Raw genomic sequence first — 144,179 nt, forward strand, 5'->3', positions numbered from 1 at the left:
GTTCATGCATCCCCCCTGCGCCCGTTCATGCGTCCATCCATGCATCTGTCTGTGTGTCCGTTCGTCCCTCTGGTCAACACTCCAAGTCCCACCATCTAGCATCTTTTTATCATATATTCCCCATATAAAAGCACCGCCATTCAGTGGACATTTCAAGGACTAAACGAGAGGTGGCACACGCACACTTTCTTACGGCTTGCGCTTCGGGTCTACTTCCCACCTTCAACCACCTTAAGTTCATGGTATATACTAGTGCACTGTAATTATGGCACTGCGGCCCAATGCTCGCTAAACCTTTCTAAAACCAAGGAGGTTACTCCCAGCGAATATAACGTAGCAATCTTTTCCTATCAGATAGGACTCAATGTACATGCCAGTGGCTGCTACTGTGAAATGAGAGGCAGGAGGATTCAGCTTTTAATGTCTTACGGCTTGCGCTTCGTATCTGCTTCCCCCCTTTAACCACCTCGAATTAATTCATGGTATATACTAGTTCATTGTATTCATGGCCCTGCGGCTCAACGCTCGCTAAACCTTTCTAAAACTAAGGAGGTTACACCCAGCGAGTATAATGTAGCTACCCTTTCTTGTTCGATAGTGCTCAATGTACATGTCAATGGCTACTAATGGGGATCGCAGCATGCGCGTTGACTAAAAGCCGAATGCTCCTGTCTCTCATTCCCCATTAGCAGCCATTGGCATGTACATTGAGCACTGTTTTTTATTGTTAAACAACGCACAAAAGAAACCACTCACCGGCACCACCTTGGAGGTGAAATGTTATACTTATTTCGGGTATGTGCCACTGGTGGTTACGTACTACAAGAGACGCACAAGCCACGCCATAAGGAGCTTCACCCCTAAAATGCACTAAATTAGGCTCAGTGGTGCTGAGCAAATGCGATCACTAACCGCCGTATTAAGAAGCGTTGCTTGACTTGAACTTGACTTGCCACTGACTTCAATGCAGCACAAATGCGTTACGAACGCGTTGTTTTTAGGCAGTGCAAGGCAGCACAAAAAACACAGATGCGTTTCAAAAGCGCTGCATTGAAGGCGGTTGCAAGTCAAGTGAAGAAGCGTTTATGAATACGGGGCTGAAGCCTCATATTCATAACTTGACTTGAACTTCACTTGCCACCGACTTCAATGCAGCACAAACACGTTTTTGTACGTGCTGCCTTTATGCGGTGCCAAGGCAGCACAAATGGACAGACGTGTTTCAAAAGTGCTGCATTGAAGGCGGTTTCAAGTTCAATTGAATGAGAATTTATGAAGACGGGCTTAAGACACATTTCTTCACTCATGGGCACACTCACGTAACCTTGCTTACCCCGTGAGTAACCATGCACTGACGCGCTGAAATTGATTGTCAATCGATGGATGTTCATAAACGAGTGTTTGTCCTATAGGCCCACTCGATTAGCTCTGCAGCACACTGTTGCGCTTAATGGGGCACGTTTCCCACTGAAGTGCAACATTGTCAATGCCTTAACACGCAGCGAGCTGGCGTTCTGAGCCCAAGGCTCACTACAGAAGCTAACCGCGGATGTTACGATTCGTATATGTGACCAAACGTACAATAATTTTGCTTGAAACTCTTTTTGAATGTACTAAGCTTCCTATAGGCGTAAAAGCTGTAGATGAATCGTGCAGTGTCTTGAAGTTCAAAATTGAAAACGGGGCATCGTTATTTGATCGCATGTTAAACATTTCTGTCTAACAGCTATTTCTGTGGAGGGAAGTGCTGCGGAAGATACAGAAAGATTTTTGCTACAGTAACCACTGTTGCCCTCTGTGTCAGAATGATTGCTTGTGAACAGTATGCGATTCATAATTTTTGACAGTACTTCGCTGATGACCGGCTACATAAACATGACTCACGCAGAAAATATGTCTCTGCGGATGGCTCACTTGTATCGACTCATGCTAACGTCAGTCGGTTTTACTTAGGATAAAACTAACGAGAAGCACAACTGACTACACAAACAAACTAAGCTACCTCACCCGGGCTTCATCAGTCTAAGACTCGCCAGTTATACTTTCACAGAACTCATTAGGTGGAAGTTGGAATGAGTCTCAGCTAGTTAGCTCACGATGTTTGTGACATGTAATGAGGACGGAGAGCTGAAATCGAGAAGACGGGTTGCACAAGAGAAGCGTTACTTCTGCGATTCGTAACGCGAAAGTGTACTGGTTTCAAAGATCTTGCTAATCAATAGCAACATTCACATCCTGAAATGACTGGCCGTCAGAATATGAGCACCATATCAGAAAACGCTCCTTTTTCGACAGCCAGCGACAAGTGTTTTGTAATGTAAGAAAGATATTGTACAGAGCTGTTGTCTCCAGCACCTGTTACTAAAAGCGCAACCCATTCAAGAACACGGTAGCAAGTGGTCGCCCGCACAAGTCGGTGGTTGCATGGGACTATATGCAAGATATACGGCTACAGTCCATGGGGATAGTATATGTGCACCGCACAGCGCGTGGGTATAATACGTTCGTTTTACTGGCTGAGAAAGAGTTCCATAGCCATGACACAAAGCACAGGCGGCCATCTCAATACATTGTGATCTAAACAGTTCCTTACTTGAATGCATATTTGTGGTTTACGGACACAGAAGGTATTTTTTAAGGGTGGAACATATCGCATGAGAATATCTGTTAATACTCAGTTTTCCCAACAAATAAAGGAAGAAATTTAGCTACTTGAAAAAAGTGCAAATGGAAACATACAACTCACATAAGGGATCTACAGACTATAAGTACATCAACAGTGTTTATCCGGGGGATGATAAAAACAAGCCATGTATGAAAATAAGAGATATAGTATTCTGCACCTTTTTTTGCTATAAAACACGAATCTGTTTATGCTAATCGTCACCTGTCAGACCCTACCTCGAAAACCCTTGATGCACCATTGCCTACCAATAACTCGCCTAGCATGGGTAGAGCGACGTCATCTAAAGCCGCGTGTGCGACAGAGTAGCAGCTGCACGCCGACTGCACCGAAGCACTCAAGCGAACACAATACATCTCTACACTTCAATCAGAGTGACGTTCTGTCGACCCGCTTACGTGCCGAGAAATAACTGGACAGCCACCGCGCTGAAACACGGCATGGTCGATCCCTCCGTCATAGGAATCGGTAAAACGCGAAAGTAAAACATGCCCTTACCGAACTTGTTTATTGTTGACTTTACATTGATGTTAGTAATTGCGCAATGTCTTATGTTGTTTGACACCTATACCACGTCTTAACTTGAACGCATTCACGTTGACGCTGATTCTTGCGTATCTATCCCGATGACTGACGTCCATCCTTAACGATTAACAAGCCCATCTAGTTTCTTAAAATTATCTAGAGGAGATTCTGGCGCTGCGATCATTCAGCTACCATAGGAATGATGGGTAGTACATGAATTTGCTTTGTCTTCGTACTTGCGGGCGGCAAATCACACTTGTGGCTTCGTTCATAGCTGTCTTTCGGTTTTGTTTCGAAGAAAAGAACGAACCCTTTTGAACTTCGTGACTTGATTTGAAATAGTAAGCTGAAAATAATGAAGTGGTGAAGTGCAACCGTTGAACATTTGCTGATTTTCGTTTTGGATAAAAATAGCTTCAAGCCACACGAACGTACACGGAGCCAGAAGTACGAAGATTAGACAAATACGTGTACTATCGTTCATTTCTTTGCACGCATAAAAGCCGTGCTTTGCAGCTTCCATAGATACTAGCACCAGAGTTCCCTCTAGTGCATATTTAGGAGACTGTATGAACAGAGACTTGTGGTCAAGATGCCTGCGAAAGCTGCAATAGGTAACTGTGAGAGCGGAACCAGAAAAAGCGATGCGACGGCCAGAGAGCGTGACTTACTTGACGCCGAACTTGGGCTAAGGTCCACTACTCACGGGATGTTCGAGTTTGTGAAAGCCACTGCACGACTAGATGGGAACGCAGCGTGCGTCGGGTCTTCCCTTTGGCTGGTGGCGATTATTCGCGGGGTGAGCGTGAGTAGAAAACGCGATAAACCAGCAGGCGTCGCAGATTCAGTACTGATGAATGCTATCTGCGAACGCGATGCTTGGGGCAAGGTGGCCACCGGGGTTGTGTCAAGGCGTTGACAAAATTGCACCTCTCTTACTAAAAACGCACCGAACGGGACGGACGCTTAGAAATGAAGCGTCGAAGGAACTGGTCGCGGATGCCACGGTTGCGCTGCATCACTACAATTTATCAAGAATGCTGCGAGAGGATATGGGTAGATATAAAAGTCGTATTTTTAAGGTGTAGGAAGCTTGTGTCTGTGGCGCAGTGGATACATGCATGCCCGGCGTGAGCCGTGACCGACAGCGTCTCCGGAATTTCCGCGAAACGCACTCTTTAACGCTATCACACTCTTTAACGCACTCTTTAACGCTAAATGATGAAATCAACCTGCTCCGATGTTCATCAGCGCTTAGCGACCTAGGAGAAGCTGTGCACCATTTATGAATATTTTTCAGGATGACAACAATAACTCCCCACTGGCCCAACAATCAGCATTTCTGAATAATAACAGTGTTTCGGTATTGCACGCTTTATTGCACACCGTAACTATACATGGCATTCCTCGGACTAAGTTACCGCGTTGAAATCGATACCGCATTCAAAGAAACCTTCAAAAGCAGCCGTAAGGAGAAGATGCCGCCCTCTAGGGATGCAACGTCTCCACTGCAGGTCCGCCGTCCGATGCAGAGAGTTGGTGCAGCTCCATCAGGGATGACGGCACCAGGCAGCGACTCGTCATGCTCTGCGGTAAAAAAGTTGCGACAGTTGTCTAATTCAGAAGTAATATCAATAATATATTTGGGGTTTTACGTATGTCTTAAAACGATGATATGATTGGCAGAGACGCTGTAGGGAAGGGCTCTGGAAATTTAGATATCTCGAGTTCTTTAACGTGCACTGACATTGCACAGTACATAAGGTTCTACCACTTCGCCTCTATCAAAATGCGGCAGCATCCGGTCAGCCGCCGACTGCCGTGACCGCTAAACCACCGCGGCACGCAGAACTACGAGTGTAGAAAAAAAAAGACAAACGTGGTGACATCCGACGCTTTCATGTGCAGCGCAAGCAACGCATACAAATGATAGGAGAGTATTTGCAATATCTGGAGTTTTACAAGTCATAGATTTCATACGTTTAGGATGACTGCCAGTTGGGCATGTTGGTATAATATAGTGAATATGAAGCAAGCTCCAATAGGCACGCTCGTTCGAAAGGACACAGGACGAGCACTTACTAGCAACTGAAAAATTCTGTTTCGAAAGGAACACATATAATACGCAAGTACGTCTCCACAAAGCCTCGCATTAGGAATAACAACGTGAAGCAACAAAAAATCACGCCCATAACTGTTTCTATACAACCGATAATGTACATAGTTAGCACCGAAGCAAAAGCAAGGAAAGAGATGCACTGAGTCATGCGAAATCAGAAAAAACGAACACAAATTTAGATTCTGTTAACAAAACAGACGCTTGGCTGACGCACTTGTCACCTCCTTTTTTAATTCGATACGCTTCCGATAACTCTCTGGTCGTCTGATTCTTGTGCCTAGCAATTATTTGTCTGTCGGAAAGCTTCGGGTGGCAAGTACACTCCTTGCAGTGTTTCGCTACGTGCGAGTACGAGTTCCCCTTTTAGTGAACTCTCAGGTTCACGAAGGCGCACATTCAAACAACGACCTGATTGTCCGGCGTATTCTTCTCCACATGTGTAGGAAGTCCATACACGACATTTATTTTCCATTTAACATACTATAGTAAGCGCTCTTCCTGTGTCCTTTCTGAGTGCTTGTACTTATTTGCGCTTGTTTCATCATGAAGATTCATGTGTTTACGAGGCGTGGCGCTATGGAAGGCCCAATAAATAAGGACCATGTATGTGGTGTTCGTTAAAGGCGCTCCGCAACGCTTTTTCAGTGCGGGCAGAAAATCTTGCCGGTCGGAAGTCAAGGCTGCTGAGAACATGCGAGACAAAGATTATAGCGCAATAGAAGTCCTGTAATCTGTTTTTATTCGGTAAACTAAGCTAAAAATTGCTCGCCTTTCTGTCAACAAATGATTCCGATCACACAACTGAGCACGCCATGCACCCATTGTTGACGGTCGATGACTGATTAGAACATCATGAGTGGCATAATTGTGGTGGTGGCCGCGCGATGCCGCCCCACACTGGCGCACGTTAGGGTGCCTTGATGCGTGCGCCTCCATTCAGGGTGCTGTCACCTTTTGAACGGCTCCCTTCGTTATTGTCGTGCCTGGAGCGTCTTCGCCAAGCTAGGATAGATTTCGCAAGCTACGGACTGCCAGTCGAGAAGTGGATGGCTACGGCGACTGGTTCGCAGCCCTTACGGCTGACCTCGATGCCACCAGGCAGTCGATCACCACTACGCCCATCAATCCCAACGCCGACCCGCACCTGCTCCACCTGTGGGACGCTAGAAGGGAACTAACAAAGCGTTGGAAGCGTAATCCTAGGCTTGGCGGGCGTATTGAGCGCCAAGCGTAGGATTACGCCCAGACCCTGATGAGAAACAACTGGAGGGAATTTTGTAATTGTCTTGCCGGCACCCTGAGTACTGCTAACACATGTAATATTCTCCGAGCACTTATAGAGCCATCGGGCACGGAGACGCAAACCCCAAAAAAACGATTGCATGTCCTCACTCATTCGTTTAGAGACTCTCCTGACCATCTGCTGCATGAGTTAAAAGCACGTTGTATTCCTTCTGGAACGAGTCTCCAGTATCACTCATACCCATACGACACAGATTCACACAGTGCCCTAGATGCCGAAATCATAATTCAAGAAGTCCGCTCCCTAGTAGAAGATATCCGAAAAAATTCAGCACCGGGTACTGACCACATCCGGTACACGACCTTTCGAAATCTCAACGACGCAGATCTTACGCACCTGGTAGACACGTTTAACGAGCATTGGCGGAACGGCGCGCTACCCCAAGCTTGGTGACATGCAGGAATTTCCCTCATCTCAAAACAGGGCAAACCCATCTCTGTCGAAAATTTACGAACGATTTCACTTACGTCATGTGTAGGCAAGCTAATAGAACATGTTTTCCTGGGGCAATTGCAGCCATTGCTCGAGAGCCAGTGTTTCTTCTCGCATACGCTGCTCAGCTTTTGCTCGCACTTATCCACGCAAGATGTGTTGCTTCAGTTGAAAAAGCAGGTCTGGGGACCATCGCGGGGTGTGCAAACCAGAGCTTTGCTTGCGCTGGACCTTAAGGCAACCTTTGACCATGTGTAGCACGACGAGCTCATTCTGAGCAACCTTGCCGAATAACGCTGCGGCGTTTGCGTTTATAACTATGTCAGAGCCTTTCTTCGTGATCGTACTTCAACAATTGGAATAGGCCCCCGTCGATCGAGCATCATCCACCTCCCCGGCAGAGGCCCTCCTCAGAACCTGTGATTTCACTAGCATTATTTAATATCGCCAAGTCAGGTCTCCATAAATAACTTGACCAAGTATAGGACCTTCACCATGCTATCTATGTCGATGTGATGAGTGAAGAAAACGATGACAACGACGGAAGTGCGGGGCAAGGCACGTGAGATTTTGAGCCAACTGTGCGCGTGAAGTCAGAAAATCAGCTGATGACCTGTGATGGCCCATAGAGGTGCATACCACGATTGGGCCACGTGTGACCATTACGTGGCGGTAAGCTTTGTGGCTAGGGATGAGCCGAAGCACCGGGAGACGGAAGACAGCGGGCCGAAGTGTCGGACGCAAGCGATCCAGGTTCCGACCAGGGAACGCGGCCGTCCACGCTGCTGCCGTCCAACCACCAGCTGGGGTGGCATTGCCGGCACGAGTACTGCATCTCGGGGCGCGGCCTGGCCTGCTGTTCTCTTCCTTGACGAGGGCATCGCGGATCTCGGCGAGGCGTCTCCGTAGTCAGACGTTCGGCACAGCGACGTACGTGGCCTGGCTAATGGTCACCGTTGCGCCGAGCATCGCGTTTCGACGCAAGCTGTTCGCTGGACGGGCTGGCCATTGCACGCATGGAGCATAGCGTCTCCGATGCGGGTTGACTGCTCCGTAGTCGCACCCATGCCATCAAGCGCCGGCGTCACCAGGGCGTCGCACATTGACAACCTCTGTGAAGACTGAATGAAGGCAGCGTTCCTGAGCCGGACGTGGGACCCGTACGTGTTGGCCAGGTCGAGCTCCGGTGTGTCTGTTCGAGGTCGAGTCCGTCGGCCTGTACAAGGCACAAGGATGGGGCCTGCTGAACGGCTCCTGCCTGGGTGCAGTGGCCGGGAGCAGGTTCGTGGGCTAGGCCTACCGGGTGTGGTCCTCGTGAGCCGTGGCCTGATCCTGGACCTCAGGAGTTGCGACCCTGACTGCTGGGTTAGCCGCGACGTCCGACTCAACGGCGCTGCACACGGTAGCGCATCCGTGTGCCATCAGCCGTTCCAGCCGTGCCACCTTTGCCCTCGCGCATGTCGACGACCGCATCATGTCGGGAAGACGGGGACCCAAACTGTGAGACAGCGGTTTCTTCTTACGAACCGAGAACTATACGCGCTGGACACTGAGTTAGCGTAGCCGCAAACTCTGCGCAGATTAATGGCGGTCTGACTCTCGTGCGTGTTGCGTGATGCTTGGCGTATAGGGTTGGATATATATAGTTTTATTTTCTCCTGCCACTTCCTTCTCTAGTGTACAATATAAAGCTTCTTTTGTTCGCTTAAATTGCTCATGTTAATCCTTTCTCGTCCGCTATGAACCAACATAGTGACGAACGTCCTTAACCATCACAGCCGACGATATCACGTTGTGGACGTTTCAGGGTTCCGACGGCGAAATTCAAAACCGGCTTCAACAAGCGGTAGAGGTCGTGTCAAACTACGCTCGAAAGGGTGGCCTCACTTGTGCTCCAAACAAGTCTGAGCTTCTTGTCTTTCGCGGCCGCCGTAAAAAATGCCCAACCCCACATCAATGTAGTCATCGAAGGAACACCTATGCCACAGGTAGAGCGAGCACGCATCCTTGGATTTTGCGTTGAAGCAGATGGCAGGCAATGACGCACCATCTCCCTACTGTTCCGCAAGACGGAGCAGATCATCGCCATGTTTCGACGCGTAAGTAATAGACGCTAGGGACTTGGGGAGTGGGACATGCGTCGACTTGTGGATGCGTGCCTTATAAGCCGTTTCAATTATCACCATTTATTTCACCAGCTGATGCAGGGACAACATGAACGGGTGGACACACTAATCTGTTAGGCCATCAAGATCGCTTTGGGCGTTCCACCCTATATTTATACGCAGCGCTCTTTGTCCCTAGGAGTGCACAATACCAATGAAGTACTCGAGGCCCAGTGGATCAGTCAGTGCCAACACTTTCTTCTCACACACACGGGTGGACACGTACACCACCACCTGGGTCAGCCAGTCCCCCTGAACCTACAGAAACCTAGGGTACTTCCGTGCCACTCGAAATAGCTCAAGAGCTTCGCGTACATTCTCTGTACCACGCTACATTCACCCTGAGCATAACATCGGTCATCGGCGGGCACGGGTAAGTGTGACGTAGTGTCAGGTTTTGGGCCCAGGAGTGCTAGCCAAGAGCCAATCGAGCCACGAGTGCACACACACACACACACGCAAAATATATTTACACGGGAAAAGCAACTATTAATGGAGCATTTCTACGCGTAGTCTGTCACATGCAGTTCTATGGGAAATGTCTCACTAATTAAACGTATCTCGCCGTTTTATGCTAGGGCTTGGACGCTGATCGCTCGGGGTGATGTGCTGTCTGTCTCATTGGCGTCTTCAACGTGAGTTGGCCCACGCCACCTCACGGCCCTGTGCCGCAATAGCAGCAGGAGGGTAGCGGTCGCTCGGAAGCTCCGCCCTGGAGCAACAGCTCTCAGCTGCCGCGTTCGTCCCAGTAGCACACCTTGGTCGTGCCAGCCACCCGGAACGGCAGCAGGACGAGCGGCCCACAGCAAACTGGAACTCGTAACAAATCGGGACGGCAGCCGGAACAGCGGAACCTCGCCTGGTCCCTGGGCCAGTCACCCAGCCAGAGTCGAGGCCTCGTTCACCGGTTGTCCAGCTGTCAGGAACGGCAGCCGGAACAGCAGCGGATCACCTGGTCTCTGGGCCAGTCACCCAGCTGGAGTCCAGAACAATACAGCGCCTAGAGGACGTCTCCTAGTTCTCCGGACCAGTCGTCCATCCAGGAACCATCTGTCCTTGCCCGTTTCGCTGCTTGAACGTTGCCACGCGCTTCCCAATCCCGTGCGCTCTTCTTTGTCATCTTCACTTTTCTGCCCATATTATCACAATACCCCGGGTTTTAAGAGAGTTGTTTACAACTTTTATGAAGGGCAGAAGGGAAGAGCAAATGTCACAGGGGTGTGGTATGAAAGTCAGTGGACCTGAAAAGTTCACGAAAGGAAAATGTCCTGTTAGATGTGCACACAATGTCGCGTCACAACACGGCACGTAGAAAACGTCTATGTACTACACAACACGATGTCCAGCACCCTTATACAAAGCTTAAATAATCGGCACCAACGTTATCACAGCTCTTGAGGTAGTCAACGGTAAAAGTGTACTCTTGTCGCTGGACGAAGTGACACATTGTCGCCGGACGACTCCTCCTCTAGATTCGAAGAATCTTGATTAATCTCAGTGACCACTGAGACCAGCTGCCGGGGAGTCGGCTCGCGTTCCTCATATTTCTTCAGCATGTTTATGTGGAATATCTTCCTCTTCCCGCTTAAGTTCATTACATAGCCGACGTCATTTTTTCGCTCAATGATTTCGAATGGGCCTTTCCATTGCATTAACAATTTGTTTGTGTCAGTAGGCAGCAGTAGGACTTTATCACCGACATTTGACTCGCGCAGACGGCTCTTTTGGTCGTAGTAAAATTTCTGTTTTGCTCGCGCCTTGTCCAGTTCCTCATGGGCAATCTTGCACGCATCTTCAAGACGATTCCTCAGGTCGACGAGGTACGTATACGTGGTGCGAATTTCGTCATCGATGTTTTCATTGGTCCATAGTTCCTTTAGGATGGTCAGTGGACCTCGGACGTGCCGACCATAAATCAACTGGAAAGTTGAGATGCCCAGACTCGCTTGCGGTACCTCTCAGTAGGCGAAGAGTAGGGGTTCAAGGTATCTGTCCCAGGAACGAGGTTTCTCCAGGCACACCCTTTTTAACAGTGTCTTCAAGGTTCCGTTGAACTTTTCAACTAGTCCATTCGCCATTGCACGGTATGGTGTCGTCCGCAGAAACTTGATAGCGAATAGGCGACCAACCTCTTTCATCAGCTCTGATGTAAAGCTTGTCCCTTGGTCAGTGACAATCTCTTTCGGTAGACCTACACGAGAAAAAATCTCGATTAGTGCTTCTGCCACGTGCACTGCATCGATTTCAGAGAGTGGTATTGCATCTGCATATCGAGTGGCAAAGTCTATGAGCGTGAGTACATATCGGTTTCCCCGTTCCGATTTCGGCGATAACGGACCAATGAGATCGACTGCCACACGCTGAAAAGGCGTACGTATTAGAGGCATATGGCCCAATGGCGCAACACCAACTTTCCCTGTTGATGTTGTCTTCTGGCACAGATCGCAGGATTTCACAAATATTTTGACATCCTCATGCAGATCTGGCCAATAAAAATCTGGCAATATACGATCTGTTGTTCGCCGTATGCCTTGATGTGCAGGCATAAGACCTTCATGCGCAACTTCCAGTATTGATCTTCTGAAAAACTTTGGCACAATGACCTGGTTGAATGTCCTTCCTGTAGCAAGTTCATACTTGCGGTACAAAAGTCCACCTTTTTCAAAAAACGAATAAGAGTGTCCTTTTGCGACTTGAAGTTTCTGCCCACTTTAGCAAACAGTGACTTCAGCGTCTTGTCGTTCTGCTGTTGTTCGGTGAGCGTCTCTTTACTTACATCCCCAATCTCTATTACTGGTACACATAATGGAGTTATCTTGCCTTCTTGCGGCTTGATGGTGGTGGAAACGTTGTGCGGCATCTCTTCTACACGGAAGTTTGCCGATGTGTCGTCGCTTCCGTCGACCACAGTGCGTCTCCAATTGGGATCTGGCTCGAGCGGTTCTCTGACGCCAGAAAAGTTGGCTAAAATAACATCAAAGAGAGGATTATCCATACATAATGTTTTGATTTCTTCACCAGAATATGGTGTATGAATATTTATTCTCGCCTCCGGAACCTCTTTACCGGATACATTTGTTAACACCACTTGGCTTAGTGTTCCAGTCAAGCAATAGTCTGGAACTAAGTCTCTTTGTATAATTGCTGTATTGCTGCCTGAATCTCTGAGAACTCTTACTCTTCGCCCCAAGACTTGTCCTTCGACCACTGGCATTCCCTCTAACAGGAAAACAGGTTTCCGTAACTTCACGTCACGTCTACTTTATTGGCGTCGGACAACTTTGTCACGTGGAGGATGACTATGCTGGTTGGCTGTGGCCTCATGAACGCATGCAGAACTCTGCCCCTTCTGTGCCTTCGCGTGCCAACAGTTCACGCTCCTATGACTACTTTGCCCGCATATGTTGCACTTCGTCCCTTTTTTTGCTGGGCGGCGACATTCATGAGCTTGATGGCCGATACGGTCGCACAACATGCACCTCAGGGTTTATCTTTTTTGTGCATCTGAAGTAGTCTTGTTGTACTCCTTCATGTCATCCGGCACTCTTCCCAGATTGGAGAGGTTCTGCGCTTCAAGATAGTGGTCAGTAGCGTCAGCGAGCTCCTGAAGGGACTTGCATTCGCGTTCCTTAAGGAATACGGTCAGCTTCGGATGGCAACACTGAAGAAACTGTTCAGCGATCATGTGGTCTCGGAGGTTACCGAACGTTCTGTGTACATCGGCCGTATCAATCCAGGGATCAAATTACCCTGAAAGTCTTGCAGCTAGCTGTCTTCCAGTTTCTCCATCCTCCGGTCGAGCCTTTCGGAATTTCTCACGATAGCCTTGCGCGGTAAACCGGAATCTTTGCAGCAATGCCTTTTTAACTTTTTCATAATCCAGAGAATCAGCTGCAGTCATGCGACCAATTGCTGTTAGTGCTTCGCCAGTTAAGAACATGCTCACTGTGAGGGACCATTTATGTTGTGGCCATTCCTGCCCAGTTGCCACGCGCTCGAACCTTTGCAAGTATGCATGCAGGTCATCGCGTCACTCGTCAAACAATGGCAGTAATTTTTGTGGGTTGAGAACGGAAGAGGCACGATTCTGCAGAGGCATAGGCTCAGAGTTAGGTGCTGGAGCTCCACTAGCTCCTTCTTGAAGCTTCAGCTTCTCAAGAGTTTGTCGAGCTCTTTCATCCGCTTCTTTGCTCGCTTCTCTTTCGGCAGCACGTTCATCCCTTTGTTTTGCCTGTTCAATCTCAATCCACTTACGCAATTCTGCGCCGGACAAGCCTATCTAGACCCTACCGCGGCTAATTTCTCAGTATTCATGTCCGAGTGAATCCCTGTGAGGGTGCACTCGAGGGACGATATTTTCCTTCGATGCTTTTAACAGCGGGGTCCTGGCAGGCTCGCAAGATTGTTACGTAGTGTCAGGTCCTGGACCCAAAACCCGACACTACGTCACAGTGAGATACCTGAATCGCCCTCTCAGTAATGTTGAGGAGAATAGGGTCTACTACACGGACTCAGCTCACACGACAAACGGACACGCAGCGGTGGCTGTTAGCGGAACTCTCGAGATCCTAAGTTCGGCCTTTTTTATTTTCCCCATATTCACCCAAAGATTCGGGCGAGATCCTGGCAGTTACCTTGGCGATACAACACACCTTGTGCCTCCATGCGGAAAAGTACTGCGTACTAACCAATTCGCAAGCGGCATGTTGGGCTTTTCTAACAGGTCGCGGCATTACCAAAAGCTCCCACTCTATTCTTCGCGACGGTGCCCCCGACATCTGCCGGGCCCTTAAACTCAGGACGTCGGCTTTCGCAGAGGTTACCATAGAAGTCCTGGAGTAAGGGCCCTTCCCGTTTTCCTTGAATTTTCACATTAAAATCTTTTCATCATCAATTTGCACGTTTTTGATTCTCCACCCTCCGCAAACTCCCCCTCCGCTTGCTTGTAACGACAAAAAAAATTCCCACCTATCCACGAAGTGAATGATGATGAAGGGGCTTGCTCCAGAGGTTAAATCCAGTAAACCGTGAATCCTCTGTACATATGCTCAATCATCATCAAAGACGTGACACGAGAGTTGTGGTGTGATTGTATATACACGTTATATGCACATTGTTTATTATTTACATATCAATGTAATATATACAGATATCTACAAGCTGATGCAGCTTATACATTTCCTTCCAGATTTTTGTTTACGGATCACATAAGCTCAGAAGAACGTTCTACATTCGGTATAATCACTTTGTGGTCTAAAATGACTTTGCGAACTTTGGCTTCTGCTGTGTTCATAGCGAGCAGCGGTATCGACGCGCACTGAGCAATATACGCTGAAAGAGAAAGGAAGCGCGCTGAGAGCGAGCGCTATATATAGGCACGGCCACCTAGCAGTCTCCTACCAAACTAGAGTGCGCAGCGAGAGTTGAGCGAGCGTAGTCTGAGTGGCGGCGTGCCATCTAGTGAGCGCTCCTGAACCAAAGAGCGCAGCAATGCCTCTTGAGCGAGCAATGCACACTAGCGTACAAACCAACGCAACGAACGAGAAACAGCCTCCCCCCTCCCCCAAAGCAAAAGGACAAAGCTCTTAGAAGAAGAAAAAAGAGACCTGAAGGAGTGCGAAAAGTTCCTGTAACTTCATTCGTAGACAACGGATTCTAAAACCTATTGAAGGGCCATATGCTCCTTCAATGCAGTAATTGTTTGAGGGACTCTTTCCAAGCATTATAATGTACCCGAGGCTTTACAGTTTCGTCCTAAAAGCAACCGCCGCGTCCGCTATCGGTCGTGTGACCTTCGTTCGGAAACAGAACGAACACTCAGTGATAGTGAGGGCCATACTGTGCTTTATATGGTTGCAGCTGTTTGATGTCGTTGCAGATTTTGGGTGTTGCAGCTTTTTGTCTGTGTGTCAATCCAGCTCAAGATCTGGTAATCATGATCATTAGCCATCTATTCTGCTTTGGGCACTTCTGACACACTGCGCCAGCAGCAACCACATACGCTTTTCTTTAAGCGTTTTTGTGCTAGTGCTGCCACCCTTATCAACATGCAACTTAACCAACAAGCCCAAATAATGTTCTTTTGCAACGCTTGCGCTTCAAGTGTAGATTGCATTAGCGTCATCAGGCCTCGTGCGCATCGGCTTCTGAACTGCTAGCCTGTTTAGGTTCTCGATGCATGCCTCAACCTTACAGTATACAAGGACACGTACGAGAGTGAGCGTAACGCCGTTTTAATGTATCATTGCCTATTGTAAGCAAAGTTGTTAAGCCCACAATACGCGATATAACTATTCCTTTAGAAAATGAGCGAAGGGCCCACTATGAGTCCGTGGGGCCAAACACACACCAACCTATACGATGGTTCACTGTGTTGATGGTTTTGCTGCTGATAGTTATTGAATATGTCCGAGGGCGTTGTAATGGTTGGCCCTCTAAAAAAAGAGACAGCTTTGCCGGAAAGGCGAAGCAATAAACGCGATAGCAACAAATTGAAAAGTCACGCGCAAAACAGCAAGCAGATCGAAATGTGCCCCGTGCTTTTTACGCACAAATGACGCCCGAAACATACTCACAGGTATACAGATTAAGGCGAATAAGCGTCTCAGCTGTTACTTCGTTGTCTCTGAAAAGCACGCCCTTTTCGCAAACAGAGATTGTGCAACGATTGCATTGACCTTTGTGCACCCGGTAACTGCAACAGTTTTGTTTCAATGCAAGCCCAAGGTGTACGATTGTCTTCACCACAAAATAAGCAAGTGCACGTGTGAGCATCCACCCAGCCCTCTGTCCGTTGGGCAAAGTACGCGTGGGAGATGAGAGCGTGCGCCGCCACGTCTCGACGGTGTCGCGACGCGCGCTCATTGCGCCATCTGCCTGGAGATGCTGAAAACACAATAGTTCTCCCCGAGATGCCCATCACCACCGGTAAGTGGTAGATATGAATAGCTTCCCGTTCGAAGCTCAAGGAGGCGCTCCTTCGTGGCTCAGTGATTAACGACTCACCCACACAATGCAAAGCTTCGACGTACGATTCCACGCACCACAGTCTTTCTTTGCATTATGTATCTTTCTTGAGTTTTCATATATGTATGGATACGTATACATATACGTTAATGACGCCGACGCCGGTGGTAAACTCCACCTGAGAGTGTTTATATATTGTCACGTCGCTCCAGGGGGTGTCGACAAGGTTTATTGACGTCTGAGCAACAGGGCTCTAACCAAGTGCGTCGGTTGGGCTTGTTTTCCAAAGCAGGGGGGGGGGGGGGCACGCGCACTTCTTTCTTCTCTGAGGTGTGAGCCTTCACCTTGGCATACGACCCACTACTAGAAGTAGGTGGCAATATTCTTCCTCAACAAAAAAGAAAGAGCATCGTCCATATGCTGTAAAGTTATTGAAAAAAAACAAAACAAGGTAGCTTAAACAATGAAAAAGGGCACCAATAATCAAATGTTAGACGCGATAAGTTCACCAATGATGAGGCAATTGTCCAAGCACAAATAAAAAAAACACAGGAAAAGTGGTCTTTTAGGAACGCACAGAATAAGGCTTCATGCGCACCACGTGAACTATGTCAGAGGTCGGTTGTTTTCGTTGTACCCATCGTGACGACGTAGCGTCCGGAACCACTTCGTAGTTTACGTCGCTCACGCGGCGTAATACTTTATACGGACCGAAGTATCTGCTCAGCAACTTTTCGGAGAGGCCACGGCGTCGAACAGGGGTCCAAACCCAAACTTGGTCTCCCCGGACTGTAAGATACGTCATTTGACGCATATTGTAACGTCGTGCATCGACCTGTTGCTGCTGACTAATGTGTAGCCGGGCGAGCTGGCGAGTTTCCTCGGCACGCTCTGCAAATTCTTTTGCGTCAGTTGTTAATTGATCCGCGCCGCCACAAGGAAGCATCGCATCCAGCATCGTCTGAACTTCGCGGCCATAGCGAAGGCGAAACGGTGTAAATCGGGTTGTTTCTGGAACGGCGGTGTTATAAGCAAACGTCACATAAGGCAAAATGCGATCCCATGTTTTGTGTTGGACGTCGATGTACATGGAGATCATGTTTGTGACTGTCCTATTTAGTCGCTTGGTTTAGCCGTTGCTCTGCGGATGGTAAGCAGTCGTCGTTCGATGCCTAGTGTTACTCAGTCGAAAAACACCATCAATAAGCTGTGCAGTGAACGCTGTTCCTCTGTCGGTTATCACTGCAGAAGGTGCAGCACCATGGCGCAGAACAATGTGGCACATGAAGAACTGTGCTACCTCAGAAGCCGTGGCTCGTGGTATCGCCTGTGTCTCAGCATAGCGGGTCAAATAGTCAGTTGCAACAATGACCCATTTGTTGCCGTCGGACGATAAAGGAAATGGGCCGAGAATGTCCATGCCGAGTTGGTCAAATGGCTTGTAGGGTTGATCAATTGGCTGAAGTAATCCAGCCGGCTTGCTTGGTGGCGACTTTCGACGCTGGCATTCACGACAGCTTTTGACGTACTGCTTCACGCTTGCCGAAAGTCCGGGCCAGTAGTACGCTTCACTTACTCTGGCGAGCGTTCGCGAGTAACCTAGATGACCAGATGTGGGCTCGTCATGACACGCGGAGAGGACTTCGTCCCGCATGTCCTTCGGAACGACGAGGAGGTAGGCGCGGCTCGTAGAACGGGCGTTTTTTTGTACAGGACATTATCTCGGAGGCAGAAAAACGTCACGACGCGAGATAGATGACGAGGTATAACGGCGCTATGACCCTGCAGATAGTCGATGAGTGGTCGAATCTCTTCATCTTCTCGCTGGCGTCTGCTCAAGTCAGATGAGCTAAGGGCGCCCAGGAAACCGTCATCGTCCTCTTCGTCGTGATTGACTAAAGGTATGGGTGCACGCGATAGCGTATCAGCGTCTTCATGCTTCCGTCCAGACTTATATACGATGGTAACATCAAATTCCTGTAGACCCAAGCTCCATCGGGCCAGTCGTCCAGAGGGATCACGGATGTTCACCAACCAGCACAGGGCATGGTGGTCCGTCACCACTTTAAATGGACGACCATAGAGGTACAGGCGAAACTTGGTGATCGCCCACACTACTGCGAGACACTCGTTCTCTGTGGTCGTGTAATTCACCTCGGTACGGGACAGTGAGCGGCTGGCGTAGGCTATGACTCGTTCTTTGCCGTGTTGATGCTGGACGAGCACTGCGCCGAGGCCGATGTTACTGGCGTCAGTGTGCACCTCTGTGTCAGCATCATCGTCAAAATGCGCAAGAACAGGGGCTGACTGCATCCGCTGTCGTAGCTCGGCAAAAGCAGCCTGTTGTTCGGTAGCCCATATAAACGATGTGTCGTCGCGTGTAAGGCGACTCAAGGGTTCCGCTATCCTCGAAAACCCTCTAATAAATCGTCGATAGTAGGCGCACAAGCCCAGAAAGCACCGAACAGTCTTTTTGTCTGTAGGATGCGGAAACGCGGCTACAGCGGCAAGTTTGTCGGGGTCGGGTCGGACTTCTTTCGCATTGACTACATGGCCAGGGAATTTGAGCTCTTCATAACCAAAGTGACACTTCTGCGGTTTGAGTGTAAGATCTGCTGATCGAATAGCCTGTAGCACACTCCAGAGGCGGTCAAGATGTTGCTGGAAGGTTTCAGAAAAAACGACAACATCATCAAGGTATACGAGACAAGTTTGCCACTTCAGACCAGTAAGCACAGTGTCCTTCACTCGCTGGAATGTTGCGGGCGCTGAGCACAAACCAAAAGGAAGGACTCGAAATTCATACAGGCCATCAGGGGTAACAAAGGCCGTTTTCTCGCGGTCTCGCTCGTCAACCTCAATCTGCCAGTACCCGCTTTTTAAATCCAAAGAGGAAAAATAGTGGGCACGGCGTAATCTGTCTAACGAGTCGTCGATGCGTGGCAGCGGGTACACGTCCTTTTTAGTCACGCTGTTCAGCTTCCGGTAATCGACGCAAAAAGGTAGCGTTCCGTCTTTCTTCTTGACTAGGACGACCGGAGAAGACCACGCACTGTTGGAAGGCTCGATGATGCCGTCGTCAAGCATTTCTCGAACTTGCGTACGAATGGCTTCTCGTTACTTCGCTGACACACGGTAAGGCTGTTGGTGTACTGGGCGGGCGTCGTCGTAAGTGACGATTCTGTGCCTAGTGATTGAAGTCTGGCACACCTTAGAGGAAGCAGCGAAGCATGACTTGAATTCAAGCAACAGATTTTGCAAGGCTGTCTGGTTTTCTGATGTGAGGTTAGAAATAATATCGATATTGTTTAGAGTCGTATCGGCGGCCTACACTGCGTCCGACGAGAAGCAGATGGGAGCGATTCCTAATTCATCTGCAAACGCTAACGAAGTGCCACGGAAAAGGTGTCGGTGTTCGTTGCTGAAATTTGTAACGAGCAGTTGAGATCGGCCATCACGTAGCTGTATGATACTCCTAGCCACAAAAACACCTTGAGTCAGCAGGTGTTCAAAATTACTTTCTGCAATCGCTTCGCCATTTCGCAATCCACAGCATGTGACGTCGACAATAACACTGGCTCTTGGAGGAAGCGTTATACTTTCAGCAGAAACACGAAGAACGTCGGCACGTTGTTGGTCGTCCTGCTTGTCGATTGCTCGGTCGGTTGAGAAGGTGATGCGATTCTCTTGAAGATCAATGATAGCTCCATACTCCTGCAGGAAGTCAACACTAAGAATAACGTCGCGTGAACATTCACGGAGCACAAGGAAACTTCCTACAAAAGTATAACCACAGAACCGAACTCTACTCGTGCTGGTTCCAAGCGGAGAGACGGTGGAGCCACCAGCCATTCGAATCACGGAGCCAGGGCGTGATTACCTTCTTTAGTAGTCTGGTCGTTTTCCCGCTTAGTATCGAATAGTCAGCCCCGGTATCAACTAAAGCACCTACTGCATAGCCGTCTATCAGCACCGGTATATCCAAAGAAAGCCGCACATATCGCTCAGTCGAATCTACACCCTTTACTGTTAGCGTCGATTGGAGGTCTTCACCACGTCGACTGCCAGCAACCTCGCCTCCAAGGGTCGCTTGCGTTAGTTTTCCCGGCGGGGACTGGGGGACCGTGCGCCAGCATGGCGCTGTGGCGAAGATGAAAAGCGCCTCGGCGACGGTGAGCGCGGCTGCCGTCCAGATGGCGGTGGCATGCGCTGTTGAGCCAGGTAGTTCTCGATGTCCCGTGGTCGCTGGCCATACTGAAGAGGCGCTGAATATACTGAAAAGCCGCGCAGCCCGAGGCGGCGGTATGGACAGTGGCGGTACAAATGGCCCGCTTCACCGCAGTGGAAGCACAAAGGTCGGCGATCAGGAGTGCGCCAAACATCAGATTTCCGAGGCGAAGCACGTCTGTCGTCAACGTAGTGTGCTGGTTGTTCCACAAGATGCACAGGGCTGGCGTAAACGAGGGGTGGGGGTATGCGTGTGTTCTCGTAGTACCGTAGAGGCTGCGCCGACTGAAGTGAAACCGTAGGCGGTGCTTGAACAAAGGGAAGAGGAAGCTGGGCACTTCAAGGCTTCTGCATAGGTCGCACGGTGGTAGTCAGCCGGGGCGGGTGTGGCGTTATCCAGACTCACAGGGTCACGAAAAACATGATGCAGCTTGTCCTTGACGATGCTTGCAATAGAACTCACCGTAGGTAGTGGTGGTGTGGCAGCCTTTTCAGCTCCTCGCGTACTATAGAGCGGATAAGGTCGCGCAGACACTCGGTGTAGCTACCAAAAGTCGTGAGAACTTGAGCAGTAGACCTGTTCACTTGCTGCTCATACAGGGTGGATCGATGCTGAAGCATCTTTTCCATTGTGACGGCTTCGGACAAAAACTCGGTGACTCACCTTGGCATACGACCCACTACTAGAAGTAGGTGGCAATATTTGCTATTGCAATAAAAGCTAACTCACTGCTTAGTTCACAATTTTTGACGCCTCGCGCAATTGTACGCTTCTGCAATGCTATATACGATGCGTTTAGGAGACTTCTACTACACGGCAGTCATATTCGCGACTCCAGCAATTCATGCGGCACCTAGCGGCAATATAGGGAACCTGCGTACTGAGGTCAACAGTTGAAGTGCCAGTCGTACACGGTAGGGGCATGGTAGGATGGTGCCACGCGTGAAGAAAAGACGAACGGCCAAGCAGAATTCTTCCTTCCAGGTGAGGCACCCGTGTTAACTTCACTGTATCCTAATAAATGACCATTGTATCCAGTGACTACATGTCGCTGCGGCGCCCGAAGTATATCTGTCAGCCGACTTGTCTGCCACCTGCATTGCCTAAAGTTCAAGCATTTCCTGAACGTACACCGATCATCATCTGCTTTCTGCGTTCATACTTGTACTACTGTTGATTAAAAAGCAAGTTTTGCGAGTATATGAGGTAAAACATAAGCACATCATTATTTTTGTGTGTTTCTTAATACTCGACGAGGCATACATTGCGCTTATTACTGTAGACCGTGGCGTTGACTACACTGCGTTGACAATGTGACGCTGTGCACGGAAAAGCGGGTGTTTCTTAAGCTGCGTTAAGACAATTTGGTGCATCTACCTACCTTGAATTATACGAATTATGACCTCTGAGATAGCGAGCCGCGCGCTAGCTAATTTAATGGCCATGTTTTTGTTTTCTAAAATTGCTGCCAGATGGCGCTTTAGTCTCACGCGGTGCCTCCATTATCTTATGCATCAATTTTCTAGCGCAAAACATCCAATAAACGTTTTATCGACTTTTTACAGATGGACGAATGTCGTCTTTCGGCTTTCGAGGACATTTGCAGTCAAACATGCATATACGGGGCCAGTTTTTATCCCACGCAGTTCGAACAAATATTGTGGCTCTGTACAAAAGAGAACAGAGCAACAGTATTTGTTGTAACTGGTTTTACCTTGGCAGTTTATATTAGGTCACTATATACTCTACTACAACATTCGTGGGTATAGGTTACTGAAAGCGGAGGGAAAGATTTCGGCACGCCCTGCTAACTTGTCAGTATTGTGTACACAGAAAGAAAGTGTACGGGAGAAACAATTGACGGTCTCAAAAAATTCAGACCTAGCAGGTTTTCAGCTGATACTAAGAAGTTGTGCCAGCGAACTCTCGGTTCTTGACAGTGGCAGCGTATGTTATCGTCCACTTTATTTCTTTATATTTACAGTTCAATAAGTTCTAATAACATCTCCTATATTTTCTTGGGGCTTATTGTCTCTTTGGTCTCCTTATTTCTGACAGTTGTTAGTTTGTGCTCGTCCTGTATATACTTTTGTCTATGTTGCGTGCGCACTTCCTTGTTTTCAGGCAGAGTGTTGTAATTGTCCAGCTGTGATAGTTCCCACTCGTCTTGTGTGTGTGCTTTTCGTGCGTCCGTTCTGCTCGAGGAACGCGTTTCAAGTTTCGGGCTTCTTGTCGTTTTTTGCGTAATATGAAAGTTTGCTCCGATAGCATTCATTCTTTCGGCCTTGTGCTGAAATAATGCACAATAGAGGCTCGCCTACCTCCGTGAAAACACGTTTCCATTTCGTGTAATGCCGATTCCTATGACAGAATCAGTCACGTTTTTTTTCATGAAAGGGACACGCGAGCCCATGGCAAAATAGCCTCGTACCCCCAACGTGGGGCTGAGCAGTCGCGAAATATGAGAATAAAAGAAGCGGTATGTGCCTCTACCTTTATTACATTGCTTGCACCCTTTTTTAAGAGTTTTCGATCATTCTTTATGACTTGAGCATTGGCTTGCAACTGAGAGGGCACTCATGCCATCGCACATTCTGGAATGACCGAGGAAAACGTTTTCAATCAGTGAACTTGCGTTTATATGGCATACCGGTATCTGTGGTTTCATTCTGCTGTGAAACATGAAAGGAGCGACAGAGAAGTGACGGGTGTGTAGGCAATTTAGATACCACCACTCTCTCTTGTTATTTTCAGTTTCCGTCTCTGCGCCGCGCCACAAGTGTGGCATGATGTATTCCGCCATGGACTAGCGAATTATTATTCATAAAAGTTGTAGCTGTATATGCTGCATGATTATTTTGTCTCACGTTTGCAGATCACCTGCGAAATATGAAATAATGACGTGATTGCACGCAGAGGGCCCCATTTTCTTGGAGTAAGGCTGGCACTACTTGGCGTACTTTTTGCACAATGAACAAAATAGAATTCCGGGGGGGAGTATCGATACTCACTCGATTAAGAGACGCGGCTGCTTTGGCGGCCCACAGGGGCACTTGCGCAACACCAACTGCTATAAGCACCCAGGCTGCGATGCAGGCTCCTGGAAGACCAGGCGAAAGTTCCACGCCGCTGCACGCACCACTCGCTAAGCTGCCGATGAATGCGCACGAAAGGAGAGGCGGCAGGACCCAGGTCCACAGCGCCTCAAGAGTCGAATTCCATGGCTCGCCGTACATAAGTAGCACGTCGAGGCGAAAATGCTCAAAGCCTGCATGGACGAAATGACACGTGATGTGCACACATCTTAGGAGTTCACCCCTCGATTTCGCGAAGAAATGCATATAGAGGAATATACTATATTATAGTGGAACGTGAATCACTTCAGTAAAATCGTATCTTTCTATAGATAGAGCTTTTCTATGTTTATTATTTTTGTGAATGTGTGTGGTGAACAGTATTAAAAGAGAGCAAGAGTGCTATTATTGCGCTCGTTCAAACAACACGAGAGAAAGACCGAACGGCGAGAACAAAACATGACAAGCAGTGCGCTGAAACCTCGTCCTTCTAATACAGTTGACCCTTTAATGCCTTATAAACGTGACCTGTATGTGTAGATTTGGCACGAGCTATTTCCATTTGCTAAAACTGCATACATATTATGATGATATGAGCAGTTGGATAAGCTGTGCCATAAACCGAAGTGACATTCATTTTGTTTGTTGTTTGATCGTCTGCCGGCCAATAAAAACGAATAACTTTCAATCAGTGTAAGTTAAGGGGGCTTGCAAAATACCAAAATGGTGTCAGGGAGGCGACGAGTAATTCTCATAAGATAGCTACTTTCGCAATTTTTAGGCATATAGCGATCCTTCAAAGAATATGACAGAGGAGAGGCGAGTAGATAGTCGCATCGCTTTCGGGTTGCTTTTTGCTCGTTGACTGACAAATGTGGGGCAGGGTGTCTGCGTATTCAATTCAATAATGTCCAAATGCCAAAAAAAAAAAACAAGCAGCCATGATACTTGGCATTGTCGAAGGGAGCGCAGTACCTTTCTATAGAGAAATAAGGCAGGTAAGAAAGGCAGGACGGTTAACTAAACTACGTCCAGTTTGCTACCCCACGCATCCAGAGTAGCATAAGGAGGTAACAAGAGTGAGAGAAAGAGAGGATCATCTCTGCACACAATTCGGCACACATACACACGGTGCAGTGTGTATGTGCAAAGTATCCAGAGATGAAACCATCAGTACACAAATTGCAGAACACACATACACATGTCAGCGAAGTATACAGGCTGTTGCTCTACAGGTGGTTGCCTAATTACGTTCCCCGAAAGCCTTAAGATACATTTCTAACGTATTACAGCAGACCTGTTAGACTATTCGGTATGCCATATGGTGTGACCTAATTGTGGTGTTCATGAACCGGAATGCGCTGTCTTCGTCCTCTTGTTCACTCCTGCTACACTTCAAAACAAGTTCGGCGCTTTCTGCTGTGCGCGATACAATAACTGTGATGCGTGAGAGAACGAGTGGACAAAAAGAGAAAAATAGACAGGCAGGAAGACAAACAATAGAAAGAAAGGTGTAAAGAGAAAAAAGAGATGTACAAGGTAAAAGAACGAGTAAAGAAAGAAAGAAAAAAAGAAAAATGAAAAAAAATTTGGGAGGAAGAGAATAAAGAAAGAAAGAGCTACAGTCGAATGCTATAGCGATATTTTGTTCCTGATGAGTATACTTCAGACAATTGGAGTATGAAATCTTTTCGAACTTGATATCTATTCACTACATAACATCAAGTGTGCAGTAACGTGCGCTCTTCTTGTAGAGGAGGCCTGCCTTTAAACTATCAAGTCACCATGATAATCTCATGTTATGACGCTCGATGGCAATGTACGCTTGTACCGCGCATTATGACGGCAATGTTGTTGTATCGTGTAGAATGTATGCAGGACGTGTGTATTTGTAAAGTAATAAAGCTACTTTCACTGCATTTCCACGCAAAGGAATCTATTTGCAATGTATACAGCATTCACAAGCAAAACACATGATTTCCACGCAAACGGCCCGGGGTTAGATTCCCACTCAAACAGAAGTTTTATGATTTATTTGAATTATATCTTTGTAAACTTTTCGGTTACAAAAAGATGGTTTTTCGCTAGCAACCAACGACCCTGACGCCACCTCTGAAAAACTGCGAAACGAGCTCTTTAACGCTTTCACGTTAATAGAAAAAAACCATACAAGGTGACATAACGAATCAGAGAGAGAAGTAAATAATAAAATGACAGGAAAAAGATGGGCATACAGAACCAGGACTGCAAGAAAGAAAGGAAAAAAATAGACAGACAGAAACTGAAAATAGGTAGAGAATAAAATGTGAAGAAGAGAGAGAAAGCATAGCAACGTGAAGTGTACTAGGGAGAGGAGTGGAAACAGGTAGCGATAATCACTGGGTAGCTGCCCCCATTTTTGTGTTGATGTGTGCATTACCCAAGGCATGCAATAGCTCTAGTGTTACATTTTGAAAATGACATTTGTTAATGGCAGCCACAGCGTCACGCTTATAACAGTATAACGCAATGCCAGTTAGACATCGCGTAGCGTGCATAGCGAAAGCGACCGTGCATCACTCTACGCATAATGCCTTCCTAAGACCGTAATGGTTGAGAGATTTCAAAGTATATGAACTGCATATTCAGACAACTGCATATTTGTATACAGAACACTTCACTTGCATTACTGCGCGTCTCGAATTTGTAGGGAGTACGCGATAAGTAGGCACATTTGCTGTCTTGTTTTTTTTTTTAGTCTGGAGTTAATCTAATCTAATTTTTGAGTTTGTTAAATCAGGGTGATCAGTATTACACATCGGTTCATAGTAAAAAGTTAACCAAGTAGAGGAAACGCCCGAAGGCCCGAGCGTACCATAGAACCAGGCAACAGCAGCCACCCCGCAAAATGCAGTGTATGTCAGTAAGGGCCCGAGCACTTGAGCGTTGACCAGATGCAGCAGCTGTAGTCCCGCTTGACGCGACACCAGCGGCAGGCCAGCCATGAATCCTACTGCACAATGGGCCATGGCTAGAGCTGGCTTCTGGGGTACCATATTCGGGAATGTGTCCACCCAGTGCGTCAGCGCAGACTCTAACAGGGTGGCCTGTAAGCGTGCAGCATATAGGCACAAGACCTTGCTTTTGACCGTGAAAGAAGGTAACTGCCGGAATTCATTTTATGATTAAAAAATTCGTTATTATACAGAATAAAACACGTGGGATTAGTACCACGATTCTTTATAAAATGTAGTTTTATAAGACGTAGTAGCTATTATGTTCGAAGACTAAAACAGTTGAAATGTTCAGTCATCTACAGGGCAGTGATAAGGAAGGGGCATCGCACCTCTTGCTGTGGGGTAAAACTGACGAAAAAAATAAGAGAAAAGCGTGTCGATGAAATGATAACGCAAATTGTTGTCTTGCACATGAAAAGTGCTTTTTTCCAGTGAGAGATACCGGGGTAAACGAAGTGCATTATAAGGACCCTTCATGACTTTTAAGGGTTTATTGAAATTCAAGAATAAGAATGAGGAAAATAGAAATGAACACGGCTGAGGATTCAAAAACTTCAGTCAAAGTAATGAAAGCAAAGGCCTAGGCTTTATTTGCGATAACAAATAAAATTTTGTTGAACTCTCGACAGTGCGTTATAACGCACGCGTTGCTTAGGAATGAAATAGCTTTTCTCTTAACACTGATTATTTATTGCATTTGTTTTTTGATAATATCTTTTCCTTTCTAGTAGGTCTGGGATGAAAAGTGTAACTGCTGTTACTACGAGTGCTTAAAACCCGGTGAACAGCAACTAGCGTAGCGAGGAGGTAAGCTTCACCTGGGACTGTGCACCCAAGACGAGAACGAGGAAAAAGAAGAGGCCCGAATAGGCCCAGTGCACCGAGTAGCTGTTGAGGGCAACAAACATGGCGCCTTGACCTGCGTATTTGAAGTCACCGTCCGATGGAAGGAAAAATGAGTTCCTGCTGGGCTTATAAACTTAAGGACTTCACGTCTTTACGGAACACGCAAAACCGCCACAGTATAAGCAGGAGGAGTGGGCTTTTTAGAGGTCGTTGTAATCTCTCTTAGGGCGAATACTGCAAGTACAGTCGTCATCTCTTGAAAAAGTAGAGTATACCCTATACGTTACAAGTAATCATGTCAGAAAGACGCGAAGTAACCAATACGCTTCCATAAGGCGATATGCCCACTTGTGTAGCAGCCAACTATGTTGATGCTGTGGCTGATGATGATGAGAAGTTATGGTTGAGCCCTTTGTAGTAGATGGTAAGCTTTAAAACCAGCAGATTGTTATGCTTTTCACATCGTGTGACGCCTAAGACTACTTCGTTCTTCTTCCATACATTATACATGTGTTATCGAGATTCCCCGCCCGACTTGGCACCTGTATAGGGTCCTTTGGCGAAGCATACACAGTGGGCATCTGTGGTAGAATACTCGGCTGCCATGCAATGTTCCTGTTTTTGAATTTCGCATGAAGCATTTTTCATTTTTCTTTTTTTGTTGTTGCTACAGACACCACGGGCGTCGGATAACCGTGGCACCGAAATCGGCGTTTGTAAACACACACAAGCTGATGGTAAATTGTGACGCTTTGCTGCAATTTTCTGGCGAAGCTTTCTTTGGAAGGTAGCGCACTATTGGTTAAACAGCCGGAATTAAAATGATGCTTTAGGTTTATTCGGCTCAATGACCACTTTAGTATTCCTGAAGTGAAAGAGATGATTGGTCAAAATAAGGTACAATAGTAAGTTTGTTCACGAGGCGACTACTCGCAACCTAACATCACATTACGTAACAAAAGTTTTATTATCAGATAATTTATTGTATCAGAGAGTGGGCAAACTATTTGAGAAACTCATCAAGAGAGCATTTTGTGTTTGATTGACACATTGTTTGTATACAGGGTGCTCCACATTACTTGAGCCAAGAATTTTAAAGTGAAAGGCACTTAGGAGGTGAATCGAACCAATTGCACACTACTCACAATAGCCTGTAGGTACTCAGGCTGTTTTTTATTTCGCCTCGTACTAATGAAGTAATTCTTAAATTAATTTATTATTTCGAATATTAGGCTGGAAATTCAAAATATGAGCACAGAGGTGTAGAGCACTGTCTGAAACCACTGATTAAATTGTTTCCTGTACGATACGTCTAGCGCGGTTATTTTTTCCACGTTGTAAAGAAAGCCCGTGAAATGTGAAAAGGAGTCGTGTGACGGACCACGAGTGCACTGCTATAGTCCTGCTATAGGCTTTCTTTACAACGCGAAAAAAAGGACAGCGCTAGACGTATCGTACAGGAAACACTTTAGTCGGTGGTTTCTGAAAGTGATCTACGTCTCAGTGTTCGTATTTTGCGCTTCCAGCCCATAATTAAATATGGGTAGTTAAGATTAATAAATAATTAGTATGGAGAGAATTAAAAAAATAGCCTAAGTACTTACAAACTAGTGCATGTAGTACGCGTTTGGTTCAATTCGCCACTGAAGTGTCTTTCATTTTCAAACTCTTCGCTTAAGTTATGGGAGAGACCTTGTATAATCATCGGATTCGGTTTGAGTTTTTATTGTCCGGAAGTGTTTCTTTGCTATGTAGAATATGTGCATACGTGCTTATTTTTTACATATCTTCATGTATGTTGTTGCTCGACCAAATCTTAATCCATTCTATCTGAACAAAAGGGCTATAGACCTATGGAATCTTCAATGGGCGCTCCTCTGATTTACTTAAACTTAGCGACGGTGACGGTGGTGCATCGCATTTTGAAATATTTTGTGACAGTTGTAAAATAAATGTTCACCTAATTCATGAAAAATGCCCTTTCGACATTACCACTTTTACCTATCCGCTGTTCAACTGCCCGATCATAACCTAGCCTCAAGATGAGAGCTCCGTGAACGCTTGCGTGTGAGAATGTGTGCCATTGCTCGAGTCCGGAGAAACAATTTTATTTGTCCTTAAATAGCACATTTCTTCACCACAACTTTAGTGCACTCTCTTCGTACCTGAATGCAGAGCACGTTCTACAGGTGTGTCGATCTCCCAGGCGAGAGAACCAAGGGATGAGAAGACGATGATCGAGTAGAGAAAGCTGGAGCCTATCGTGAGCGCCAGAATGATCGTCACCGTCCTGCGTTGAGTACATGCGGCACAAGAGTGAGCAGGTGCCAGGCAATAGTCGGTAAGGAGAGTAAAAACTTTTATAGATATTCGCTGCGTGTGCCTTATTTACAAGATTCAGCAGGAACACAGTGAACCACGCATGTTAATTGATTGGGCTGTGTGTTTACTTTCCATGTTTCGCGTTGTGGTGAGTGTGACTTCGGTAAATGTTTCGAAGCCTGCGAATCTTTACAAAGAAATGTTCAACGTCGCACGCAACTAGAATAGGTGCTTATTTTGGGAAGATCATAAGCTGTGTTGGAGTCAGTATTTTGTCTATAACTGAAGCTCTTAAGACTCGCTTCAGTATACACTGTCTTTTCGAAACCCTTTTGCTCAGCTCTCTTCAAAACGACCAGACTTAGTATTGTGGTCTGGTTGTCGTTCTATTTGATGCTACAATTCTAGAGCTCTAGACAATGGCTAACACCCACAACGTTAGCTGGGAAACTGTTTTGAAGCTTGCGTCAATAAGCTTTGAACCACGAGGAGCACTCCTGCACTTATTGCATGTAGAAACGTACAGGTGGGACTGCATCTTATGCTTGGTGGACATGTCCAGTGACCTGTAGTACATGTGGCTGAGGTGTAGAAAGAGCACGAACGTATCTTCGTCATCACTAGCATGGGCCGATAACGAGGAGAAAGGAACACTATAGGAGAAAAATGAACATATTAGTAGGAAGCTGTCACAGGTCCCGTTAATTGGGGAGGCGATCACCGGACTAATTTCAAGAGCCGAAGTATCGACCCCCCGAACTGCACCACGAAAGCGAGAACAATTTAGAAGTGGTCCTTTTTGGCACGCCAGCGGACGCTGGCTGGGGCCCAAAGAACAAGTCAGAGCCGAGAGTTGATAAACAATACAAAATTTTATTCTCAACATTGGCAGATCAAAAACATTACACAAGTATGCACACTCCACAATAGTTGAATACAATATGTCACCAATCAAACAACGTACTACACAGTACAATCAGCCACACTCGAAACAACGGACACAGACAACAATACGCACTACAATGCAGTCGCATGCATTGAACAACCAAGACACCTAAAGACTAAAGAGATAGAAAATCTATTCAGTCCAAAGTTCTTGGAACAAATGTCTGGATGATACTCTTCCGAGAATCACTCACTCAAAGTCCAGCGTTGTTGTCATTCCGCTGCCCCCGAAGTTTCTCTTCCAGGAAACCTCGCGTCTTCAATTGGCCGCTCTCTAAGCTTCAAACTTCTTCGCTGGAAAAACGTCGGCTTCACACACGCAGCTGTTGCCACGCGTCTTCGCTCGCTAGCGGTAGACACACACTCTTGCCTGTAGCTCGAGTCTTCATCCCTCAGATGGAAAGCCTCTTCTTCTCCTCCTTTGTCACGGAAGACAAAAGGCTTCGCCCACAAGGCGGAACACCCTACGCACTCTGGCGCATACTTTCTTCTTCTCCTGCCTTGTCACTAAGGACAAAACCTTCACCGACAGACGCGGCGGGATACCCTACGCACTCTAGCGCTGACTTCCTTGACTTCCTTCTTCTCCTGATCTCCCATCTCTGCTGCTCGATTAAATACCTTCCGCGCGAGATTCCAGAAAGTTCTCATCATTTCGTTTCTCATCATTTCCAGAAAGTTCTCATCATTCCAGAAGGCTGGGGAAAGGGCGAGGCGGTACGAGGGCCGTCCGCGACGGATGACGCAACCTTGCATCACCACGCCCCTTTCCATCTAGAACGTTCCAGGGCTTTCTCGGGTGCCGATGAGAGGAGGTTCGTCGGCGAACCCACGCTTCCGGGAGGAGAGGGACGCGCGCCCGTGGAGTTTTTGGATGCTTGTTTTCTTTTTTTATCGTTGACTTCTCGGCGCTTCGTCGCGAGAATTTGGCGGCGCGCCCGTTTTTGAGCACTCGTTTTGTGACAGAAGCTATGTTGCTTACGCAAACCAGCGAACGCTTCACCAACAGCTAACGAATGGGGGCAGCCAGCTTTGGCTACCTGATCAGAGGGGGCCACTCGCTTTTGGGCTCAGGTCGAAGACGCGTGGCTGAACAGCCAATACATTTTTAGATTCGAAGCAGTTCTTTCATTGGCCTGTGCAACGCTGTCTCTAGCTGTCTCTACGTCCGCACCATGCTCCCTGGCCCCCGGCCACAGGTGTTGGGGCGGTGCCAAGTAGGTCACGCCTAACCACGCAGTCCGTTCGCGTTGACGTCACTCTCTCTCCTTCTCTCACCACACAAGGCGATCTGCTAGAGAAAACCCGACTGCTCACTCAGCACAACCGTTCACTGGTCCCCTTGTATACTCAGGCACTGGATCGCACGTTCGAAATTCAGTCAAGGGCGTCTTCAGTTAGCTTTCACTTGATGAGGACCTGAGTCAACGTTTCCGCGAGTGTGAGCGTTAGCGTCCGCTGCTTCACATCTACACATGGTTCCCTTCAGAAAGAGATGGTCCTTTTTATCTGTTGTGTCTATAGGCACTTGCGACATGAACCATTAGTGATTGCTCTACTGAAGGACGTAGAGCTTCATTCTTCAATTTCCAGTACGATTATGCATTAAGGTGATGTGCATTTTGTTAATTGTCTTAGATTACGTCATCCAAGAACCATTTGGAGAGTAACACCTCATGATGTAAAAGGTGGCGAACGCATTCTTTTTGATGAAATTCGTTAGTTGCTAATGTTCGCTGGCATCAGTGTTATAGGAGGGCAAAATGGAAGCATCTGGTGCATAAAAACATTCTTTCATCGTAGTTTTTGAATATGGCTATTTGGAAATTGAATTTTTCAGAACAAACTTCTGTATCAGCTGCCATGCATCGCGCCTTTTGAATGGTTCCTTCCACAGCCTTTCACTTCAATGAAAGAGTGGATACCTTAGTTAATTGTTTAACTTCTGGCAATAAAACCCCTATGCCCCATCATTCGACTTCTAGAGGTGGCTCTTTGTGAAGGGCTCCAGACAATGTTGCTCAGAGCGTCTTCTGGCGGCGCATTGGCACCGTATACCAGTGTTTTTTCCTGGTGCTGTCTTCTAGTAGATGGTTCTCCAAGTGTGCTCTCATTCGCTTTGAGCAATATATTGAAGAAGAAATGCTGAACCCGTCTTATAAGCTATGAGGTACCCTGTTTCAAGACTAAATTATTGTTAATAAACAAAGCGACTAGTCGAGTGCATCGCGCGCGTTAAGCAAGTGCCCGAGAACACACAGAACAAACAACTTGCCTATTCACGTCGCGCATTTCACAGCAGTAGCTTCCGCTGACCAGCGCTGGCCCATGTGCCAGACCCAGCGCAAGCAGCACCTGCTCCGCGGCGCGAGACCATAGCACCGGCTTGACGATGTCGGTGAGGCGCGGCAAGAACAGGTATCGTAGATCACGGCCGGCCCCCACCAGCCACGCGGTGCCGAGCGTCAACAACGCTATCATAGCTATGGGCAGTACCTGCGCAGATGGCGGCGAACGGCGGCGCAATTCGGCCCACACAATAATCCAGGCAGCTGCCAGACAACCAAGGAGTTCGGGACGGACGCCCGCTTCATCGTTGCCACTCGCCATGACAAGCGATGTGTGGCTGCGTCATGAGCATAGACGAATCAGTTAGCCCATATAATATATACAGTAGGACAATACTCGACTATGCCTGGTCTCTGACTCGGGTGAGTTACGTACTATCGTTACGGCATTGGAGCGACTTAAATAGAGGCTATCAAGTCATCTTTTTTGGCGGTACAGCTCGTATGACAGCGTAATAAATATGGAGAGTCAGTTATGCTGGACTACTTTTTATAGACATCGCAGACGTGCTCAATTGATGATATCGTATAGGATTATCCCAAAGAAACCTAACGTTGGTCCCTTAGAACCTGAAACCGTCTTCACTCAAGCCCACCCAAAAGGACCAAGCTTTCAATCTTAAAGTGCACATGCCGAAGACAGATCAACTTGCTTTCTTCTGTATTTTGTTTAAGAATTGAAATTACTACCGACTTGAGTTGCGAGTGACTATAATGTTGATATGCGTCACCGTAAAGTAGATCTCAATCCCACCTTGCTGCAAGATTACTAATTGGGTCTGCAGGTATGCACTACGTTTGCAGGTATGCACTACGTATGCACTACGTAACACGCGGATAAGCCGAAAACAGCATCACCTTTCAGTTAGTTTTCTTCGAGTCTGAATTCGGCAGCTAATCGCTCAACCAGCAGCTCGACTGGAGTGCCTTGGATGCGCATATCGACATTCATTGTCACCGGGTAGGGAGCAAGGATGATTTAAAAAGGCTAAAAAAGAAGCTACCGCAATGCCTCACTAGCTACGCTGAAGCAATCACTTGCCTACACTTTATCACAGAAACATAATATAGGTGGTTAGTTCCCGTTTAAAGATAAAGCGGGTCCACTCTGCTAATGCAAACACTAGCTTCTTTACAAAAAATATTTCTGATGGAAGTAACAGGTCTAAATAAGTATCGGTCCCAAGACATGGTACATATTGGGTCAGAGTTTTTATAAGGGTGGCCGGATACTGTAAGTGCCGAGAGGACTGGCTACCTCATTCATCCTGGGGGAGTGGATTCGTCAAGACAGTTTCAACGTGCCTGCTCCTCACCAAGCAGTGCCGCTCAAGTTACCGACTCAGCCTCTGCCTGCGTACATATGCGTTTTGTACGTTGTGTTATTTCGAAATCCAGCCGCATAGCTGGAAGACAGGGTTGAAATGTTATGGTGTGCAGCACTACGCAATAGCCGATAGGCCACCATAGGGGCATGCACGAAAAGTTGCAAGTAAAGTGTTGAAGAGTTATGAAGGTATCAAAGAATGTAGTCGTCAGTAGGTTTGCAAAGTCACCTTACGGTTTTCACCTGTTATATCATCATAGTTATGCATGATCGTGTTTCAAAGGTCAGCGCTGTAGCATTACTCTAAGTTGTAACAGTTTGTAAGATTGGAAGGAACATAATGATGCTTGAAGCATTGTTTTTCTTAAAATAAAAGCAATAAACAGGTATTTTGCTAATGAAAAATTTGGACAATGGCTAGATTTATGCGGTTGGCATGGCAATGAAACTCTTATTACAGCATCATGCCAAACAGCCTAAAACATAACGTCTACATGTGGCCTTTGGATGCCAATGCTTTAGTACTCACAAGAAGTGCTCGTTGACGCTTTCGGTGACGTTGACGCAGTCTTTTGCAACTTCTCCCTCGGTGCACAACCTCTGCATTGTAACAAGGCAAACTTCCTAGATTCACAATAATATTTGAACATAACTTTAAACTTCTTTTCTATTTTTCTTTTCAGAAATTCCTCTATTTCTAAGGAATGTATATTATTGAAATTATCGCAAGAGGTTCTTTAAGTGGAATTCAGGCTATGCAATTTTTTCAATATTTTCACACTATGTTTACTTTCACTGACGCCACAATTTCTACGCTGAACTAGGTAGGTACTCAAAAACTATTTGTGATGAAACGTGATGCCACGGAATGTTAACATGAGAATAGGTGACGTCCTCTAAAGCAACAAGCAGTCTTTTTAGGCGTTTGAATGCTCTTTTAATGGTTCCTACACCAGGTGAACAGACACCATAATGGTGCAGCGACGCACCCAGAAAAATTATAATGCAAGGATATCCTCTAGCGTTATAACAAGCGCTGCACCAGGAGACGCCTTCAGCGCAATTCTAAAGCTTCAATGCCTTGACGCCAAACACAGGCGATGTAAAACTGCCGAAAGCGGTATTTCGAGTTCATGTACCGGACGCCCCCGTCAAGCCGTGTACCCAGCACCTCCACCAGATGTCACGGGTTCGTGACGTGGCCGAAGACAGGAGACTTCGTGTTGGGATTTAACTGTTTATTTGGGCGAACCTGTGCCCGGGAAACGGAAAGTCCAATTACAGCAGTAGTCTTGCACAGATAGCAGTCTCGGACTGATAGCGGCGAACGGAGCGTCGGCCTTCGATCAACAACTGACAAGCGGCGAAGCGCGTCGGCATTTATACTTTTGCTGTCGAATGTTCTAGCGTTATCGCTGGCGGTGGCGTAGGTTCCAGAACAATCTGTACCGTTCGCAGAGTGGGCGTGATCTTATCGAAATGATCTACTACAGTCCGGAACCTTCTCGAAAACTGCCGGCGCGGTTTGCACAGAGAATCATGTGGTGTTTTGGGACGATAACAAAAACTTGGGAAATGGAACGTGGCAATACATCGTTTAGGAGCGCTAAACAATGGGATAAGATAATCATAATATTAATCAGCACAAACATTAGACGTAAAACAACCGAAAGGACAAAGACTACGAGCGGTACTTTCGTCTTCTCGCTTGTCATTTGTCTAGTGGTTGCAACATTTGGTTGAGTCGAAACATTATCATCTGTTTCAACTCACCCAATTAGCAATATTCTTGGATGGGAGAGAATCAACACACTGCACCAGTGTATTTCCTCTTTTTCCGCAATTTAAAACTGCTCCTCATGAGCTTCAAAGTGTCCCAATCAGCCCAACATTCAGTTTATCTGCATGGTTCTTATCGTATGGGTAATGGACATTCACAATCAAGCCAATGCAGTTTCATAACGAGAAATGAATATGAGCTTTGTAACTTCCTGCAGAGACACGTGCAAACTCTATTAAACTGTCGAAGATTGACTCATCAGAACCATGCGAAACCTGTAGCACACAGCTTTGTTCACACCGGTTGTCCCAAGCCCGGCGATGACAGGGCCCCCATAGCGTACCTGTTTGAAGAATGCGCTCTCTTCCTTTTTTTTTGTTTTCAGTGGTGCGGAAGTCAACAAGCAAGTGACCATTCTAACTAGCAAAACAAGAACTTCACCAATCATTCATACGTCACTTAGGCTTAAATTCCATTACTTTAGGCCCAAATATAGCTACCCATCACACATCCGCTTCCATTCTAGACTGCACAGAGCAATACTTTACTAGCATGTATACAACGATGTGTTTCAGTTTTTTTTTGTATGCTATCTGTGTGTAGCCACACGTGGGCATATATGCGTTCTGCACATCTGCCTAAAACATCAGTTTGAGAGTTCAGCGCTTGTATTTTGTGTGTGCCTCCGTGACCTTGCCGTACTTTGTTGCGCCGTTTCGTGATTATAAATGCTTACCCTGGAACCAGGGCGAAAGCAGGTCTCTAGGGGCCTATTCTCCCAGAAGCCTTGGCAGCCGGCCCAGCGAGGAGGCAGCTCGGAGAGGGCGAGCAGTAGGTGCAGCACAACCTCCGCCATCACCGCGCCCATGGAGGCCGCAGCGCACGCGCACACCAGAGCTATGCTCACTTCGACACCTGCAATACCGCAGGAAATTGGACGGAGAAAACGAACAACTCGCCGCTTACGATGTTAAAGTGAAAAGTAGCGCGCACGCGAACGCGAAACTAAGATCCCCATTTTCTTGAAGGGCATGCATGGTTTGTTCATGAGCCGGGCTTGTTTTAAATTCACATTCGAAGAACTAATGCGTTAATTACCCCAAAGGTGACAATATGATTGGAAAGCTCTATCGATTGAAACGCAAGCATTACTTGAAAAAATATCAGAGTGGGTGCCATGTTGCTCCCATCCTCTGTAATATTGTTTACTTCTCACATGTTAATCGAATTTTTAATGTCTAATCTTGAGGATTTAATAGAAGTTAAACTTTTTCCGGTACTCTGATGAATTTGCGACCACGCACACGGGATGTTGTTTCTATATGTAACCTAGGCAGTTGGACATGGTGATAAACTTTTTTAAATACCATTGCAGTGGATTACGCTTTTCTTTTGAGCAACCAAAATCAGCATCCGTTACCTCTTAGGTATGACAATAATGTGAAGAGGTTTATTAACAGTGCAAGAATGATACGCTTATCAGCAGTGATTGTAGCGTGAGGCACAGTCGAGCAAGGCAGCAGTGATCCGAAGCACATGACGAGTGAGTCGGGCGTTGACGTCATTCCTGAATGAAAGCGCGCCTTTTTTTAACGCGATAGCTTCAAAGAGCTCGTGTCGCAGAAAACCCGCTGCTGGTGTCGGCCGCGTTGGTTTTAGCGAAAAATCGTCTGTGCATCTGTGACCGAAAAATCTAGTTAGCGAGATAGCCACGGCTGGCCACTACTTGTCCGCGCGTGCGCACGCGATTACGCTCAAAAAGCCACGCATTCGAAGAAAAAAAAAGTCCTCAAGGTCACGAGGCACGGTAGTTCCTATGCCCTGCCATCCCTCTCTGCTTAGCTTCTAGCGCTTTCGTCGGGACGTGAAAAGAGATAATTGCAGCATGCGACAAATCTTTGTAACTTCACTAGCGCTGGACGGATTCTTAAATTTTTTTGCGGCGTTGAATTTGTGAGAAAATAAGCTTTTCTGGTGAAATAATGCCATAGTTACTTGAAAACGTGTTTCAGGGCCCCTTCAACGCATTTTGTTCGACATGTGTCAAGACAAAAACGAGCCCATTCGGCGATAATAGCACGCGCTGGTCCTATCTACTGCGTGCTTGTTTGTGTGCGTGCGCGTGTATGCAACAAGATATACGAACTAGTATGCACTTAGTGGTTGAAGGGTGCACTAAGGGCCAGATTACGCAATTGCGTCGAACTCTTAAAGGTGAAGCTTAAGGGTCCCCCCATTTTTTTTTGCAACAAGAAAAATAATGTATAGGCTTTCAGGTACCATAACTACCGTATGATTATGAGGCTCGCTATAGGAAGGGCTCTGCGGATTTCGGCAATCTGTTGTTTTTTAGCGTGCTCCGACTGACTTAAGAGTGGTAAACAGTTACTCTTTCAGAAGTCTTTTTATTGAACAATATTCGTTTGGTGGTTGTCCCATGTGGTAATGTTTGCTCGTATCTTCAAATTTCATGAAGACATTTTCGGCAAGTTTCACATTGCCGAAATAATGCACGTGAGCTATTGTTTTCCTTGAATAATACTCACTGAAGGGAAAATCCAAAGAAGCATAATCATCATCATGAACTTGTGGACAAATACGTTGCTACCAATGTGATTGCTGGCATGATAACACTCACCTATAATATATGTAACTAGCGCAATTACGCACCCTGGCATGACTTAGTGGTTGAGCTGTAGAGTCCCGACGAAAACTAGCCACTAGGTCTATCTATTCCTTGAGGAACTACATATTTCCCATAATGTGTCCGACAGCAGCAGTCAAGACTGGAGCCGTTTGACGATGCCGATGCTGACTATGGAAATGAGCCAATGGCAGCTTACGCTATGAATATTGGCTAGAAGAGTTTGTTGCAGTTTTCTTTCCACACCCTGCAAGTATAAAGCTGTTTGCGATTGTAGGGCAAGCGATGATAGTTATGGCGCGAGAACAAAACGATGACACAGGTGTCATTCGTGTCCTTCTTGTGTCTGTGTCGTTGTTTTGTTCTCACGCTATTGCTATCGTCATGCCATACCAACCAGCCGAAGCTGCCACATTTCTAAGTAGGGCAAACGTTGCAATTGTAGATGACCGTCCAGATGAGTTTAAGGATAGTTCAAACGAGTTGTTTTTGAGGAAGTCAAAACATATTTGGGTAGTACTGTAGCAGCCAACTGCAGCAAAACGACAAAAAGTTGTTCCAGTTGGTAGATATTGTCTGTAAAATAAATTTATTATTTTAAATGTGTTTGTACGCCATGCGTTCATCAGCCTAAACTACTCACCATGTTATTGTAATATAGTGCTTAAGCATGCAGAATTACGAGTGTATGAAGAATGTAGTGAATGCTTGAATTCCACACCGACTATAAGGGTGCCGTTTGTTGTTGCGTGAACAGTATTGCCTTGCGTTTTACAGCGAAAGCTGTTATGAGATCACAACTCCGGTTACGCGCAGTTCTCTGCCACCGCCGCCGTCGCCTCCACCGCCGGTATCCGTAACCACATCGCACGAAATTTGAAAAAAAAAAAACCCAAGTGCCTGTGACTCAGTGCGGTTCGAACCCGGGTCCCCTATATGCCAGCGCAGTATTCTACAACTAAGCCGCGCCGGTTTTTTTATTTTTGGTTAAACTTTACAAATGGGTTGCTAAGATAAATATTTTACAATACGCAACGAACAATGCAAAACATTTAAAAATAATTAGGGCCGTCAAGCATTAGTATAACACGTCACGTCCTAGAATTCCTTCATGGTAAGTAGAGCTTTTACTCTTTCTACTCATAAACGTACACATTCGTCTGTTCTTACTACCTGTAGAAATCTTGAGATACTTTCTTTAAAATACTCACTTGCTGGTCTCATGTCAGGGTCACAGTGAAATCCAGCCATTCTAGAGTGCCATATACTGTGCAAAGCAGTCATCATGATAAAATTGAAGGGTAATCCATCCTCACTCTCTATTGCCCAATACCTGATCCCATGAGGGTCTAACGGGAGCTCTTTTTTAATTGTCCTTTGTAATACGTCTCAAAAGCAAATTTCTTCCCAACATTGCAGGAAAACATGGTCAATAGTTTCCGGTTTCTTACAGGTTAGACAGTGAGATCCCTAAAGCATATAAAACCCACGCTCCTCTAGGAAAATTCTTACAGGAAGTGTTCCGCTTTGTAATTTAAAAAAGAATGTTTTCGCACTTGGAGCTGCTGGCATTTTTTAACTCGTTTAGGTGCATTCTGACTCTTGCGTGCTGTATATAGTGCTCTGTACAGTGAGACTGGGAGCATAGTGCCACATAAATCTTTGTACAGCTTTTTCTTTCCAGCAGACTCCAGGTAGTCAGTTGAAAAGCGAACACACAAAAACCGCACGCTGGTCCCAACTGCCTTCATGTATCCTAGCACAGCCCCTGTGGTAATATGAGTGCTCAAAACAAGCTCAGGCAACAGTCTACTTAGTCTTGTTTGGCATACTCTTAGTAGGAAAGGATTTTTTTGTCTTGAGAAAAAAGAAAAACCTGTTTACTAACTGCTTGATAAACAGATGTCCTAGCCCAATGCCTCCACACTTCACCCGTCTAAACAAATTCGTGTGACGGCACCTTTCCCTGTTAGATCCCCACACAATGCAAACACCCGATGTACCTTTTGCATATTGACCCGGGAACAGTACAGCATTTGCAACACATACCATAGCTTAGGCAAAAAAAAAAAACAGTTGCATGCAGTAGCCCTAGCAAACATGGGCAGATAAGTTGCATTCCACCTATTCGCTTTCTCTTTAATTTCTTTCATTTGCTGCGTCCAGTATTCAACACTACTTTTGTATGACTCGAGTGGTACTCCGAGATATTTAACTGGCATTCTTGTCCATTCAATGGCTGCGGAAAATTCTAGGGTTCAAGGCCAATATCCATGCCAAAAGCCGATGCATTTACCCCAGTAGATGTAGCTTCCTGTAACTTCGGCGAAAGATTTATAAACCCTGATTGATTCTTCAATACCTTCACAGGAAGTGCTACAAATCGCAACATCATCAGCGTGTGCGAGTAGTTTGACCTATGAGGATTGTACTGTAAACCCATTAATGATGTCATTCTGCAATATCGACCGACAATATGTTTCAATATAGATGCAAAATAACAGTGAACTAACAGGGCAACCTTGACGCACTGAGCGCTCAACCCTAATGGGGGGGGGGGGGCAATGTCTTGTTGATAATTAGTCTCGTACTACCATTTCGATATAACATGGCTACAGCATCAATGATTATCTTACCAACATTAATGTGCTCTAATACTGCAAACAAAAGAGCGTGGGCAACGCAATCAAACGCTTTCTACAGATCCAGCTGAAGTATTGCCAAACGAGCTTGACTGATGTCCACACATTCGAGCACGGACCGCACTTTATGAACATTTGTTACTATGAACCGACGTTTGATTCCACACGTTTGGTGTACACCGACGATATGTTTTATTACTGACTGAAGTCTAGCCGCCAAAATTTTCATTAATATTTAATATTCTACGTTTGTTAGTACGATTGTCCTGTACGCTGTGACGTGCCTCAGCTTTTAAACTTCGTCTGTCATCGGAATCAGAACAGTACGTGATTCACCAAAGGACGGTGGTATTTTCTTTTCCTCGCTTTCCTCGTTAAAAACGCCTGCAAGTATAGGAGACGATTCACTTTTAAAGCATTTGTACCACTTGGCACAAAGACAATCTAGTCCTGGATATTTCCCGGGATTTAACTTATCAATCATTCGTTCAACTTCAGATGCAGGTATAGATCATTCCAAAGCACTTTTCACTTCCTCACTGACTTGTGGCATGTGTCATAAATATTCTTCTTTAAATCTTTCTAGGTTTACATGTCTACACGTAAAAGGTTTTCAAAATGACTTGAAAACACGGATAAAATGCTGTCAGTATCGCTTACTTCGTGACCATTCTTCTCTATTTTTTCGATATGATTCCTTCGAGCGTTCATTTTTTCCACCCCTAATGCTCTTTTGGTTGGCGCCTCTCCAGCAGCTAAAGCCTCAGCCCTAGCACGGACGAATGCCCCGCGGTAGCATTATTCGTCATACAGGGCAAGGTTCTGATTTATATTGCGAATGTCAGTTTTATACTCTCCCGATTGTTTGCACTTTAGGTCAATTAGTCTTTCGAAGGTCATTCAGAGTTTTTTTCGTTCTTTTTCTTTTCATAACTCAAGGCGCAAGAACGATCAATAGCTTATATTTTTATTCGCTGCTTGAACTCTTCCCATCGTTCTGCAAGTTTAGCTTCTTCATCCATATTTATTTTATTGATGCAGTGCAGTACGTGATATAAGAAATATTCGTCAGTGATCAAAGTGGAATACATCTTCAACTACTCACATGAAAAAGTTCCACCTTTAGTTTTCTCTCCTATATCACATTTTACTACACATTGATCACTGAAATGTATTGGGAAGACATCATGTATTTTGCAGTGGGCAATTAATTCAAGTGTCACGTAAATGCAATCAAGACGTGCATGGCTATTCTCTTGAAAATGTGTCCCCTCCATACAGCGGCCCACGTCTTCTAACTATGTCCGCTTGCGTCCTACTACTTCTATCGTAAATGGCGCGTCCGTTTAATCGATCTCGCGCGTTGAGGACGCACTTAAAATCTCGAAGTAATACAGATTTACTTTCCAAAGTGAAGTATCTACTTCCAAAGCAACTATTTCAGCTGAAGTTGTCTATTCTTTTTCCTTCAACGAGCGTGTGATAGCTATAGTCGCGACGACAACTGCATGTTTTGATTTCTTTGCAATTCCATGATAATTGCTTGCTTTGGAAACACTTGCAGCCTAGTCCTCTTCGGCACTGGTAGAACAAGTTGTCACAAATGACTTCGCTGTTTGTATATTGCGCTGCCTGTTGCAGTACGTACAAGTGCTGTATATGCTTTGATAAGTAGGCAAAGTTAATTTGTCATTCACACCTCTCTTGACGACTTGTATTTTTTTCTTGCTGTGCCGCCGTTACATAGGAACAAACGAGACGAGTACACTTGCTCTTTTACACTTATAATAACAGCAGTTATCTCTGTTGCGGATTGGACTTACTTTTTTTATAACAATTGGAAATATGTGTAAACACTCTCGATGTGGTTTTGCCGTTGGCGTCGCCGTCGTGTCTTATATTAGTCATTATCACTAATAATCCCCATTTTATTGCATGCTCTACCCCTAGGTAAAATTGCGTGAACGGGGTCGCCAAACACTGCTGCAGCAGAGATCAAGTGAGCCAGCTCATCTCCGCTACTTGGAGCCTGGAGGGCACATGCGATACCTTAACCCAATGAGTGAAACACGCCTGCGGATGGTGGTCAAGCAGAAAAGAAATGATCCAGACATTCTGAAGGAGCATAGAATACACGAAGAGGGGAGAAGGTAAATAAAGGAGTGACCTTTAATTTTTGCTATAATAGCGTGGTCATGTTTGCTGGAGCGTGTTATAGACATCTCAGCAGACATCATAGGGTGGCTTGCATAACCTTCTGTGTGCTGTGCTCTCAGCATGACGGCACCGCGCGAAGATAGTTTCTGTCCTTGAGCGGTCCTGTCTTCTTACACGAGTGTTTCGTAGGTTTACGCGTGACTGGGTCCAAAGGAGTTTTCTGCTAGCCTTTCTCCTCAAAACATTGGAGTTTGTTTCTCTCTCATTAATTCATTCAAAAGTGCGGTGGAAATGCGATTTATTGTCCATATACTTAGCGGAAGAACAACCATTCCATGAAAGCGTCACGCCGTTCCACAATGATCATTACTACATAGAGATTCTTACCCTTGGCGATGGGCAAGCAGCGCGTGAGTGCGCCCGGACCGAGGCGGGCGTAGTGTCCCATCACCAACTCCAGGTAGAGTAGTGGGTAGCCCAGCACCGGCAGGAGTACAGAGTATGCCAGCAGGAACGATCCTGAACACAGAACAGCTGCGATCATCATTATTATCATCATCACCATCATCATTACCATCATTATCATTATCAGCCTGACTACGTTCACTGCAGGACAAAGACCTTTCCCATGTTCCCCCAGTCAACTCGGTCGCTGCGATGATATAACCGTTTTATACATGCCATGAACTGTGCGCCTTGTCAAGTGAGAAATTATCTACAGTCCATTACAAAGGCGTCCACTGTGACCTGTGCAGTAGCTGCTAGGACGCTAATGAGGCACTAGGAAATGCGAGATACGTGCCTCCACCGTTCTCGTAGAGCAGCGTTGGCAGACGCCAGGCGCTGACGAGGCCGAAGGCGATGCTGGCGCATGAGAGCGTCACGTGGAGTTCCGAGGCCCACTGCCGGTGCTCCGTTGGCGCCGGGGTCGCCAAAGGAACGTCTCTGCCGTAGGGAATGTCACCGGACATGTCTCGCTGGAGGCCTGGTTCTTCTATTCTTGTCAGCTCAGTGAGTGATGATGATCAGGTTGACGACGATGACGTTGGTTAGGATGAAACAATTGAGCATTATTTTGTATTGTGTAGCCGCTTCAGTTTGCTGTTGTAAAACATTCTTGAAGCGGCTTTTATTCAAATTACCTGGATATCTTTATTTCAAATATTCTCTCCTTGGCAGCCCGCTCATAGGTCGTCGTTATCGGGATACGTGTTCTTCTGTAAAAATATTCTTGACCGAGTCAGGGCAGTCTTGGCCGCAGATGACTAAATTATTGAAATTTTTTAACCATTTATAATTCCTTCAATATAGGAATATTATTTTATTCCTTCTATTTAAATATTACTTTTTTGCTAATTCCCCAAAATGTATGTGAGCCATACATATACGCCGCCATTACATTCACCATCATCATTGCATTTCGAACACTCTGGACGGCGATAACGACCGTGCTTGAAAAACATATCAGAAGGTGGAATTTTTTCGAGGGATGCATTTTCTTTGTGAGACACCACCAACTGAATCCAAGGGGAAGTTAGGAGAGACGAATTATGCCTGTTGAACCTCTAAAAATGAAAGCTGTTGAACCCCATAAGTATTGGACCATGAGTAAATATTCGAAGGTTCTAGATGCGTATTGTACCCACTGCAAAAAGTTATTTTCGTGCCATTAAAATAATTTATATTAAGATTGGAGCTGTTTAGGCCTTACACTTAGCGGTATAGAGCCAACAAAAATTATCATCATCATGAACGGGTACACGTTCGCCTCGTCCTCTACATTTTCTGCTTCGCGTCCACAACACGTAAACTGGTATGTGCCGCGTGGAATAGCAACAAGAATTAGGACTATAAATTGCGTTTCACCGTTCATTCACAGGAGTACCTTTTACGCGACTAAAAATCACAGAATTACGTAACAACTAGCCACGAGCGCATTATGAGCGTTGCGTGTCGTCGTGACTTACATAACATGCATGTCATGATTTCCACATTAGAGTCAGTCACTTATGTTCGCCATGCAGTTATGTCGTACCATGCTAGTATTGTAATATATCATGTGAACGAAACCACCACGAGAGCATCAAGACCATGAAGTGTAAATCATTTCATTCATGATATACATATCATTGATTGATATGTTGGATTTAACGTCCCAAAACTACCATATGATTACGAGAGACGCCGTAGTGGAGGGCTCCGGAAATTTCGACCACCTGGGGTTCTTTAATGTGCACCCAAATCTGAGCACACGGGCCTACCACATTTCCACCTCCATTGGAAATGCAGCCGCCACAGCCGGCATTCAATCCCGCGACCTGCGGGTCAGCAGCCGAGTACCTTAGCCACTAGACCATCACGGCGGGGCATGACATACATATCTTGAGTTTCATGTTATAATTTGTTATTTTTGTTCACCATACAGTCATGTTACTCCATACCAATTTTGGTACCGAGACAGACAGACAGACAGACAGACAGACAGACAGACAGACAGACAGATATAAAGATAGATAGATAGATAGATAAATAGATAGATAAATAGACAGACAGACAGATAGATAGATAGATAGATAGATAGATAGTTAGATAGATAGATAGATCGATGGATAGATAGATAGATAGATAGATAGATAGATAGATAGATAGATAGATAGATAGACACGCTCAAAGTCGCCGAAGTTCGCAAAAATGGTTCACATTTAAAATTAGAGCATCTCCAAATAATGATGAGTGGGGCGAAGCTTTGGAGGGTTTTATCGAGAAGACATGAATCGTCCGTCCGTTCATTCGCCCGTTCGTCTGACTGCATGTCTCTGTCTGTCTGTCTGTCTGTCTGTCTGTCTGTCTGTCTGTCTGTCTGTCTGTCTGTCTGTCTGTCTGTCTGTCTGTCGGTCCGTCCCTCTGTCCGTCGTTTGTCTGCCTGTCTGTCTGTTCGTCCGTGCATCTAGTGGATGTTTTAGGTAGTGCCATCTCGCACCTTTCATCATAGATTGTATATATATAAGTACCGCCATGCAGTGGGCATTCCGAGGACTAAACGAGAGGTGGCTACCGACTACTATTACATACATCGAGGACACACGACCCATGGCTTAAGGAGCTTTGCCGCGAAAAAAAGGAAGGCAGTATCTCTCGAACAGTACAGTAGACAGCGCTGTCTCATAGAAGAACATGAAAATTGCAGTTGAGTAAGGCTAATCTAGATGGCGCTGTACCGCTACTTTCTAAGTGGTTGCTGCGCGGGCTGTGCCTGAGTACGCCGAGAACAAATGCCTCTCTCAGACTCCTGGACCGTCGCCTTACGTGGCGGATCGTTTTTAGGTTGTTGATGAAGCAGAACGGCGGGCGTAGAGCACCATGGCGGCTTGTGCTCGTCGCTTTGTTGGTAGGGCATGGACGAAGCGGAGCGGAGGGCCGAGGTGGTTCGTGGTCATTGCCAGACAGATGAAAATACACACAGAGACATACAGACGGACGGATGGACACATGGACGTGCGCATGGACAGATGGATGGACGCACGCACCGACTGGCGAAGGTATGAATGGACGAACGTACGGACAGACGGATGTACGCGCGGACGGACAGACGCATGCATGGACGCGTGGACGCCTACAAGGAAGACGAACGCACGCACGGACGAACGGGTGAACGGTTCGCACAACTAATCATCATTTAATCCGCCGATATGCTGTCATTTTTTGCATAGACAGAATATTCACATCACGGGCATCCATGTATATTGGGGCACCTGCAGGCTCTTATCGAAAAGTGACTGAAGTTTACTGAAAAAAGTGTATGAGTTCACTTGAATCTCATGAAAACTTAAGGAAAGGTTCACCGCATAGAATGAGCAATGAAGCAGCCCCTAGGTACTGATTTTCTTTGCGTATGTGAATACAAAGATTTTGCGCAATATATTCCGTTATTATATTGTCGCTGGGCCATTTATCTTTACTATGAATGTATTGTGTTTCCCTTATTTTTAATATTATTTGTAATGTAGTGTTTTTTTGTACTGTTTCCCAGCTGGCCACCAAAAAAATACGCACGTACGTATCATACTTTTTTGTTTAAAATACTTCTGTTGTGTTAATACATATTTTTTTGAAAGAGCATTTCATTGTGCACAAATTTAGTATACTGCAAGCGTGCTCGAGTACTTTTCAAACTGCCAGAAAAATTTCGCTGAGAAACACCAAAATAACAATTTTCGCGTGGTAACGAAAGAGTAAACCCGTGAGTTTTCTTCAGTGTCCAAAATCTGGGGTGTGATGGGGAAAGCTCGAGCTTCTCGGGAACAATTGTTTGTGCCGAGCGTGTACTATGGTAGTCGTGACAGGAAAATACAGAGCGAACCACGTGAAAGCAGCTTTTAGAAAAACAGCGCAAGGACGCTCAGGGCGTCAAAAATGCATGGGGGGCATTTTAACCAATTTTCAAAGGAAATCTGGGGGCCAACGGCTCAAAACCGCCATTCAGTTGTTAAGAGCTTGCTCGTTAGGCTCCTTATGTTCGCGCCTTGTTCGTTGTTGGCGGCGTGTACACCAGTTCTCACTGCGGCCGCTAGAGGCACTGCTGTGCTTTCTCACCGCTGAGCTCTCTTCGGTAAGTCACGCAAATGGCGCACCACCGCTCCAGAGGTGCCGCGTGCTCTAGTTGCTGACCGCAAGTGGACGTGCCAGAGCATGTGATATGTGATCTTAACCCCAATGAGCACTCTTGTTTCGCCCTTCTTTTCTTTTCATTGGCTGCTCTTTGAGTGAACACTCTTCATCACCGCTCCACAGCATGAACACCCCTGAAGACAAGACAGCAGTGAGGCGGGTTCACCGTCAAGACCTTCTGGTGAGAACCTGGGAGACTAAAGCGAAGATGGCTTGCCGTCAAGCAAACCCCCAGAGCCAGCGAAGCAGAAGCAGCATGGAAATGGCGGCAAGAGAACATCGAAGTGGCACGGTGCGAGACACAGCGGCCAAGCACCTAAAGTGCTTGCTACCTGAGGTTGGCGGCACCAATGCGAGGTTCAAGCATGACTTTCTCGTCCACACGCTCAGCCACAGCTGCAAGGTATGCGGCTGCTTGGTTACCCAACAGCCTGGCCATAATCATAAACATCTGGAACAAGCCGTCCCGCGACAACGTCGTCAAAATCCTTCAAGGAGAGATGCCTGTCGCTGCTACTTCACCAGCCCCGCCACCAGGCTAAAGTGAGTATATTCGCAACTTTCACAGATGGTGGCGTCGCCGGGCGGCATCTGTCGTAACTGCCGTTTGGGGGATGCCCACGCAGCCAGCCCATGACATCGTTCAGTCGCCTTCACTTTGGCGGTTCACTGGTGCTTTATATTTTGTCGTTAGAAATTTCTACTACGGTTATTCTAAAGTCGGACAGGTACTGTGAGTCGTAGTGTCAACGGTTTACTCTTTATTGTTTGCTTGCTGAGCTAGAAGAATTATGAAATATGTTCGATGACGCTGTGCAGACGATGTTCAGCCAACGGCGAGGTTTCCTGCTTTGCACGAGCATGGTCGCTTGATCTTCCCCGGCCGTGGCACAAGCAGCGTTCACAAAGCTGCATGTGCATTCCTTCACACCGCAGTAGACGATGTGCCCAGCGTTCAAAACTTCTTTTCCTTCAATATACGCCGCACACGCGTTTCTTTACACGCAGTGTGGGATATAATACATGCTAAAGTCAATGATCTTCTCAGCAAAGCCTTTACAACACGGGGGCTGCAGCCGAAATACTACGCAATTTGAATTGACGGGCACACCAGCGGCGGCTGCCGGCGCGCCGGCTCCACGATCCCCCAAACGACAGCCATGTTGGGCTTGCAATAGCGCCCTCTCTAGGCGTGAAAGCTGCGAATAGCTTGCTCGGGAAAAGTTTGTACAATGGCGGGAAAAGTTTGTACAATGAGTGTTACGTTCGCGTAGTGATATCCGCCCAACCCCCCTAACCTGCCTGCTCTCACCCCGTCAAAGAACGCCCGATAGCTGTACGCCCACCACAAATGAGCGTCACGCGTTTCACTCACATCAGTGGCCATTACAGCATAAAGGGGCAGGTGGGTAACGTATCGATTGAGGTAGCCGAGACTGTGCAGTGCCAGCCGCAGACTGTGCTCGACGACACTGCTTTCTTGTGCTTTCTAAGAGAACATTTCTGGTGCATATAAAATGTGTATAATTCAACCGTATGTTTATAATGTATCCAAACGTAAAAAAATAAACACTGTGTATCATAACAACGTTGTCACGTGTTTATATGATGGTAGAGGAATGTGTGTGGATGATTCGCGGGTTAACCGATCATCTACAAGCAAGCTCCCCTAACATTACACGCTTGTGGTAATGGGGGGGGATATTTAGGGGCGAAGCTCCTTAAAGTGGCACCCGTTCGTCTCTCGTCGTAGTACGTCACAGGTTTTACGCTTTGACCTGGAAGGTGGTGCCAGTAGGAGATTTCTCCTGTGCGTTGTTGAACAATAAAGAATTCGCAGCGTGCACGCTAACTAAAAGCCAAATTCTCCTGTCTCTCATTCCCCATTAGCAGCTATTGGTATGTACGTTGAGCGCTGTCTGATAAGAAAGGGTTGCTACGTTATCCTCGCTGGGCGTAACCTCCTTGGTTATAGGAAGGTTTAGCGAGCGTTGTGCCGTGAATACAGTGAAGTAGTATATACCATTAACTCGAGGTGGTTAAATGTGGGATGTAGACACGAGACGCAAGCCGTAAGAAAGTGTGCATGTGCCACCTCTCGTTTAGTCCTTGGAATGTCCGCTGGATGGCGGTGCTTCTTTACGCGGACTACATGATGAAAAGATGCGAGATGGTGGTACTTGGAGTGTTGACTAGATGGACGAACGGACACACAGACAGATGCATGGACGAACGGACGAATGGCTGCACGGATGGATGGACGCATGAACGAACGCAGGGATGAACGCACGGATGGACGTGTGGACGCACGAACAGACGCATGCACGGACGGGCGGATCGACGCACGGACGGTCACCAAGACGGACGATTTGACGGACGGAAGCGAGAACGAATGGACGGACTGATGTTTCGCCCCACTCTCCATCATGCACCCCATGGATGTGCTGCGACTTTTTTTTCGTTTGCAAAGAACTGCCAATGCGGGGCTCAAGCAGCCCCGCTGGTAAGAGGCATTGGGAATGTAATCTTTAAAGCTATTTCTAACACTGTATCTTCTCGCCACGTGCACGAGCAGCCACGTCATTATCACTGCCACTCCACTCCGTGGCTTCATTGGGAAAGCAAAAGCGATCGTTCTGTGTGTTTGTGTACCTCACATTATTACAGCAGACGCATAAAGGCACTGCAACACATACTGCGTTTAGACATCATGCCAGTGTTGTTGGCAGTAGGCGGGCATGCCAAACATTTCATGATTGTCACATGAAATATCACATGAGGATAGTAGTGTGGCACACTTGACGCGATACGTGTCTGTAAGATGGATCGTTATCATGAAGGTAAAATGATCTTCGAAAATCAGTGTCAGTACACCGTAAATACAACGCTATCAAGGATATACCCCAAACAAAATGTTGTCAAAACATTTGTACTCAAGCCAAACGTAGTCGGCATCAAGTCACCTTTAATACCAGTAAACTATCACCCTCCACAAAATGAAAATGTTGCTCTTATAAATAGGACTGACGGCGGCGAAAAATGATACGGATGCATTGTTAAAAGAAATGGTGCCACAGAGAAGTCGAAAATAATGTTATTATTCGAGAACACAAGTGTCTGATGAATAGGAACAACTACGACAAGCACCGTTTTCATCTTCTATGTTCCATCGTTTTCATAAGAAAGAGGCCACTCTGCTATTTCAAAATGCTACGAGTAAACTTGTCGATGGTTTGCCACTGGCTCACCAAACAAAGATAGCGCTAGGTGCAAAAAGCGCTATAGGTTGTGACACGCCCAGTCAAGCTCCAGGGTGGGTGCCTTAAAGGCCAACTCCGGCGATTTTTCGAGGTCAATGAATCTCAATGAAATTCGCTGGGTATGTTCCTTTGCACATTTTCGCGCTTTATGCCAAAGCACATGTTTGAGTGATGCACTGATTGTTTGCAAATGAATTTTAATTCCGATGGACGTTGAAATATTGTAGGCCCGTGTGCTCAGATTTGGGTGCATGTTAAGGAACCCCAGGTGGTCGAAATTTCCGGAGCCCTCCACTACAGCGTCTCTTATAATCATATGGTGGTTTTAGGACGTTAAACCTCACAAAGCAATCAAACGAATGAATTTTGAAGATTACCTCAAAAGCTCACCTCCCTTGCCAAAATTACTGGCAACACTGTCTGAGTGACGTCATGTTTGGCATGTCAAAGGAAGTGACGCCGCTTATGTCATCGCTACTTTGGCTGCTACAGCGTTTAATGTGCTTTCCACAAGGCGATGGCGGCGGTGTTTGGCACGGGTATTGCACGGAAATATTTTGTTGCTTCCTCTGTGGTGTTTGACCTGTGCTTTGCTGGACTGGCTTTCACAGTTTTTATACTCCGCACTGGCGGAACTAGAACGTGGCCTCCGGCTCTACGAAATTTTACTTCATACACGGACAGGGCGCTTGGTTGGGTTTCGGTTTTGGTATTGCACATTTTCGCTTATTAAAAATTATTTTCAAATTTTTGGGCATTTCACCATTGGGCTCGCCACAAGAATGTCTCAGGAACATAGAAACACCATAACCTTGACGTGGTCCAAAAATCGCCGGAGCTGGCCTTAAAGTCAAGAGAAAGCACTCCCATAGGCCCCTTCGGCTTATTGGCGTTCGCAGCGCTCCTCACGGTCGTCGGAAACCTTCGCGGGCTCAGAGATTGGAAACCGCAATAAAGAATGTTTCGAAGGCTATTTTTTTAGCAATTAGGAATATTAGAATTGCCTCCGAGATCACTATGTACGTGCTCATTTCTGAGGTCATACTTTATTTTCTTTAACGCGTTGTTTGCATGCGTAGATTACCTTCGTGTAAGTTTCAGTGCCAGAGCGGCAAGCACACGATGTCTCTGTGTATCTATAGCTTTGCACACATTTTAAATACAACAGGATAATCGTTTGAGTAGCGATAACTTTTATTTTCAAGTTTGTAAATGTTTGATGAACCCGAGCACGAAACGATAAGTTCGTTGCACTGCAAGACGCGCAAATACAGCTGCCATATCTTCAGTTTGAATAACACACAATAAATAAACTTATAGGCAACACTAAAAAAGGACACACAGAACAGTAAAACCAAAATAAATGTTCACAACTACACACACTGTGGACAACGCAACATGGCAGTCGTTGCCGCAGCACTAGACCACGGCATGAACCGAACAAAGAAAAGAAAAATGTTAGCTACGTTTTCTTTCTCGCCTTCGTACAAATTTTCTCCTACGTATATTTCCCATCGATTTTTCGCAAAAAACAGTCGCAAGCAGTTGCAGCAAAATGAAAAACAGTCGCAGCGAAAACAAATCAATTTTAGATGTCATGCAAGCTGTTAACGAGGCAGAAGTGTTCCCTAAAAATACGCCCTATCCTTAGCTACGAAAGACGAACATATTTTAGATTAACCACTTCTCTTTCATTGTTCTCATTAGAGCTTTAAGAAATTGGCGAAAACCACAGGTAACACTACTGAGCATAACTGCAGTTTTCGCAAGTATGTCACTGATGCAGTGAATTCGAATACATGTACCGGCCTCCCCAAAAGAAACGTAACAACGCGAGCACTGACTGATTTTCATGAGCGAAAAAATAATTTTCTCTCAAAAGCGCTGCGCGGCACACCAAACAGATTTTTTTTTCGCGAGAATGATACGCGAAGTGAACAGCGCAAAAAAAATATTTCTTCGCCGAACAGCTCAATGCGAGAAGTGCTGGTTTAAGGCTTTATTGACGAATACAATACGCATTTCACACAATACTGATAGCGTTCGTACCTAGCCGACAAGCTGAGAGGCACATGAAACAAGCAAAGGCAACGACGCACGCCAGGTACATCATCGCACATCTTTCTCGTGCCTCCCGGCTGCTGACCGTACGTGTTCATTCCATGAAATCTTTCTGGACACAAAGGGGGGCAATGTTTACGTCACGTCGACACCATGTGCACTTCTCTCGCAACCAATTCATGCCACCTCCGGCCCGACACTGCATGCGAGGCGAAAAAGATCACAGCATATCCACCAAGTGCATGATAATGGTAGAGCGAAGCGTCCGTCCATCTGTTCGTTCTTGCTTCCGTCCGTCCGTGCGTCTATCTGTGCGACCTTCCGTGCATCTATCCGTGGGCCCGTTAGTGCATCCGTCTGTCTGTGCCACCATCCATGCATCCGTCTCTGCGTTTGACCATACGTCCATCTATGCGTCAATCCGTCCATCCACGCATCCCAGCGTCCGTCCATCTATCCATGCGTCCGTCCGTGCATATGTGTGTCTCTTCGTCCGTCCATACGTCCGTCCATCAAGTGAACACTCTAAATACCGCCATCTGGCATCTTTTCATCATATATTCAGCATATCACCATCCAGCGGAAATTCCAAGGACTAAACGAGAGGTGGCACTCGCGCACTTTCTCACGGCCTCCACTTCGTGTGTAATTCCCACCTTTCGCCACCTGTAATTCATGGCTATATACTAAATCACTATATTCATGGCACTGCGGCCCAACCTTCGCTAAACCTTGCTAAAACCAAGGAGTTTACGCACAGGAAGTATAACGTCCTTCTGATGCTCGTTTTTTAGTAAGCATCAAATTCAAGGCAAAATTTATTGGATAAAAAGTCACCAATACTCGTCTCTGTAAGTTATTCCAACAGAAACAACTATCTTTACGTATGAATAACGTGCGTGGGTTTACTCCTCCATTGAAACAGGTGCACGTGCCGCTTCTCTATAGTCCGGCCGTGCAGGTGGCTACCTGCTACTACTACTACTACTACTACTACTACTACTACTACTACTACTATTACTACCAGCACTACTAGTACTACTACTACTACTACTACATACATCATGGACGCACGCCCAACGGCATAGAGAACCTCACCCCCAAAAGACGGATAAGAAATCCACAATTGAGTGACTTAGCCGCAATCGCAGTCGCCAGGACACGTAGACGTATCATGCACGAGTAAAGGAACTGTTGCAGATAACTAATACGCGCGTTTCCTTGGAAGCAGTGAGTGATGTGTTGCCATCTTACGGCGGGCGTGAAGCTGCGTAGCGCTGCCGCTTTCGGCCATAGTGACCATTCGTAATTTTTGTGGTACCCTACGGGTACCTCATAACATGTCTCTAAGGTCATTCATATTAACCGCGAAGCTAAAAGAAAGAATGTAGTTGAAAGTTTATTGCAACAAACACCAATCTGGTAGTTACGATGGAAGCCCGACTGTGCAGTGAAAACAAGTAAGAAATGAAAATTGGCAGATCCCACATACCTTGAGAATCGACGTTATGCGAAACATGCGGAGGGAAGGTGACCGTGCTCGAATGTGTTTACGTAGTGACACGTAATGAAATAACGTTAAATATATTTACAACCGTTGTATGCACAGACATATGTAGAGCACTTGCAGACGTAGATATAACTTGTTCTTAGTACTTGCGGAACGAGGCCAGTGGAAACATGAATATCAGCAACACCAGATTGATAAGCTCATATGAAGCGCTTGTGGTCACGAGAATGCTAGCCCTGGGCACTGCTACATAAGTAAACTTCAGCGCATGACACCCAGCAAGAATAGACCCTTTAGAAAATTCAGTATGGCAACATGGTTCTTCCGCCAAATTTTGTTAACTCGTGTGAGCTGGCAGGCTGTGTGTACCAGTGACGCCGATGAGCGTTTCCTGCAGCGCACACAACCACTACTTGCGTTCATGCAGGATGTGTACCGCACTTGGACTGTACGCCAATGGCCTTCCTTTTGGTGAAAAAGACATGGCCAAAAAATGTGTTTTCGACTTCGTTGGGTAGGTCACGTAGAATTTTGGAAAGGGTCAATTGACGTTAACGAGACCTGAAGGCTGTATCATATTAGAACATATGCAATGTTAATGAAAATGCTTTATCGAGTGCTGCAACCAGAATGAACGTTTCGGGAAACGTCTACTTCAAAAGCTACTTGAAGTCTACTTGAAGTCTACTTGAAAAGCAGTACTAGACCTGACGTGGCTCTGTGGCATAATGCTTGATTGCCTCGCAGAATGCTGGCGTTTGATTCCTGCTGTGACCCTGGCATTGGTTCGTTGCATTCGTCTGGTCAACGCGGCCAATGTTAGGTTTTTCTTAACGCTCATACAATAAAATTCCGCATGTGTGCTCTCGTCGTTGGCGAGTAGATACTGTCAATAAATTGTGGCGCATAGTCGCATACCTGTGGCACATACGTTTCCGCCCACGGGTATGTGCCACTTTTTTTGTGGGAAGTGTTTGATGACGTACGCCACAGAATTGTGACATTATTGATATTCTGACCAGCGTGTCCTCTTCGTCAAACTATCTTACGCTCTCGTACTAATTTTAGTTGATCCCAAGTTTAGGGGGTGATCTGGTGAGCACCCAGATTTAAGCGGTTAGATAGATAGATAGATAGATAGATAGATAGATAGATAGATAGATAGATAGATAGATAGATAGATAGATAGATAGATAGATAGATAGGTGTCAAAAGTGCTTGCAGTACCCAAACAAATGCTTCGCGTTTAAGACCCAATTGAATAAAACTTCTGACTTGATTTAGTATAGACAAGCCTAGGTAACCATTTTACCTAATGGAATATCAGGCAGTTCACTAACTAGCAAATGGCCTAATTTATGTCGTCGAGCAGCAGAAATGGAGGGCGTATGTAGGCACAGTGCTAAGATAACAGTGTGTTTATTGTCACATTGCCAGCGCAATGAGGCATACCTCACCTTTCTGAAGTGCTTTGGCGCAAATATTGTGTAGCCCCACCGCGGTGGTCTAGTGGCTAAGGTACTCGGCTGCTGACCCACAGGTCGCGGGTTCAAATCCCGGCTGCGGCGGCTGCATTTTCGATGGAGGCGGAAATGTTGTAGGCCCGTGTGCTCAGATTTGGGCGCACGTTAAAGAACCCCAGGTGGTCTAAATTTCCGGAGCCCTCCACTATGGCGTCTCTCATAATCATATGGTGGTTTTGGGACGTTAAACCCTATACATCAATCATCAATCATCAATCATCATCAAATATTGCGTAGGTTACATCATTTCTAACGTGTTGTTTACTCAATCGATTCTTCAAAAAAAAAAAGAAACCTAGCTGCCCCACAGAATCCATAAATAACGCTCCTGTGGCTGCAAAACTATTTCCATGGCACGCGGCTGGCATGCCCTTGCCTTTAATAACAGTAAATGCTGAATTCTAACTGAAGAAACGTGCGCTGTTTAAGGCTGCGAAAGGGGCACCTCACGCATGCTATCTGGTTACTTTGGCTTTCTTATACTGTGCAACGCGAGCTTTTGAACTATTGAGATGTGCTCGTGAGCTCCTGTGTTCTATATACTTTACGTGCAAATTATTTTAGTGTGTATTGTAATTACACTGTGAGAAATTATCCTAAAACAAGCTTGTTTCCTAAATCTTTCCTTTACGTCTCAACTTTTCATGCCACGAGCATTTAGTTTTCTTCTCAGTTTTCAGAATATTTAGAAGTCTTCTTCCGCAATCGTGTTAAAGGACAGTGTTACAGTGACAATCATTTAATATTTTCATACAATGGTCAACACAAAGTATAATGCAATTAGAGTTCAACTAAAAGAAATGCAAGGACAGGAATTACATTTTGCTGAAGAACAGCTTGACGCAAAGTGAGCAATGAATACGTAATAGGAGTGCATTGTTAGTAAAAGCGTGTAACAGAGCAGCAACAGAAAAATGACACTTTTGTGCCATGCTGCGAATGTGCGAGGTTGCTACTACTTTTGGTTATATACCCACGATACAATGATGGCGACGGTGTAAAAGAGTAGCCAACTGCATGACACATGAACTTCTCGGGAAGTTTTGATGCCCTTATGCAAACACCTTTCTTCTTCTCGGAATATCAAGTGATTAGACCAAAAAAAAAAGGCAGATCCCGCGTACATAGGGAATTGATGATATGTGAAGCGCGAATGAGGAAGGGTGATATGTCAGTTTAAAATCAGCACAAGGTTGCGAGGCGGAAGTAATTTATGGCATAAATGACTTCCATGTAATGATTATCATGTTTGAACGCATCATTTACCTTCGTGGTGCATTCACGTCACGTAACAACAAATTTGGTAAATGTGAAGCTAGCGAAGCGGCCGTAAGTGCACTAGAGCATAGCATGTAGTTAAGTTTTACATGACACGCATGCCAGTATTATCCTGTTTGGACGAGTTCTTTACCTTCGTCGTCCTGTCATGTGATACCATATTTGATTTGGTACATGTGGAGCTAGCGAAATGGGCGTGAGCGCATCATGGGCGTATATTGTCTAGTTCTTACATGACACGCGTGTCATGTTTATTGTTTCCACCTTCGTCATTCCTTCGTCATTCATTGACATCACGTAACTCCAAATTTGGTATACGTAGAGCTAGCGAAACAGCCGCGGGCGCATCATGAGTGATGTATACAGTTATGTTGTCACATGACACTCATTTTATGGTTATTATGTTTGCACCAGCCACATACCTTCGTCGTCCATTCACGTCCAGCAATACCAAATTTGGTAAAAGTGAAGCAAGCGAAACGGCAACGAGCGCATCATGAATGGCCCAATAAACTCCAACGTAACGGGGACGTGTGCGCACGCTGGGCGCAGCGACTCTACACTAGCAAAACGCGAGAATTTTATAGTGTGACACCAGTCACGATTGGCGTGACCAGCGTCCGTCGGCACGGCCAGACGGCAACCAGCGCGACATGTGACATGATGGAATTCGTGCCGATGACGTTACCCAGACAACACTGCGTCTAGCTGGCTGACTGACTGCATAACTTTATTTGGTCCTGAACAACCGATGGCCTCTTAAAGGGCCCCGTCTGTGGGCCATGCCCATAACGGGACAGGGAGGTTAAACTCTACGGCCATGCCATGGGCCCTCTGGACGGCCCGAAGTTGGTCGTCTTCATGGGGACTTATGAGCAGAGCATCCCAGTTCTTTTATGTGATTGGATACCCGTCGTCCACGTGCAACTCGGTGCATTGCTGCCTCTCTCCGTGACGGAAGGACACAGGACGTGCCCAAACGCCTGACGCGACAAAACTAACGCCGGCGCGCACACGTGTCGGGTCACTTTGGAATGTATTGCTCCCTTGGAAGTGGCTTGTAGTGAAGTTTTTACATGACACGATTTTCATTATTATTATGCTGCACCAGTCACATGCTTTCGTCATTCATTCACGTGATGTAATACCACATTTGGTATACGTGACGCTAGCGAAACGGCGGCGAGCGCACATGAGTGTGGCCTGTAGTCATGTTGTTACATGACACGCCTATCATGATTTCATGTTTGGACGTGTCATTTACCTTTGTCATCCCGTCACGTGATACCAAAATTGATGTATATGGAGCTAGCGAAACTGCCGAGATTGATCATGAGCGTGGTATGTTGTCATGATCTTAAATGACATGCGTGTGATGATTATTGTTTACATCAGTCACATACCTTCGTTGTCCATTCCTGTGCTGTAATATCGAATTTGGTAAATGCAAAGATTGTGAAACGATCACGAGCGCATCATGAGCATAGAATGTAGTCGTGTTGTTACATGACACGCATGTCATAAGTTTCATGTTAGGGTCTGTATCTTGTGTTCGCCATGCAGTCATTTCATATCATACCAGTTTTGCAACATGTCGTTCGAACGACACCACCACAAAAGCAGGGAGACCATGAAATGTAAATCATGACATTCATCACAAACATGCCATTATTTTAATGTCATGACTATGTTCCTAAAACAGTCATGTTATGCCATACCAATTTTGGTATTAATACCATTATCAAAACGACCAGGAGAGCTAAATGTCATAGGTTGCTAGATAGATTGATAGATACACTCAAAGTCGCTGAAGTTCGCTAAGAATTGCTTCCCACTTCACAATGCAGCAGATAAGCAGTACGCGCATGTACTGCACGTGTTCTCCACACGCCACGCACGTAGTGGCAGCACACTTCCGAATGCCATGGCAATCTGCGCATTGCAATGCCACGACGTCCACTTTTTCCGCGGTGGAGCGCGCCCCGGAAGACGCCATTTCTAATATTCTGGTATTTATAACGCTAAAGCAAGCAGTTTTAATGTGGTGTGGAAGCTCACTGGATATCATCTAGAATTTTTTTATCATCCTCGCCGAGCGGAAAGTCTCGCCTTTGCCCCAAACATCAGGTAAAGAGGTTACTGTTGACTGTGTACATGAGTCAGGCACCTTGAAATTTACGTTGTGACGTCTTTCCTCGAGCAAGTAAACGTTAATGCACAGAAAGATACCGAGCAGAAAAACGACGAGTGGTATAGCCTCAAAAGAAAAGGTTAATTTTTGATAAAAATATTCGGTAAGGTTCAGTGGTTAAGAGTTAGTGCACAAGTTGTGTTTTTAAATAAAATCAAAAGCCTTGTTAAAAATTGTGTGTGTTGGCATTTTGCAAACAGACCACGAACGCTAAGTATCACATTCCTGAAAAAATGTTATAGAAACTGCCCTGATGATTTCATTCATCTCATGTGCCTAGAAAGAGCACGCCGAGCAGGAAAATGACATCGTGTACAAAGTAGAAAACAAAAGAAAAGACGCTGTCCCACACACACACACACACACACACAGAAAAATTGGCAGATCCCACGTACAGTGGGAATCGATTATATGCGAAGCACAAATTAAAAATGTTGATATGTTACTTTAAAATCAGCATAACGTTACGAGGTAGAGGTAAAAGATGCTGTACGTGACTTCCGTGTCATAATTATCATGTTGGGATGTGTCGTTTACCTTCGTCATGTATTCACGTCACGTGATACCAAATTAAGTATATGTGGAGCTAGCAAAACGGCCGCGAGCACACTATGAGCGTGGCAAGTTGTCATATTATTACATGACACGCTGTCAGGATTATCATGTTTGCACCATTCATATGTTTGGTCATCCATTGACGTCACGTAACACCGAATGTCGTATATGTGGAGCTAGCAAAACGGCCGCAAGCGCATCATGAAGGAGCCAATAAAATGTAATGTAGCGTTGATGCACGTGCACGCTGGGCGCAGTGACGCTACGTTAGCAAAACGCGAAGACTTCATAGTCTGTCGCCAGGCGCGACCAGTGTCCGTTGGCGCGGTGTTACAACTGGGGGTCGCAGGCACCGGATGTCCGGGATGAATTTGTCGAGGCAGGAGGAAGAGAGACTTGAAGAGGGTTTATTTACATTATATACAAGGTGAGCTCTCGCACATGATGATCTCTTTCTTTCTTCGAGGCACTCTTTCGAATCTGGCGTTTTTCTATATGGCGCTCCTTTATATGAGCCGAGTGGGTCATTATAAAGGGTATGGACCCCCCGATTGATAGACCAGGGAACACGTTCAGATGGTACTGTCCAATCACAGATCACACACAACTGGCGAGGGGGACGAGCATGCACGGCCTACGTGAACGTTCAATATTGAGCCGTGATCACTGCAATCCAAGGTTGCGCCAGCGGGGCTCTTCCTCTTCGTGTGTGTGCCGCTGGTCGAGGGGTCCCAAGCTCATGGCAGCATACATCAAAGTGTCCGAAACTGCTCGCCTAATTAGCGGGACGATTTGCGGTGGCCGCCGCGGTCTCTTCCAAGGAAGATGCTGTATTTGTTGTCCTCTCTCGAACGGCTTAGGGCATCGTGGTGACACGACGCCTTACCCTCCGGCTAGGAGAGACAATGCCTGGTGGTCATAAGCAGCCGACCGTTCGTCTACTTGTTTGAGGATCTAAAGAGTGCCGCTCCCTCGTCAGCTCTGGCGCCAGTCACAACAGCGGCCTGACGGCAACCAGCGTGAAATCCGACATGCTGCATTTTTGCGCCGATGCGTTTCCCAGACTACACTGCGTCTCCCTCTTTTCGTGACGGAGGGATGCCGGACGCACTGAAACGCGCATGTGTGAAAGCAGCTCAGCGTGGCGCGCGCCTGTGAGTATATGGCAGGACCGGTGCCTGGCGTGGCAACGCCGGCTTGACGCAACGAAATGAACGCCGGTGAGCACGTGAACCACGTCACGTAGAAATGTACTGGCGCCTTGACTGTGGCATGTAGTCATGTTCTCACATGACACGCATCTCATCATTATCATGTTTGCACCAGTCACATACCTTCGTCATCCATTGGCGTCACGTAATACCAAATTTGGCATATGTGAAGCTAGCGAAACGGCCGCGAGTGCATCATCAGTGTGGCTTGTAGTCATGTTGTTACATGACACGCATGGCGTGAATATCATGTTTGCACCAATGTCATACTCTGGTCAACCATCCACGTACTGTAATACCAAATTTGGTGTTTGTGACGCTAGTGAAACGGCCGTGAGCGCATCATGAGCTTGGCATGCAGTCATGTTGTTACATGACAGGAATGTCATGATTTTCATGTTAGCGTCTGTTCATTGTGTTCGCTCTGCAATCATGCCATACTATACCAGTTTTTCAACATGCCATGGGAACGAAACCAGCACAAGAGCTGCAGGATCATGAAATGTAAATCATGACATACATAAAATGTCATAATTTTCATGATATGACTAGTTAGATATGTTCTTGACACAGTCATGTTATGCCATACCAAGTTTGGTATTGATACCATTATTGAAACGGCCAGGAGAGCTAAAAGTCGTAGGTGGCTAGATAGATAGATACGCTCAATGTCGCCGAATTTTGCTAGGATATGCTTCACTTTTAAAAACGGGTGACATCACTCACTTACTATCGCCATGAAGAAAAAAATTGGCAGGTCCCACGTACAGTGGGAATCGATGATAAGCGAAGCACGAATGAGAATGTTGATATGCCACTTTAATATTAGCAAAACATTAGGAAGGGGAGGTAAATGATGCCGCAAATGACTTCCGTGTCATGATTATCAGGTCTGGATGTGTCGTTTTCCTTCATCTATTCACGTTTAGTGATATTAAATTTAGTATACGTGGAGCTAGCAAAACGGCCGCGAGCACGCTATAAGCGTGGTATGTTGTCAGGTTTTTACATTACACGCGTGTCAGGATTATCATGTTTGCACCTGTGATATATTTCGTCATCCATTGACGTTACGTAAACCAAATTTGGTATATGTGGAGCTAGCGAAACGGCCGCGAGCGCATCATGAAGGGCCCATACAATATTATCAATGTAGAGTTGACGCGTGCGCACGCTGGGCACAGGGACGCTACGTTAGCAAAACGGGAACACTTTATAGTCTGACGCCAGGCGTGACCAGCGTCCTATGGGACAGCCCGGATAGCAACCGGTGCGAAATGCGACATGCTGCATTTCGCGCCGATGCGTTACCCAGCCAACAATGCGTCATCCTTTTTTTATAACAGAGGAACGCTGGACGCGCTGAAACGCGCATGCATCAAAGCGACGCAGCGTGCGCCTGCGTGTATATGGCAGGACCTGCGCCTGGCGTGGAAACGGTGGCGTGACGCCGCTGAGCACGCGCACGGAGTCACGTCGAAATGTATTGGCGCCTTGACTATGGCATGTAGTCATGGGCAAGTATCTCAAGATTATGATGTTTGCACCAGTCACATAAATTGGTCATTCATTGGCGCCACGTAATACCAAATTTGGCATCTGTGAAGCTAGCGAAACGGCCGCGAGTGCATCATCAGTGTGGCTTGTAGTCATGTTGTTACATGACACGCATGTCGTGATTATCATGTTTAGATGCGTCATTTACCCACGTCGTCCGTTCACGTCACGTAATACCCAGTTTGGTACATGTAAAGCTAGCAAAATGGCTGTGAGCGCATCATGAGCGTAGCATGTAGTCGTGTTGTTACATGACACGCATCGCAGGTTCATCATGTTTGCACGAGTATCATACCTTCGTCATCTATTCACGTCCTATAATACCAAATCTAGTATAAGGGAAGCTAGCGAAACTGCCGCCAGCGCATCATGAGCGCGGCTTGTATTCATGTTGTTACATGACACGCATCTCATGATTATCATGTTTGCACCAGTCACATACGTCCGTCATCCATTCACATACTGCATTACCGAACTTGATATATGTAACGCTAGCAAAACGGCCGCGAGCGCATCATGAACGTAGCATGTAGTCTTGTTGTTACATGACACGCATCTCATGTTTATCATGTTTGCACCAGTATCATACCTTCGTCATCCATTCACGTCCCGTCATACCAAGTTTTGTATAGGTGGAGCTAGCGAAACGGCTGCGAGCGCATCATGAGCGTAGCATGTGGACATGTTGTTCCATGACACGCATGTCATAATTTTCTCGTTGGGGTCTGTCGCTTGTGTTCGCCAGGCAAGCATGTCATACTATACCACTTTTGCAACATGTCATGGGAACGAAACCACTGAAAGAGCTGCAGGTCCATGAAATATAAGTTATGACATTCATGACATACATATGATTTTATTGGTATGACTAGTAAAATATGTTCTTCCTACAGTCAAGTCATGCCATACCAAGTTTGGTATCGATACCGTTATCGAAACGGCCAGGAGAGCTAAAAGTCGTAGGCGGATAGATAGATAGATAGATTGATAGATAGATAGATAGATAGATAGATAGATAGATAGATAGATAGATAGATAGATAGATAGATAGATAGATAGATAGATAGATACGCTCAAAGTCACCGTAGTTCGCTAAGAAATGCTTTGCATTTAAAAACAAACCTGCTTCGCAGAAAATGCAGATTCAATAGCACTTTCTGTGAACGAAAAAAAAAAAACTTCTCTCGAAGTTTGTGGTAAATCGCCACAATATGTGAAGTATGGCCAGCAGCGAGCTCCTCGACTCTATGATGCAGAGTAGCTCCTCAAAATACTGGGCAAATGAGTACAGCCTTTTTAGAATATGAAACAATTTTCACTCTGTCTGTTACTTCAACCTGATGTTTGCGATGAGAGAACAGTACGTAGAAAGGTGTGAGCTCTCTGGTTGTTTCAAATGCGAATGCATTTCTTAGTCGGGCTATGCCAGGCGTCCTTCGAGATCCGTCCACTACCCTCTCTCATAGCCACAGCTGCAGGTGCACGCGTCCCTAGCAACCGGAGCCGCCACCATGTTACGCTTTAACGCCGGCAGCTGTCAATAACAGCTTCAGGTGTGCGTGCTTATCCTCGCCCCTAGAAACCGGAGCCCCCGCCTTCTTGACTTGAACGTCACTTGCCACCGCCTCAGTGCAGTGCGTTTGAAACGCGTTGGAAGCGTTTGTGCTTGAAGCGTTTGTGTAGCGTTTGTGTTGCGTTTGTGTCGATAAGACGCTGACATTATGACCGTCAGGCACAATGACTGGTGCCGTGCTTCGCCGGTCCTTCTTTTGCAGTTCGCTTTCTTTTCTCCCTGTGCCCAATTTATCGTCCGCTCACGCCTCACTCGGGGAGTTGATCGGAAGATTTCAAGCTGAACGGTTTTGCCGCCCGTGATTTCCGACGCCAGCGCAGCTCTTGCCGACTGGTTCGCCCTCCGTGACCGCCTGACGCCGTGAAGCCCTCGCCGTGTGGTGCCCCGTCCTCGTACGGCTCCCAACTTTCCTGTCTCTCTCATTTTCTGCCACTTGCCTGTCTTATTTTTTTATCTAACTATATGTTTCCTATATTTTTTTATATCCCCCCTCCTACCATCCCCTAAAAGGTGCTCAGCCATGCTCCCGCAAGGGCTGCAGAAAATAGTACGTTCTTCCTTTTCCAAGCAAGCACGAATTCAAAAAAAAATGGCAGCATATCCACGGAGTGAATGATGGAGAGTGGGGCGAAGAATTCGTCCATCCATTCATTCTTGCTTCCGTCTGTCCATGCATCCGTCAGTGTGACCGTCCATGCGCCCATCAGCCCGTCCGTGCGTGCGTCTATTCATGCGTCCGTCCCTGCGTTCGTCCATGCAGCCGCCCCTGCGTCCGTTCATGCGTCCATCCATGCATCTGTCTATGTGTCCGTTCGTCCATCCATTCAACACTCCAAGTACCACCATCTCGCGTCTTTCGTCATATATTCCCCATATAGAAGCACCGCCATCCAGCGGACATTCCAAGGACTAAACGAGAGGTGGCACACGCACACTTTCTTACGGCTTGCGCTTCGTGTCCACTTCCCACCTTTAACCACCTCGACTTCATGGTATATACTAGTTCACTGTATTCATGGCACTGCGGCCGAATGCTCACTAAAACTTTCGAAAACCAAGGAGGTTACGCCCAGCGAGTATGACGTAGCAAACGTTTTCAGTCAGATAGTGCTCAGTGTACATGCCAATGGCTGTAATTGGGAAATGAGAGGTGGAGAATTCGGCTTTTACTTTCTTACGACTTGCGCTTCGTATCTACTTCCCATTTTCAACCACCTCGAGTTCATTGATGGTATATACAAGTTCATTGTATTGATGGCACTGCGGCTCAACGCTCGCTAAACCTTTCTAAAGCTAAGGAGGTTACACCCAGCGAGTATAACGTAGCAACCCTTTCTTGTCAGATAGTGCTCAATGTACATGCCAATGGCTGCTAATGGTGATCGCAGCCTGCGCGTTATCTAAAAGCTGAATGCTCCTGTCTCTTATTCCCCCTTAGCAGCCATTGACATGTACCTTGAGCACTATTTTTTAATGTTCAACTACGCACAGAAGAAGTCTCTCACCGGCACCAACTTGGAGGTCAAAATGTTATATTCGTTACATACTACGGGGGACGAACGGGTGCCGCTATAAGGAGCTTCGCCCCTAATACACGCCTCACTCCTGACCGTTCGCTGGCTGGGCGCCTCTCAAAACAAGCGGAAATGTGTACTCGAGACGCCGCTGTGAAACGCCAACGCCAAGCCGGGAACACTGTTTGTTTTGTTCACTTCATAGTATTTTTTAACCGCGCACGCTAACTACTAGAGCTGGAAACGCATACCGCATTTCTCACGACAGCAAAACCACACGTGCAGCGAGCCGCGCTATTGAGTGCACAGCGTAAGAAAAAAAGAACATTGTTGTAACGCTGGGTTCTCCCGTGCGGAACGCCGCTATGAATGCTACGCAATGAATGCACATTTTTTCACGTTTTTTTGTTCTTGTTCACCTATCGATCGTGGCGCATGACCACTATGAAGTATTGGCCAAGAATCGCCTGGTTTTAAATATTATTGTTCAAATTTAGAATAATGAAAACATATTAGAAAGATTACCGATAGCCTAGGAAAGTGTAGTGCTTAATTTGATGCATACAATTATTTAAATAAAGAAACGAATTACCTTCGAGGAGGTGGGGACATTCCTTTGTCGAGAGAGCACGTGCGGGCGAGTGTGCGTACCACCACGAGTTTGATTTAATCAAAGTTCGCAGCGTCTGTCTGAGGCCCACCGGCACCTAGTCCTACCAGAACGGTTAGAGGTCGATTAGGTAAGAAATGAACAAATAACTAGAAATTCTTGCTATATAATGTAGCCAACATCCTGCAGGAGCAGGAAAAGTGCCTACAGTAGCCACGTGCGTGGAAAAACAGCTGCGTCAGTTTTTGTTGGACAATATACATTGCTCGGATATAAAAAGAATTAGAGAATGAATTATTTAGGTATTTAACATCAGGGATTCTAAAACTCAGGAACTAATCGATGAGCTTAGTAATCATTTTCTCGACAACGATGAAGTTTTGTGGCACTGCTGCAAGAATAGTTGCAAGAACTTGAAAATAGTTGGATACCTCCTGACTGGAGACTTGCAAAAATAATACCGCTTCTTAAAAAACAGGGACTAGGAATGTAGATAGATAACATTAGGCCAATCGCTTTAACATCACATGTAGTTAGTTTGTTAGAAAGAATACTTTACATTAGAATTATGAAGTTCATAACAGATAATGCAATACTCAGTGCGTGCCAGATGGGATTTAGAGCAGGTTACTCTATATAGTGGGAAGGCTCGTATAAAGCTTGCTCACCACGGACGACAACATGCGGCCCTAGTAACCCTTGATTTAGCCAAGGCCTATGATAGTGTTGAACATGCTATTCTTATCAATGCCCTAAACGAACTAACGTTCCCGCAGTACATAACAAATGGAATTTACGAATTTTTAAAACACAGAAGATTTTATTGCTCCCAACGAGGTGTTTCCACACCGAAGTATAGCCAAACGAGAGGTGTTCCTCAAGGCTCTGTTCTATCACCAGTGCAATTTAACATTTTGTTAAGTTCAATACAACTAAGTGATAAGGTACAAGTTTATGTATATGCAGATGATATTGCGTTTTTTTGCATATGACTGTGATATTCATTTACTACATTCGACTTTACAGTTTTATTTGGCAACATTGGAAACCTGGTTTCAGAAAATTCATAAGAATTTGAACGTAACTAAAAGTGCTGTAATAGTTTTTTCATTGGACGTACCAATTACTATTTCTCGTCAGTACCATCAAAAAAATTTCCCAAGTTAACTGTATTAAATATTTGGGTGTGTTGTACGATCAAAATCTGAGCAGGCATGATCACAATAAACATATTAAAATTAAGGCTACACGCGCTCTTGGGATGGTAGGTAGGCTTGGCCGCCTCCGTTCCGGTCTTCGCAGAGATACACTGATCATGATTTATCGCATGCACGTTCGTCTGATTTTTGAATTCGGATGTGTACTATTCTCTGGTGGACCAGCATACAAAATAAACCTCTTGATTCTGTTAAAGCGGGAAGCTCTTCGAAGTTATTTAGGTGTGCCAAAATTCACAGCTAGCAATGTTTTGTATCAAGAATCTCGGATACCCACTCTTGCTTGCAGATTCCGTATTTTAACAGTAAAACCTATCTAAAATTTTTTCAATCCACTTTAAGAAGGCGACAGTTTGTGTTGTTTGCCGAACCCGGTATCTTTTTCAATGAGCATTGGTCCCGTGTATATAAACCCCAAGTGCTATTTGTTCAAACACTTCTAGATGCTTTCAGTGCGAATATATTGGACATCACACCATCTGACAAACCAATCGGCCAAGTGCAAACAGAATTTGACGATATCGTCCCAATGAATGCTAAACACTTGCCCTATAAATATTTGATTGGCTTATTAGAAGAACACCTGTCTCAGTTAGGTGCTAATATAGTAATTTCAACGAATGCATCTATGAGTGGGGAGAAGGCAGGTGTGGGTATTTTTTCTCTATCATTATTCTGGTCATTTTCATTACACCTCCAAGGTTATACACCAATATTTGAAGCAGAATGAACGGCCGTTACATTAGCTCTTGGTAAACTTCCTGCGACTCATTCGACAGCTGTGATAGTGACTGACTCGTATTCTGTGTGTTCAGTTTTATCATCGTCGTCGGCATCAGCAGTACTAGAAACTTTTAAATCATTAATCCCAGCAAACATTGGTCTAGTGCGAATGATATGAGTGCCAGGCCATCGTAGTATATTCATAAATGAGATGACTGACCCACTCACGCGAACATTCCTTGATCTTCCGATTGTGCCAATCATGCCTCTTACAGCTTATGTAACAGCAACAAGGTTCAGAAAAATTTCCCTTCTTGAAAACTCATCAAAATTACGATACCAAATCCAGATTTCTCGCACCGGTACTTCGCATGGAACAATAAATGGTGTCCCACGCGTAAATTGGAAGTCTCCATAACAAAATTACGTTGCCGTGTGCCACCTCTTAATTTCTACTTGAACAGGTCTGGTCTGGTGCCATCCCCTCATTGCTCAAGCTGTAACGAACCTGAACATATTGACCATTTTCTTCTCACATGTCATCGTTTCAAAAATCAAAGAAAAAATTCCTTCAAAATTTTATTTAAAAAACTTGGAACATCACTTACTACTTCTCATATTTTGTCTTTTGGGGCTGCTTCATTAGGACACAGCGACAGGAACATCTGCGGGGCTCTCTGCGCATTCCTATGTAACACAAGAGGATTACCTTGCTGAGGCATTGATCAGCTCTCGGTTTTTACTAGCCAATCTATCATTTATTATTTAGCTGTTACACTGTAATGATTTAACCTTCAGAATAATTTCATATAACGATTACACCTTAGATATTCAAGAACTTCTATTATTTCTCTTCTTGCACCCATTTTTTTACATTGTGCCAAAATAATGTCACAGTCAAAACAAAGTAATCCTATTCCCTTAGCCTGGAAAACCTACAGGTATTGACCAGCATTAACCACCGGCTTCTTGGCCAATCTCCCTTAGTGGGTGAGAGCCACGAAAGAAAGGATCAAGCAAGCAAGCAAGAGCGGCACCCGACACTGTTAGTAGAGGTGTGAGCCGTGTTGCCAGCGCGCAGCCGCTGACAGTTTTCGCTGCGCCATCACCGCCCCCACCGCCGATGTGTTAAAATGAAATAGGAACATGTGTCACTCCTTAGCGTCGAGCCATGACCCCCTACCGTAGGCGTGAAAAGCTACGGATATTCATATATATGTGGATATCCATATGGCTATCCATATAGGTACCATATGCATATAGATATCCGAACGGAAATGAATATCCTTATGGCTATTGATATCAATATTCATATTGATATCTCAACACCATATTTGCACTGTGTTTAATAAACCACTTTGTATGTACAGTACATACGTATTGTCACGTCTTTGCCTGTTGAGTGGGCAATGTACAGGGGTAATGATCCTCCGGACCATCGTCCACTCGTCATCATTCACTTCGTGGATATGCTATGATTTATGTTCGATTAAACTTTTCAAAGTTAACCTGCATTTCTATAGCACCTTAAACTCACCAGTGAATGGTCGGTCTTTTTTCAATTTTACCCTCTTGGCCAACGCATCGTAATTGATTCGTTCGCCGGTTAAAGTTAACTAACAGGACGACAAAAGCTTGTTCAGTGCCCTTGATAACGTATAGAGACACTGTTGGACTGAAAATGAACGTTAACTTAAATATACTTTCGAGCTCACTGTAATTTAAGTGAATCCAGGTTGGTGACAGCGCCAACGGTGGTGTTTGGCGAGGACTATACCAACACATTTTCGCTGACAACCGAGTCTATATGCTCCTTCTTACACAATATGTATGAATAAATGTTGTGGTGAGTCAGTATTAGAATAACATTCAGTATGACTGTGAAAGTTTGTCAAGGAACAGCGGGAGTAAGAGCGGTGCAAGTAATACATAAGCCCTTCATTGCCAATAGTTATAGCGCGAGAACAAACCGACGACACAGTGACAAGAAGGACACGAAGACACGAGCGCTCGTGTCTTCGTGTTCTTCCTGTCTCTGTGTCGTCGGTTTGTTCTCGCGCTATAACTATCGTCATGCCATACCAACTAGCCCAAGCTGCCACACTTCTAATTTACCCTTCATTGCGTATGGAAGCAATTTCTTGTATTGCTCAACAGTCTGAGCGAGCGAGACCTAGCTATTTCAGGCATATGTATTTAGAAAAAATCAGTTAAATAACCGAAGCACAGCCTTTGAGTAGAGTGACAGGTTGAACAAAATCGACAATTTGACGAGATGGGGATCACCATTAACTTCGTGTGAAGTACTTCCCCAAACGTGACGGCATAAGGACGAAACACTGAATTGTGGGTGTACAATTTTTAGTAGTTTCTCCCCTTTGACATGCACTCGCTACACAATCAAGCCGAATAATGTGCGCCCTAACTTCGCCCGTTTTCGAATTCGGACTGAATTCGGCTAACTAGATCTAGATGCCGATTTGTAAAAACCATGTTTGAAACAGCACCGTACTAACCTAGCTTTCTGTTAGAGTTTCTTCAGAATATTCGAAAGAGGAAACCACTGAAAGGCACGAAGACAGCAAAGCAGAAATACCAGACCGGACAACGGCTGGACTTCAAACAAAATGTTTATTGCAAAAATCTCACCCGCACACAACCTAGAAACGCTTGCATAGCTATCTCAGTCATTGCAGAGTTGCACACCTATCAGTGCACACGTGTTTAAGTGTTACAAAAACAACATTTTCATGAAACAACGAACTATTAACGGCACGTGCACTTACTACGTAGCAACGCGAGTTATTTATCTGTAAGGATGGCTGAGGGATGATATATACGTGGCACTTTGAGATGTTTTCTTTTATTTTGAAGGGTTTAAAAACTTTACGTCTAATTCTATTCATTCTTGTAATTTCCAATGAATACCACTGATTTCAAATCAGGGGCGCAGAAACACTGCAGTACAGAGGTTAGTTACCACTTGTGTACCTGTAGTAGATTGCGGAGTTCATGCAGCCTGTCTCTGAAGTCGAGTGGGCCGTCTGACCGCTGTAGACACGGCCGCATATGACAATGAAAGTAAGAAACTTACTTACGTCCGCGCTGAAATGGCTGTAGCTGCGCCTCTGATTTCAAATCAGAGCGTCATAGCAAATAAACAAAAAATAAGCCTAAACAGACCTGCTGAGTACTAACGAAAGACCCAAAGATTGTTCGCGGACTAATCTAATTTTGACACATGCGGCCTCAGCTCCAAATGTGAACCATATCTTAAAGAAACATTTTAACATTTTAATACAGAGCGAGCGGCTCAAAGGAATCTTTACAGAACAACCTTGCGTGGTCTACCGACGATCGCGGAACCTTTGCGATTTACTAACCTAATCTAAAACCACGTGTTCACATCATGAAGGCTGTCATCCCTGCAACAAACCACGTTGCAAAGCGCGCGCGCACATGACAACATCTAAAACAGTTTTTAGTACATCGTCCTGTTTTTCTTTAAAGATAAATGGGAACTACACGTGTGATAGTATCAAAGTCATCTATCTTCTTGAGTGTTCAACATGCGGAGCTCAGTACATAGGTCAAACAGAGACAAGTTTCAGAATTCGTTTTAATAATCACCGTGCACATGCCGTAAGCCTCCCTAATCTACCGCTGTCGAAGCACGTCAGTATGCCTGGCCACGGTTTCGACAAAATTAGGGCCACTATTGTTCAGTCCGGTTTCAAGACAAATCACGATAGGGGAGTGAGGGAATCCTTCTTGATCCACAAATTTAACACCATTCGTTCAGGTATCAATGAAAACGTAGGAAAGCTCACCTGCCTCGCACTATAACAACACGACTTCTGAGATTAGTAAAATATTTTAGTGTATATTAAAATGTATATTAGTCAACCGTGGTTTCTTTACTTCAGAGCTCTTTTACATGTCCTACCAACCATACTGTGCCCCACGTGTTGATGCGCAAGGAAATTTGAAACTTGTATATTCATGCACTCGTCGCATGTCAGTCATGTCAACACAAGGTTCTGACAGATTACCTTTTTTTCACTTTGATTGTCCTAGCTGCTGTACCGAGAGTTCATCACGTGAGCCTATAAAAGCGGCTGCATTGTATGATACCTAGTTACTCTGACGAAGACCGTGCCACGGCCGAAACGTTAGTAAATACAATTTCCTTTTCAAATGTGCTATCGGCAAGTTCATTCAATATAGCAAAAACCCGGACCTGTCGTGCCTTCCCTTCAATTTCTTCTTCAACCATGGGTCCTGGGACAGCACTAAAGAAAAGGATGATTTTGAAATACCCTGTGCACACTCATACCACAGCAGTTGTGGAAGATTCACAAAGTATATACATCAATACTTCGACCCCCTCTGCAACGGCGTACCGGCCTTCATTTCGCAGTGTGGTGCTACAATCGGCGATGTGCGTGACTTACTGGATCTAGTGCCCCACTCAGCATCCTGTCTTATTCTTTATGTTGGGATGGTCGATGTGGCTTTGAGTTCGGGACACGAGGCGTTTGCAAAATACCGCGATCTACTTGAAAGTATTGCGAAAAACCGCCGGGAAATTCGGTGAATTTACGCCACGCTGATACTGCCTAGAAGTGGAAACCGTCGACAAAGGAACCGTAATTTGACATTCGTCCAACGCTGCAACAGAGAAGCATCAGTGTTCAACAACATTCTTCGGAGTTTTTGCCGCTATTCCCGGCTACCTCGATCATGAAATCGAATGGTTACCACCCACACGCGTCCTCGCAGCAGACGGCCTTCATATGAGCTTCGAGGGTGTGTCGTTGCTTGCAAGCCACATCCGCCACCTGTGCTTCAGGAGACCGGTGGATGCGACATCAGCTGCCTGGTGCGATTCATCAATGAATGACGACTCTCCGCATCGAGCGGATAGAGCTGGGCGACCTTCAGCACCCAGTCATCCTACAGCACAGCCGAACTCTAGAAACAACACCGCGCCGACAGCAACCCTCACCCTGACGAGCAAGCCTTCCGTAGCAGAGAACGTCACCTCGAAAGCATCGCGCGCCCACATGAACAAGTCGCAATCTACACAGCCTACGTCTTGCCTACCACCGCCTGCGGTCGTTGCATCACTTTCGCCGTCTCAACCACGCTACGGACTCCAGAACAGGGGCACAACCACGAGAGGAACGAACTGACTAACACAACGCCAGCTGGGTGAGAGTACTTTGTTGGCTCAATGAACTTTTTAAGGACCAGGAAGGTTATAGAAAAACGGACTCGTTGTGAATCGCACATTTCGATGCTTAGAATGTATGTCGCGGCAACAAGTGCTCCTAAAGGTTTGCAACTAAAACTACAGCCGGCCACATCAGAGTTGTCAAAGGAAAACCTGTCAAGGTGGAACAACACCTTAAATCGGGTGTCTGTTGAACTAACCAGCATACTTATTAGCCATTATGAATCATCAGAAAAAGGTCTGCGGAATCAGGAAAAACAGCTTGTGAAATCCTCTCAGTTTACGACTGAAGAATTAAAAACTCTCGAATTATATCGGTCACAGAAGTTAGCCGAGCTGGATGCTAAAAAGTCATAGAAGGTCACGCGTGACAACTTAAGAAAAAAGGAATGCTCCCAATGATGAAGCATTCTAAATACAGCTGAAATGCGCCAACCCGGGCTGGAAAGTAAATCTTCTGGACAGGATAACATTATAAATTTGTCATGTTACGATCTATCAATTGAGGAACGTAGTGTGTTATCTCGAGGACTTAATTTTTGCCCTGCAACAGAAGGCTATAGTGAATTTCAGTTGGTAAAGGATCTTCCCAATTTCGAACGTAACATGCGCCTCCGTGAGTACTTTTATGATCGGTCCTGGGCTCACAATACCGATAGCTCATCATTGCCATCTTACAAGCATTGGACACCTCCCTCCCAAAGAGACAAATGTCTGGACCTTTATATCAGAGCTGTACAACGCGATGTCATGCAGGCATATAAAGAACGCACGCCATTGCACCGCAACCTTACTGACAGAGAGCAACAAGCAATTGAATCCCTCACTGGTCGTAATGACACAATTATAAAACCTGCAGATAAAGGAGGCGCCATTGTTGTAATGGACAGAAGCAACTATATCAGCGAAGGCCATAGGCAGCTCAGTGATGCATCATATTACAAGCGGCAAGATCATGACCCAACAAACGAGTTCAAAGATATTGTTCGTGATAGTTTGACTGCGCTCTTTAATGATAAAAAATGAGCTATGGCACATTGAAATCCCTAATACCGTTGAGCCCAGTAGCTGGCAAGTTTTACCTTCTTCCCAAAATTCATGAGAGAGATAAACCCGGTAGACCGATAATTTCTGGAATTGGAACAGTGACTGAGAACCTTTCCCGTTGTGTAGATAGCCTCATCAACACCATTCCGTCCAGCTTTTCTTCTTACATTGAAGATACCAATCACTTTCTGTCAGATATTGTTGACCTACAGGTTCCTCAAAATTCGTTTCTCGTTACGTTAGATGTCACGTCACTATACATTAAAATCCCTCACTCAGATGGCATTGAGGCAGTTATCGGCGCGTACAACGATTGCGACGCCGACAAACCAGTTTCCGCATCTACGTTAGCTACGTTGCTTAAGCTCATTCTCGAACTTAACAATTTCGAATTTGATGGGACACATTATGTTCAAGATATCGAAACATCTATGGGCACAAGAATCGGACCAAACTACGCAAACATATTTATGGGGCTCTTTGAAAACAAATTTCTTGCAATTTGTGAATATAAGCCATTTTACTATAAGCGGTTCTTCGACGGCATTTTCCCAATCTGGCACCATAGTGAATCGCAACTTCTTTTTTTCATAGCAGATCTTAACAACGCTCATCCGGCGATTTCTTTTTCGCACTCGTATCCACCTGTGAACATAAGCTTCCTTGATGTCATGGTCACTCTACGTAACAGGAAACTGATAATTAGTCTTTACAGAAAACCCACGGATAGGCAGCAATACATTCACTTTAGTAGTAGTCACGTGAAACACAAACTAGTATTCCCTACAGCCAAGCAGTCCGTTTTAAAAGAATATGCTCTGATAGCAGCAAATTTTCCCGCCACTGCGAACAACTTCGGTGCGCACTCGAAAAACAGAGCTATCCGGCCAGCATAACCACAGACGCCATCAAACGTGCAAAAGAGCTCGACCGTTGAGACCTGCTGAGTACTAACAAAAAACCCAAAGATTGTTCGCGGACTAATCTAATTTTGACTCATGCGGCCTCAGCTCCAAATGTGAACCATATCTTAAAGAAACATTTCAACATTTTAATACAGAGCGAGCGGCTCAAAGGAATCTTTACAGAACAACCTCGCGTGGTCTACCGACGATCGCGGAACCTTCGTGATTTACTAAACTCATCTAAAACCACGTGTTCACATCATGAAGGCTGTCATCTCTCCAACAAACCACGTTGCAAAGTGTGCGCGCACATGACGACATCTAAAACAGTTTTTAGTACATCGTCCAGTTTTTCTTTAAAGATAAATGGGAACCACACGTGTGATAGTATCAACGTCATCTATCTTCTCGAGTGTTCAACATGCGGAGCTCAGTACATAGGTCAAACAGAGACAAGTTTCAGAATTCGTTTTAATAATCACCGTGAATCTGCCGTAAGCCTCCCTAATCTACTGCTGTCGAAGCACGTCAGTATGCCTGGCTACGGTTTCGACAAAATTAGGGCCACTATTATTCAGTCCGGTTTCAAGACAAATCACGATAGGGAAGTGAGGGAATCCTTCTTGATCCACAAATTTAACACCATTCGTTCAGGTATCAATGAAAACGTAGGAAAGCTCACCTGCCTCGCACTATAACAACACGGCTTCTGAGATTAGTAAAATATTTTAGTGTATATTAAAATGTATAATAGTCAACCGTGGTTTCTTTACTTCAGAGCTCTTTTACATGTCCTGCCAACCATACTGTGCCCCACGTGTTGATGCGCAAGGAAATTTTAAACTTGTATATTCACGCACCCGTCGCATGTCAGTCATGTCAACACAAGGTTCTGACAGATTACCTTTTTTTCACTTTGATTGTCCTAGCTGCTGTACCGAGAGTCCTAGCTGCTGTACCGAGGGTCCTAGCTGCTGTCCTAGCTGCTGTACCGAAGCGGCTGCGTTGTATCATACCTAGTTACTCTGACGAAGACAGTGCCACTGCCGAAATGTTAGTAAATACAATTTCCTTTTCAAATGTGCTATCTGCAAGTTCATTCAATATCGTGCCTTCCCTTCAGTTTCTATATATATATATATATATATATATATATATATATATATATATATATATATATATATATATATATATATTTGGTTGGTGCCGTTAGGCCTGAAAAGCGCTTCGTGTAGGAGCATCAAGATGGACTCTGAAACTTTCATAAACCATCTCTCTTGCTGTACATCGGCTTCTGAAAAGTATGCATTCAAGTATGTTTATTTGTGCTTTTGCATAGCTCTTGAATACCGTGAACAAGAAAAAACGAAAAAGCCGACAGTGCTCACGAAGTGCCGTGCGGCACTGCGTAACGCGGCTGCTAGGCTCACTTCCAGCTGCCTCTTCGCACGAAAGTGCACTCCCTGCGCTGCCGCAGGCAAGTAGTTCTGCCCGAAGTAAGTGGATGCCCTGGAGATAAAAACTCAAACCTTTAGAACACATCGAATCAACTTACATCGACACGCGCCGACAATAACGCGGCCCGAGCACAAAGCTAAACTCACCGGTGGACGGCCGTTGATGTTCCTGGTTGGTTTGACGAACTCTCGTTGTTCGCGGTGAAATCAAAAGTGTCGATGTCGTTTTCCAAGCCTGTGCGGTTGTCGTCATTTGAATATTCCAGCCCAGATGCATGAGAGTCCCCCGAAATTCGGCGTTTTCGTGAAGCGGACACACGCGACGTCGATGCCGTGATTGAAACTATGCATGCTCGCTCGCGCGCATGGAAAGGCACTTTAAAATCACCACATGCTGACAACAGAGAAATACAAAAGTTAAACCGATAAAATACTTTTTCTTTGAGACGTCAGATAGCACAAGAGGTATAAAATGTCCGAAACAGGGCATATATTGAAGTTGTAAACATCGAAAACAGATTATCGATGGGGATAGGCGTGGTCACGAAAGTGTTAAATAACCCGAGATGGTCGAAATTTTGGGAGTCCTCCACGACATCGTCTCTCATAATCATATGGCGGTTTTGCAGCCTTAAACCTCATCTATCTATCTATCTATCTATCTATCTATCTATCTATCTATCTATCTATCTATCTATCTATCTATCTATCTATCTATCTATCTATCTATCTATCTATCTATCTATCTATCTATCTATCTATCTATCTATCTATCTATCTATCTATCTATCTATTCATCTATCTATCTATCTATCTATCTATCTATCTATCTATCTATCTATCTATTCATCTATCTATTCATCTATCTATCTATCTATCCATCTATTCATCTATCTATCCATCTATTCATCTATCTATCTATCTATCTATCTATCTATCTATCTATCTATCTATCTATCTATCTATCTATCTATCTATCTATCTATCTATCTATCTATCTATCTATCTATCTATCTATCTATCTATCTATCTATCTACTGTTCCACCATGACGGACAACACGACGCACTCTGAGAAGTATGCGAGAGCTCTGCGCGTGCGTGGAAGCGGTGGCGCCAATGTTGTGGCGAGAGAAAACGCCGGTACCGATATTCCCAGTTTAGGTGAAAGCTATTTGACATTGCCTTGGAATCTTATAACTTGGGCAGTGGAGCAGGATGGCGTGTCTACGCAGAAGACATTACATGAAGGTACATAGCCAAGCACTTCGTACCGATATACGCCATCCCAGGGTGTCGAATTACAGGATGTTCTTTATGTAGCCATGAAGATTAGGCGCTCCTATATATGATGTCATCGTGCTAGAACAAGATAGTGCTGTAAATGGCCGCAGCATAAATGTATCAAAAATTGACCCTGTATCTGCATTTAATCTGCGAATGTCGTCGAAAGACGATATTCTTGCGTGTGGAGAGAGTGAACAAAACATTTGTGTAATGTTTTGCGCTAGAAAATCAGTGAATGGTGTTCCGAAGGCGCTCGAGAGTAGCTCGAGCGTGCAGCGAACGCGTACGAGTGCATCATGCCACGTTACACGTGAGAACATGAGTTCCATCTGGCAATTTCATTTGAAAAACAATGCGCGTGGCTCTGAAACGGGCGGGTGCGCCCGTCTCAGAAGTGATAGGGTGTAGAACGCAAGGCGACGGGTGGGTGCCACCACTGTGTCATCTTAGGAAAGCGTTGGAAACACTCGCTTCTTCGTGCAAGCGTTGCATGGTCAGCGCAGCGTGATAAGCACTACGATCCTTAGAATTACTTATATATGCCTTTTCTAGTAAAAGACGAACCTGCTGAATATAGAAGTGTGGTTATGTGCCTCTGATATGCGCAATAATTGCTTTTTAATTGACAATCGCAACACGTATGAACGATGATTCTTGAGCAACATTGGTGGGCGCTGCGGATGGGGTCGGCCGTTCGCGGTACCAGCTGGTGCTGTTTAAAGTACCCAATTTACAGTAACGGTGGACAAACAGACAAATCTACAGACAGACAGATCAAAGTTTTTGCGTCGAAGGTCCCCAACAAAGACTATCGTCTTCAAAAGTGAAGCCCTACCAGGGTCAAGCTGCCTATGCCACGGGGATTGGTAGTCCGCAGTGTGCCGGTGTTTAAGAGCTGCCGCTGCTCTACCAAAGTGGAGGAGGGTTAGCATGCTCGCTTTTCACTCAAATAGCCCGGGTTCGAATCACAGCGGCGGGTGTTTATTTTGATTGTCACTTCTTATAGCTTTTATTTATGTTTGTTCTTGAAGCTAGCATCCAGTTAAGTATTGGTACATAATGTAACGCTAAACGTGAAGTCTTGTTTCGACTCACACGATCGCAAAAAATTCCGCGGCCAGCCGACCATATTTTACATTTTTGTTGAATTAGGTGGGGGTGTGCTGCAAGCAATCACGTTCCTCGTCAAAATATTTTTCTTCATTTGACTTGAGATTTCGTTTATGTTTGCGGCAATATGTAACAGCTGAAACGAAATAAACAAACAGAGAAGAACCGATATACAGGTATAATAAGTAACAATATGAACATAAACTCTCCATCGACAGCTGTGAATCATGCTTTGGTCTTATGAATGAGAAGCGGGTGTTCTACCACTGGACCACTTTGGTGGAGCCTAGCACGAATTTCAGACGACGACACATTGAAGACTACCGATCACCGTGCCGTAAGCGGCTTGACATTGTTTGGGTTTCATTTATGCAAGCTCAATCTGAGCACAACCCTGTTCTCGTCTACTCTACTTCTGTCTATCATTTTGTCAGGGTGGAGTGATCGATGACGTTTTTCATTACTATAGTTATGCTTAAAAAACATGCTTGTCAGCAAGCACTCGTGACCTTACAAAAAGGCAAGAACGGTGTCAATGAATTCTATTGTTGTATGAGCTGGATACTTTCTTCAGTAATGTCAGATATTAGAGTGACGTCAGCGATGTTCTATAAAACAACCACCTGACTGGAACGGCTTGTTACAGGAAAGCACCGCGCGCGCCATCTCACTTCGACATGACTTCGTTCAAGATTACCGCCCTTAGTTTCTTTGCTGTTGCTATTATACTTGTCTATGAGTAAGTACAACACTCTAACAAGATACTGGCAGCTAAGTAGCCAACACTGATGTTTTCATGCTGGCGAGCTTGTGTTTTGTGAATGACCAAGGCTACAAGCGCGCGGCTGTTGAGTGCCTCTATCGGACGTTTCGAAAATTTTCGTAATGAAGAAAAGAAGTTTCCTTTTATTGAGCAAAGAAAATATCCACAGCGCAATAACGTGGAGGATTTAAGGATGATGCAGTAAATGGGTAGGCACAAGAACACTTGTTTGCAAGAAGCGGGTTCAAATTGTATGTGCACCTCCAGGAGCGTTAGCTGTGGAGAAGCTACGTGAAAGTTGTCCGTTTTGGTATTTAAATTTGCGAGCGTAGTCCACCCATGTTATGAAATCGTCCTGCGCAAATTCCATAAAAATTATCTTAGTTTTTGGAGGGTCGTTATTTATTATTGGAGCGTCGTTATTAGCTTGAATAAAAATAAATATATGTTATGACAGCCCTCCGGAATACTAACAAAGTATGCAATACTGTCTCTATTCAAATGCAGCCCTCTACTGCAGCAAGCGCACTCTTCAGTTGTATGTGGGAACGATTCAGAATGTTATTTCTAAAAAGGTGGTAGTAAGTTTGTATGATAGCATTCTGGTGAGAAAAAAAATCAGGTATCGTTGCCCCATCAGAACAATGGGGGCAAGAATGATTAGCGGGGGCATGCCTGTCCAAATGATTTCTTTCCTCCTTTATTGCTTTATTTCTTTTTTAGCGTGACGCAATTCTACCTTCTAATGTAATAATACCACCACCACTAATACCTCCATACCAACCATTATGATAATTTTAACATTTTGGTTTTCACGTCTGAAAACTGTCCCATGTTCATAAGGGACGCTGAAGTACAGGGCTCCGAAAATTCCGACCATATGGTTTTGTTTAACGTCCCCTTCTTACGTAAGCAAAGAATGCTATAGGTAGTGGCCGTTCCCGGAGTTCTGCTCTCAGAAAGAATCAGCTAGGCGTGTTTAATGTTCTATATAACGCTGTTCAGTCTTCCTAAGAGCGCAAAAAGAACGCCATCAAGTAGTTATGGAAGCCAGAACTGAGAATTTAACTTTATTGAAGTTGTATTTTTTTGAAGTAAAATCCATAATAATCACTGGTCGTGTCGTACAGCAGAGATCGTGTCCTCCGGCAATACGAAATAGTTCAAGGAAGCGCTCATAGTAGGTGTACTTTTCCCCATTGAAATTTGCTTCGTTAGTAGAACGCCATACTCATGCTTTAGTGCTATAGTTTAAGGTATACGCAAACATGCGTATACCTTAAAGCGTGCGTGGCATGCTGCTAAAGTCACCCATTTTACAGCTGGTGGGATTAATACTTAGCTCTTGAGACGAAAACTATCAGGGTTTTCATCGTGAGCGCAAGCACTAAAGGAGGATTGTTTATGAAACAGTGTCATCGGGAGCTTCAGTGGTTCAGTAGGAGCTTCTTTTCGGAAATGATGAAAATTAGAATATCCCGTCATAGCCTATTGTTCTTTTACATGGTGCATTTGCTACTAACTACCATTCGGGGCAGAAAAATCTTGAACACAGTGCTTGTTGTGACCGCCATATATGGCTCTGGCCTCCACCAAACATGCAAAGAGCAGGTCATTGATGAGGTTTTCAAATCTTTGATATTGCTTCAGACCACTCTTTTACTACTACGCGTAAGTCGCAAAAAGACAAGTTAACTTTAATCTAACGCGTGATACAGAAGGAGCACTGGAAGGTCCGACCAGGAAAATGTGAAAGACGACACAACTCTTAAATTATCGACGGCCGAGGACTCTGATCCCTACTACCGGAGTACAGCTTGTGTTGCTTGTACTTTAACTCTTCGTTTCCGTGGCACCAGCTCACCGAGTAAAAAATTTCGTCCTAGACAGCGCAACGGCCACGTTTCTCACCGTGAAGACAATGTGAGAATATTTGTTACGTTCCTTTTGGCATGCTTAGAATATATTACTTTTGCATTTCATCGAGACTCATAAAGTAGCTTTTTATAAGAAAACATACTTGAATGTTTTAAAGCGACAAACTTAGAGAGCCGCCTTCAGTGATATTCCTGTATCGGCATCAACGTTATTGTCAGCGAGTGCAAAATCTAAAATAGATGGCCAGAAATAAAGTTATGGGAACGAGCCGGAATGAAACACAAGAGTCTTGCGTTAGGTCTAGTTATTCGAACACAGCCGTGCCAGTCCTTGAAACAGCTTGGGGAAAAAGCTTACACAGGCGTCATATACGCATGGTAAGCACTGCCGTTAATAGACGGTGTATTCGATACCAAAAGGGTACTACTTCACGAAGCGTGGTGCCAAGCGAATGGCGCAATGAGCAGGTGATTCAAAGGGCCACCTATTCCTACGCATTCTACCATATCATCGTCTTGAGCCACAACGCCAACGACGTGTGCAGCTCCATCTGCGCGCGTACTTGTACGTAGGGAGTGACTTGCCGCTTTGGAAAGGGACCAATTAGGGAATAGTGGGTACTCTGCATCTTGCCTCATAGTAGGCAATATTAATGAACATAGTTTCCGAAAATCAACCAGAGGAGACTCTGGTGCTGCGATCGTTCAGCGACCATGGAAATGATGGGAAGTACACGATTTTTCCTAGGGTTCATCCTTACGGGTTTTGAATTCCTTTGTAGCTTTGTTTGTAGCTGTATTTTGGTTTTGTTTCGGACAAAACAAATGGCTGTTGTGGACCCGATCTGTATTCTTGCGCCTAGAAGAATAAGGTGGCGAAGTGCAACTGCTGAAAACTTGTTGATTGTTGTTTCGTGACCAAGCAGCTCCAAGCCACGCTCAGCCGAACGGAGCCAAAAGTTCGAGGATTCGATAAATTAGTGTACTGCCCGTTATTTCCACGCTCGCTAAAGCGCCATGCGTCGCAGCTTCGATAGACACTATAGAGCCAGAGATCCCTATTCAAGTTCATTTGTACAAAATCTTATGACGAGTATGAGTCAACAGATATTAGGCACATCTACGTTTGTTCCTGTCAATTTTAGCTGAGATATGAACATATATAAACAAACCTTGATACTGCGTGAGACAATCCCGAAAACAAGACCCCATTTTGCTGTAAACGGTGCACTTTAAAAGCGAACGTTTAATTTACCTTACATAAGAAAGCCACCATTGAAGTCAAATACACCATTCAAGCAATCCAAGAAGCATCTTTGCTTGCGCGTAATGAAAAGAACAAGAAATGAAATGAAATAATGCGCTTCGGGAAACAACAAATCCCACCAAATAAGCCTACAAGATGTAGTTGTATTTTTTCCCAGAAAAGAACATTGATTGTTATGGTCCACTGCCCTATCAAACCCGTTTTTATCGATTTAGGACATTGCGTCAGTTCACTGCACTCTTTGATTACTTCTTGTGATGTATTGCACTTATTCTAGACAAATGTTTTTAAAACTTGCAAGCGTCTGATGTCATTGTGGTCTCCCGCATACGTACAAATGTTTATTCTTCTATGTGATGTTATAATAAACGATAGACATTGAAATCAGCACACAAAAATTCCCAGCCCAACTTCTTAGCATTGTGAGAGCGGAGTATTCTCAACTGCAAAACTACAATTAAACGAAAGACAGCGCACATGAGTATCCTTCATTTATAGCTGACAAATATAATCCCAGAACTATTCCGAACACTTCTATACTTGGTGTTAGGGGTTTCTGGCTGAAGGAAAGTGCGAATTTAAGCGCTCCATCTGTTTGTTTGACACAATATAAATAGGCAGCTGATTGTAGCCAGTCTATAGCACTAAATTGCTGTTTAGCGTGGCATAATTTCCAGCATCAGCCTATTTTCGCAGCAACATAAGATGCCACAACTTTCTGCAATCTCAATCGTCGGTAGGATGTCACATGACGTACTACTATGATGTACAATTTATTTGTCAGCCTTGTAGAAGGGCTGAAGCAATGAGACTTAAGCCTTCTTTCCCCTTAAAATTCTCCTTCAGCTATTTATAAAACGTTCTGTGTAACGCAGACGTCCCAGCATTCCCTTTAAAAGCCTGAAGCAATACATACCATTATGACTTACGGGGGCACGCCCAGTTTTGAAGTTAAGGAGAAGTAGGAGCAGGTTGGGGCGCACTTACACTGTGAATCTCCCTCACTCAGTGTTTCTGGGCAGGCAGTCAGGCCTCAGCGCTGGTGTATTAAATGACAGGATTTCCTCCTCTTGTTATCTATCGTCTGTGGTGAATCCAGGTGGCCAGCTACCCAGGGGTCTCAACCCTTGACCTACAAACTTCAAAGGGAGACACTGTAGGAATAACAGCAAATAATGACACTTCTGGGACTTGGACATCAGAAAGTGGCAACGTGTCTGCCCGGCAGAGTTTGTTAAATCTTCTCATGTCTTTTTATGCGGATATATACGTACTGCGACAAAAAACAACAACAAAAAAACACGGCTGGCAAGAAGTACACCAAAATGAAAGTTTTTTGATCAAACACAGTCCGTACAGGAGCATTATGATTGCGTGACAGGGTAATAGCTTGCTTTTCTGACGTGACGGCCGCCTGGATCAACCTAAGTGTTGATCTTCAGGATCTGAAGCAGGTTCATAATACCATAGCATATGATAAACCTGCTCGCTTATGCCACTTTTGTGTTTGCAATAAGTGACCGTCGATCCCCACACACTTCTGCTGATTCCGGCGGTGACAACGAAGCTGTCAGCGAGGTCCCTTATATCTACTCATGAGCAGTGAAGGTTCCTATGACATCGACTTCAACACTGTTCTCTATTGTAAGGGGACTAGGCGGAGTGCTAGAACGTTTTCAATCCTGAAGCAAGTTGAATTAAATAACTCAAATAAAGTCGATGAAATTGTACGTCGTCTCCGAAATAAAATAAGATGGCCATTTACAAGCAATTTACTTCGGTGCATTGGCAGGAACTGGTGCCGAAGGAACTAAGCGACACCAGGGTGCGCATAGGGAAAAACATTCTGGCTTCTGATTTTTTGCATGTGGACGCATTGAAAAAACCACGCAATTTCACAGGGCTGGATCGAATAAAGGCCCGTTCCTTCATTCCGGTGGGTTCTTAACGCTGTCAGTGATGCCATCTGTGACATAGACGCTGCTATTCGCTGTTCTATTTGCATTTTTCATCATGCCTTCCGATGAACTGTGCACCACGGTGAATTTCGCTCACTTAAGTAACGCACGCTGACTGACGAAAGTGTCAAAACATAATGTGTAGCTTCATATGTAGGAGGACCTATTTTCAACACTCTATGGGACACTGATACCGCAATGCCTGTAATGTTGCAAGTTAATGAGGATGGGCCAAGGTAGAAGTGTATAGAACATCATAAATGCATTATCGCTACGTGGGTACCCATTGAGGCGATAATTTCAAATTGCTATGGAATGCTCGAGTTATCAAGGGTGTCATGCAGCTTCATCGAAAAATACCGAATCACTGAAAAACACTGAAGAACATCATAGGAGTTCCGAAGAAAATGATGAAAGAGAACACATTTAATAAAGGGTCTGCTGAAGCCACAAAAAAGAGGCGAAATCGCAGCCAAAGTTCATGAAAGAAAACCAGTGACTCTGCCTCTGAAATGACCCTCCTACGCCCAGCTTCCCCACTTCTTTTGCCATTGGCACTGATGACGGCCGGCACGAAACAGAACGCCATGTAGAGCACACGAGCTGCTCATCCAGCTTGCCTGTACTTCAGCAGCCACCGCTTTCTGTTAGTTAAAAGCGCACAACGACATCTTTAACCAATGAACTTTCAGCCAACAAGCTGCCTCAGGATAAAAAAAGGAGGCGATGCAGGGTACTGCGGCATGCTCAAGCAACATGGTTCATGTAAGAGTCCTATCATATTTCTTACTATTGCATATCTATAGTTTGTCAGTATATATTCGCGAATCATATCAACCTTGTCATTCTTTGGGAGTCCAATGTTGGAGTCTTTTACAAAGCTACCAGGGTACAAATCATTTGTTTACCTAACGTGCGAGGAACACCGCGCAAATGTTGCATAACTTCACATAAACTTCGCGTATGGTTTCGACGCTGGAGATTATGATCAAAATATCAGGCTATATGTTTATGCACCCGAGAAAATAAAAAAAAGTATCCTGTATACTGTCTGGAGACTGGAATGCCACTGAGACACTTGTGAACTTCCCTATAAAACTTCGGGCATGATAGTGGATATAATTTAATAGTACAGAAAATTGGGCAAGTTGGTTTGATGACAATCCTGTAAAGATTTCGGCGCGCACACATGCACCAGAAAATGGAAGGCAAGAAGACAAACAGGCGCCTGTTTGTCTTCTTGCCTTTCGTTTTCTTGTCCGCTGTGTGTACGCCAAAATGTTTCTAACAATGATAGTGGATGCTCTTCTCCATTTTATCTCTTGTTCATACGACAGCCTACGGTGCACTTTCACGCGCATTTTTTTTGCTGTCTCTCTCAGGACACCAGAATACGCGCATCATGTAATATCCACAGCGGTAGAGGCACGTAAGATCACCTGCCTGTGTGTTAGTGTTTCGCAAAAAAAAAATCAATGACACGTCTTCTATGCTTCATACCTTAATGGTAATTTTAAACCTGGTGAATTACCTCTGCTTTGGACGCCATTACGGCGAGATAACCGGTGGAATAAGTTGATTTCGCCGTTTTCCATTCGGTGTCATATCTTGTGCCAAATCAACATGACAAATGAAATCGAACCTATTCACACCACCATGGTGCAACCGAGTTCTGGCGTTGAGCACCTTACTCGTCTGAAGCCGCATCGCCACAAACAGCCAAGCACCGGTACAGTGCCTTCGCTGCCAGAGATGATGTCACAGGGCGCCAGAGATTAATGCAGTACAAGAAAATACGATGCTTGGTTATCTGTCGGGCTGACGGGCTAAATCTTGTACGCCTGCCCCTGAGTGCTGCACATAAGTTAAAAAAATATTCTGAATTGCCTATTCTTCCAGTCTTCCAATATTATTTGCATCTGGAAGACTTCGTACGACGCAGTCAAAGACTTATTGGCATGGACGAGTGGACACTGGGTAGTCACTACTCACGTTAACTCCGATTAATTGCTCCAGTGTATTTAGACAATCAACTACAATGAGATGCATCTGGTGTTATACAGGGTATCCCACATAATAGCGAAAGTTTAAAAATATGCCGGAACATGCAATTACGACGCGACCAAACGCATGTTGCTAATCGTTGCCTTGAGTTGGGCAGACTATTTTTGTGTCTTTAATTATTGTTTATTAGACCTGTTTATTCAACTAACGTTTGAAAAAACGAAGATGGATAGAAAACTTAATGAGAAAGCTGCAGGTTGGTTTGCGAACCGTCCAAGTATATAGTTTCGGACTTTATATCTGGTAAGTATTAGTGATTTTCTGGAATTACAAATGCCCGCGAAATACAAAAATACCAAGTGACAAACCGACTCTCGCGTCAGTGCGCGCGATGATTCTTGTGCTCCCTAACGTTCAGCGTATGAACGACATTTTTTTCCTCGCACAGGTTCATAACAGTGATAAGCACTCGCAGTGGTTATCGTTTTTGTGGCTGGTAGCAAAACGTGTTCATCGTAAAGCCACCACCATCGTTGTGGCCCTGCCGATACATCATAGTGATGTAAATGCTATGTTCGTTCGTACGCGGAACGTTAGGGAGCACTAAAATCATCGTGCGCACTCACGCGCGAATGAGTTTAACGAATGTATTTAACGGGCATATGCAATTAGCAGAACACTCATATAAAGATATATTAGTGTAGAACTGATATAAAGTTCAAAGTTATATATTTGAACGTTTTGCAAACCGACCTACGACTTTCTCAGTGAAATGTTTATTCATCTTCGTCCCTTAAAAATTAGTAAATAAACAGGTCTAATTGAACAATATTCGAAAACACAAGAAATAGTCTGAACAAATGCAGGCAACGGTGAGCAACATGCATTTGGTCACGTCGTAATTAAGAGTTCCGGCATATTTTGAAATTCTGGTTAAACTTACGTGGGATACCCTGTATACCTCAAGTGATGGTTCTCATAAATGACGGCATTATTACCTATATATACGGTCATACGTGCCACAGTTGCTAGGATTTCACCGTAGTACTCTTGACGCTTCCTTTCACAGCTCCTGCTGTTTCCAGAAATCTCTTCACCAGGAAGTTACCATATTCCAATTTCTGTGACATTCAGGGATCATGACTAGAACACGAAACCTTGACTGGTACACATGTGAGCTATACTTTGAAAACCAATGGCAACAAGACGCTAGTCATAACTTATAAAATGTCTTCTCAAAGAGTGCTAGAATTTTGCTGCCTGCTTACGCTTACCACGCACCGTTCACACAGTGACGGAGACCGGAAGCAAGACGTGCACTTCACTGAAGAGTACAAAATAGATATCAAGGCCCCCTGTGAGCTCATAACGACACGCTGCATGCAGAAAAAGTCCAACGAAATATAAAAAAATTCAAAGAGAAGTGCGAGAAATAATTCACTTTTATTAAAAAAATGTAAACATTGTTATGCCACAAAATACGGTTCACCGTCTGCGTTCGATGCCGCAACGACGACATCCTTTGAAGGCTGGTTCACTGCTAGGCGAACCTCGAGGCGGAGAGTGACATTAGCACAAAACTGCTGGTGTATGCATCAAAACAATGGTCGCAGTTCTATTTCGCTGAGTCCCAAGTTCCACAAATAGGTGCCAGCTACACTACAGGCATTTTTAGGTGCTTCTAGACGATAATCTTTACCAGGGCTGGATGGGACCCGTCTAAAAATTTCGCAACTGGCTTCATGGCTTTGAGAGTAGACCCAATTAGGAAATCAAAGAAAACGCTTCCATACCCAGAAATTGGGGACATATTTTTGTTCACTGTTCTTCACACCACATGGCGTACAGGCCTTCATGCTCTACATTATAACGTACATCACATCTTCAGACTTTTGCTGATGTGATCAACGTCGACCTTCTCATAGATTTACCGACAGGTGATTTTTTTACCTGTAGATTGCCACTATCCCTCAAGAGGAAGGTATATAACAGCTGTATCTTGCCGGTACTTAGCTACGGAGCAGAAACCTGGAGACTTACAAAGAGGGTTCAGCTTAAATTGAGGACGACGCAGCGAGCAATGGAAAGAAAAATGGTAGGTGTAACCTTAAGAGACAAGAAGAGAGCAGAGTGGATTAGGGAACAAACGGGGGTTAAGGATATCATAGCTGAAATCAAGATGAAGAAATGGACATGGGCAGGGCATGTAGCGCGTAGACAGGATAACCGCTGGTCATTAAGGGTAACTGACTGGATTCCCAGAGAAGGGAAGCGGGTTAGGGGGAGACAGAAGGTTAGGTGGGCAGATGAGATTAAGAAGTTTGCGGGTATAAATTGGCAGCAGCAAGCACAGGACCGGGTTAACTGGCGGAACATGGGAGAGGCCTTTGTCCTGCAGTGGACTTAGTCAGGCTGATGATGATGATGATGATGATGATGATGATGATGATTTTTTTACCCCTGCAATACTGCCTTCTTGCACTATCGATTTGTAAAAGCTCTTCAGGAAAAAAAAATCCACGCAGCGCAATCACACGAAATTGCAAACTCGGAGACAAGTTGTCCTAACGTATAAGCCACTAGAGTTCGATTAGCTGTTAACTTATCGTTGTGCTACAATTAGCTTTTCAAAAATCACCCTATACATACTCAATAAATACGCAAAGGTGTCTCAGGAAAAAAAATACTCCAGCTGACCAATTCCAGCTAATTGTGTTGTACAGCACAAGGACGTTGTCAGCACTAAGTGCCTCAAGTGCAATGAGCAAGAATTACGGCATTACTCAGTAATCGATTTTTGAAGAACGCTCCCCCTAGTGTTACACCCATTGCTTCTCCTCGCTGTCAGCTTTGCCGCACTAGTCCATGTCCTAGATAGCAGGAAATGATTTATCTTTGTGGAAGTGACATGCCATTTTGTTTCGAAAGCTGACAGGATGTCGTAGCACTGTTAACAATGACACAGCAAACAAAGCTGACGGGTTGTCTACAAGCAGACTCTCACAGTTTCCGTATACTTGTCGAGAACAGCTCTTTCAGGGGCGTCTATGCACTTGTTAATGCGATTCTACAAACTTTGAGGATTTGAGATGGCCTACGGTCTTGGATATGACTTCTGACGAGAATACAGCACACACGTTGTGCTTTCTGATTGCATTTCCACAAAATAAAATATGCATCGCCCTGCGTCGAACTATCTATACCAGCCACTGTTTTTAGCCAACAAGGGCTGACCATTCCCGCACGTGTAGCACTATATCGAACGACGCGGGTATTGTTACAGGTTTTAAAATCCTTCTACATTTGGGATCAACTGAGGGCCTGCATTGAATATGTGCACACGTTAGACGCCAGGGTGATTCTCTCTGCCATGAAATTTTTTTTCTTTTCATAAATCTGTTTCATTTAATGTAAGCCACTAAAACAGAGGCTACTCACATTGATCATTCAGATTTACCCTCCACTTGTTTATCCACACTAGTGAACACACGGGGCCACAATTTTGTGCATTATTTTAAATGTTTTTTTTGTTCTTGTCTTTCAGATTCAATGTATCAAATGCGAGCGTCCTTGGACAGCAACAAACGGTTTGCGACCCCCTAAAGGTAAGCTGGTAGAAATTTGGCATTGCGATGTTGATATTTGGGGAATTATCTTAAGAACGCCGATGTCACCGATCCAACATACTTTTGTTATCAACTCACCCACACGAATCTTATCACAGTGGCGCTTGACATTGTGTGCGGCATGCATCTCGAAGCACAAACAGCTCGGACCGAAGACTTCAGGGCAACGTAACAACAATGTCGACGCACAGGAGGGCCAGACGCAAGATACAAGCCGAACAGCACTAACGTCATTGGCACTATATGACTTAAACGCCGTTGTGAAACTCGGAACGAGACTGAAGATTACAACTGAAATTATGGTACACCAGCGCCCTATCAGGTTTGATGTGGATTCCGAAGCAGCATGTGCGCTCATCAGCGAGGACACTTTTCGCGCTACTTGGCGTGAGAACGCGCCAGCTCTCCAGCAAGACGACACGTAGCTGAGAACGTGGTCCGGACATTACCTTCCACGTCTGGGGTGTGCCAACGTAGACGTGTACTACAACGGGCAGACCCATCAGCTCCCCTTGCTAGTTGTCCACGGTTCTGGATCAAGCCTTTTAGGACGAAATTGGTTCACCCCCTTGGAGTGGTCATTGGCGGAGTTCACCACACACTCAGTTATTCGTCAGTGGAGCAGCTTCAAGATAAGTACAAAGCGGTTTTCTCCGAAGAAATACCAGGGAACAACGGACCTCCAGTCACACTAGAGTTGCGGGAGGATGCGACGCCGAAATTTTTGAAAGCTAGGTCGGTGCCTTTCGCCCTACGAACGTCAGCCGAAAATGAGCTTTACTGACTGCAGGAACAAGGGATCATCGAACCGACGCAACATTCGGAATGGGCTACACCACTCGTTGTCGTCCGAAAGAAGAACGGTACCCTACGCCTCTGCGGAGACTACCGGAGCACTGTCAACCTGGCGACAAAAGCATCTTCCTACCCACTGCCGACACCGGAAGAGGTTTTTAGCACGCTTCGTGGTGGAAAAATGTTCAGCACCTTGGGCTTGACACAAGCCTACCAGCAGCTGAAGGTGAGCGAATCAACGTCTGAACTGCTCACAATAAACACTATTAAGGGTCTTTACAAAGTTAAAAGGCTACCATTCGGAATATCTGCAGTGCCAGCAATCTTCCAGAAATTTATGGAGTCTACACTTAGCGGGATCTCAGGTGTTTGCGTCTACTTGGACGATGTTATTGTTTATTGTCGGTGGCGCCTCCAATGAAGAGCACACAGAACGCTTGGAGCTCATTTTGGAAAGGCTAGCAAATGCTAATTTGCGCATCAGTAAAGAAAAATGCGTTTTTGCGGTGCCTGAAGTGAAGTTTCTTGGACATCAAATTGACGCACAGGGTATCCATCCCACTGAAGACAAAGTGCGTGCATTCACCGAAGCACGAGCGCCTACTAACAAGCAAGAACTGCGGTCGTTTTTGGGGCTATTGACGTTCTGCGACCAGTTCTTAGAACATCGAGCTACAGTGGCCAACGATCTATATCAGCTCCTGCAGAAAGAAGTCCATGGACTTGGTCGCCACGCTACCAAGAGTCATTTGTTGCCCTTAAGCAACTACTTCGCAAGTCTACTGTTCTGCGACACTACGACGAAAGGAGATCTCTACTGCTAGCCTGTGACGCATCACCATATGAAGTGGGAGCAGTCCTCTCCCAAGTTGACGACCAGGGACGGGAAGCCCCGATCGCTTTTGCTTCGCACACCCTATTGCAGGCAGAGAGGAATTATTCCCAGCTAGATAAAGAGAGACTTGCCATCGTCTGCGCAGCAGATCACTTTCGGCAGTACATTACCGGCAGGAAAGTGACTTTCATAACAGATCACCGGCCCTTATTGGGTATTATGGGTCCCCAGAAGCCAATGCCACAGACATTGTTGCCGCGAATGACACGATGGTGCATCAAGATGTCGGCGTACGATTACGAACTCGTACATCGCACGGGGAAGAAACACCAGAACGCCGACGCACTAAGCCGCCTGCCGCTAGACACCACAATAGATGAACCACCCCCGCCGAATGATATACTCATGTTCGAGGCGCTGCCGAACCCTCCGCTAACAGCTGACACGGTAGCAGCATCAACGCAGAAGTGCACTGTCTTGAAGGAAGTCTACGCAGTTATACAAGAAGGCAACGTGCAGAAGCTAAAGGGTGAACACTTCAACGCTTACCGCAAGCGAGCTGCGGAGTTGAGCACTCATCGCGGTTGCGTCACCTTGGGATCAAGAGTTGTAATTCCAGCGGCACTTCGTGAACAGGCCATGTCGCTTGTCGACGCAGGTCATGGAGGCATTGTTGCCATGAAAAAGTGCACCAGAAGGTATATGTGGTGGCCTGGTATCGACCATGATATAGAATTAACAGTTCACGATTGCCAGCCTTGCCAATGCAACCACAGAAGCCCGCCAAGAGCCCCTATTCCTGAATGGGAAAGACCAGACACGCCTTGGCACACCCTGCACATTGATTTTGCTGGACCTATCGAAGGGTGTTCGTTCCTGATGGTTGTAGACGCATACACCAAGGGGCTGGAGGTAAACCAAATGGCTACAACGACATCGGCAGCAGTTATCGACACTCTGCGGTCGTTGTTTGCAACGTTTGGCCTACCGCGCAAGGTGGTCTCGGACAACGGCACTCCGTTTGTGTCCACGGAGATTCTCAAGTTTTACAGCGACAACGGCGTCTCGTCTGTTACATCAGCTCCTTACCACCCGCCTACGAACGGACAAGCCGAGCGCTACGTGGCTGAGCTAAAGCGCGCCCTTACTAAAGACCAGGCTGGGACAATGCAACGCCGCATCGCGCGCTTTCTCTTCAGACAGCACAACACTGTTCAAAGCACTACTGATCAAACGCCAGCGAAATTGATGTTCGGACGAGAAATGAGAACCCAGCTGACAGCAATTGTCCCGGAGCCCTCAGCGAAAGCACCGTCGGAGGAAGAAAAGCTCCCGCATAGCAGGAGAATTGAAAGTGGACAGCGCATATACGCCCGCCAGTTCCACAGAAAGCCCGGCTGGGTTGAAGCGACGGCAATCAAAGGCATAGGTTTGCGGTCATGGCTCGTCGACATTGGTGGAAAGGCCACACGCCGCCACCTTAATCAGCTACGCCGTTCAGGTAGTTTGCCAAGGGAATTTCCCATTCAAGCAGCCACCTCGATGGAAGCTTCGTTCCACTTAGCCTGGCATCTCGCACCAGATGAATCAGCGCCGCCGCCCGCCGGCCCTGAACACAAGAGAAACGACACCCAGCGAGCAGAGGCTTCTCTTCCTAGTGCGTCCAGAGCGTCCACGCGCCCACGGCGGCCCCCAGATTGCTTCCAAGCGGCAAGCTAAGGAGGGAGGAGATGTTGTGTTCCAAGCACCCCTGTGTCACGAGCGAGCCTCCGAACCCGCGAAGGACCGGTTGCTGAAACTGCTTCCACATGTTGACTCCTCCCCTTCTCCCGCTCGGTGGAAACGAGCCACCGTCGTTTCCCCCGGCAGTTCGGCGGCCGCCTCCATCCGAATAGGAATAAACTTGTTTTTAACCATTCGAGGCTGTCTGAGCTTTTTGGACTACCACGACCAACACGTACGTCTATGGGCCGACGACAACACCGGACATAACACATTGTAACGAAGTTCGTATAATATTTACATTAGATGGATATCATCGCATCGGTGACATGAGCGTCCGAAAGAAAATGAAGCGAAAAAGACGATATTGAAGAATAAGCACGCACACATAAACTAAACAGAACAATCACAGACAAGCCAACTACTGAGAGTATCTCATAAAGGTACTGTCTTAACTTCAGAAATTGGCAGATTACACCAACAGTGGGAATTGACGAAATGCAAAGCGCGAATGAGAAAGGCTGATATGTCGTTTAAAATCAGCACAATGTTACAAGGCGGCGGGTAAACAGTAAACACTAATAAAAATATTATGCGCACTCACGTATCTAGATAAGATGCAAGTATGTTGTTCATAGTCGCATAACGGCGACACAATTAACGTTTGCAATACCATCACCAGCAGTGGTAGGCGTGTATATTAAACCTTAAATGACTCCCATGTCATGATTATCATGTTCGTGCCTGGCATTTTTGTTCGTCCTCCATTTATTTCACGTAATAAATAGTTTGGTAAATGTGAAGTTAGTGAAACGACCATGAGTGCGCTACGAGCGTAGCATGTATTCATGTTTTAAATGACATGCATGCCATGATTATCATGTTTGAACATGTCATTTGGGCTCGTCGTCGATTCAAGTCACGTAATACCAAATTTTGTGTATGTTAGCTACTAGACTACCACGCCCCGCCATGGTGGTCTAGTGGCTAAGGTACTCGGCTGCTGACCCGCAGGACGTGGGATCAAATCCCGGCAGTGGCGGCGGCATTTCCGATGGAGGCGGAAATGTTGTAGGCCCGTGTGCTCAGATTTCGGTGAACGTTGAAGAACCCCAGGTGGTCGAAATTTCCGGAGCCCTCCACTACGGCGTCTTTCATAATCATATGGTGGTTTTGGGACGTTAAACCCCACGAATCAATCAAATCAACAACCGCTGTGCATTTCGCGATTGGGCTTTAGATTTCCGAGACAACCATTTGTAGTGCCAAAGCGGTGGAGCGTACTAGCTTAATACACTTAAAATATCGTACTGTGAGCTCTGCAAATGTTTTATTCAGCTGATGGCGGTGGACTTCTCATCGCTGCTGAGTATAAACTGATTTGTGCTGTGGGTTCGTGCTGAGCGTTTATACGTACAGGTCTTGCAAGAAACCTTCACCGATAAGCTAGCATGATGAGGTGTTGCGATGCTAGTATCGAAGCCATGAGTTCGATTCCCGCATACGCCAGCTGGATTTTCACGGAGGTGAAACGCAGTAACAGTGCGCTCAAAATTTGGTGCAATAATGACACACAGGGCGTGTTGGTGTTGCGTATTTCATGCGGACTGTGGTATGACCCTCAAAGTAAACAGAAGTGATGCTAGGTGTTTGTGCGCCCTCTGTCCGTTGTCATCGCGCCTTGCACTTCAAATAGATTTAGGTGCACGTTAAAAAAAGAACAACTGGAGGTGGCCGGAATGAATCTGGAGTCTCAAACCATGGCGTGCCTCCTAATGATATTGCCACAGTTCGACATTCGCAGAAGACGCGTACAACAATTTGCGTTCGTAAAACCCGCCACACGATTAGAAAAAAAAAATCCGCACCAGGGAACGCCATCCTGCATGCGCCACGATGCTACGCCACGGCATCGGCACGAGACTCGAGGTATAGAAAAAACCGACAAAGTTGGAGACAGTGAGAAAGGGACATTTTGGCTGACCATTTAGTTTTGAGTTTACGGGAACAGGTTCACCCTAAAGAAATAGTTTGTATAGTACCATGCGCTATATTTATTGGTAACAGTATAATGGTTTGGGCACGTGAAAGAATATATCTTTGCATGCGCCCAAGCCGTGGGAAACATACAGCAGCTGCTATGAAAACGAGTTGAAAGAAGAAATAAAGCAAATATGAAATTTTCGTGGTTCCGTAAAATTCAACGCGGTTATCAGAGGGAAATCTCCTCGTAACGAAAAACATGCTCGATCTTAGTGAGTACTCTGTGATATGACGGCGACTAAGCGAGCTGCCTAAACAGCCAAATCTTCATTCGAATCAGTAGACACGCTGCTTGATCAGGCTCGGATATTGTCCGAAATAAAACATGCGCTGAAAGAAACATGCATGGTCACTGTACATAACATACTTATTTTGTGCGCATCGTTACACTTGCAAAAAAGCTTCAAAAAATCCAAAGTGCCATTAAACTTACGATACGACCTAGTTAACATTCAATGTAAACCTAAACGTAAAACTCTTATGAAACTGAACGCACCGCATTGAAATGGTGCCAGGAACTAAACAGGGGAGACCGAAGTTTTGTGCCTTCACACTGACCACCTGATAAATTGAAAGCTGCGTGACAAACTTGACATTCAAGCAATAGAAATCAGAACGCTCTATCCAAACGTATGCGAAAGCGTGGTGGCAGTTTGCTGACAGCTCCGAGAAGACACGAATGCAGCAGCAAATGCGTGTTTTACCGGTCACATACATATAGAATTCACACCGTCAGCTCACTTTTAATGTCATAAAAATGCAACTTTAACCATCGACATTCACACAGAACTCACTCAAGGGCATCGGGTTTGACTTGCTTGGTCCTGCGAAGGTTGTCAATGAATCGCCCTCGGTTCTGATAAGAATCACACTGTGAAAACGTTTTTGCAATCTTTTTAAACCTTCGGACCAAGTAGCAGGTGATGCTGCGCCTGCAGGGCGACCAGACAACAACTCGTGCAGAGCTCATGATTGCGCTGAGACAACGCAGACAGAAGGCGGGAGCGCGGTGCCGAGCGACTCGATTTTTTTTAGAAAGGCGACGAAACGCGCGCGCCACAACGCTCCCTGCGCCAGGTTGGGAGGCCTATGTACTTTCGCTGGAGCAAGTGGCAGGGGGGCGCAAGCGCACATCCCCTTCCGGAAGCACCAAGTATGGCACGTGCTTCCCGCCGTTTTCGCTTACGCACAGGCGTGCGTCAGTGAAGGAGCACGCTATAAGCTAGAGCGTTACGTCGGCCAAGCGGTACGCCATGCTCTGTGGACGCGTGGAAACTTGCGAGTTCTGATCGAATCCACCACTTTTCGTAGAGTGCCACGACGTGGTGGTCTAGTGCTAAGGTACTCGGCTGTTGACCCGCAGGTGGCGGGATCGAATCCCGGCTGCAGCGGCTGCATTTTTAATAGAGGAAAAAATGCTGTAGGCCCGTGTGCTCAGATTTGGGTGCACAATAAAAAAAACTCTAGGTGGTCGAATTTTCCGGAGCCTTTCACTATGGCGTCTCTCATAATCATATGATGCTTCCGGGATGTTAAACCCGACATATCATTCAAAAAATCAATTGTTTTTAATTCATAGGGTACAGAAAGTTTTTACAGGGAGAGGATTTTGCGGTGGAGATGTTCCTGATCTGGCAGTGAACCATAGAGAGCACACTATATTTATGACCACAGCCGTGCTCCAAACGGGGTATAAAAGTTACTGCCGGAAGAGTTCCCTAGTTGCATTGGAATCCGAAATGGCGTATTGCAACGCAATCTCCTCTCACGCATAACTGAGACTTCACTACCACTTGGAGCACTTTCTTACACTTGTTGAAGCTGAACTATAGACTTAACTGAAGGTACATATCTGAACTGCAGCCGCTAAAATTCGGTAAATCCCACGTACCTTGAGAATCGATGTCATGCGAAGAATGGAAGGTGACTGTCTTGTAATATTTTTTATTGCGCGATGACGCTGAACACATGTACAGATAATGAACGCGCAGAAATATGTTAAACAGTCGCATGTTAGCGGTTAAGTAATGATTCCAACAGCAACATCAGGATTAGTAACACCAAGAGCAGTCAACGGATATACAGCTTTGTGCCTGCGAGGATGGAGGGATGCTGCTACGTGTGTGAGCTTCAGTGTATGACGCCTGAATATAATTGTAGTTAACCCGACGAGACGGCTGTATCATAGGAGTACGTATTTACTAATCATAAGTTTGAATAGACAGTGCTGCAACCACAATTTACGTTTCATGAACAATATGATCTACTTGAACAGCAGTTTCGAGACCTGACGTGGTTTTGTAGAAGAATACATGATTGCCGCCCAGAGGGCTGGATATTAATTCGTGCTGGGACCAAGATATTTATTTATTACTTATTTATTTATTATTTATTACACACTGCAGATCCTTAGGTCCAAGCAGGTGGGCAGTTAAAGGAGAACATACTTAAAACAATAAGTGGCATAAAGATTGTTTGGGATGAGTGTTTCATACACTCATAGGCCTGCAGCATGTTCTATGCACTTGTGTTTTCAGTGCTGCCGATGCCAGCTTTTAGGCCCGAAGCTCCTGATGCCCGACATGGTTGGTGTCCATCACGCCCCACAAAAGCTTCACGAAAACTAAACATCTGCACGACAAATGACAAAAAACATGTGTTAGCAGGCGACTTTATGTGTAAAACACAATAAGGCAGCACAATACATTACCATCTACGCCGTCCGTTTGTTTTTCTGCCCCTACAATCATCCATGTGTGCATTCATATCGGTTCGTTTATACACCCGTCCTCCGTTTGTGCGTTCTACCATCCGTGGATACTGCGTGTTTTGTCGTCCGTTCATCTCTGCGGCCTTTATACTAGTCGCAACTTTAACGTAGAGATTATGGAACCTAATGACCTATGTCTTCAGCCACTCGTCATCATTAACTTCGTGCAGATGCACTGATTCTTCTCAACCCTCTCAAATAATATTACCAGTGTCTGTACGCGCTGCTTCTTGGTTACTATGAACTGTCAATATCTTTCATTGTATAACGCCTAAATTTACCCTGAAATGATTTCTCGATCTTTTGTCGGCGTTTAGACTAAAAAAGCACCAAACAATTCGCACCACAAGTTTCGTGACGCGCCATGTATACCAAGGCTGCTAGAGACAATTTTATCATACCCTCCTTCTCATCTATACCTTACCTATTCAACTCGTGAGGCACGCTGGCATCACTGGTGACCAGTTCAGACCTCCGATATTTAATCTGGGTCTCCGCCACAGTATTTAGCATTTCTTGCGCGCAGTCTCGTAGGCCATCACACAGTGCGCCCGGCAGCATGCACACATGGTTCATATCTGTTCCGACAGGTGCCTCCACACTACAAGGCGATATTACTTCCGAGCATTCTACAGCCCATGACAGCCAAATATATCAGGAGCCACGGTAATGTCAACTGGCCAGAGCATCTCGATCTGTGAATGGGCAACTGGAAAAACGTTTGGACGAGTAGGAGCGATCTGCAGCTAGGTGCAGCGGTTCGCAATTTAGAGTGTTGTAATAAATTACGCTGTTTACGCACAGATCTCAAATCGGTCTCTAAATGGCCCTGAAAAGTTGGTCCACCGGTCCAATGTGCTTGTACTAAACCATTGCATGGTTCCTTTAGGTACAGTTGATCTAAAGCTGACTTGACGGTTGTATTGTAGGAGTACCTATGTATTGTTTATGAAATTGAATAGTCATCGCTCCATCCCCTTTAGACGCTTCACGAACCTTACGGTCTATTTGAGAAGCAGCTCCGAGACCTGGCGTAGCTATGTGGTAGAATACCCTGTTGCCACGCAAAATGCTTGTGTTCGATTCTTGCTGAGGCTCTATCATTCTTACTTTACATTCATTGCGTTAATGCAGTCGATGCCAGCTTTTTCTTAACGCTCACGCGTAACCTTACGCTTGTGTGTCCTCGCCTTTTCTGGGTAAATATGAAGTGCCAGTCATCTGCAGCAGTTGCCCGCATACTAGTGGCACATACCAGCCCACGGGTACCTCCCGCTGTCTGGCGTAAAGTGTTTGACGACGTACGCGACAAGTTCGTGACGTTATTCTTGTCACGAAGAAGGAGTCGTATTCGTCACCCGACCTTAACTTCTCATACTAATTTTGGTTTACCTTCATTCAAGGGGGTGATCACAAAAGCACACCGAGACGTATGCGGACAGATAGATATATATACGCAGATAGACGGCAAAGGTACTGGAAGTACGTAAAGAAATGTTTCGCATTTATTATGACGTTGTAAATACTGCGCTTTACATCTTTATATACCACCAGTTGTTAAGTGAGGACCTCCACAGTATAATAGGAGCACAATAAAGATCAAGGCAGGACCAACGGATGCAATGTTACGAAGCTCTGGCTGGTTAAACTAGTTATATATGGTCTATAAAGTGAGAAGGGCAGATGAATTAGCTATACTCTTGGATTTAGAAGATGACTTGGCCCAGATAGAAGTAGGTACGAACGCTCACTTCCGTCAACAGTTACATTATGTAAAGCACGATTTCACGAAGTTAATAGGGAATATAGTAGCAAAAAGACAAATACCTGACTTATACCTATGTTCGAAATTGTACCATAGCACGTACTAAGCCTTCGCTGTATTTTGTTTCTTTATGGGTACTGCCCATCTTTCAGGGGCCACGTTGGCCTGCAGTATACTGAAGTAAAATAAATGAATATACATTATTTAGTCTGTCAATGCGAAATAAAGAGAGCGCTACAGGGCGCCCAATTTTCTTCGTAACTCATGTAGTGAAATAGTTATGGGTTTTTATTAAAGGCTTCGAGAGATCTAAGTGCAAGTGCCCTTCTCATCAACCTCAACTAAGCGATGAGTCATAGTTTGTGTTTATTTTGTTTCGGCGTGTTACCAAAGATGCACATGGTGCACACGGGACACCAGAAAATCCACGGCCTAATTATTCGCATACATTGATGTCATGGCTGCATAGCGTAATACACTGCTGGGCTACTGTTGCATTGCCTGTATTAGGTCTGTATATTTAAGCGCTGGCATAACTTTTATAAAATGTGTTGAAAACCGCGCTGAAGACCCAGGTTAAATTCAACAAGAGATCATCGTGTTTGCGAACTATGTGTATTGCGATGGCAAATGTATGGACCCCCCTGATGTGCGTTTCCTGTCACTGAAAGGTTCCGTAAAATGCCCTAAATGAGAGCGTAACTTCACGAGTTTCATGATGCGTTAGTGAAAGAGTGCGTAGGCAGCGGGTGATTGCCACTCAAGCGGGGAAAAAACTTGCAAGACGTCTTTAGCTGCGGATTAGGCATACGGGGAAGGAGTCTCGAATCGATGTACGCATCGCTCCGCAAGGAACAGACAGCGTACTTTGACTGAGCGGGGCGGTCACGCGAATGCTGTCTAAACCGCAGGCATCTGATACATTAGCACTTGGTGCGTTATTTACGCCTTCGCGTTAAAGTGATATTTAGCTGTGTGAATAATTTGTTATATAACAGCGCATCGGGTGTGAAGTGAAATACTGACTATAGCATAATTCCACAGCGGGTGTCAGTTTCTGAATTTCGCACTGACTGGGCCAGTATTTTCTCTGAACTGTCACAGTTCTGGTGCAATTATCGTATGAACACAATAACATTAGAGGTTGAAATGATTAGCTTTTATATGCTGCACAACAAAAAGCGCTGTGATTCACGAATAGGCGAACGCAAGAAGCAAGTGATCTTCCTGGCACAAACTTTGAAGTTATAATTACTACTTTGACACATCTTTCCGTATGTTTTCTGTCTAAACACACCCTAGTGGCTTTGATGTTCAGAGTATTAAAAATTTGACAGAGACTTGTACTCGTGGTATTTCCTAAGCAGCAATAATTTTTGCATTGAATAATACTCTTTTCAGTTATGTGCTGAAGGAAAGTCTGACGAAGGGAATTGCGGGCCAGGATGCCGCTGTGTTTACAGCGAGAACATTACCGGGCTTACCAGAGAAAGAATGAAGCATTGCTCAGCTTGAGCGAAAACAAGAGCGTCCTTGAAAGCCGCTGCGACAATAAAAGTAAGGAGAGGTACGTCAAGCACCTCGCAAAAAGAAACGAATGTGTTTTTCAGCCTGCCTATTATAGTTTTGAAGATATGCTTGCGCATACAAGCCTAACATTCTTGCTACAAGGAGAAATCCTTACGCATTTTCTTGTGGCTTCGTGCCACAAATGGGTAGTTGTCTGATTTCCCTCTCATAACTCATCCACCACCCTGCGGTTCTCCGCAAAACTCATTTACATTACTTGCGTCCATGTGCTTCCAGTTGTCCATGAATTCACCATGGCGCTGCCAATTGCTAGTTTCCTCATTAACTCTATTGGTAGAGCGACTGCCTCGAAAAAGAGTTGGTTGCGGGTTCGGTCCCTGGTACAGGACGAATTTTTCGGCAACATAGAGGCTTTGTTTCCCGAGAAATTCGTATAGACTTTGTGACTTGGTGCCACAAACAGGTGGTTGAGGTAATTTCCGCCTCATATATCATAACATGCACCATCTTTCGAGTACCACGGCAATCAATGAAGCACCGCATTAAGGCGGTGTCTCGTCATTTATCCTATTTATTGCCTGTATTGCAGTTCTTAGGATGACTTGTTCATCTTCGCTTACAGCCATGTCATGCATTACTCGATCTAATACCGGATGCTTACGGGTAGAAATGTTTAGCGAGAAATTAGTGCATTTTCCGGTGAGTCGGGCCAAGCTTGGTAACAGTAGAGTTCATGGAAACTTAGGTGGTTTGGCTTGGCTAGGCATTTGCCCTCCCACCTCTTCCTATTCAAGACTACGCTAGAATATATCCCACACGGGAACACTTTTTTTGGTTTCCTTTATGGTGCGTGTGCTTATTCTTATTTGTTTTTTCTCTTTTTATTTACTCATTTCTGACTGTTTCATGTTCGTTCACTTTCCTTCCTTTGCCTCTCTTCCTCACCAGTTTTTTCTTTCTCTTTTCCTCATATTCTTCTCGCTGTTTATTTTTTTCTCTTCCTTTCTTCCTCTATTTGTTCCTCTTTATTTTTTCTCTCTTTTCTAACCATGTTTTACTTCCTCCCCTGCAACTTTCCTGCCCACCCAGGATTACCCTTACGAAACCCTTCATGGATTATACGGTAGGCCAGAAGTCCGGAAATTGCGGCCCACAGGCCACATGCTGCCCACGTTGCAGCAGCGTTCTGCGGCACCCGGCACGGATTCAAAATCTCTTGTCCCTTTTCCTTGCCTCTTCCTATCTGAAGGCTGGCACGACAGTTCTGACCTAACATGTCAGTTTTCGCGTCTAACCTATGTTTCATTGCAACTGTGACATGCGCGCTGAAAATAAACATGATTGATGATCCAGTTTTAAAACCTACTGAATATTCGCGGAACGTTTACACTTTGCCTGCAAAGGTGCCCTTTCTGATTACCCCTCTTCTTTTTCCCGTGCGGCGCCAGCTGTGTCAGTTTCATGCTATTCAGCCCTTCACCTCAAAAAGTTTGCGATCCCTGCTACAGGCCATGCTATGTCCTGCTAACTTGCCCGGATAGCTGAATGATTGATTACGACGCTCGTCTTTAGATCGTGGGTGCGTGGGTTCGAATCTGGCTGCGCGAAGGAGTTTTTTTGGTAGGAATTTATCTTTTTTACGGCTTTTCTCTTCTTTCTCTTTCTTCCGCACTTTATATGATTGCTTAAACCACGTGTTCTTAATTTATTGACAATAAAGTGTTTATGCCGTGGTCCTTCGTTACTTTAGTGACACATTTCAGTCACGGAAATGACATCGGGGAATTGCGTATGATAGCTCAAACATTACGTCATAAGTAGTAAAATGCAACACCACTCGGTATGCGACAGAAAAACCGAGTATGCTTTCCACCGTGCCACGTTCATCTTTTCCTTTATTGCCCTCTTTACTACCGGTGAAGATAATATAGCAGTCATACCCGTTTCATGTGCATTATTACTCCAAACACAGATATCACATCTTCATCGCTGTAAGTCCTGTTCTGCAAACAACGCACTGTGACAACACTTGCCGCTTAACACTGATGAAGAGATTGTAGTTGAACGTGACAGTGTCTGTAACATAACGTGCTCGGCTGTACCGAATGCAGACGAAGTAAAACGGTAACAGCCGATTGCTGAGCAGAACTTTCAAACGCCAGAAAGCACCTTGATAGTTTGGTGTGCGCTGTTTAACGCCCAAAACTACCACATGAACATGAAAGACGCTGTAGGGGAGGGCTCCGGAAATTTAGACCGCCCGGGTTTCTTTAACGTGCACCCCAACCTGAGCACAGGGGTGTACAGCATTGTCGCCTCCCTCGAAAATGCTGCCACCGCTGCAGAGATTTTATTCCGCGATCTGCGGGTCAGCAGCCGAGTACGTTAGCGACTAGACAACTGCGACGGGGTGGCAAAAAGCACCTCATTCCCCGATGTATAAAGGTCATATGTTGTGAAGGTTGTACAAAAGCGCCTTTTATATCTCACACTTTCCTCTCACAGTGTTCTTGATTGCTGGGGAAGTAATAAATCATAATTCTCGCAACGGGTTTGCAATGTATCCGTGAAATTCGGCACGCTTCCAAACGGAAAGTGCAGTTTTGCCAATGCCTCAACACCCCGTAAGGTGGTGACTTTAGACCAAGCGTCAGCCTCTCTCATACCATTCATCGATACAAAGAAATTGGCTGTGACGTAATTCGGTTATGCCTGGGAATGCACAGAGAAATGTCTGGTTAATCTTAATAAACAGTTATATTGGGGCCTACGCAACAGCTTTGCGAATGTAGCCCGCACAGTGAATGGCTGGCAGGCTGCAGCCGCAAAGCTGCTGTGCATGCAGCTTTCATTTTTTTTGCAATTATGAATGTAGTGGGTCATGCATAGCTTGGCAAACACATCGTCAGTGCTAAGAGCGAGACGCTCGGCCCGTCTCATGCTAAACAAAATTGTCGTCTAAACAAAATAACACGAAAGGATGTTTATTTTTTGCCTCGGATTGATGACGCCCTCGTCTCCTTACAAAACGCTGAGTTCTTTTCCTCCTTTGATCTACGCTCTGGGTATTGGCAAGTGCCAATGAATCCGGATGATAGGCCAAAAACTGTATTTGTCACACCAAACGGCTTATACGAATTTAACGTGATGCTATTCGGCCTATGCAATACGCCGGCGACATTTAAGCGCATGATGAACACTATCCTACGAGGCCTCAAATGGAACACATGTTTGTGCTACTTAGATGATGTCATTGTAGGGTATGGCATAAAGAACTTTATTGAAGTCCTGAGGATCAGTCCAGGACTGATGCTGACTGCTTCCTCGTCGGGAGAGAAAGGCCAAGCCCCTCTGCCACCACACGGGCCTTCTGAACGGTCCTGAGTTGGTCCGACAGCGCGTCACTGTGCAGCATTCGCTGCCACCACTGTTCACCGTTAGAAGCCACACCGGTCATTGCGGAGCAGCGCCAGAGCATGTCTTCAAAATTGAGCAATCCCCTACACTTACTACAATAAGTTGAAACCCCGCAGTCCGGATTAATTTAATTCATGACGACCAGGTTGGGGTACGTCTGCGTCTTGTAGAAGTCTTAATGTAACCACCTGTGCCTTGTTAAGTCTAGAATGTGGCAAGGGGAACTCTCTGCGCTCTAAGTATTAATGTTTCGTTATATCGTTGTACGTTAACAGCTGTTCTCTAACCTCCGGAGCGAGAGGTTCAGCCGCTTCAGGGATTACACGGCACACTAGTCTTCGTGCATCCCTGTGCACCACCTCGTTGAAGATACGTGGGGCTCTCTCCACCGATTCCATGTGCGCCGGAAACTAAGTAATGGTATGCGGAGTGATGTCCTTCCCTGCAGCAGTCTGTAAGCCGGTTCGCTGATAACTCCCCTCAAGAAGGCTTTAATTGTCGAGCAAGAGTCGCTAAATACTAAAACTCTTTCCGAATAAATGAGTGCTAGGGCAATAGCCACCTGCTCAGCGACCTCCGGATTTTTCGCATAAACGGAAGTGGCAATTCGAACGCCCCCTTTTCTATCTACCACCACAACCACCAAGTAAGCATCTTTCCCGTTAATCCATGCTGCGTCAACAAACGCAGACTATTCCTCCTAATTTTTTTGCCTCGCGCAACAAAGCCCTAGCTTTCGCCATTCACCTCCCTACATTATGAATAGGGTGCAAATTTCGCGTAAACGGCGAACCACGATATTAGCCCTGATGTTCACGGTTAATTCGTATAGGCACGCAGCAGCACGAGTCACCACCAGTCCTCCGACTGATTGTAAGATATACCTACCAGCTGGCGTACCCAGCAACCGCTCTTTCTGTGCTATACGCTGAGCTTCAGCAATTTCATAAAGAGTATTAGGCAAACCCAGCCGCAACAACATATCATATGACGTACTCACAGGCAAACCGAGCGCCACCTTAATGGCTTTTCTAAATAAAGCTTCCAATTTATCTTTTCCCCCTTTTTCCAATTTAGCATAACAGCTTCGTACAAAAATGGCAAAATATAAATGCGTGAACCAAGCGCGTCACACCTTGCTCTCCTAATCCTCTACGCGTGTTAGAAATCCTTCAGATAAGTCTTATGGCATCCTGTGTCTTCTTGGTAATACACTGAAAAGTTATATTATTTGATCCTCTTGCTTCAATTACAAAACCAAAGACCTTAATAGCATCGTCTTTTGGTACCAATGACCCATTGCTAGTAGGACCTGTGATGCTAGTCTCAACTTCCGGTACCCAATTCTTCGGCCTACGACATAACTTCTTAGATTTGAAGAATAACAACTGCGGTTTTTCAGAGGAGCACTTGAGCTCCATACGAGCAAAACAGTTTTCCGTGAGCGTTACCACCTCCCGCAGCCTAGACTCAAGCTCAATTGATTTGATTTGATATGTGGGGTTTAACGTCCCAAATGCACCATAACGCACCATATGATTAAGAGAGACGCCGTAGTGGAAGGCTCCAGAAATTTCGACCACCTGGGGTTCTTTAACGTGAACACAAATCTGAGCACACGGGCCTACAACATTTCCGCCTCCATAGGAAATGCAACCGCCGCAGCTGAGACTCAAGCTTTCCGTCACTACCACCAACACTCCATACTGTGACGTCATCCGCGTACATAGTATAGCCAATACCCTCGACAGTGTCCAGTACGTTAGCTAGCTTTGACATCGCCAGATTGAACAACATTGGCGAAAATACAGATCCTTGTGATGTACCATGACAACCCGATTTGAAGACTGAAGAATGTATCTCACCTGTCTTCAAGGAAAGCCTTAACAAAGAGAAAAAGCCATTGCCTGCAGACTCAAGCTTGACAGCACCTGTAGAATGAAGGGGTGTCGGAGATTGTCGAAAGCTTTTTCCACATCAAGTCCAAGTAGTATATCCCTTGTCCGCTGATCAAGTAGGTGATGCTTAATCCTAAGCTTGGCATCTTGAGGCCGGGACGAAAACCTATTATCGAGTGCGAAAAGACCCCATTGTCTTCAACATAACGCGTTAGCGTATTTAAAATGACACACTCAGTGACTTTCCCTAAACAAAATGTTAGCGAAATTGGTCTGAGTTTTTGCAGCCCTGCGCCCTTGCCCGGTTTTGGTATGAGAACAGTGGTCGCAAGTTTACATTCTTCTGGGAAAGATCCTTCCTTCCATTGGCTATTTATGTCCCGCGTAAGAAACTCAATAGATGCTTCGTCTAAAATCCTTAACATTTTATAAGAAATGCCATCTGGCCCTGATGCCGATCGACTATGAATATCCTGCAGTGCCATCCTTATATTCCTTTCAGTAAATTCCTTATTCATAAATATATTCTCATCCCCACTATATTCCAAACGAACGTCGAATGTATCCTGGCAGGTTTGCAGTGGAAGGTATCTCTCAGCCAAATTCTTCAGCACCTCTTCTTGTGATGAGTTTCGGCACGCCTCATGGACGAGCTTACCTATCACCGTCATCTGGTTAGACTTAGAATTGGTCTCATCTGGTAATGGCTGAGTAAATTCCAGGCAACCCTCCCCCCTTTATTACCACCATCCACAAAATTGCATACTTTATCCCATTGCTGCTTGCACAATACCCGACAGTGGCCTTCAATTTCTTTATTAACCATCCCTATACGCTTTGTGAGCCTTCTGTTCAACCACTAATCATTCCATCACGCCAACAGTGTCGGCTTCGCTTCCAACAAGTGTGCCAGACGACTATCCATTTGATTTGTATGTATAGCTGTTTTAAGTTCCTTAGTGGTTTCCTTAACGTCACTCTTGAGCTGACTAGTCCACAGTTCCAAAGTCAAATCATTTCCCTGATCTTCGTTTCTCTGTTCTCTCTGTTTCCTAGATGCATCGCAGTCAACAAGCTTAAATGTTCGCTCCTTTTTAGGAGCCACCTCTAAACTAATCATAAGTATATAATAATCACTGCTGAAATCTATATTTGAATTTGACCATGATGAATTCGCCACTCTACGAACAAAGTAAGATGTGTTGTCGAATCTCTACATGTCGACGTTCCGCAATGAGTGGGATACGAAGGGTCTGTAATGAGACATAAATTCAGGTCTAGGGCCTGTTGCCATAGTCTCTCGTCTTTGAATGGGCTATAAACATACTTCCACACAGGATAGGTCGCATTAAAGTCCCCTCCTATAAGCAACGGTGCTCCCTATGCGAGATTGGCTGCCTTGCTCAAGATAGCTTTCAAACTCTGTTTTGTGTCGCTGGGGTTGCTGCACAAGTCAAGCAGGTAAACACTCCTCTGACATCTCCTTGCGGATCTAAAATCACATCGACCATAATATATTCAATCCTGCAGTCCGCCATGTGAAGATCATGTCTAACATACGCCAACCTTCTGCTGATGAGTGTTGCAAGCCCTCTGCACTTTTGATCATCTTTAACCTCTGCTTTGAAACCCGTTAAGGTTACGCTGGATGTCAGAGTTTCCTGCAACATGATAACTTCAGGTTTCACATTGCTCGTTCAAACAAACTGCTGCAGGGACGCCTTCTTATAATTGAACGCCCTACAACTACACTGCCAAATACTAAATGAACACTTTCATGAGCCCGCCACCTTGACTGTGTAAATTTGGTTTACTCTTGTTGAGTCTAATTGCACTAGGGGACTTGTCCTGCAGGGCCAGCGGCTGAGTGCACTCCCGCTACATAGCAGGAACCACCGTCTCATTAATATGAACTTCAATATTACCTAATCTCTCATCCGTGATATTTTCTCTCTCTTCTATCTGCTCCAATCTAACAATGATCTGATTCATAGTTTCCTGCAATGTCGCCAACCATTTCTTTAAGCTCAGAACCAACCTTGGCCTGGGCCCGCGCAATCAAGAATGCCCTCTTTTTTGGAGCCGGTGTCTTCTAGTCAGCTACGTTCTCTTTAGGAACCTCTACAGACCTTAGTACCTCAACTGGGCTATCAGGCTTTCTACCCTCTTTAGTGCTGCTACCGGACTGTACACTTCTCCTAAGTTCAGCTATCTCTTTTACAAGCCCTTCAATGGCTGTTTCTTTTCTTCAATTTTCTTTCTCCAATTCTGCGATACTGTCCATATCTCGAGAACAACCCACATGCTCTTGGCTCTGCCCACGTGTTCAGCCAGTGATGGGTCTACCCTTGACCTTGTCAGCCCAGGTGGTCCGCCTTCCAGCTGCACTATCGCCTCTACCAATAGACGCAGAGCGGTTCCTTGAGGCTGGACTCCAATACGATGACCATCGTCCCAACATCGAACAGCTCGCAGAACACGAGCGTCTCCCAGAGCGTTGAGAGACGCTTGCCAGCTGCACCACCTCGACTCCTTCTTGTTCCACCGCTAGTTCCACTCTGGTTCGCTCCTGTCGGCGAACACGCACGATGTAGGAAAGCTTGTACCGTTGTCTGCATTGTTTATCCACCGTCAGGTGTCGACCTCTACAAAGCTTGCAACAAGGCTCATATTATGGTCTTCTGATGGATTCTGAGAACCACATTCTCGACATTCAAGGCAATCGGGCGCAGGACAGACATCCGCCCGGTGTCCAAGCTTCCTACACACGTAGCATACGTCGACTTGCTTGCGGTACAAGTAACAACGGACCAAAGTTGGCCCATACCTTAAAAACTTGGGGACTCTTAAGCCGTCGAACACAATGATTATCGAGCCCGTATTCTTGATTCTCTTGACGGCCAGAGCCAGTGAATTGCGATCATTAACGATGGTCCACTCAAGTGCAGCAGGTCCATCCATAATGTGCACATGCCGAATGACCCCTTTACACGTAAATTGTGGGACAGTATCGTATGCACTGACTTCTAAATATTTGCCCATCACTCTTACTGACCTTATTTTGGCATAGCGTTCGGCGTTGCTCCTTTCTGGCGTACTAGCCACCGAGATATTTTGTCTGAAGTTGGGGCAAATAACATCTTCAATAATCTGCTCAGTATTGAGGCCTGCCGCCTCGACGATAGCCTTGTCCACAGTTGTAGAACCGACTTTCTCTGAATTCAATCAACCCCGTGGGCGAATGACTATCTTGATGTGTTCTTCCGGCATCGGTGGCATTCAGGACGTCTTCGGAATTCGTTGCCTAATTGCGAAGCCTCTGTGACATCCATATATGCCCCGTCGTTCAGCCAGCTCGCCTTGTGAACCTTCATTACCTGATGCAGGCTTCGTCAGAAGTCTTGATCTTCGCTTCACCGTCCGCCATCCTAGGTATTCAGTAAATTCTTCTGCCGAAAGCCCTTCCCCGCCACGTAGGGATGTCAGACAATGTGCCTAGCGCTTCCCACGCGGCGGCAGCACAAAAGTTGAGATAATGTCCAGAAAAGCAGTGGCCCACCTCAAAGCACATTATATGCCGAATCATGTCCTCTTCACGGATCGGATTATCTCAAATATACACCACACAGTAACATAATGCTCCAGAAACATTGGCAAAAGACGGAGCCGAAGTGGATGCGCCCGGTCATCTCCGCGACCACAGCGTCTCCCGGCCTTGATGTGGTGGTATTCTCGCCCGAATTTCCCACGCACATTCGTCGCTCGGAACAGGTTCTACAGGGCTTTTCTGCAGCTGGCCTCCAACTACACATGAAGAAGTGTCACTTTGGAGCACGCAAGTTGACCATTCTCGGACACGTAGTCTGGAAGGATGGCGTCCCCCTGACCCAGCTAAGCTACGTGCTGCTAGCGAGTTCCCGAGGCCCGCGTCTCTCAAGGAGCTGCGTAGTTTCAATGGGCTTTGCTCATACTTCCGCCGCTTCGTCCGGAATTTCGGCTCGATCATTGCATCTCTGACAGACCTACTCCAGGGAGACCGCAATCTATCTGCGTGGTCTCCAGCCAGTGACAGTGCCTTTTCGAAGCTCCGTGAACTGCTTACACCACCCCCCATACTGCGACATTTTGGTTCAAGCGCTCCTACATAAATCCCCACGGATGCTAGCGGTCTCGGTCTTGACGCTGTACTCGCCCAACGAAAGCCTGGTTACTAAGATTGTGTTGTTGCGCACGTGAGCCGCACTCTTACAAGAGCATAAGCAAATTATTTGGTAACTGAGAAAGGATGCCTTGCGATCATCTGGGCTATTACAAAATTTCGGCCTTATCTTTACGGCCACCCTTTCGATGTTGTTACCGATTACCACGCGCTCTGCTGGTTATGCTCCCTCAAGGATCCCTCCTGACGCTTGGCACGATGGGCTTTACGGCTCCAAGAGTACGACATTCATGTCAGTTATAGCTCAGGTCAAAGCATGCCAATGCTGAAGCTCTTTCGCGTTCACCTTGTTCTACTGATATTACGAGTGTCTCAATTCAAGAGAACTTACTTTCACTATCAGGTCCAATCGACATGGCTGCGGAGCAGCGAAGATTCGTGGATTGCGTCTCTGATGGATTACCTATCTGAAACACTCGCGCACCCGCAATCTCCAGCGCTACACCGACAAGCCTCTCACTTAGCCGTCCATGACGGAATACTTTATCACTACAACTACTACTCTGACGGCCGCAAATGGCTACTCGTCATACTCAAGCATCTCCGTGCCAGCATAAGTGCTGCTTTCCATGCCGATCCGCAGTGTGCGTATGCCGGTTTGTTAAAAACCTACGCCAGGCTACGTTTTTGGTATTATTGATGCGGCAAGTACACATTCGTTCAAAAATACATTCGATCTTGCACAGTGTGCCAACGCCGCAAGCACAATCCTAGCCGTCATTCTGCACCAATGCAGCCATTACCGTGCCCAGTGCGACCATTCGACCGGGTTGGAATAGACCTTTGTGGTCCTCTACCATATACATCAGCTGGGAATCACTGGATTATTGTAGCGATCGACCTTCTCACAAGATAGGCGGAAACAGTTGCTCTACCAGCCACGATGGCACGTGACGTTGCCTCTTTCCTCCTGCAACGTGTTGTCCTGCGTCACGTCGCTCCACGTAAACTTTTGAGCAACCAAGGCCACGTCTTTCTCGCGTATGTTTTTCAAGAACTTCTTTCTGAATGCCATGTGATTCACCACTTTACTACCGCATATCTCCCACAAACAAACGGCTTGACCGAACGTTTCAAGCGCACTCTTGGCGACATGCTTTCTATGTATGTCGCCTCCGACCACACCAACTGGACTCTTATCCTTTCCTACGTAACGTACGCTTACAACAGGGCACCTCAAGCGACGAAAGGTTTTTCTCCCTTTTTTTTTTACTCTATGATCGAGAGCCATCATCTCCGATCGACACCATTCTCCCCTACCGGCCCGACTCATCCGAAGGCACACCAGTTTCTCCGAAGCCGCTCGGTATGCGGAAGAATGTCGGCAATTAGCTCGCACTATTACAACACAAGAACAAGGGCCACAGAAAGTTCTTCACGACGATGGACGGTTCCACTACCAGTTTTTGCCCAACTCTCTTGTTTGGCTGTGGGTGCCTCCCACTGCTGCTCCTGGTACTTCTACAAAGTTCATCAGCAGCTATCTTGAGCCTTATCGCGTCATAGAGCAAACTTCCGCTGTCAACTACCTCATCATACCCCTCGCGCCCACTCCGGACCTGCGTCGCCGAAGCCGCGAAATCGTACACATGTATCGTCTCAAACCGTATCTCGAACCACTTGTCCTCACGCCACCTTGAAACACCTACTTGGCTCCGTCTACAGCGAAGGGTAATTATGTTATGATGAATGTAGTGGATCATGCATAGCTTGGCAAACACATCGTCTGTGCTAAGTACGAGACGCTCGACCCGGACGTTGTCACTGTTTTCGCTGGCTAGGCCTTTACTCCTACCCGGTCTCAAATAACAGTTCTGACTGTCTCAGGTCTTTATTATAGTTTAGCTTCTTCTTTTGTACAGTTACGCTTCTTCAGACGTGTGGGTCGTTCTTCCTGTGTCTTTTTGTTTCGTTGCCTCCTCTTGGTTTTGTTCCCAAGATGAAGCCTGCTTTGTTTCAGTGTCTACGACGCACTTTTTATATCTCTCGTTAAATCTTACCGAGTCACCCCCACTAACCTCCATTAAAAAGGCTGGACGACGCACCCTGCTCTCTAATGCAGGCACTTGTGAATCCACCAAAAGGTCCCTTCGCTGTCCCGGAAGCTGGCGTATTTTTGGTGTTTTAGGCGTGTAATTGATATATGATGTGGTGACAGTTGTTGTGATCGCATTTTTTTGTGTTGTCTTTTTTATATTACACCACTTTGGCAGTCATCCAACGCTACACAAAAAATTTGCGGATCCCACGTACAGTGGAAATTGACGATGATATGCGAAGCACGAATGAGAAATGTTGATATATCACATTAAAATCAGCGCAACGTTAGGAGGCGGAAGTAAATGATGCCGCATGACTTCCGTGTCGTATCATGTTTGAATGTGCAGTCTACCTTTGTCATTGATTCAAGTCACGTGATACCAAATTTAGTATATGTCAAGCCAGCAAAACAGTCGTCAGCACGCTATGAGCGTGGTATGTTGTCATGTTCTTACATGACAAGCGTGTCAGGATTATCATGTTTGCCCCAGTCATATATTTCGTCATCGCTTCACGTCACGTAACACCAAATTTGGTATATGTAGAGCTAGCAAAACGGCCACGAGCGCATCATGAAGATCTCAGCATACTACAATGTAGTGCTGACGCGCATGCATGCTGGGCACAGCGACGCTACGTTAGCAAAACGCGAGCACTTATAGTCTGACGCCAGGCGCAACCAGCGTCCGTCGGCACGGCCCGACGGCGACCGGCGTGAAATGCGACGTGTTGCATTTCGCACTGATGCGTTACCTAGACAACACTGCACCTCCCTCTTTTCGTGACGAAAAGACGCCGGACACGCTGAAACGCGCATGCGCCATAGCTACGCAGTGCGGCGCGCACCTGCGGCTATACAATGCAGGACCGGCGCCTGGCGTGGCAACGCCGGCGTGGCGTGGCAACGCCGGCGTGACGCGACGAAATGAATGCCAGCGAGCACGTGCACCGGCGTAATGTCGAAGTGTATTAGTGTCTTGACTGTAGCATGTAGTCATGTTATTTCATGACAGGCATCTCATAATTATCATGTCCCCCAGTCACAAACCTTCGTCATGCGTTGGGGTCACGTAACACCGAAATTGGTACATGTGAAGCTAGCGAAACGGCCACGAGTGCATCATGAGCATAACATGTAGTCATGTTTTTACGCGACACGCGTGTCGTTTTGAGGCAAAAGGGTGTTAAAGGGGTGTAGGGTTAATCCTATTGGGGAATAGTGGGGTTGCCACAATCATTATTCCCTTTAAGGACTAACGGCACAGGGTCCTACAGTGAGTCCCCTCAGGGGACTAACATTTAGTCCTCACATTTACACCTTGGTGAGTAACCATTAGTCCCACAGTTCACCCCAAAGGATTAACATTTAGTCCTCACATTTGCACCTTATAGAGCAACTGTTAATCCCCACATTAACACCTTACCGGGGGTGCACGTTAAAGAACCCCAGGTGGTCAAAATTTCCGGAGCCCTCCACTACGGCGTCTCTCATAATCAAATAGTGGTTTTGGGACGTTAAACCCCACAAAATCAATCAATAACACCTTACCGGGCAACCGTTAGTTCTCACAATTGCACCTTGCCGGACGTACGGTTTATCCACTCAAATACTTCAATCAGATAAACTTTTTGTCCCCAGTTCAAACATTGTTTTTTGTTTATTTTCCACCAGGCCTAATACTTTTTTTGCTTGTTTTTCTGCGCAGCGGCAACCAATTCCGCAGAAAAGAACACGCGGAAAAGTAGTTGACCACCTATGTGTAACTGTTTCACAGTCACGGCAACAACGAAAGACAAAAGTGAGACATCGAAATATTTTTTTTTACATACACATGAAGCTTCCCCATTCTTTTGAATGAATTCATGGTGAAGTGTACAAGTCCAGTCTCGTTGCCAAATCTTGTTCACTCCTTGGGGAGCTCCTCCTACGGAAGCGATAGATGACAGAAAATGCAGACGCCAGCGTACGCACCCTCCTGCCTGTTGTGTTTCCACGGCTGCACGTACAATATTATAGTAAAAATAGTTAGCCACACGTCACAGCAGAAGATGAAGATGCACGCATATGGCAAGTATGTGCACATTACTATAAAAACAAGTGTTAAAATATGACACACAAATAACTTTAAATTCACCACTCGCACAGTCTTTTTGAAGCTGCTCTGAGGAGATAGATGGATGACGGGCATCGCAGACGCCAGCGCACAGTCTTCAGCGCGGTGTATGCCCACGGCTGCACAATAAATATGTAAAATAGCGAGTCACACGTGACAGAGGATGAATACAAATGCATATGAGAAATACGTGCAAGGTGAAATGAAAACATATGTGAGATATGACATGCTAATGATTTCACCGTGATATCACACATCGTCAAAGACTCATTTCGATCCCCGTAGCGCAACAGTTTGAGCAGCGGTCGCAGTCACAACTCCACCAACTACGGTGCCGCTAACAAGATGGCGAGTCCTAAGCGAGCGACGTCGTTCAGCTCGAGCAAGCGAACGCGAGACCAAACACGGCACTGCATGCAGAGTGTCTGCCACCAGCGAACTTCGAACAGGAAAGCGAGCATACGCTTCGCTGCCGCAACGAACAGCGCCGAGCTGGTTTGGAGCTAGCGCCGAGGAAATCGACGGTAATGGGGCCCTTTTCCACAAACTCGAGCGGGTGCAGCGCGCGCACAACCGCGAGTCCACCGCCACGGCCAACGGACTGCGCGAGCTGCTTGCTACCGACTGACGGGGAAGCCAACTGATATGGCGACGACTTTTCAGTGAGTTCCGACGCTAGCAAAAGCCCCGCTAGCCCGTGCTGGTGCACTTACAGCGCACGACATACAACAACCAAGCTCTTTACGAGAACCCGCAACGTGTGTGCGATGACTCCCAACACAGCGACGAGGTCTCAGCCCGATATTGTCAGTACGGAGCTCATCGCGGCAGTGAAGATAGGCGAGCAGCCGATAAGCGAGCGTACGGGAGCCCGACGGCAATGGTGGCCAATTTCCAGGCGGTCGCAAAGCACAGGCGAACTGCAGACGCCGAAGCTGATCTTCGCGATGCATTTCGTGCGTGCGATATACAACATGACCGAGCCCGTTGCCGGCAAGCACGATCCGCATCGCACACGTGACAAGTAGAGTAGAAAACAGAATTATAACCTGCTTGCCTTGAAATCCAGCACTGTTTTCTGCCCTGAGTCGGACTGAAGTATATATCCGATAGGCCTGTTCTGCTCGGCCACCATATTGGCCTTCCCAACTGTTGCTGTCGTGTGTTGGTCGTCAATATCTTGAAGCCAGAGAGATACAGCGTGTAGTGGTGACCTGTCAAGGCTTGCTCCAGACTTCATCGGTGCAGCAAATCTCTAAAGCAGCAGATTACGCTCATCCAGGCATACACACAAGCACCACGTCGTAATTCTTAGATCGTAAAATCCAGGCGGCCGTGGTCAAGCGCTCCTAGCGCGACGATGCTACGCGACCACCGCCGGCAAAATACGGGGAAAGACTGAGCCAGCAGAGGAGGAGAAGGACATGTGCTCTGTGGGGATGAAGGGATGGTCACCTTGGCAACGCTTTGAGCGCTGCCTGCAATGCCCGGGCGGTTTATCCCAGTGGAGACTAAATGGTTTCACGCCGCACGCTTCCCTCTGTGGTTGCTCCTCAACGGTCTATCCGTTCATCGTGCGCGCCTATCGGGCTCCATTACTTCTTTTTCGGGTAATTTTGCCTTAGAGTGTGGGATGACGTCGTTTCGAAAATGCGATTTTGAATTCGAGGGGTCACAACATGGCTTCGCAAAATGGTCCCCGCAAAGTCTGCTTCTTGTAGACGGTGTCCAGTGGTTCCTCTTTAAGTTAGTGACACACTTTTCGTATATTTGAGGCCTCGAGGGTGGGAAACTGCATATAAAAATCCAAACACCTTTAACGCGCCTCGACAAAAAAGAGAACAGGTGGTCAAATCTCATAATTTACTCACAGAATGCATAAAAAGAAAAATATTTTCAGGTACTTTAGTGTAAAATGCCTTCGCGACGTTTCTCGGTTGATTTGCAAAGTTCACAGCTCTCTACAGGCGAAAATTTCATTAAATAGAAGAGAGAAGCCCCCCCCCCCTTCCCCCTGCCCGCAGCAGAAGACTTCATAGCGGTTGCTTTCCGGACACCAACGGTGTTTTCTGGTGGCTTCAATCGCGCATGCTCGATACGACATCTAGCTCCCTCTAGTAGGGATCAGTGGTCACCCCTCCTATATAGTCAAGTAGAAGCATCTTCTCCTCTGTTAAGTTTAAACGACGTGTCTGAATAGGGACATACTACAACATGGTCAAGCACACGCAATGCTTACTTTCAACTGAAAATGCGCTTGAAACGTAGTGCCACTGGCTCGCCCTAAGTCATGCCAGATAACGCGGTGAGCGTTCTGGCAAGCAGCCACCGTGAAATAGCAAGAATATGGCCAATATAATGGTCAACGTAGCTGTCACCCAAAAACGAAATTACAGCATCTCCAGAGAGTGCGTGATTAGTGGGGCGAAGCGTCCGTCGGTTTATCTGTGTGACACTCCATGCGTCCGTCCAAGCGCCCGGCCATCCCTGCATGCGTCCGTCTGTGCGTTCATCAATCCATTCGTTCTTACATAACTGCGTTCGTCTATCATCCTTCCTAGCGTCAATCCCTCAATACGAGTGTCCGTGCATCTGTCTGTCTGACCGTCCGTCCATCCATCTGTTCATTCGTCCGTCGATCTAGTGAACACCGCCAGTACCACCATCTCGCATCCTTTCATTATATATTCACAATAGAGAAGTACAGTCATCCAGCAGACATTCCGAGGATTAAACGAGAGGTGGCACGGCCGTACTGAAGGAGCAGCACCCACGCACATTCTTACGGCCTGCGCCTTGTCCCTAGTTTCCACCTTTCACCGTCACTATTTTATGGTACTGCTGCCCAACCTCAACAAACCTTGCTAATACCAAAGAGATTACAGCCAGCGAGTTCAACGTGGCGACCTTCTCTGCTCAGATAGTGCTCAAAGTGCGTCGCTCTTTTACTAGTTTTTTTAATAATAATAAATTCAAGGCAAATTTCATAGGAGATTACGTCTTTTATACTCGTCTCTCAGAAACAACTATTAGAAACTATCAGAAACAACTATCTTTTTATTTGTGATTAACGTGGGCAGTGTTACGGAGTGTTACCGGCTTACGCACACCATTGTGCGTAAGCCGGTCTGCTAGAATGCTTTCAACCCTATCGGTTTCCAGTCTGCAAGACGCTGTCCTGTAGGTGTTCCAGGTGGTGGTCCGCTCACATCGAAAGCTTCGCGAGACAACCGTTTTGTAGAACGGATTCGAATAGTGTGGGACGGCGACACTGTGGAAGTTCGCATGAAGTCAACCTCTTGACTGGGCTGACGTCGCCGACGCGAAATCGTCACAAAAACAGCGTGAGTACGGAAGCGTGGGAAGACGTCGATGAAGCCGTTCTCAGGAATCAAGCGTTTGGACTGCCGTGCTCTAGAGAGTTATAGAAGCCTGCAGCTGAAAGCAGCCATGGACTGCTGCTGACGTTCGTGTCAGCGGCCAACTCCCCGGTGGAGCTCAGCTTTTCCTCTCCCGACTCTACCTCCTCACCCTGCGGTGCCCACAGGGCGCGGGCCGGTAGCGTCATTGTGTGGTGTGCTAGTACTAGTAGTACCATTGGGCCTTTTCGCCCAGCCAAGTGGCGCAATATCTGCACCCTTTTTGGTAAACGAACCACTGAGACTTCGTCACGTGATTTGTGGCAAGTGTGGTCACCACCTTCTTCAGATTTCCGTGTATGGAGATGGCGGGCTATAAAAGCCGAAGACATTTTGTAAATAGGAGCTCAATGGTGACCTCAATCATGAACTGAATCTTTGTACATAGCTGAATCTCTGTACAGTTCCCATCTTTCAACTAGCACGTAAATAAACCTTCGTTCTATCTCTCTTAACGCGTCCCCTCATTGGCGAAGATCGGCTATGTAGACAATGGCGGGGAGCCAGCTACCCTAAGAAAACCGCCGTACCTGCCATCCAACCTTCGAGCCCGTGACAACTGGTTCGCAGCGGTGGAATGGCATCATCAACCTCGAACCCTTAACAACCTGTGGCAGCGGTGGGACGGACCTCGCTACGTGGTGCGGTGTTGTGGTGAGTGTTTGGTGTTTGCTTTGACTTTCCACGCTTGCTTTCGTGGGTGAGTAGAAGCTGGATTGTTTGATTGAGAGATATGGAGATCACCTAGTTTGAGTATTGAGTTAGTAATAGGGATCACCTACTAATGTGTGAGACGCAGGGCCAAAGAAAAGCAGGAATCATGGGGTGGAAGTGAATGCTGACACATGAATTTTTGACTGTGAGTAAGCATCTACGCATTGAAGTAGAGGAAAGAATGCGCAGGACAACGATTGTGAGGCTGATCTTGCAAAAAGCCAGTGAGGAGGAGATTAAAAGTGCAGTAAAGACTCCAGAAACAGGAAAGTGATAGAGATGAGAAGGAGCAGGAAAGAGAAGAAAAGGAAAGAATGCAACGAGAGAATGAGATAAACAAGTGGGAGTAGATAATAGAACGAGGACAAGAAGAGACAAGAAGAGCAATACAATAATTTAGATGGCCTCACGTAAGTTCGAGGATGCATGCATTCGAAGAGGGCGAGAATATTGAGCTTTATCTAACCTCTTACGAGACGGTTTGCACAGACCAAGAGCTGGACGAAGATTACAGGTCTATTGCCTTATACAGTGTTCTTTGATGCGGCCCAATAGGTAGGATACACTACCTTTCCGAGGAAGAGTTCAATAAATATGAAGTAGCTAAGAGAGCTTTACTGCGGTGCTTCAGAATCAGTGTTGAGAGAAAGCAAATCGATTACGAGAAGCTCCCGGACGCTCCTGCGCAGAAAAACGCGCGCCAGTGTGCTAGTAGTAAAAGTAAGCCTTAGAGAGGTGCGCGCGTCTCCGATAGCACCAAGGTGGAAAGTAAGCGAAAAGGGAAGAGGGAAAAATGGGAGTGAGGTTAAGAGCGTGAGCAAGAACTCGAACTAAAGATTGAACTATCGGAACAGAAGTGTAGACAATGTGGCGGAAGATTCAGCCATCCGCAGCTGTAGCGCACGAGAAGTGCGATGAACAAATGAGCGCAATGCAGTTCAGAGCCGTAGAGAAGACTAGCACGTGTCAAGACAGCAGCAGGTTTGAGGATGAATCCAGTTTGAGAGCTGCAAAAGATGCTGCGCTAAGTCGAGAGGCCCCCGAAGGCCAGAGCGAGTGCGATGAGGTACTGTGCCGATTGAGTGTTAGCGAAACAGCTAGGATAGCTGTAGAGAATCTGGCACAGACCTCAACTTAGGTTGTCGCAACGGTGGATCTTGCAAATGAGGTCGAAGTTATCAAGAACACCGGAGAAAGCTCAGTAGAAGCAGCGAAAGAGAGTGAGGATAACAGCGCAGTTGAAGACAGCTCCCAGGGAGGCGAGCGAGATTTTTCGAAAGGAAGCACCTGCCTTGTTATGAAGTGTGTTAACCTGTCCGCTAGTCTAGAGTGCGCAAGAGATGATTTTTTTTGAAAATCAATTAGACTGCGTGGACGAGATAGCTTACGAAAACTGTGAGAGAATGGAAAGCTTGAGAAGTGAGCAAGAGGCTCAGAGACGAGTCGCAAGAAGCGGCGCAGACGCAAGAGACGTCGGAGAGCAGCGAGCGAGACAAAAGGCACTACACGTGTTGAGGAAAGCGTGAAACATTCGAGCGTAGCAGGCAAAACGAGGCGTTTCGCGTCGGCGTCAAAGTTGCTCTGCATGCGTCCGAGCCACCGGACGAAAAGAAAAAGAAAACTGGGTTCTTTGTGAATGAATTCTCGTGTAGGTCGTCAGTACTTCAGTTCTATCGACAGCACGTTTCAGGACGCGCGCCAGTGCAGGCTCAGAACAGGTGAGTCGGCCCGACACGGCAACAATGCCAAGAAGTCGAACTGCCGAAGTGCTATGAAAGGTAGTGCAGAAGCGCCCTTGGGTTGTAATTCCACCGATGACGCAACCCAAGGCTCACTTCCTAGTAGTGAGGAAAAGGTCAGTCACAAACGTCACCGTAAAAAACTGAAGCGTGCGCGCGCGACAAAGCAAAGGATTGACAGAGGTGGCAAACAGCCGGACGAAAGAAAGAAGGGTAGCTCATCGGCTAGTTCAACGAAGAAGCCTTTGTGGCGTGAAGTAAGGCTCTAGCGGCGAAAGTATAGGCCACGGCGCGCATCCTCGCGGCAGAATGCACGCCGGAGATTTACAGTTTTGCGGGTACTGGGTGTCGAAGGGGTTCTAGAACAAGGGCCACAGTAAATAAGCACCACGCGGGTGCAAGAAAGAAGACATCACCACTCTATCCCACGCGTTGCTCGGATACCCTCCGTCAGATTGGGAGAAGTCGACCGAAATCGCGATTGAGGCGTAACGCTGCAGTTAAGCTGGTAGCACGTACACGGTTCTCACTCAGGCGTTCTGAAAATCCGCCAAGACCGCGACCACCACCTGTACGATTGACGAGAGAGGGACAGCTGTAAGCTGGAGAGTGGGACGCAGGCAGTTTCTTGGAAACATGTTTGTTTGTCTATTTTTTGGTTTAACGTTATATTCCTGTGTCGTCTCTACAGCTTGTTTGTTTAGATAGATTTTCACTTCAATAATTTTTTGCAAGCGTTGTAAGAGTTCTGAGTTACGTGGTTAAGCGTTATGCGGCAGCAGTGCCCCGTACCACTCAGCCGACGATGTGCAATAAGTTTTTCTTTTATATAAGGGCACGTTAGTCTTGAATGAAGATTTGCACGCCCCGCTAATTTTGACAGCGTGGTAGCATTGTCGAGTGGAGCCCTAGATTGTATGCTTCGTACCTTTTGTTGTGTAGCGCGAAGTTGTAGAACGTCTTAAGAGCGTAGATAAGCATTCCTGATTGATTAATTGATTGATTGATATTTGGGGTTTAACGTCCCGAAACCACCATATGAATATGAGAGACGCTGGAGTTGAGGGCTGCGGAAATCGCGACCACCTGGGGTTCTTTAACGTGCACCCAAACAATAACTTTCTACTGCCAAAAGTTCACACCAATCATGTCAAACAAACCATTCATTTTTCCGGAATATCTTTTTGGAATAGTTTACCTTCCGACATCAAAGTATGCCGTTCCCTGAGGGTAATTAAATCGAAGTTAAAAAATCATATCATGTTAACTAACTAGCCTGTTTTGCTGTTTCTTAATTGATTCCTGTTCATTGTGAGTTGCGTTCTGTAATCACTTGTCATTGAAGTTAGTGCGTTATTCTTGCTTTTAAATTGTTTCTGTGAGATTACAAGGGTATATTCTTACTTTATTTGTTTCAATTGCATTTTACAGTAGCTCTGTCTCCCTGCTATGTACATCACCATCATTCTCAATTCTACATTGTACAACAGGGCGCGGGTTCGAATCCCGGCTGCGGCGGCTGCATTTCCGATGGAGGCGGAAATGTTGTAGGCCCGTGTGCTCAGATTTGGGTGCACGTTAAAGAACTTCAGGTGGTCTAAATTTCCGGAGCCCTCCACTACGGCGTCTCTCATAAACATAGAGTGGTTTTGGGACGTTAAACCCCACATATTAATCTACATTTTACAAGAGGTACCCTTGCAGTCTCTGACTATGGGACCTCTTTCTGTGTATGATGCACATGTATTCTTCTTCATTTAGCACAATAAAACCTTCTGTTCTGTTCTGAGCACACGGGCATACAACATTTCCGCCTCCATCAGAAATGCAGCCGCCGCAGCCGGGATTCAATTCCGCCACCTGCGGATCAGCAGTCGAGTACCTTAGCCACTATACCACCGCGGCGGGGCATGAGCATACCTAAAGTAGGTTTTAGAGTAAAAGCAATTGCGGGATCAAATCCCGGCTGTGGCGGGTGCATTTCCGATGGAGGCGGAAATGTTGTAGGCCCATGTATTCGGATTTGGGTGCACGTTAAAGAACCCCAGGTGGTCAAAATTTCCGGAGCCCTCCACTACGGCGTCTCTCATAATCATATGGTAGTTTTGGGACGTTAAACCCCACAAATCAATCAATCAATCAATCAATTAAAATAAAACCAAAAGCAATTTTGGAAACGCTAATGTTTGAAAATCACATGATACAAGGTTTTTAGCGCAAGAATTACACAAGTTTTTTAGGGGCTGATGACGTGTATGGCATCTAGAGTTATTTTTCTTTGCGTGTTGTTATTTGGGAACATTCACGTTCAGATGCGTGTTTAGTGGTGCCTAGGTTACAGAGATATCGCCTATGGTTAGGTGCGCGTTGGTATGCTATAGCGCTCTTTGGATTAAAGTATGATGCCGTGCTAGGGCGCACCGCAAAGTCCAGTGCATTGTTTGAAAACATTGGCTGGCATGAGGCTACATCTAGCAAATGAACGTGTTTGTACACGAGTTGTATTTTGTTTTGTTATTTTAGGGAGCGCTTATAGAGATCATGTGATCTCTTGAGCTGAGTGGTAAGCTTACCGAACGATGAGGTAAGGGGCACATTTCAAGGAACTATAAGACGCAGTTAGATTTGTTGCGAAAGAGTTTTATTTGGCATCAGGGTGTCCTCCAAGGAGGTAATCACGACTACGTTGTGAAGGTATGTTCAGAGAGAATAAAGAATGCGCCCAGTTCCCTTGCGTAGGTTCAGGCAGCATTCCTGTGAAACAATTGTAGTTGGTTGTGTTTCATGAAGATAGTCATGAAGTCCGCAGATGTAAGTTACAACTTAGTGGTACGAATGGTAGAAGAAAGCTACTTTTGAAAGAATGTGTTTATGGTTATGTGGGGCCAAATTGTATTTTTCTTTGTGTGCTTTTTTCGCAAAGCAATGTGATCCATCTTTCGTAAGCATCTCCACATCCATGATTCTTATAACTTTGATGGCACGAAAGCGAGCCACAATTTTAGCACTTGTTTTGTTTGTGTTTGTTGAAAAGCCTGGAGGATTTTAAAGGAGCACTGACACCAAATTTACTCATGCCAAGGTTTTTGCGTCAGAGAGTAGCTATAGACCCCGTAGCAGCGATTCATGACCTAAAACCCGACTGAGGGATGAATAACCATCTGTTTAATTGATTTATATTACTATATTTTAACACAATTAAACGGCTGGAAATCCCGCCATTTTGAGCGCTGGAAGCACCAGCTGTAGCGCTACCTCGCGGTCACCTCGAGATCATGCCACAGCTGACCACTTCTCCACAGAAAAGGAAGACGTTAGGCTCAGCTGCTCCGCAGCTGAGCCTAACCTCCACACCTCAGATAATGTTTGTACAAAAAAATCTACAAAGTATAAATGTGAACATTAGAAATGTAATTGAGACTAATGACTCGAATTGTCATGTTATTATTGAGTATGATGATATATTCCCGCAAAACGCCAAATTACAATCCCTCAAATTTTTAAATAGCATTTTATTAGATTACTTAGAGCATGCAAAAACTAAAAATATAATAGCCACAGATGCTTCCGTAAATAATCAAAAGGCAGGTGTAGGCATTGCCTCTGATTTGCTTGACTGGTCCTTTTCAGTGAGACTGCCTGATTTTACTCCAGTTTTTGAAGCGGAGCTCTTGGCGATTATTTTAGCTCTTCGAAAACTTCCATCAAATCAAAACAATGCAGTAATAATGACGGATTCTCTTTCAGTTTGTGCAGCTCTGACAGCTTCAGAGAACTCTCAAATTCTAAGCACATTCAAAACATTAGTACCGCCGCAGTTGAGACTCCTGAGATTACTATGGGTTCCGGGTCACTGTGGATTAAGAATAAATGAATTGGCCGATTCCTTAGCTCGAGCCGCACTTGATGGGCCAGTTTTGTCCATACTGCCAGATGTAGAATATATCACGGCTATAAGATATCGAAAATCGGCAATCTCCACTGATACGATAGAAAAAGTAATTACATGGACAGACTATAACCACCTCATGTTTCCATGGCAACCCCACTGGAGTCAGTCCAGAAAGATCGAAGTCTTAATCACTAAATTTCGATGTCGTGTCCCCCCCCTAAACCTATATCTACACAGAGCTGGTCAGACAACATCACCCCTCTGCGCATTCTGCGGAGAAATGGAATCACTAGATCATTATTTTTTGTATTGTCGCCGCTACGAAATACTTAGAAAAAGGTTACTAGTTATGCCATTTCGGAAAATAGGTCTTACATTGACGGCGGAAACGGCGCTAAGCTTTGGCGCCTCAGCTTTGGGACATTGCCACAGGGATGCTTTCAATGCCGTTTGCGATTATATTCAGGCAACCAAGCGTATACCTTTGTGATCTTCAATCAAAAACAAAAAAAAAATCATTTATTACTCCCAAGGGCAGAGTGAAGTAAACGCAGCTAAGTGGTAAACATAACACCTCAAATCTCAAAATTGCTCAACTTGATTTTTTTTTTCGTTTGCTCTTTTTATGTTGTTTTTATTTTTACATTATTCTTATTATAATACCAATTCATTACACATAGTTAAAATGATTATAGATAAACTGCACTACACTTTCTTGGCCAATCCCCCTAAGTGGGTATGAGCCAACCTCCCAGGGAAACAAAACAACAAAACTGCTCCGCAAACATTTCGTCTGCGTGGCGGACACATTCAGGCATGCCTTGTCAGTTGTATTGCTATCGTCACCGTACAAAGTGTCGACTCGGGCTCAATACGATAGTCTGGAGCTTGAAATTCCCACGATTCGTGACGCCACAAATTATTTTTGCTTCGATCGACGTTTTGCATTTGAACGGACGCCGTTCCATGCAGCACTGCAGAGGTGCCCCAGGATGCACGCTTTAGTCATGTTTACTTGTGTTTCCCAGTTACCTATATTGGTGTGTTTTGGCGTGCAAAGCATTCAGGTATGGGTAGAGGGGTCAAGGCAATATAGCTATCACGAATGAGCATCAACGGAAAAATAGAATACGTTTTCTGCTTGTCAGGTTTTTTTTTTGCGCCTCCAGATGGCCCCACCTATTCAGCCTCTCGAAGTTAACACGGTACTACCACTTTTACGTGGACGCAAAGTCTACAGATGAACTAAAATTCAACAATACTGGCATGTCACTTGTTAGCGATGATATCTGACTACACGCTCTTCCACTTTAGATAGTTTGTGGTCGTGTTGTTGTGTAACACATCCGTGATATGAAAAGACACTATCATTGCGCTTTTTCCGTGCTTCGAACTAGACAACGGCAACTCACCTGCAACTCACAACGATTCCCCGACATGCTGGCCGACAAGCACACATATAAGCATGCTCTTTTCTTTCGCCATTCTTTTAAAGATGGTTTTTAACTTCATAATTTGACGAAATCATTCAAACCGGTGCGATGAAAATCAGACGCGACGAGCCGCGGCTGGGCTCGACCGCACCTGTGCACGCTAGCCCAGCCCTAGCCCGGCCGTGGACGAGCGAGTGCGTTTCTGCAGTTCGGCGCCAGTCGGCGCCACGATAAGAATTCTCGGATCGTACACGTCATCGCTAATAGGGAATCGTCCCTCAGAATGGTATTTGTGGAATGTATCACACCGAACACGTAGCATTAGTGTCGATGATGCAGGGCAGTCTATTTTTCGTTTTTTGTCCTTAGCTTTTCTACGCTCTTTCACATCGAAATAAAATAACTTCCACGCGACGGATGCCGTTCTAATTTGCCCAAGAAGACTTATGCATACCAAGCGGTCGAATGAAGGGCACATCTCGATCTTGCAATTTGATGCCAGTGCTCCTTTAAGCGAGTCCAATGCACTTGACTGCAGCCTGGTATTATGTTGTGTGGTTTGTTTCGCTGTTGTCAATCATCTTGAGGTCGTTTGGAAGTTGGTTACCAGTTCGCAGCTGGAGGTTCCAAGCCAGGCCATCTTCCTTATCACCAGTAATTCTATACGTGCCCAGCGGTTGCGAGCGCTGGCCAGCCAAGATTTTCCTGGCGGTGGAGTAGCTGTTAAGTGTGGCCTGGCAATTTGTCTGGGCAGACGCCATTGTGCATAAGCCGGTCTGTCAGGATGCTTTCAACCCTATCGGCGCTCAGTCTGCAAAACGCTGTCCTGTAGATGTTTCAGATAGTGGTCCGGTAACAACGAAAGTATCGCGAGACAACGCTTTTGTTGAACGGACTCGAACAGCGTGGGACTGCGCCAGTGTGGAGGTTCTCATCAAATCAACCTCTCGACTCGGCTGTCGTCACCGGCGCGAAATCGTCACAAAAGCACCGTCTGTCCGGAAGCGTGGGAAGACGTCGAAGAAGCCGTTCTCATGGATTCATTGTTTGAACTGCCGTGTTCGAGAGAGTTCTGGAAGCCTGTAGCTGAAAGCAGCCACGTACCGCTGGTGACGTTCGTGTCAGCGGCCATCTACCCGGAGGAGCTCAACTTTTCCTCTCCAGACTCTACCTCCTCGCCCTGCGGTGCTTTCAAGGCGTGGGCCGGTTGCGTCATTGTGTGATGCGTTCGTGCTACCATTGGGTCTTTTCGCCCAGCCGAGTGGTGCAATATCTGCACCCTTTCTGGCGGATGGACTACTGAGACTTCGTCACCTGATTTGTGGCAAGAGTGGTAACCGCCGTCTTCGGACATCTGTGTAAGGTGATGACCTGCTATGAAAGCCGAAGGCATTTTATAAATAGGAGCTGAATCATGAGCTGAATCTTTGTACTTAGCTGAATCTCTGTACAGTTACCTTTTTCAACTATCAGGTAAATCAACCTTCGTTCTATCTCTCTTAACGCGTCCCCACACTGGCGAAGATCGGCGATGCGGACCATGGCGGGGAGCCAGCTACTCTAAGAAAACCCGCCGTACATGCCATCAAACCTTCGAGCCCGTGACAACTAGCTGGCAGCGGTTGAATGCTATTGTCAACCTCAAACCCTTTACTGCGGGTTTCCTCCTCAATTGAAAAGAGTGCGCGCGTGCTGCTCCTCTAGTCCGGCTGTTGAGGTGGCTGTTCACTGCTACGACGATGACTACTACTACTAGATACACCAGGGATGTGCGACCCGCGGCTTCACGAGACAGTGAAGGCAACTGTTAACTCAACATTGTAAAAAGTGTTCTGGAAACGTTGTAGTGTTACTGGTGTGCCAAGGAAGGTCTTATTTTGAAAGAAAATCACGTTTTAGTGGCCTACATTGGGTTAGCGAACTTCAAGTAACCCACTTCAAGAAGCGGACCGACTCAGGTTACGGCAGCGGTGCACAACGTTTGACGGCTTTACTACGCAGTCGCAGACACTTTTAAACAGGACAAAAGCGGTGGAAGCCACAGCAGAAACAATGGCGATTGATGAATTTTCTGCCATTGGATTCGAGATGGCCGACGAGTTTTCATTCAACTGCCCTCCCTCGATGGCACGACGTGTCCAGTTTAACCACACCAAGGTCCTTCTATAGTTTTTCTGGTCATGAAATTGCCGCGTCACCCAATGGGAGATCTTCATACGCCACCCGCACGTTCCGCACCACGGTGCAGGCTTAGATAAAGGGGCGAGCTTGAAGAAAGGAGGGGCGAGGAAGCCGGCTCGGCCAGCACTAGTAGGCGTTCTGTGGGCCGGCTGCTTCGCTGGCCGCCGTGGAGTGGTAGATGTTCTGTGGAGTGTTGGCCTGCTGTGGTGTTGGTAGGGCGTATCACCCTCATTTTCCACTTGTCGGGGTCGCAACGTGTTGACAGTGATTTCCAACACCTGTTGTGGGCCGCGTGGTCGCTCTGGATACAAGGGTGTGAAAACGTCTACTGCGTGACGTTCGGCCCCGCCGCGGTGGTCTAGTGACTAAGGTACTCGGCTGCTGACCCGCAGGTCGTGGGATTGAATCCCGACTGCGGCGGCTGCATTTACGATGGAGGCGGAAATGTTGTAGGCCCGTGTGCTCAGATTTGGGTGCACGTTAGAGAACCCCAGGTGGTCGAACTTTCCGGAGCCCTCCACTACGGCGTCTCTCATAATCACATGGTAGTTTTGGGACGTTAACCCCACAAATAAATCAATCATGCATGACGTTCCCTTTCGTCGTCAGCTGCGCTGATATGACTGCGGATAAGCAACAGCATGCCTATAAAAAAGCGGCTGCGAAGACTAAACTGTGATCTCTCCTTGTTCTGCAACTGAAGCTGTTGGTCCTTTGAGCACAGTAGCAGGGCTGCCTAACACTACTACACCGGCAACGAGGATGGGATTCCGGCGGCTTTTTACGTGCACCTTCCGCTGCTGCTGAAGTGAAAAAGGACGGCTGCGTTGGCGTCACTGCAATGGCGAAGGTGGGCAAAATTGACATTTTTGACGAAAGGAGTGATAGCTTTGAGTCCCACCTGGAAAGATTTGAGCTTTACGTCTCGGCAGATGATGTGACTGTTGGCAAGAAGCTGGATGTATTCATGACAGTTGTATGCCCTCGAGTGTATAAGGTACTGAAGAACCTGTCAATACCAGACTCGCCAGCCAGCAAAATGTATGACGAGGTAACGAATCTGTTGAAACGTCACTACAGTCCCCGAAAGGCTGTGATAGCCGAAAGGTGCCGATTTAACCGAAGGGTGCAGTTGGAATACGAGACTGTGGCTGAATTGGCGTTGCAGCTAAAGCAGCTGGACAGAAGCTGCGGGTTTGGAGAGTTTCTCGACGAAGCGCTTAGAGACGGACTTGTCGCCGTGCTACGCTGTACCAACACACAAAGCGAGCTATTTACCGCTGAAAAACTAACATTCTAAGACGCATGTAAGATCACTATAAACCGTAAGCTAGCCGACACACAGACCCGGCAAATGTCTGTAGAAGAGCACGTAGGTATTTCACAAAAGCGCTCTGAACTAGAAATTGATGTTCTCATGCAAAACACTCGTAGCAGAGAAAGCCATTGGTGCAGAGCTGAGAGCCCGGAGTGTTTGTGTTGCGGTAAACGCCACACTTCGGAAAGTTGCCGATATCGCAAATATAATTGCCACGATTGCAGGGAGGAAGGTTACTTGCGAACCATGTGCAGGCAGCTCCCCGGCAGAACAAAGACACTGAGTGTAATGGATAGTCCGGCACAAGATTTGGACGAAGAGCAAAAAATATACACTACAAAATCAATAGGTCTTCCTACTATGCCACTGTAAAGATTGAAGGATGAGCCTTCAAATTGCAAATTGATAGAGGAGCTTTCGTCATCGTCATGTGCAAATCCGTTTTTCGGCACGAGTTTACTCAACTGAAAATCCAGAAATTGACAATTCCTCTAAGGACATACACAGGAAAACTAGTGCCTGTTATAGGATCAGTGAACGTGTGGGTTGAGCACGGTGATCAAACGGATACCCTACCTGTGTTGATAGTAGACGGTGGTGAACGCGAGTTGCCATGTCTTCTTGGCCGCAACTGATAGAGGAAGCTTAAAATGAACTGGTAGATGTTCAAGCAATTCAGCAAGATCATACTGTAGAAGAATCAATGAAAAATTTTGAGGCAGTGTTAATGCCGCAGATAAGGTTCATAACTGGCTATAAAGCGCAAGTTCTTTTAAAACCAAACAGCAAGCCAGTATTTTGCAAAGGTCAACCAGTGCCATTTGCGCAAAAGCAAGCTGTGTCTGAGAACTTGACGCCTAGAATGGACTGGAATATTGAAAAAGGTCACCAGGAGGGATTGGGCAACTCCTTTGCTGGTGGTACCAAAATATGGGGAAGCAAAAGCACGGCTGTGTGGCGACTCCAAGGTCACAGTGAAGCCTTCGCTACTGACGGAGCACTACCCTCTGCCTCTGCGAGAAGACTTGTTCGGAACTTCAGCAGGCTCAAAGCAGTTTTGCGTTCTTGACCTTGCTTCCGATTATCAGCAAGTGGAACTTGACGAAGATGCCAAAAGTATTTTAACGGTATAAACACACACCAAGGCCTTTACCAATACCAGCGGGTACCGTACGGAATAGCAAGTGCTCCTGGTATATTCCAGTCGCTCATGAACAGGATACATAAGGGCGTCAGTCAAGCCGGGCGTTACATCGATGTCATCATTGAAGGTTCAAGTATTGATGACATTCGGGTGAAGCTGGAAGAAGTGTTGACTCGGTTACGCGATCACAATGTGGCGCTGCGCATGGAAAAATCAAATCTCTTTTGCAGTATAAATTGCTATCTTGGCCACGGAATTTCTGCGGAGGGAATTGGGCCACTAGGATCATAAGTAGGTGCAGTAAAGGATGCGCCAGAGGCCACAAATGCAACAGAGTTAAAGTATTTCCTTGGAGTAGTAGCATTCTACTCAAAGTTGCTGTCCAATTTGGCAACCAGAGCTGCCCCGCTGTATGAACTTCTGAAGAAAGGAAACCGTTGAAATTGGGCGGACAAATGTGCGCTCGCGTTTAATAAATGAACTTGCTCACAAGCCCAGTACTCTGTTTTTACGATGCAAAAAAGTCCTTGGCTGTTAGCTGCAATGTATCGCAGTGTGGGATCGGCGCAGTTTTCTTCCAGACTTCCAAATGGCACGTTAAAACGTGTCGGTTTCGCATTTAGAACACTATCGCAAGTGAAACGTGGTTATGCCCAGATGGAGCGAGAAGCTTTGGCGATAATTTTCGGCGTCGAAAATTTCATCGTTATCTGTATGGGCGGACAATAGATTGCTTACGGACCACCAAGCACTGATAGGCATTTTGGGGCCTCAACAGAAATTCCGATCTTTAGCGGCCACACACATGCAACGATGGGCTTTAATCTTGGATTGTTATCGTTCCGACTTGAAATATAGAAACGGATATGTAATGGAAGTTACAGATGCACTGTCGAAGCTGGCTATATCAAGTGGAACTGAGACGGAGGAGACGGATACCCTCATTTTTTAGGAACAACGGCTCTGACTGCTAAGGACGTCGCTAAAGCAAGCAAGCATGACTGCATGCTTAACAAGGTTTATCAATATACTTTGGAAGGATGGCCAGTGTAAGTCCAAGAGGCGGAGCTTGTACCGTAGTATAATAGGCGTTTGGAACGATTGTTGGCCGCAGGTTGTGTCACGTGGGGAAGTCGGGTCATTGTGCGACAAAGTTGCAAGACGCAGTTTCAGGATTGATACAAGCGGAACAACCCAGCGCGTCACGCATCGAGATGCTAGCACGTAGTCTGCTATGGTGGCCTGGGCTCGACGCAGACATAGAAAGAGCAGCAGTAATAAATGCAACATTTGTCAAGAGATGTAAAACAAGGCTGTTCGTCTCCCACTGGAGCCATGGCCGTTCCCCGCGCAATGCTGGCAGAGAGTTCATGTGGAGTTTTTCGACTTCAAAAAAAAAACATTCCTGTTGCGGATTGACTCATTTTCAAAGTAGATGGAAGTGTTTCCCATGTACTCAATTACAGCAGCGAAGACTATTGAGCGCTTGCCGAGCTTGTTTGCTTCTTGCGGATTACCTGTGCAACTGGTTTCTTATAATATTCCCCAGTTTTCTTCACAGCAGTACCAAGACTTCCTCGATGCACCTCGATGCATCCGGTGCACCTACAGCCAGCCGTACCAACCAGAATTCAGTTGGGCTGCTGAGAGGGCAGTGCAAATCGTTAAGAGGAGCCTCCGCAAGCAGCTAATGCACGAAAGAGGAGTAAGAGCATGCCGCTAAAAGAAAGGCCGGACGACTTCTTGCTTGTGTATCAAACCACGCCTAACACGGCATCAGGCAAGTGTCCCGCCAAATTGTTTTTGAAGCGAACGCTGCGCACGAAGTTATCCTACTGAGGCCATCTTTTCGAGATGACATGCAGAGAAAGCACAAAACGGTGAAACGGCAGCGTGACGGACGGACATCTTCCTTCCGTTGGTTTAGAGAAGGAGACAGGGTGTACGTGAAAACTGTCAAGCAAGAGAAGGTATCATGGACGGAAGGGCGAGTGGCGCGGAGAATTAGCCCTGTGACCTATCTGGTAGAGACTCCGAGCACAGTCAGGCACGCTCATGTTGACCTTTTGCGCTCGTGCAGTTCTTTCGTGTAAGCAGGATCGAACATCGCAACAGAGGCCTTGAGACAACCCTCTACCGAGGACTTGGCAGGCCATCGGGTGGCACCTACCATGCCCCAGCCGACGCATGACGAGGTGGACACGGCAGAACCGCTTCCATATGAGTCAACTATGGTGTTCCCGCTACCAACAGGGGAGCAAGAACGGCCCCTTTCTGTGGCTCACGACGAACTTCTCCAGGCGCTGGCAGAGAGCCTTCTGTTTCTCCACCAGCTGCGCGCATTAGCTAGCGTACACGGAAATAGCCCGACCGATACGAGACTCATGATTTCCGGCACTGAAGATAATTAACGGAAACGAATTTGGAGGAAGGATTGTGATAACGTCTACTGCGTGACGTTCCATTGCGTCGTCGGCTGCGCGGATATGACTGCGGATAAGCAACTGCATGCCTATAAAAGCTTGGCCCAAGAATAAACACTGATCCTTCCTTCTTCTGCAACTGAAGCTGTTGTTTTTTTGAGCACGGCAGGTCAGCTGCCTAACTCTACCACAGAGGGCATCGCCGAAAAAGTTTTCCTGTTCTGTTTCCAAGCCAACGCCGAACAGCGTGACAGGTGAAAATGTGTGATCTCGCGACAAGAGACTGCCGGATTTTCGTTCGACTCAAAGAACGCTCGAGTTTGTGAAAAATATTTCGACGCCAGTGACAATGTACGAGCGGACATGCACACAGTGAGCGGAGTCATCATTTCGCTGCTCCGAGAACGACCGAGGCTGGTGGAAAACACCGTACCATGGATTTTCGAAGTTTTGCCTTCTTCCCTTTTCAAGCCTGAACAGCGTTCATGTGGAACGAAGCACCCGCTTCTAAGAAGGCCGCGAAAGCGTTCTCCAGATTGAGATGAGACAGTCACGAATGCAGGCGTCTCGAGTGCAGCCGACGAAGAAGTCGATGGTAAGCCTGGCGCAAAGCTTGCAATTACACTATTCGCTCACTACGCTAACCAAATTGGTTCCTTTCTTTATAAATTTTGCGCTTTCTCACCCTTTGCAGTTGTTGTCAGAACTGAGAACTGCAATGGCTACGCTAATGCAGAGTGTCAAACAGAGGGCAGCGTTTGTTCAGCATCGGAGCTGCAGAGAGTGAAGGCCCAACTTCGCAGCGTGAAGCAACCGCTTCAATTATGCCAGCGGAAACTGACAAAAACGGAGGCGCACGTGAATAGAAAGAATAGTCTATGCAGATATTCACAAGCTTTCAGACCGCGAGAAGCTCTTTATAGAACAGTGCACCATGAAGGTAATTATGAAGTCTGCGAAAACAGCACAATAAGATCCGGTTTGTAATGTGTGTGTGTGTGTGTGTGTGTGTGTGTGTGTGTGTGTGTGTGTGTGTGTGTGTGTGTTGGGACGAGCGATGTTCGAAGAGCATTCGTTTGCTTTCTGTATATTGAAGAAACTATTAAGTGAAGCCGCGGGACAATATGCAATATATTTTTTTGCTTTGACGGTGCTGTTTGCATGTGCTTCCACAGAATCGCAACCACAAAAATGCATTTTATTGATTGAAAAGGAGTGAATTTACGATTTTTGGCTGCTGAAAATCAAATCTGCAGTAGTTTATACAATTGTTCACGAAAATAATTTTCTGACTGTTCCACTCTTTCGCACACTCTACTCCTATGTGAAAAATCTAAAGGCCTGTTTCGAATTTGAAGAAAATTTAATTGATATCCTCAAAGACAAAGTGGAAAAGACTCCAGAGAGAGAACGCCGAGGTTCGAATCAATTTTTCTGTTTCATTTAATTTTCCGGACTCTAGGTAAAGAGTTGAAATATTTTTTAGGGGTGCCGATGTTTGAAGAGATGAGCGTGAGGAAGAGCCTTCATGTCAGGGAATCAGATATGGAACTGCTTCAAAAGGTCGACTTATCAGAGCACACAAAGCTGACTGACCAAGTGAAAGATGGGGATTACGTGTTAGTGTTCGTTTTCCGATCATTTCTTGGTAGCTGGTCACAGGCTGTCGGAGCATTTTGCACATCGTTGGCTGCACCAGGATCTACTGTAAATAAACTCATCCTGCAGTGCATTGTACTTTTATCGAATGCCGGCGTCATTGTCGAGGCAGCCACTTGCAATGATTCAACTTCGAACCAATCAGCACTGAACTCCCTAGGTAAATATTTTGCAGGTATTTGTTTTCAAGGTATTTAATAATCGATTTTGATACTACAAATGCCTTTCTTTTAGGTATCTGTGGTGATGTCACAATACTATCAACGTTGTTTGAGCATCCGTGCGACTCCTCCATTCAGGCTCTAATTGACCCACCACCCATCTTCAAGTGCATTAGAAATAACCTTTTGAAGGCTTGATGTTCTTGGTGGGTTAAAAGAATTTAAAATGAGTCATCACTGTGCGCGGGCTAACGTTGTCTCACAGCCTTTTCATTAATGTTAGAGTTACTTGCTGACAAAGAAGTACAAAATCCACAGTTCGAAGTTTCACTCGGCTATGAGGAGCAGCAAGCTAGACTTCGTGCTGTGCCAAAGCTTATGAAGGCTCACATCAGCCCCAACGGTTTCCAAAAACTGAGTGTGAAACTTGCTGTACAGATAAGGTGTAACATATGCTCTAGCATGAGTCGAGAATCAGTGTATGTAAAAAAAAGTGATGTAGCTCCATGAGAATACAGCACTCTGCCATGTAACTTCTCTAAAACATTTCAGCTCTTCAGTGAAAGCACCGCTTCAGCTACAGAATTCTGTCGCCGTAGAGAAGAACGTGTGAAATTTGATGATTCCAAAGAAACTTCGGATTTCGCAAGGCGAATAAACAGTCTATTCGACAGCTTCAATTCGAAAAGGTCACAAGATTTGCAGTGTAATAAGCGTAGTACATTTATGTAAGCCCTAATATTTCAAACATACTGTCACCTACTTTGAAGTTCCACTTAAATCAGACTCTTTTTCAAACGCCGAAAGAGAATATCAAATAGCTTTACAGGCGCTACACTTACAACTAAAGTTTACGAAAGCAAAAGCAGCTCTTCTTTCTCAGCAAGCCAACATGCGATGCTTTGAGAATGACTTTGCACAGCGCAGTGACACTTGCGGAAAAGCTGCTGAATTGTGGCTTTCGCTATGTTTTAGTTGGGAACTTTGGACAAGACAACCTTAAGGTACAATAATCGTTTTCCCTCGTTGAAGACGTTTTCTTTACAATTTTATCTCCATCAGAGATTTTTTTTTTTGGCATCGCAAGACATGTCGCTGGAGCAGGGGGACAGCCAACAGTTCAGCAATTTTTGTTCATTTACCAGTTGCTCTCGGTAAACAATTTGATCCGTCCTCCACAGAGAGCATCGGTTGAAAGGGATGGTCCGCGTCTCCCCTTGAAAATGCAGGATTTCTTTCAACATAAGGAACCCACTGTTAATCAGGTAAAAATTTGAATAGCGCCCACCGGCGCTGCTTGTAGGGTGTTTATGCATCGGAAGCGTGCTGAATGACGTCTAGCCTTTGGATGATAATGACATGCATGTCTCGTCGTATAATATAAAGTAAGCTTTTATTGTGCTTTTTATATTATTTTATTTTTCAAATTTCTCACTCTTGCTAATGTGATATTGCGAAATATGTTGCAGATTGATATCTTGGAAGTCATTTTTGACGACACACTGCTGGAGCCTGCTGAATACATGCAAGATATAATTCATTCTGAGCCAATGAAGGAGTGCATTTTGAAATACTTTGGTTTCTATGTAGCAAAAAAGTTTGCTAAACTAAGTTGCAACGACTGTCTCGAAACACTCACAAGCAACTCCCGCAAGCCAACTGCATTGACTCAAATCAAGAGGATTTTTCCTAGCGCCATCGGAGAAATTATTGCGGTTCTTGCAAATTGTGGAAGAACACATGGATATGTGCACCGTGGGCAAAATAACGTGTGCCAGTGTACATGAACATTGTTGAGAACATTCTGTTGCACGACCGCACTTCTACAGCCAGAGTTGGCTGTTTATCACATTTCGCGAGCCTTACGGCAGAAATTGTGCGTTTTTTAGCTAAGTGCCGTCTTGATTTCTTAGGCGTAAGCAAAACAAACATTTTGTGCTGGCGGACGTCGTTTATTCCGCCCGGCCAAAAGAGTGAAGAAGCCAGGGACATAAATTTTTTCATTGATTTTGTGATTGTTTTGTTTGCGTCATCTCCCAACTTTCAATCACAGTTTATGAAATGAAGATTTGAATAAACTTTGTGCCTGTGCTCATGACAGTTTGAAATTCTCGACGAGTGCCAAAACTTTAAGCAAAAAAACTAAAAAAACATGCCGACATATTTGCCTACATTTGCTTGCAAGGCGTAGCGCAGTTGCAAAATTCGCAATATTACCCACTGCTAGGTAAAAGGGGCACTAACTTGTTTCCGTTAAGCTCAACTGCCTCGCACATAAAAAGCTGAAGTTGAATTGAAATAGATATATAAGTGCATAAAAAATCTCCACAAATATTCAAAAAGAGCAATGTAATTTCGTGTACAATTGATTAGTTTGAACTGAACAACTGGGTTGAAGGAAAATCCTGGTTGATTTCTATGAGCGCGTAAGAGGAACAGGGTGGCTAATTAAAACGCCGACTTAGAAGTCGTGGTTATTGGCAGAGTACATAATAATGGATAAAAAAGCCGCGTATATAAAAACCTGGCTGCCTTATCAAACCTGCATGCGTGAAATCAAAAACTTTATTTTCAAAACAGCACGTAGTGCCTATATCAAGCAGCTCGCCACAGTTTCATCCCATTTTGTAATCTTTAAAATCAAAGGCGCGAATTATTACACCAAAGGTAAAAACAACAAAACTTGAGCATCCCTGTCCGTCTTGTGGTGTCTTATTCTTAGCTTTTAAATTTTCGGCTTTATCTCTTACGATATCCCTCAAGAGGAATTTCAAGGCTATTAGTGCCAAGTAACCCTGATATACAGATTTTGCTGAATAAAGTGACAATCATTCAAAAAATGAGCGTTACGTGCAGCCAGAGCATGGCTGCTCCGCAATCTCTTGAACTAATTATGTTAGCCTTTCAGTCATCTAAAACCAGTCACAGTGTTCGCTTCAAGACCGAAAGCGACTATGCAGGAATTGGGAAATTTATGAACGCTACGAACGCGCGTTATTTCACAGGCGGACTCAGTTGAAACATTGCCAGCAATCAAGGACTTGGGCAATTTGACAACGCGCATCATGGGCCACTTTGACAATACTAATAGCTGGTATGATTTGTTAGCGAGAACATAAAGAACAAAAATACCCTAAGAAGTGCAATTGATGGGAAACACGTCCGCGAACGCGCAACAGCCTTGCTAAAAGCGGCCGATAGATGCCCTCCTGCTCACGCGGTGGCCATTTTTGTCCTCATATGGAACTTTCACGGGAGTTTCATGACCAGAAAAAAGTTTTCAAGGAGCATGACCACAAGAAAATTGAACTTTTGAAAACTCGCGCCATTCTCTATAGTACGTCCAGCGGTTCTTATTTCATCGATCAAACAGAGTCGAACAAGCAGCATTTTATTGCGTCTCTTGATGCATGGAAGGTTCTTTATTTAGTGCAGCCAGACTGATTACTTGTAATTATTGTAGGGGGTTCGCTGACGCCATCGGTATCTTTTTGAGAATGTCCTACAACGGCAAAAGTATTTTTTGCATTTATCTTAATTTCTCGGTAATTAGGGCACGGCTGTTGATAATATTGTAGTTTCAAACGTCATACATGGAATGTTCAATCTGACGTAAACATTTATTTGGCTTTAGTGTCCCTTTAAGGATCTTCGTTCCTGAAATATCACAACAGCGCACCTGCCTTTTCTCGCCATACATAACACCGCGTCCCACGCTTATGCCAGAAGAGAAAACATGCGTTGCTCATTCATATTGTCCTGTCATGGTGCTCAACACATTAACACGCCGTGGTATGGCAATGTTAGCTTAAGTTCTGCGTCTATTCAGCGACGCTCTTCTGTCACAACTCACTAATTTTATCCCGGATTGCGCTCGCACTGGTTGCTGCAACAGCTACCGCAAGAGTTCGTTTATACGCACATCATAGACGTTAGTCACAGGGATGCAGATGTGCCACTAAGCCTCAACATAACTGTATCTGCGCTAAATCACTAATACACTCCATGCATGCTCTCATATTATTGTACAGTAAACATACGACTACGTTTGTAAGGAGACGTTTTCCTTGCGTGTTATACTGACATTTATGGCGAAGGAATGAACCGTGTTTTTTAGAAGCCCTTATATCTGCTTAGAACAACACCGTCGAAACCACAAAGTGACACACAGCTACCGAATACTCGCAGAAATTGAGGTAAGTATATTGATGTTCTGTACTCAAGGATTCAAAGAATATGCCAACTTTTTAACACGAAAGTGTTTTGAGCCGCGGTACTTCACAGCTCTTCTGATGTAATTTTTTCACGCATGCGACGTTGTAAATATAATACGAACAAAGTGGAAAGAAAAAGTACACCATCTCTCATTAAAGGGAACCACGTGTTCACCTTTGTTTGCATTTGTATGCTTCCGTATTTGTTTATTTGTGTGAGGAGTTGTGTATTCCTTATGTTACCCCCCTGCCATTTGTGTGTATTACAGTGTGCGTGCCGCAAAGTTAACACCCAGTCCTGCTAGGAGAGTGCAACGAAGCGACAGCGCCGCATTATATACGAGCGCACAGGTGTGTTGGAGAAATAAATGGGAGAGGAGAAACGAAGTGAAGGCAGCGCTCTGCCACATCTCTACTTATACTCCTCCCACATCCTCGCGCTCACGCGAAGAGAAGGCCCTCGGTGAACGTTCCCTCCCCCACTGCGCATGCGCCAACTCTCCCCCTGTCCTCACAAGAGCGCAAGAAAATTGTTTACCAACATTTATCGTGAACCAAAATATTCTAGTTCACTATACCTACATCCTAAAACTCACGCGACAAGAGGTGGAAGAGTTGGTGCATCCGCAGCAAGGGTAGTCACGTCGCACACCCCATTGAACTCCACCATAAGTGGCTTCGCATCTAAAGAAATGAGAAGTTCCTTAGCGAAGCATGGAACCAGCGTCCTTTCACTCTAGAGTGTGTGACAGAAGCCACTAGACCATAAGGCACGCGTTACTTAAGCACGTTAACGGCAAGATTTAGATACATCATGTCCCGTTGTTAGTCCTTCGAACTCAGCAACTTCTGCGCATTTTTGTCATCAGTAGCGAGATGATGCGAGGGTCATGCGGTTGGCGCGCGCGATCTAAAGGCAGAACTCTCGACCTATCCCTCCAGTTGCAAGGCGTGCACGCCTCCACATGGCAAGGCCAAAGTCTGTATAGATGTTCTCAGGCGTTGTTACTTTTCTCAGGCGTTGTTACTTTTCGTGCCATTACCATCTTCATCCGCCTGTCTACGCCCACTGCAACGCAAAGGCTTCTACCATGATGCGCCCATCAACCCGGTCTTGTGCTTTCCGTCGCCACGTTATCCCTGCGAACGTTTTATTCTCATCGACCCACCTAACTTTCTGTCTCCCTTTTTTAAATGCGAAGCATTTGTTAGCGAACTTCGGCGACCTTCAAGCGTATCTATCTATCTATCTATCTATCTATCTATCTATCTATCTATCTATCTATCTATCTATCTATCTATCTATCTATCTATCTATCTATCTATCTATCTATCTATCTATCTATCTATCTATCTATCTATCTATCTATCTATCTATCTATCTATCTATCTATCTATCTATCTATCTATCTATCTATCTATCTATCTATCTATCTATTTAGCCACCTACGACTTTTACCTCTCCATGCCGTTTCAATAATGGTATCAATACCAAACTTGGTATGGCATAACGTGACTGTATGAATAACATATTTGACTAGTCATAACATGGAAATCATGTATGGCATGTATGTCATGATTTAAATTTTATGGTCTTGGTGTTCTTGCGGTTATTTTGTTCACATGAAATGCTGCAAGACTGGTATAATATGACATGATTGCATGGCAAACACAAGCGACAGAGGCTAATCGGAGAATCATGGCACGCGTATTATGTAACAACGTGACTACATACTACGCTCATGATGCGCTTGTGGCCATTTCGCTAGCGTCACATATATCAAGTTTGGTATGGTACGTGAATGGATGACGGAGGTATGTGACTTGTGCAAACACGATAATCATGAGAGGCGTGTCATGTGACAACATGGCTTGAAGCCACGCTCACGATGCGCTGGCGGCCGTTTCACTGGCTTCACCTATACCAAGTTCGGTATACGGGACGCGAATGAATGACGAGTGTATGAGACTAGTGCACACCTGATAAAGATGAGATACGTGTCATGTAAACACATGACTACATGCTACACTTGTGATGCGCTCGTGGCCGTTTCGCTAGCTTCACATGAACGAAATTTGGTATTACGTGACGCTAACGAACGGCATAGGTAAATGACACATCAAAACATGATAATAATGACATGCTTGTCATGTAACAACAAGACTACTTGCCACACTCCTGGTGTGTTCGCGACCATTTCGCTAGCTTCACATACACCAAATTCGGTATTACGTGACGTCAATGGCAAGCATAATTATCACAAAATGCGTGTCAAGTGAGAACGTGACTATATGCCACAGTCAAGGCACCAATACACTTCGACGTGACCCGGTGCGCGAGCACGGCGGCGTTCATTTCGTCTCGTCAAGCAGGCGTTGCCATGCCAGGCGCCACTCACAGACACATGCCACGCTGCGCTGCTTTGATGCATGCGCGTTTCAGCGCAACCGGCGTCCCACCACCACGAAAAGAGGCGGACGCAGTGCAACGCATTGGCGCGAAATGCAGCATGTCGCACTTCGCGCCGGTTGCCGTCGGGCCGCGCTGACGGACGCTGGTCTCGCCGGTCGCGCCTAGCGTCGGATTATAAAGTGCTCGCGTTCTGCTGACGTAGCGTCGCTGTGCCCAGCGTGCGCGTGCGTCAACGTTACGTTGTAGTATATTGGGCCCTTCATGATGCTCTCGCGGCCGTTTCACTAGCTCCACATATAACAAATTTGGTGTTTCGTGACGTCAATGAATGACGAAGGTAAACGATACGTTAAAACAGCATAATCAAGACACGAAAGTCATGTACGGCATAATGGGCCTCCACCTTGTAAATTGTGGTGATTTTTACGTGACATATACCTTCCTTATTCATGCTTCTCCTATTATTGATTTCCAGTGTACGTGGCATCTGCCTATTTTTTCACTCTTGTGGTTCGCCTCCGCGATTACTACCTGTCTTAGGTAAACCTATTTCTTTACAATCTACTGAATTGTGCTGTTTTCTGCCTAGACTGGAGCACATCACCTAAATTTTGTGCAAAATATTTTGACACCTTCTTTTCTGCTTTCCGTGTTTTTGTCTGTAACCAGGAGCTGTGACTTGTCCCCTGAGTTACTCACCAAGTCAATGTCATCGGCTGAGCGCAGACTACAAAGATACTTTCTATTGAAATTTATTCCCAACTCTTCCCAATCTAGGGTCTTGAAAACCTCCTGTAAACACGTGGTGAATAGCATTGGAAAGATCGTGTTGC

Source organism: Rhipicephalus microplus, chromosome 3 (genome assembly GCF_043290135.1).
Source record: "Rhipicephalus microplus isolate Deutch F79 chromosome 3, USDA_Rmic, whole genome shotgun sequence".
NCBI lineage: Eukaryota > Metazoa > Arthropoda > Arachnida > Ixodida > Ixodidae > Rhipicephalus > Rhipicephalus microplus.